A 121,896-nucleotide genomic window follows, 5' to 3' on the forward strand; every position below is an offset into this window, starting at 1 on the left:
AGAGGCCCCATGTGGAACTGTCCATACATTGGTCCTCTTCTAATGTGCAGAGGGTTTTGGCCCTAGTTGACAATTGTGAACAACAGCTTTCCCTGGAGCTGGGCTATCTTGTGCTGCCGTGGGCTGCCGTGGGCTACTGTGTGCCTCCATGAGCGGCTGGTGGCCAGCGTGAGTGGCCAGCAGAGCAGCCAGCAGCCGGTGAGAGCTGCCGTGAGCTGCTGTGAGTGGCAGACCAACGACTGGCGACCGACTGCCTCAGGGAGGTGGGAGGCACGGATCATAACACCAGCATGGGCCAGGGAGCTGTGTCCTACACAACTAGATGGAGAAACAACGGCTAGAACCGGAGTGTGCTGGGGGGGAGGTGAAAAAAAGGGCGGGGGGGAAGAACAGCTTCACTGAAGTTTAATTGACATATGGGAAAACTGAACTGGGGGTGGGAGGAGAGACTTTTAAATGCAAACTGTTGGCCTCTCCCACAAAGGACAAAGGAGTTTGGCCATAGTATATTCCAGCCAAGTTCTTTCTAGAAAGTTCTCTTGTTCTAACCAACTCTTTGAGTTAAAGCCACACTGCAGCTAATACTTTATCTTTGTCTCTGGGCATCCAGTTTCCCATCGTGTCAGTTTGCTTAATCTCTCTGAAGAATGTGAGAAAGCACAAACGATTCAAATTTTAACTTGAGAGAGCATATAAGTTTGGGAAATAAGCATTTAGAGCCATGATTGGCAAAGATTATTTGGGGCAAAAAACAACATCAAAAACAAAAATAAGCAATAAAAAAGCCAACTAGGTGTTTCCCATGGGACACTGACCTTCTAACAGCTCTGAAGACAGTTTCAGAGAAATTCCTGAGTGAACGGAGGAAGGCCATAATATAAATAATTTGGCCTGTGAGTTTTTTTGGTATCTTAAAAATTATATCTATCATAATGCCAAAGAACTTTATGCAGCATGTACAAATTTCTCAGGCCACAAGCTTAAGTGTGCAACCTTTCTAATATTTTAATATATATCTATAATATAGAAAGCTTTTAAATATATTTTTTATTTATGATCATTTTATTTATAACAATTCCCCATTCTACCTAGTGGTCAGAGTTTACTCAGTCATTTCACACTTAAGTTCAGACAATTCAGAGATTTTTTCCCTTTCCGCTCTCCTCACCCAGGGTGTTGCTATAGTAGTACCAGTGGGAAGGAGGTGACTGTCTAGTTTTTGCTTCCCGTGCTGCTCTTCATGTCTTAAGTTCTTATTGAGGCCTGGTACTTGGCTTCCATTCCTGCTGGCATCCGTTGAGAAAACTCCAACCTTGTCTGGGCACTCATGGCCATCCCCGCAGGCCCTCTCAGCTCTGCCATCCCTCTCAGCTACCTCTGGGCCTCTTCCAACTTCTCTCAGGTCCCACTAGGGTGCTTCAGGAACCTGGGGCTACTTATGCATCCCATATAGTTGATGAAATTCCCCCAAGACCTGGAGAAAAGGGATTTGCTTCCTCCCAACATAGTAGAAAAGAGATGGAGTCTAGACCGTGGAATGTATCACCCACCTTACGCAGACTGCTATCACACATTCTTCTCAAATCAATTGGGTTTTTTTTTGCAATAATCAAGCCATAAGACTTTCGTTCTTACATGAAAACTTGAAAAGTCCAGGTCTAACAAATCAAAAGTTGGGCCTTTGGAAATTATTCTCTCTTCCTCAACTTATATAGCCTACTTCGAAACTTCAAGGTTGAGCATTAAGATATTTCTGGCTCTTTCCATTTCTGTGGTAATAGCCCTACTGACTGAATGGGAGAGAAGGGGCAAAGGGGTAATATAAAGAATTAAGTTGTGGGGAGACAACAGTAATAGCAAAATATAATCCTGCCACATATCTACTCCTTCATCCACAAGGATTTAGCTTTTGTCATCGCCCATGATATTCACTACTCCCTCCAGGGCTGTGTTCATATCCTTCCCTCCCTGAAATTCCATCTCCCCTTCCCAACCACCCACCCGTGAGGACCCCACTGGACATCTCACTGCCAACTCTAGCGGACCTGTCCTGACTTCTCCAGCACTCACTGGTCTCCCTCAGTAGAGCCCCAGCACATCTGCCCGCCTTACTTCGATATTTTTCTGTTTCCCACACAAAGTATTGTCTCCTCCGACAAGGTAACAGCACCTCAGAGACACACCTTATTTCCAACAGCTTTACAACTTAGCAGCACCTATGAGATGTGACTGGCAACTTGACGTTATAGATCTTCCAGACTGCTTATTGAAGTGAACCAAACTTCCACTACACACACACACACACACACACACACACACATACACCCCTCCCTCCAACAACTAAACTAACCACCACCAACTGCAGCCAATCACCTTAAACTTGATGCTAATGTGGAGAAAAAAAGGCAGTGAGTTCTGGAAGGTGGAGAAGAGAGGCTGATGTTTAAGAAGGAAGGACATGGCAGAAAGGTAAGAATGTGAAGGTCCCTCTATTCCCTCAGAGGAGTTAGAGTGGCTGTGTGGGCACATCTTAGTTTGGGGCACGGATGTCAGAGTGGGAGGGCAGTTTTGATCAGGGGCTAGGAAACTAGTTGTATGGGTCCTTTTATTATTCTTTAATGTGACAAAAAATAATTATCATTTCCTGGGCAATTAACCTGTTTCTTGCTCTTTGCTAAGCACTTTAGAAATACAATTTGTATAATCCCACTGTGTGTTTTTGGTGGGGAGGCAACTGAAATATCCATTACCGGGGGAAAGGATAAGCAAAATGTGGCAGACACATTCTTGGGATGTGCAACACTTATTAAACTAGTACTATGTTTAAAAAAGTAAGAAATTTCTCTTGCAGCAAAATATATATATTAAACAATGCTACAATCAGAATATAAAAGTTTCTTTACCCCCAAAACTCTCTCGTTCTACTCCTCTGTCGTCACATCCTCCCCTTACCCTAGCCCTTGACAACAGATCTGTTCTCTATTACTAGAGGTTGGCCTTTTAAAAAATGTCACAGAAATGGAATCATACAGTGTGGAACCTATTGAGACCAGCTACGTTCACTCAGCATAATGCCTTTGAGATTCAGCTATGTTGTTGTGTATATCAACCATTCCTTTTTATTGATAAATATTATTCCATCACAGGGACATAGCACAGTTTGTTTATCCATTAATCCACTGAAGAGGTTTGGGTTGTCTCCAGTTTGGGGCAGTTATGAATTAAATTGCTATAAACAGTTGTGTACAGGTTTTTATGTAAACATAAAATTTTATTTCTCTAAGGTAAACACTCAGAGTAGGATTGCTGGGTCATATGGCATACTTTACAAATGATCAAAAAACTGTTTTCTAGAGTGCTTGTATCATTTATTATTCCCACCAGCAGTGTATGAGAATTCTAGTCTTGTAGTGTTCAGGATACAGATCCTGCATATATATTATTAGATTCATACTTATTTCACCTTTTTGGGAGCTACTGTAAATGGTACTTTTAAACTTTAGTTTTCAATTTTTCATTGCTAGTATATGGAATAAATGCAATTGATTGGTTTTTGTGAGTCGACCTTATATCCTGCCATCTAGCTGACCTCATTTATTAATTCAAGGAGCTTTTTTGTAGACTACGTGCGATTTTCTAAGTATACAATCATGCCATCTGCAAATAAAGACAGTTTTTACTTTTTCTTTCCAATATGTAGGCCTTTCATTTATTTTCTTTTCTTATTGCACTGGTTAGGACTTCTAGTACAATGAATAAAAGTAGTGAGAATAGACTTTTTTTTTGTTCCCAATCTTAGGAAGTTTCTTAAAACTCAAACATACACTTAACATAGTATTCAACCATTCCTTTCCCAACTACAACCTGAACAAAACAAAAGCATATGTCTATACCAAGATTTTTATACAAATGTTCACAACAGCTTTATTTGTAATAACCAAAAACTGGAAAAAACTCAAATGCCCATCAACAGTGAAAGAATAAATAAATTATGATATGACTTTATAATGGGATACTTCTCAGTAAAAAAGAAATGAATTATTGATACATACAGCACATCAATGAATCTTAAAGTAATTATCTTGAGTGAAAGAAGCTAGACAAAAAAGAGTTCATACTGTATGTATGTATCCACTTACATAAAACTTTAGAGAAAGAAAGTTAAATCTACAGTGAAAGAAAGCAGATCTGTGGTTATCTAGAATGGGATTGGGGGGAAGAATGGATTGTAAAGGAGCACACGGAAACTTTCAGAGTGATAGATACATTCATTGTCTTGACTGTGGTAACACTGAGGTTTCTCAGAGGGTTACAGATGTCAAAAATCATCAAGTTGTGTGCTTTAAATATGTACATACAGTGTACTGTGTGTCCATTGTATCTCAATAAAGCTTGTGTAGATGTGACTGTGAACAAAAACTGACTCCACTTTTGTATCCCGGATCATGCTGTGACCTTTGATCAACTTCTGTCTTATGCAAGCAGACCAAAGCCTTCAGGTTGATGAGTATCTGTGTTCCTTAAACATATACAATGAAGTCATAAATATTTGTGTTAGTAAACACAGAAATGGCATGACAATCGAGATAAATATCAAACTGGCGATAGTATCAATTATAAACAATCACCTATCACAAGATCACCAGGAGGTATGGCCCCGGCTCTACTGCATTCTTTGTCCTTACTGTCTTGTCAATCGTTAGCACCTGAGTTGTACTATTAAAAAAAGTACTTAAAGTAAAAATATAATAATAAATAAATAAATAAATAAATAAATAAATAAATAAATAATTTGAAAAAGTACTGTAACGGGTCTGGAGAAGAGAATAATTTTCACAGAACTGAAAGGTCATCTGTCCACTCTGGCCTTACATCCCTGTAAGTAAATTAACCTATAATAAATTATGTTGTATTCTATGGAGTTGCCTGCTTCGTTTTTCGGTCTAAAGATACCATCTTGTTATGGTGGCCATTATGCCTTTGCCCCACCATCGGACAAAACAGTAAAACAAAACAAAACACACACACACACGCGCACACACACACACACACACAAACTGTAACACTTTTTCTATTTTTCAGTCCTACCTTAAATTACATTTTCTTGGATTTCCAGTCAAGATGGCGGAGTAGGTAAACGCTGTGCTCACCTCCTCTCAGGAGCACATCAATTACAACTAAACCACAAAAGAACCATTATTGAGAATTGTCACGCCCAGCGCAACACGGACAGTGAGGGAACAAAAAGAGGCGGCTTTGGGTTAAGTTTTTAAAAAGAAAGAAACAGAGACTTAATGCAGTTAAATCTCAGAAGGCCAGGGGGCCTCACAGTCATGAAAGACTGGAGCCTCGACTCAGGCCAACCGGTGACTTTTATTGATATTCACATAAGGCATTAGCATTATTTATTCCATGGTCTGTGAATCTCATACATCCTTTCACAAAGTGAATCAAGCCAATTATCTTTGTTCCCAAGCAGCCGGAGCAGAAAGTCTTGTGATGACTTAAGTGAGATATGCACGTCTCCGGGGGCAAGTCTCTCACCTTGTAACAGTTCTGTTGAGATAAGTGGAGAAAGCTGATCTTTATTGCCCTCAAGACTTCTCTCACAATCAGGTGAGAGAGGAAAGCCAGAGTCAGCAACGCTTTTCCCAGGCAGGGGGGAAGGGGAGGCAAAGCTCCTTCCCAGATCTTCTAATACAGCTTATTGGGGGTCCCCTTCGGTTCCTCCAGGCTTGGGTTGTATCTCACGTGAGATATCTTACCCGTCTTTGGCTGCAAACCATCTTTTGGGGACCAAACAGAGAGACATGAGGTGTAAAACATTGAGATAAGCAACGTCCCAAAAAGGCACAGTCTCACAGACTTTTCTTTCCACAAGGAAAGACATGGGGGGACAGTCTGCTAGGCTGCTGTGTGACAACAGAGAATAGCTTGAAGTCTAGCTGAACAAAAGCTCTACAACTACGGACATACAGAAGGAGCTACCTTGAGACTGGTAGGAGGAACAGAGACACAGAATGGGATGTTCACACAGGCACCAGGGACATACGAGGAGGAAATGAATTTGTCTAGTTTCCGGGTGAGGACTGAAGGGGCAGCTTTCTCCTGGTCAGAGGAGCTGTTGGACGCCATTGTTTCTTTGTTGAGCTTTCCCCATCCCTGCGTGCAGATGCAGGCAGACGCTATATCTGAGTCTTCATCAAACTGGCTACCACCTTTCATCTGCCTCACCCTCATGAGTCTCTGAGACCATGCTCTGCCCAAATTTCAGGCACACCCAAGCTGCTTCCAGTGGCTTTTCTGTATAAATGATCAACCTTGGCTCAAGCTGTGGAATTTCCTAAAATCTCTCAAATGTTCACAAACCCCAAACAAACAACATCTGGCTTCGGCATGTTTCATACTCTGGCTGAGCAGCCCTAAGCCCAGCACTAGCAACAGCCAGTCTTGGTTTGTGGCTTGGCCTCTAAGGCACCTCCAAACACAGCACAGGTGGTGGCCATCTCTGGATTGCTCTGTGGCTCATGTCAGGTGGCCCTAGCTGAACTTGGCCTGCAGTGGGTCCCCACCCAGGAGTGGCCAGCTTCAGACTGGGCCAAAACATTACCAGGCCATCTCCAAGCACAACACACCAAAGGGCAGTCTGGGCAGGTACCAGAGCCCCACTGAAGCAAACTGTGCTCTGTAGGGTCACCCCTGCACAACAGCTCCTCCACTGTAGTCACAGCCAGTCCTCACAACCAATTGCCTGAGAGTCAATCCCTTCCACTGACAACCAAACAGCAATCAAGTCTCAACTACCATGTTTCCCTGAAAGTAAGACCTAGCCAGACAATCAGCTCTAATGCGTCATTTGTAGCAAAAATTAATATAAGACCTGGTCTTATATTATAGTAAAATAAGACTGGGTCTTATATTATTTTTTGCTACAAAAGACTCATTAGAGCCGATTGTCTGGCTAGGTCTTATTTTCAGGGAATCATGGTGCAACAGGAGGACACACACATCCCTCACAAGGGACATATCTGAAGCACCCAGCTTTGGTGACTAGGGAGACTGCACCACTGGGTCCCATAGGACACCTACTACTAAGACCAGGAGGCATAGCATCCCTATAGAGAAACAAACATGGGGAGGGGGGCAGCCAAAATGGGGAAACAAAGAAACATTTCCCAAATAAAAGAATAGAACAAAGCTCCAGAAAAAGAACTAAACAAAATGGAGACAAGCAATCTACCAGATACAGAGTTCCAAACACTGGTTATAAGGATGCTCAATGATCTCAGGGAGAACTTCAACAAAGAGATAGGAAACATAATAAGGGAGATAGAGAACATAAAAAAGAACCAGTCAGAAATAAAGAACACAATAACTAAAATGAAGAATATATTAGAGGGGGAGAGAGATCCAAGACGGCAGAGTAGATAAACACTGTACCTGCTTCCTTCGGTGAACACATTAAAATTACAACTAAATTATAGAACAACTGACCTGGAGAACCATCTGAAGTCTGCTGAACAGTAGTTTTATAACTAAGGATATAAAGAAGCCACATCATATTGGTAAGAGGGATGGAGACGCAAAATAGGCTGGCCCCAAATGGGCTGGCAGTTGAGATCCGGGAGGAATATCTCAGCCATGGAGATTCCCCTGGAGGAGCAAGAGATCCCAGCCCCACACTGGTGTCCCAAGCCCGGAATACTGGTGCCGGAAAGATGAGCCCCCACAACATGTGGCTGTGAAAAACACAGGGTTCTAAACATTTGGGTGGGACAGAAGGCTGCAGGAAACACAGCCATCCCCTTAAACAGCCCACACAGACTCTCTCACTCACAGGCACTCACCTTGGGTTCTGGAAGAGAGACAGTAACTCAGGGGGTGTCCGAGGCATATGGGGAGTAGGGAGCAGACTGAGCTGTGTGGCTTCCAGCAGGAAAGGGCTAAAGGACAGTCGGCATTTTCCCTGTGTGGGGTCCTGCTCCCATGCAAGCAGCAGGTGGGCACCATCTTTCCTGTGTTGAGCCTGCCCCCACATGGCCAAATCTGAACCTGATTGGTCTGGTGAACTCCGCTGGGACCCCACCCCACCCAACTCTCCCAACACCGTAGGCATTTTCTCCTTAGCAGCCAGTCCCCACCCGAATTGCACTCTTTCTTGAAAAACAGTCAGGTGGTGACTGGCCTTGGTGTGCTCTGGGACTTTTGCTGAGTAGCTCCAGGCTCAGCACTGGCACCAGATCAGAGTCTACATTAACCTGGTGACTATATCTCTTCTTAATCTAGTGACTCTGAGACCCTGCCTCATCCAACGTGCATACGACATGAGGCTTTATCAGTGGCTGAACCTTAAGGGTGCCAGCAGGTGGCAGCAGGCCTCAGGATGTCCTGGTTTTCTGTAGAGCTATCCCAGGCCCGGTACCAGTGGCAGCCATCCTCAGTTCACAGTGTGGCCTCTTGCACATGCCTCCAACTGTAGCACAGGCAAGGAACAACCACTGATCACCTTGCAGCCCTTACCAGGTAGTCCCTGGCCAGTCACAGGCAGTGGGTGACCTGGGCCTGCAATGGGGTCCCTCCCAAGAGGCAAAAGAACAAAGATACTTGGAGGTTGGCTTCAGACCACAGCAGAGCACCACCCAATTAACCCCACAAGCAACACACACAAAGAGTGGCTTCAACAGGCACCAGAGCCCACTGGGACGAATCCCATTCAGTGGGATAAGCCCCCAGAACAGCAGCCCATAAGCTGTGGATGTGGCCAAACCCCATAGCCAATCAGCCTGAGGGCCAATACCACCCACTGACATGCCAATAGCAATCAAGGCTCATCATAACAGGAGGGCACACACAACCCACACAAGGGACACTTCTGGAGCACCCAGAGCAGGTGTCCAGGGAGACTGTGTCAGGGCCCCACAGGGCACCTACTACATACCACTACCCACCCAAGACTGGGAGACATAGCAGATCTATCTCATACATAGAAACAGAGAGGCAGCCAAAATGAGAAAACAAAAAAATACGTCCCAAATGAAAGAACAGGAGAAAATTCCAGAAACAGAACTAAACAAAACGGAGGCTAGCAACCTACCAGATACAGAGTTCAAAACACTGGTTATAAGGATGCTCAAGGAACTTAATGATAACTTCAACAAAGAGATAGCAAGCATTAAAAAGTACACAGAAACCATAAAAAAAGAACCAGTCAGATGTGAAGAATACAATAACTTAAATGAAGAATGAACTAAAAGGAATCACCAGCAGACTAGATGAAGCAGAGGACTGAATCAGCAATTTGGAAGACAAGGTAGCAGAAAACAACCAAACAGAATAGCAAAAAGAAAAAAGAATCCAAAAAAATGAGGATAGTTAAGAGATCTCTGGGACAATATCAAGCATAGCAACATTTGCCTCATAGGCGTACCAGCAGGAGAAGAGAGAAAGCAAGGGATTGAGAACATATTTGAAGAAATAATGACTGAAAACTTTCTTAACCTGGCAAAGGAAATAGATACACAAATCAAAAAAGCACAGAGTCCCAAACAAGATGAACCCAAAAAGTCACATATGAAGACACATTATAATTAAAAGTGCAAAGGTTAAGGACAAAGAGAGAATTCTAAAAGCAGCAAGAGAAAGGCAACTAGTAACTTATACAGGAGCTCACATAAGATTGTCAGCTGATTTCTCAACATAAACTTTGCAGGCCAGAAAGGATTGGCACAAAATATTTAACATGATGAAAAAGCAAGGAACTAAAACCAAGATTACTCTACGCAGCAAGGTTATCATTTAGAATAGGACAAAGAGCTTCCCAGACAAGAAAAAGATAAAGGAGATCATCACCACCAAACCAGTATTATAAGGAATGTTAGAGGGACTCCTGTACAATTGGGAGGGGTGGGGGGGAGACCAAAATTATGAATAATAAAATGGCAATAACTATGTATTTATCAACAATTACTTTCAATGTAAATGGATTAAATGATCCACTCAAAAGACATAGGAAGGCTGAATGGATAAGAAAATAAAACTCTTACATATGCTGCCTACAAGAGAATCACTTTGTGGGGCGGCTTCAGTTGGTTGGAATGCGAGCTCTGAACGGCAAGGTTGCCGGTTTGGTTTCTGCATGGGCTGGTAGGCTGTGCCCTCCACAACTGTATTAAAGACAGCAGGCTGACACTGAGCTGCTGGAGGGGCGGCCGAATGGCTCGGTTGATTGGAGCGCGGGCTCTCGGTGGCAGGGTTACAGGTTCAATTCTCACATGGGATGTTGGGCTGTGCCCCCTGCAACTAAAGATTGAGGATGGTGACTGGACTTGGGGCTGAGCTGCACCCTCCATGGCTGGATTGAGGAATGGCGACTTGGAGCTGGTGGGCCCTGGAAGACACGCTGTTCCCCAGTATTCCCCCATAAAATAAAATAAAAATTTAAAAAAAAGGAATCACTTCAGATTGAAAGACACACACAGAGGGAAAGTAAAGGGATAGAAAAAGATATTTCATGAAAATGGCAACAAAACAAAAACAAACAAAAAAAAAAACAAAGCTGGAGTAGCAATACTTATACCAGACAAAATAGACTTTAAAACACAGGCTACAACAAGAGACAAAAAAGGACCCAGTAATCCCACTTCTCAGTAATTATCTGAAGAAACCCAAAATGCTACTTTAAGAGGACATGTGCATCCATCTGTTCATTACAGCATTGCTTACAAGGGCCAAGATGTGGAGGCAGCCTGGGTGCCCTTTGATGGAAGAATGGATAAAGAGGAGGGGGTACATATATACGATGGAATATTGCTCAGCCATGGAAGGGAATAGGTTCTTGCCATCTGAGATGGCATGGATGGACCTAAAGGGTATTGTGCTAAGTGGAATATAACAGACAGAGAAAGACAGATGCAATGTGATTTCACTTATATGTGGAATCTAAAAAAAAAAAAAACACAAAATAAACAAACAAACAGAAACAGACTCATAGATACAGAGAACATTTTGATGGTTATCAGATGGGAAGGAGGGTTGAGAGTGGGTGGAAAACAAAGGAACACAGTTGATTTCTAAATTTATTTTGTACTCTGCAATAATTTTGTGTATAAGTCACACTTTCTTGTATCGTTGTACGTCTCAAGTTTTTAAAACTGAAACCTGGACATTTTGTATAGTGTCCCAACTTGAATACTTGTTACTATTTGCACAGGGCTTATTAGTGGTGGTGTTTGTTTGTTTAGGGACTTGGCTAGACCATTTCAATGATGTCCATTTCCTCTCTAGGGAGTCTCTGATGTTGCTCCTTACAGGACACCTCTTTGTACTGACACAGTCACCCTAGAGAGACAGTGCTTGGAGCATGGCTGTCTGATTGCCTTTCTCTCTGATCTCTCCATTAAGTTTTCTGCCGCTGTTGTTATTACACCCAGCTGTTAGGTTCCACTAATTGCTGGCTGATTATTCTATTGTTTTTGACAGTGGCCTGGGACATAACTTGCTTCACAAACAGATCTTATTAAATTCAGGCAGGGCTGTTTCTAAGGCCAAGCGTGGTGGTTAGTTCTGACCCAAGGAGGACTTCTCTTAGCTCTTTCTTTCCCTAGTTCTCTCTAGTTGAACAGCTAGCCTAGAGTTTAGTTTATTGTCATGGAACACCAGGCTCCTCTGCACAGCTCACCACCACCATCTCCACTGTTTGTAAGAGTGCCCTTAATCATGAACTTTCCCCACCCCCATCCTCTTCCAAATGTCACTTTCTGGGGAAGAACTTTGAAGCTCTCTGTTCTTACCTGTATCTCTGAGCCACAGCTTGTGAGCAGGAGGCAAGGGTAGTGGAAGGCTTTTCTCAGAATGCTACTCCTACTTTACAAAGAGGGCACCAGGCAGGGGTGGTAGCCTCTGGCTTTCTTGGCTTGCTTGTCCCAGCATGGAAAATCTTCACTACAAGCAAGGTGAGGCAAAGGTGATGGAGAGCCCAGTATTCTGAGCCTACTATCGCAGGGTGGAGCCTCAGCCCAGTGAGTGATGGCTGGGTGTAGGAGAGAGTCCCTAACCTGTCAATCGCACTTGCCTGAAATTACCCTCTGAGACATGGGGTTGAGGGGATGAGTAGGGCTGGCACTCGTTTCACTGGCACAATTGCTACTACAGTCCTTGACTAGGAGATGGAGGAAAGGAACCTGTCGTTTTGGCTCCACCCACTCATAATGTTGCTTTCATCTCACAGAGCTGGGGTGGGTGGTGGGGTGCAGTGGGTGAGGGTCATGGCTCAAATCACGGACTCTTGCTGTTCTTACTGACACTTAGCATGTTTGCGTGAATAAATGTTTCTTTATAATCCACAAAAATAGAAATTTCTTTGTTGCTTCTCTGGGACCACAAAGAGAAGATTTTCTAGGTTCCTTAACTGGATAGCCCTTACAATGACTTGGTTTTAAGTTGTAGTCTCAATTACTAACCCCAACACTACAGAGGCGATGAATGGTGACCTCTCTAGTGACTAAAAGGTCATCGCCAGGTCCCGCAGCCACTACTATGTATCTCCCTGGGCTGTTCAGGCACCAGAATAGACTAGGCTCTGGCTTCCAGGCTCTTCTTTATTTCTGGTACCTGGGAATTAACTGTGTCTTACTCAAGCCCCGCTATTTACTGAAATATTCTTTTTCTAGAATAATTTTTAAGGGTAGTAGGCCTTTGTAAAATGTCTGACAGCCAAGTTTGTGCCAGGTTCTGCACTTAGGACTGATGCCAGGACAACCAACACAGTCCATTTTGACCTCCCAAAGATTACAGTCCTCCATGGAAGATGGACAGTTTAACTGCACGTAGGGCACTGGAAGAACATGACCAGAGGGCCTTATATTGGGGAGTCAGGGAATATCTCCAGAAAGAAATAGCATTTCAGGTAAGCCAGGAGATATCCATCGTTTATGACAGGGACCAGCCCTCCATATCCTCAGAAGACCGTCCTACCACGCTCACCCCAGTGGCCTCCCCACACCTTCGCCATTCAGTCAAGCCCCCATAAGAGACAACTGTGATCTGCACTGATGTGCCCTCAGGGTCTGGAGGAGGAGAGGGCCACGATGTGAAGACCCTGTGTGACCAACATGGGTGTGCTGAGACCCTCCCATTTGAAAGATGGTTCCTTTCAGGAAACGATCACAAGATCATACCTGCAGAGGAAATTGTTTATTGATGGGCAGGAGGGACGTGAATTGCAGGGACAGGATTCCACCTCTGTCACTCAGAGCATCACCTTTATCCTTAAGATTTCTTGGGTTTTCTGCACTTTGATTTCAAAGGCTTGACTGCATCCCAGGCAAAGGGTAGAGCCACATTGTACAGTAATTTAACATGGTCTTGATGTCAATGTTATTTTTTCCAGCCGTCACCTGGAGTACAAAGATCTGTTTCTTTTCTCCTTTTCTCTCTGCTCTCCCCCAGCTCTACTCCGGCTCTCTCTCACTTGCGCAAAAGACTGTGGATTGTTCTCTCTTCCTCTTCTCTTACCACTAATCCTCCCCAATCCTTCCTTCCATTTCTTATCCTGCAAACTCTCTTTCTTCTTCCTTTTCTAACTCTCCTCTTTCCAGTTTTGCATTTTGCCTTTGTCTCTTACTCTTTCCATCTTTGCGCCCCTTTCTTTCCTCTCCATACCTCTGCGCCTCACCCTTCCTCCTGCCCCTTTACTCCTCCTCCCGTCTCTCCACCTGTCTCCTCACTCCTCTCTGGGTTACCTGACTCCCATCTCTACCTAGCTCCACCTCTTCCTAGCTCACAAAAAGACATGGGTCTTTTGTCATCCTCCCCAGACACTCTTACCCTTTTATTAGTAGCAATACTTCCAAACCCCATTGTTGTCATAATCTGGACTGAGTGCACACCAAAACCTGTGAAAGGCACTTCCGTCAGTTGTGTAACTGTCATACGGCTTGCCATTACAGACAAAGGGGAAAAAACATTGGGTGCAGTCTGAAAAGTAGAATGAAGGGGTGAGAAAATTGCGGGGAGGTTATTTTAGTTTCATCAAGAGAAAGGGGACATGAACAGAACACATGTGCCTGGATGAGGAGATGCCTGAGGCTTCCATGTAGGAGGTAATTATGGAAATTTGAAGCCACGTGAGGAAAAGCTGCACACTCACCATCCTTAGTGCAGTATTTTCATTTCCCACTAAAATCTTCAGTCAGAGAACATCATTTGCGTAGAGAACCTTGGCTGCTGCAATCAAAATACTTCCAGCCTCCATAGATGAAGGGGAAAACACATTTATTATCTGAAAAAAGCAGACATTGTTCTCTCCATCAGCTCTCTAGGGTACCGTTATCTCTACAGTAACTCTGGCAGTTTCCATTTGAGCCAGCCCATCATCACCAGTGGCCTGTCACGTACATAGACCTCAACTAAGCATCAGGGATGTCAAGGTCAATAGGATATCATCCCTGCCTAATGACATATTGAATTTCCAGTGACATGTTATTCACTCAGAGACATTTCTCGTGGATATTGGTGCTCCAGGCAACAGATAAGCTTGCCAGACCACAAAGCATCCTGATTTGGGATCATAATTTTTTATACGCTGTTGAGCTCTTGTGTCTGGAGCTGCAATTTCTGCTTTACCAGATTCAACACCAAAAGTCTAAGTACATTTCACACCTGTAAACACAGGTGAGTTCTTGTTATTGCCATTAATAATCTCCCTCCCGTCACTCAGAAGCCTGAGAAGCAGACATATTCACGGTGTAACAAAAGGAGTTTCAGCACTGACTTTGGCACTTGAATGGATTAAAGATGAAAACTATAGGCTTTGTGGTTATGTGGACCTGGCCGAGGCATCTTTGGCCTGGATGGATTCTCTCAGCGACATCACTGGATTTATTGCTGGCAAACATCACGTCTCTGCAACTCATGTGCACATTTCATCCCACCTCTACCCCCACCTACCCCCCCAGTCCTGCCTTACGATTCTTAGCCAGGCTCCCTTATTAGAATGTCGTCCCTTGGACTGAGGCCCTATCTACCTCGGCACATGGCACCAGTGCTGAAACCTGCACCTGGGTTCAGGTTCCAGCCCCACCATCGACAGGCTGCTTGGCTTTGATGAGTAAATAACTCTCTCAGGGGCCCCTTGTCCTCCACATGCAGCCTGAGCAAGGTGCGCCCCTGCCTCCTCCCACTACTGACAGAGCAAACTTAGCTCGTGCACAGAAAACACCTTTGAAGCATGACGATCACGATCACCACCCCACACGTCAGTTGGTTTTATTTCATTGTTGTTTTGTTTTCATTATTTTCCAACATTGATTACCTGGGTTAAATGCAGAATACTGGAGGGTCCCAGGCAGCAAATGAGCTGGAAAAAAATGCAGGCACAGAGGAGATGGATGGAGGAGAAGAGAGAGCAAAATAGAGGCAATCTGAATGCATTCTATAGCAGGACCTGCTCTGCATCTCTAACTTTCTTTTCACGTTACAATTTTACTTTTTTATTGCGGTAAGAACTTTTTTATTGTGCTAAGAACACAACACAAGAATTCCCACTTAACACATTTTTAAGTGTTAAGTTCCGTAGCTCTGCTGTAAAACGTAGCGACTATAGTTAGTAACACTGTATTTTTTTCACGCTTTGAAGTCCATTTTGTTCCGAACAGATACACGAGGAGGCTACAACTCACAGATGAGTAAGAATCTCACTGCTACCTACTGACGCACATGAATGAAATGACCAGCTGGGACTCACCCATACCTCACTAATCGTGGACAGCCCCTGACATTAGGCCTTCCCTGCTATTCCAAACATTAATCCCTATTTACATCAAAAACTCACTTTGAACAATGTAAGTAACCCTATGCACAGGCTGCCCATGTCTAGGACATTAGAAAGCATATTTAGGAATGAGCAGCTGTCGTGAGTGTTGATTCAGGAGCTTTTGAGTCAGACTGACTAGATGGACATCTCAGAGACTTGTTTGAAAATTAAATAAAATGAGCCGTTAATAGTGTCTGGCCCTTGGGACACACTTAAGAAATGGCAGCGATATTGGTCGCCTCTATTATTATTATTATTATTATTATTATTATTATTATTATTATTACTATTATTATTTTACACATCAACCCAGTTCTGGTGCAATTTCTTCCACCTCAATTCCAGCCCATCGCCCTCCCTCACCTCCATTCACGTGGTCCACTTGAAGACATACACAGGCGCCAGTCCAAATCAGAAAGATTCCCACATCGGTGCCATGGCAGCTGGCCTTCCTGTGGACTGACAAATGTCATCTGCTGCCTTCTTATATAACTTGATTTCCCTCACACCACACCCCTCCAACAGGATAAGAATCAACTTCACCAGGACTGTGCTTGTGTGTTCTTAAGCCTGAGAGCATAACATTCATGTTTATCTCTCAGGTGAAATCACAGGACATTGGCTCATGATTTCATGTCCCTGAGTCTCAATAGTTTAAAATGCATTTAAAGATGTTTGTAAAATCCCTTCCTGTGTTAATGTTCCATAATCAGGCAAAAGGGAAAAGGGAAAATGGAAAGGATCATTTTCTCTTACCGGGTGTTCAACAGCATCCAAGCATCCATTTCATTTCCTGACTGCAGACTCAGGATCAGGCACAGGGCCCAACCAGCAATCGTGTCAGAGCCTCAGAGAAGCGCGATAAGACAGCCTTACACATCTTCACTTAGAGGAAGAGGAAACTGAGGCTTAGGGAACTCCTCAAGGGTCCAGGGTGAGTTGGGGCAGATCTGGTTATTAAAGCTACCTAGCCTAGTGGACATTTTCAGAGTGGAAGTTTCCCTGTCATGTCTCGACCATATTTATCTACCCCAAAAGGCTTCCCCACTCTGGCTTAAAGCTCAAGAAACACTGGAAACACAGCCCATTTTCCAGACCTGAAAAGCCTAGAGCTCTCATTTACTTGTTATGAATGCTTCCATTCCTCTGAGCCTCAATTTCCTCACTTGCAAAATGCACATAACAATCCCTTCCTTTCGGATCAATGTGAGTTCTACATATTAAGAGTTTTAAGCTGATGTGGGGACTCTGTATACAGAGGATGCTCTGTGACGGCCAGCTCACCCTGGGTGCGAATCCATGGGTCACTCATTTACAATCGTGAACAAAGAATAAAATACTTGGGAATAGACTAAACAAAAGAAATGAAAAAATTATGCTCTGAAAACTATAAAACACGGTTGAAAGAAACAAAAGAAGACCGAAATCAATGGAAAGACATCCCATGTTCATGGATCAGGAGACCTAATATTGTTCATATGGCAATACTCCACAAATTGATCTACCATGTTTCCCCGAAAATAAGACCTAGCCGGACAATCAACTCTAATGCATCTTTTGGAGCAAAAATTAATATAAGACCAGGTCTTATTTTACTATAATATAAGACCGGGTCTATATAATATAACACAATATAATATAATATAATATAATGCAATGTAATGTAATGTCATATAATATAATGTAATTTAATTTAATATAATATAATACTTATATTAATTTTATTATATTAATTTTTGCTCCAAAAGATGCATTAGAGCTGATTGTCTGGCTAGGTCTTATTTTCGGGGAAAGCTGGTATACATTAAATGCAATCCCTATTAAAATTCCAGCTGGCTTCTTTGCAGAAATTGACAAGCTGATCCTAAATTCAAGAAAATTTCTGGAATTTCAAGGGACTTAGAATAATCTAAAACTTTTTTCTGAAGAACAACAAAATTGGAGGACTATACTTCCCAATTTCAAAACTTCTACAAAGTTATCGTACTTGAGCGAGTGTGGTACTAGCATAAGGATAGACATAGATCAATGGACTCTAATTGAGAGCCCAGAAATAAACATTTGCAATTGATTTTCAACAATCTGTGAAGATAGTTCATCGGGAAAAGAATAATCTTTGCGACAAGTGGTGCCAAAACAATTGCATATCTGCATGCAAATAAATAAGCTGGAGATCTCCTTCACACCATATGCAAAAATTAACCCCAAATGGATCATAGACTTAATTGTAAGAGCTGAAACTATAACCTTTTTAGAAGAAAATATGGGAGTAAACCTTCAAGACCTTGGATCAGGCAATGAGTTCCTAGATATGACACTAAAAGCACAAGTGACAAAAGGAAAAAGTATTTAAATCAGACTTCATCAAAAGTAAAGCATTTATGGGCTGACCCAGTGGCTCAGGCAGTTAGAGATCCATGCTCCTAACTCCGAAAGCTGCTGGTTCGATTCCCACATGGGCCAGTGGGCTCTCAACCAGTTCAATTCCTCGACTCCCGCAAGGGATGGTGGGCAGCGCCCCCTGAAACTAAGTGCTGAGGCACCTTGAGCTGAGTTGCCTTCCGGATGGCTCAGTTGGTTGGAGCGCGTCCTCTCAACCACAAGGTTGCTGGTTCGACTCCTGCAAGGGATGGTGGGCTGTGCCCCCTGCAACTAGCAAAGGCAACTGGAACTGGAGCTGAGCTGCGCCCTCCACAACTAAGACTGAAAGGACAACTTGAAGCTGAATGGCACCCTCCACAACTAAGATTGAAAGGACAATAACTTGACTTGGAAAAAAGTCCTGGAAGTACACACTGTTCCCCAATAAAGTCCTGTTCCCCTTCCCCAATAAAATCTTTAAAAAAAAAAAAAAGTAAAGCATTTATGCTTCAAAATACAATTAGAAAAGTGAAATGACAACTGCCAGGAAGGGAGAGTATTTACAAATCATGTATCAGTAAGGGACTTGTATCTAGAACATACCTAGAGCCCTTAGACCTTGATAATATAATGACAACTCAATTAAAAAATGAGCAAAGAAACGGAATAGCTATCTTACCCGAGAATGTACAAATGCTCAATAAGCACAAGAAAAGATGTTCAACATCACTAGCAACCAGGGAAAACCACCATGATATACCATTTCATTCCACCAAGATGAAATTTAAAAACAACAACAAAAACAGATAATAACAAGTATGCATATTGACAATGATGTGGAGAAACTGGAACGCTCACACATTGCCAATGGAAATGTGAAATAGTGCAGCCCCTTTTTAAAAACAGTCTGGCAGTTCCTTAAAAAGATAATCATAGGGCCAGCCCAGTGGCTCAGGTGGTTGGAGCGCCGTCCTCCTAATGCGGAGGTCACCGATTTGATTCCCACATGGGCCAGTGAGCTGCGCCCTCTACAGCTAAGATTGTGAACAACAGCTCTCCCTGGAGCTGGGCTGCTGGGCTGTGGTGAGCAGCTGTAGGTTGGCGTTAGCTGCCACCACTGGCTGGTGGCCAGTGAGAGCTGCTGTGAGCGGCTGACCGAAGACTGGTGACTGACTGCCTCAGCCGGGGGTAGTGCCAGGCTCATAACACCAGCACGAGCCAGGGAGCTGTGTCCTACACAACTAAGCTGAGAAACAACGGCTTGAACTGGAGGGGGGGGCGGGGCGGGAGGCGGAAGAAGGGAAAAAAAGGAAAAAGATAAACATAGACTTACCATGTAACCCAGAAATTCCACTTATAGGTACAGATCCAGGTTAGCAGGAAACACGGTCTTCCTCCTGTGTTCCTCCTTTATTCTCACACGACTACCATTTTCACAACACTTCTGAAACCAGATGTGTGGGGGTTTTTCCCACGCCAAGAAATTCTGATACCAGCTGGTGTCCTATAATTCAACTCAATTCTGACACTCTCTACCTAGAGATAGTGTTGGATCCCACAGGCTACGGGCTCAGTCCTGAGAGACTGCTAATCCCCAGATTCAAAAGCCAATAGCAAGTCCAGTGGTTGTCACCTGTGCTTCTGACCCATCAGCTATAAATTGGAGTTTCCCATGACCCTTTCCTGGGTTCAATTTATTTGCTGAAGCAACTCAAAGGACTCAGGAAAATACTTCACTTACACTTACCAGTTTATCATAAAAGGATATGGTAAAGGATACAGATAAACATCCAGAAGGCAGAGATGCAGAAGTCAAGGTATGTGGAAAGCGGCACTGACATGTGTTCACCAACCCGGAAGCTCTCCAAACCTCTACTTTTGGGATTTTTATGGAGGTTCCCTCATGCAGGCATGCTCGATCATTAATTCCATTTCCAGTCCCTCTCCCCTCCCTGGAGAATGGGGCGTGGGGCTGAAAATTTGAAGCCTCTAATCATGGCTTGGTCTTTCTGGTAACTGGCCCCCATCCAGGAGCTCACCAAGAGTCACCTATTAGAACAAAAGATACTCCCATCACCTAGAAATTCCAAGGGATTTAGGAGTCCTGTACCAGGAACCAGAGTCAAAAACCAAATATTAGAACAAAAGATGCTTCTGCTGCTATCGTATCACTTAGGAAATTACAAGGTTTTAGGAGCTCTGTGCCAGGAACCAGAGGCAGACATGTACCTCTCTCTGTCTCTGTCTCTGTCTCTGTCTCTGTCTCTGTCTCTCTCTCTCTCTCTCTCTCTGTCTCTCTCTCTGTCTCTCTGTCTCTCTGTCTCTCTCTCTCTCTCTCTCTCTCTCTCTATATATATATATATATATATATATATATATTTTCACCTAATAAGGAAATTAAAGGTGGTATATCCATACAATGGAATATTATTCAGCAATTTAAAAGAATGAAATAATCCTACATACCACAACATAAATAAACCTTGAGGACGTTATGCTAAGTGGAAAAAGACAGGCACCAAACACATGTGGTATGATTCCATTTATAGAAAATGTCCAAAACAAGCCAATCTATAAAGACAAAGTAGACTAGTGCTTGCCAAGGGCTGGGAGGGTGGGAACTGGAATAACTAATGATGAGCACGGCGTTTCTTTCTGAGGTAACGAAGCTGTTCTCAGATTGGCTGTGATGATGGTTGCACAACTGTGATTATACCAAAGACCACTGAATATACTTTAAATCAATGACTTGTAGGAGATGTGAATTATATCGCTACAAAGCTGCTTTAAAAAACTGGGAGGCCGTTACTAAAGGTGCTTTCTCACTTTTACAGCAGATTTAACAGAGACCCACATGGTGCCCCCTGTCCTGGCTTGACTGGGAATCTCTCCCTGTGCCCTGGGGAGGAATGTGGCTCTGCGTTTCAACAGCCTGGTCAAGAACCTTTAGAATCCAGGCCTGCTTCTGTCACTTTCTAGCTAGGATGACCTTGGGGAAAGACTTTAACTGCTCTGGCCCTGTTTTGTCATCTATAAAATGAAAATGCCAAGAATTTCGATCACATAGTTTTGTTATGAGTCAAGACAGGAAACATATGTTAAAAATAAAAAGAGTGTGCGGGATTTCCACGACAGGTGAGTGAGGAGCTTGATAAGTCTTCTCTCCAAAAAGCAATGATGACAAAATTCACACAAGTAACCATTTCATGACTCTAGAAATCAAACATTGGCATAAGTTAAATTCAAAACTACTTAAAAAAAAAAAAAGACTGAAACTTGGTAAGAAAAATACAAGTCTGTGGCATTTTGGCCTGAGGCTGCTCCCGTCTCCCCTGCCCCATCTTCCTGGAGCCTCTGCTCCAGGAGGATGGACCAATCCTGAGGACTGGCAGCCTCGCCTGGAAGGGGATGAGTGGATTTGGAGCTGGGCAAATAAAAACACATGCCCAGCTTTAAGAGAGATCCACCTCGTGGCCAGGTTTGGTGCTGGTTGGGAAAGAAACAGAGCAGCAGATAGGTCACGTTTTAACAGGGAAATCTAAGGAACAAGACGACCCCAATAGGACTCGATAAACGACCACATATCGCTGAGGATCTAGCAGTCTGTGCTCACATGCAGGGCTGCGTGACAGCGTGAGAGGAGAGAGAGGACCCTCACTATCTACGTGTTCCTGGCTGAGAGCAAGGCCTTGTGTACACAGGAAGTAAAACCTGGTGCATAATGAATTACGCGTGATTATATCCAGACTTTAAATCCATCCCCCAATTCATACAAAACTCCACCAGCATGTGGAAGAAGCTATACGGACTCCAGATATGGAAACACAACCTCTGACCAATCATTGGCTCACCACTAAGCGCTGCTGAAACGCAGTGACTCCTGAGAAGCCAGGTTTGAAAACAAACACACAAGAACTTAAAAAGAACAACTGAGCGAGGATACCAGCAGTCTCTGCAGGGTAAGCAGACTCCACAGAATTAGTCGAGGCAAGTGACTAGATAAGCGAACAGCAACACAATTGACCCTGTGTTGGGGAGGGAGCCAAAATCCAGAGTTGTGACAATCTAGTATCTAAAATGTCTAATTTTTGACAGAAACTTACGAGATATGTAAAGAAATAGAAATGTACTCTAAACAGGAAAAAAGCAATTAACAGAAACTGTCTCTGAGGGGTGCAAATGGTGGACTTACCAGACAAAGACTCCAAAGCTTATATTATGAATATGTTCAAAGAACTTTTAAAAAGCCATGTTACAGAATTTTTAAAAAGTATCATAACACTGATCCATCAAATAGAGAGTTGGAAATTATTTTTAGGTTAACAAACAATTGTAAATTGGTGCAGCCACTATGGAAAACAGTATGGAGGTTCCTCAAAAAATTAAAAACAGAACTACCACGTGACCCAGCAATTCCACTTTTGGGTATTTATCTGAAGTAAACGAAAACATTAATTCAAAAAGATATATGAACTCCTATGTTTATTGCAGCATTATTTACAATAGTCAAGATATGGAAACAACCTATGTGCACATCAACAGACAAAAGGATAAAGAAGATGTGGTACATATATACAACGGAATATTCCTCAACCATAAAAAAGAATGAAATCTCGCCATTTGCAACAACATGGATGGACCTAGAAGATATTATGCTAAGTGAAATAAGTCAGACAGAAAAAATACAAATACCATATCATTTCACTTATATGTGGAATGTAAAAAAAAAAAAAACACAAGAAAACAAAACAAAAATAGAACAAACTGATGGTTGCCAGAGGGGAGGGGTGGGGGAAATAGGTGAAAAGGTGAAAAGGAATAAAAAAATTACTTTTTTTGAAAAAAGACCACTTGGAAATTCTAGAGTTTAAAAGTATAATAATAAGTGTGGCCGGTTAGCTCAGTTGGTTAGAGTGTGGTACCACCAAGACTGCTAGTTCAATCTCCACATAGGCCACTGTGAGCTGCGCCATCCTTAAAAAAAAAATAAAAAAGTATAATTAATAAAAATTAAAAATTTATTAGAGGGGCTCAAAAGCAGATGTGAACTAGCAAAAAAAGGCAAACTTAATGATAGATTAACAAAAATTATGCAATCAGAAGAAATAGAATGAGAAAAATAAACAGAACCTCAAAGACCTGTGCGGTACCCTCAGATAGGGCAACATACACATAATAGGAGTTCCGGAAGGAGAAGAAAGGGCAGAAATAATAACATCAGTTTGGGGAGTGCTGCCGTCTTAACAATATTAAGTCTCCCCATATGAACACAGGATGTCTTCCCATTGATTTCAGTCTTCTTCGATTTCGTTCTGCAACGTTTTGTGCACATCAAACAGGTGAAATTTATGGTACTCAAATGATACTTCAATAAAGCTCTTTTTAAAAACAGGAGTAAGGGGAAGTGTCTTGGATGCTTACACTGGCTCGCATGGCCTGGATCATTATTCAATCAGCAGAAGAGATGAACATTGAGTTTTTCTCTTCCAGGGACTGAATGTTCTTGATACGAATCAGAAAGTCCTAGACATCTCTCCAGGGACTAATCTATACACATATTTACCCCCTGCATCAACCTCATGAATTCTTATAATTAGATTTTCCATCGAACTAAGAGAACCAGGGGACACCTCCTCCTCTTGTTACTTCAAGCCTGCCTCCTGCATCCCCTGCTAATTCGCTCTGCTCCTGAGTGTAACCCCTGGGTGGACCTGCGTGGGGTGCAATGTCCTCCTCCCCCATGAATATATGTGATTAGATACTGCTGTCAATCAATGTCATCTGTGCAGTGTTGGGTGCTGTGTTGGTCATTGCATAAGGTGGGGTGTCCCTCCTTCACCAATGGGGTGAACAGGAGGTGGTTAGAACAACATGGCTATTTCCCTCCTAATCCTACCAGGACTGGACGACTGAAGGAGTGGAATCAATAGTCCATTTCTTTGGCAGCCTGCAGACCTCCACCCTCCTCCTGGTATTGGGAGTCTGCTATGATTCTCACCGTTTCTGCTCCCATACCCTACACTGAAAAAGGAAAAAGGAAAAAAACTGCCTTCTCTCTCCTTTCTCTCTCTCCTCCCCCCGGCCTCCGTCTCTATCTCTATACATATCCATTTCTATCTCTCAGACCTGGCATACATTTCTCAGTGATTCCAGGCTTTCACAAAATACAAGAGGTTATTTTTAGCACTCAAAGATGCTAGGTAAAGATTCAGTGAGAATTTTGGCTTAATGGAGTTTCTACTTATTTGATTTTTTTTTTTTTTGGTTTGTTAAAACACAACCAATTTCTGAATATTCTACTTGATTTTTTTAGGAGGGGAATATAGTAAAACATTTCTAGTGTGACATCCAAATATTATGGGCTGATGGAAGTTTAAAAACTGAATTATCAAAGTTTATTGTGTTTATTGTGGGCTTTCCACATTACTCTTACTATAGGAGTAAAAATCCACTCCTATAAGAGAAAGTGATAAAGGCAAAATATGCAAAACTGGAAACCTAATTCTATAGTATTAACCCATTTCCTTTTTGCCAGTTTCCCTTGGCAAATACACATGATCCTGACACATTCCTATCTTAAGGAAAAGCCTTGTTTGTTTGTTTGTTTGTTAATTATTATCCCATCCTATCACAAGAAATGAGATGTTGGGGCAGCCAATGGTTAGAGCGCAGTGCTCATAACACCAAGGTCACCAGTTCGATTCCCACATGGGCCAGTGAGCTGCGCCCTCCACAACTAGATTGAAAACAACGACTTGACATGGAGCTGATGGGTCCTGGAAAGGCACACTGTTCCCCAATATTCCCCAATTAAAAAAAAGAAAAGAAATGAGATGTCTTTGTTGCTTGCGTAACTTGAGTCAATTACATCACTGATACTTTCAGTGGATGTCCTGTCTCGTCCCGCTGATCACTATCTCTTCTTTGCACCACCATTGCTTCTTTCTACTCAACACCACCACACTTAATCCTCCCAGGGATGCACCTCTTAGTTATTTCTATTTGAGGAAGGTAGCAGCTTCATAAAATAAAAGAAGTGAAAAGGGGAGGAGGGTAGTAAAGAGGAATGGGAGAAAAAGAGGAGGTGATGGGGAGGACCTTGGGAAGGAGGGAGAGGAGAGGAGATGGAAGGGGAAGGAGGGTGACAGTGAAGAAGGCAGGGAAATGGAGGAAAGCGGAAAGAGGAGAGGTGGGTGGTCCACAGGAAGGGAACGGGGGAGAGAGTGAGCTGTAATATTAACACAGTGCCCGACATGTGGTAAGAACTTGACCTCATAGAGTCTCACCACATTCCTAGTGGAAGCGCTAACATTTTATACATAAGATAGCAAGAGCTCAGAAAAAGTTAAGTAAATTGCCCAGGATGGAGGAGCTAATAAAACGTGGGGATAAAAATCAGACTTGGGTGTATCAGTACCTGGCACATAGAAGCCACTCAATAAATACTGCTGAGCGAAAAAATGTATATGTCATACATGGTCATCTCAATAGTTATTAAAGTATATTGATACATTTTAAATCACTCCCCATTATGAACAACAATCCTCAAAACAGAAACAAAATAGTTCTTTAACTTGCCAAGAAACATCTTTTCCAAATCAAGGACCAACATCGTAATTAACGGTGAAACACAAGAGATGTCATTATTAAAGCAAAATCAACGAAAAATCAAGCTCCTAAAACAGAGGCACCACCTTTAGGAAATTTGGCATCATTCACTAGGACAGAAGACAGAAGCGTGATACATAAACATTCAAAAGGAAGATAAAATATCAAGGATATGTTTTGTTAGCTCAGTTTTTAACTGTTAACACTATGTTAATGTTATTTTAACTTTAATACAATGTTCTGTTCAGAGGGGAGTGATTTCATCATCACCACATCTTTTTCCTTCTAACTTCTATTTTTAATCTATATTAAGTATATCTTTAATATACTTACCTGTCTAGTGTTTTGCTAGTTGGCTATGGGCTCCTGAAAAGCAAAGCATCTGGTTGCTTGCTATGTGGGCATTGCTATGTATACTCAGTAGTAGGGAAATTTATGCCTAATAAATAAATGAATGAGTGCTTTATTTTGGGGTGCTAGGGAGACAATAAACACCATAGGGGACCATTCTCATAGATGACAACTTTAAGTTCTCAAGGTTTTCCTTTCCTATTACTAAACAATGGGTGAGGGGCTGTTCTCACTCCAAGCCCCACCCGGAGGCCTGGGGCGTGTCAGTCACCATTATATACAATCAGATGGTGTATGGTTTTCAGATGTGCTCATCTCAGAAATGGTGATTGGTCAATCCAGTCAAAACTCTGCTCACTCTCTCTTAGAGTCCATCAAATCCTCAAGGGTTCTAAACCATTTGCTGTTTTTTCCCCTAAATTTTTTTTAACAGACTTTATGTTTTTTAGAGAAGTGTTAGGCTCACAGCAAAATTGAGGGAAGGGACAGAAATTTCCCAGACGCCCACTGCCCCCACACATGCACAACCTCCCCCAGGAACAACATCCTGCTCCGGGATGGAACATTTGTTCCAACGGATGAACCTACATTAACCCACCATTATCACCCAGAATCCATAGTTCACATGGGGGTTCACTCTTGGTGTTGTGCATTCCAGGGGTTGGACAAATGTAAATGGCACTTATCCATCCCTTTAAATTTTAATGGCATTTCTCCTTTCTATTCTCCATCTCCAAAATTGGTATTAAAAAATTTTTATACACATAGAAAAATTCAATGACCAGAACAACACACCCCCACATAGTCTCTGCTCAAACCCAACAATTTTAATTTTTCGCCATATATGCTTCCTCTCTCTCCCTAGCCACCCCCACTTAGGTTGTTGTTGAACCTTTTGAAACTAAGTGTCAGATATCATGACTTTTCACCCCTGAGCATTTCAACATGCATCTTCCAAGAATAAGGGCAATCTTCTGTGTAGCCGCAATACCATTATCATATATAAGAAAATTAAGTCTCTGGAAATCCAAGTCACTATACATGTTTCATTAAAATGAGTGTCTCACTTTCATTATTTTAGGAACAATATGGTTGGTATTTGTGTGAAAATTACTAAAAAGAACCCGCATTTAAAACGGAGTCAGGAGGCCAGCCGGGGGACGGGGGTGGGGGGGGGGGGTGGGGGGCGGGGGTGGGGGGGGGGGGCGGGGGTGGGGGGGCGGGGGGGGGGGGGGGGGGGGGGGGGGGGGGGGGGGGGGGGGGGGGGGGGCGGGGGGGGGGGGGGGGGGGCCCTCATGCACTGTGGCTCCAGTCCAATTACAGACCCCAACAGGAACAATTGGCAATTACTGACCTGAACAGGAAGAAACACAAGTTGATACTATTTTACAGCTCCAGCAGGAGGAAGGAAGACTTTCTTCCTCAACTCAGCCAATGAGAAACCATCACCAGCCTGCACTCTCGCTTTCCTCCATTGGACTTTCATTTAAAACAACCCCTCCCACCGTCCACCTTTTTCTCTATAAAGTAGCGTTCCTTTCTTTTTCTTGCTGGACTTGCTTATGGTTTTTGCTATAGCTTGCATGTCCCAAGTTGCAATTCCTCTGCTATTCCTGAATAAACCCATTTTGCTGGTAAAATAAGTGACTGTTTTACCATTTTGGCATATTTTACCATTTTGCTGGTAAAATAAGTGACTGTTTCATTTTTTAGGTTGACACTTGACAATTAGTTTTCCACTCTTGGTAACAAAAACCATTTTCAATAAGCATTGCAAAAAATAAAATGACAAGAGAAGGCAAAATTATAATCATCAAATTAAAATAACAAAAAGTTAATAATAGTTCCATAATATCATTGAATATCTATTTGTATTCAAGCATCCCCAATTGTTCCACCAATATCTTGTGAAGCTTTTTTTTTTTTTTTTTTTTTTTTAAAGGCAAGCTAGGTCCATGGATCATGGACCTAGAGACCTAACATCTGGTTATGTCTCTTTAGCTGCTTTAATTTAGAATAGCACTCAATTTTCTTGGGCAAGACTTAGGCAGGAGGGCACATTTTAGCGTCCCACACACCTCACACACACAATTAATTAAGATCCCATGAGGGTGTCTACAATCAAGACTTGCCACTCAACAATGGTACAGTATGTGAACAGAGATTGCTGAGGCGATCATTTATGTCATTTATGTCAAGAGAACAAAAATGAGCCCAGCAGCCAAGAAGAAGTTTGTCTTACCCGTTTCACTCAGCCTATTTATCCACAAATATTTGAACTTCTCAGCCATGCCTGGACCTTACTTTCTTTCCTATCATGGCAGCCAGACCATCTGCTTTCTTTACTTTGAAAGAAGCCAACCCATCTTGCCAACCAGCATCCTTTGCTTGCATGTTGGACTCAACCAATCCTCACTAATTTAGCCAGAATCTTCCATTTACATAAAGCGGGTTGGATTGAGGACAACACACGCAGCCTGAGCCTTTATAAACCCTGCCTTTCTTTGTTCCTTTTGGAACACTATTTGGGTTTCCACGTGAACCAGTGCTTCCTGAATAGCTATTCTTTTGGATCTCAAATAAACGCTTGCTGCCTCTCACCATGGCCTTTTATTTTTAGGTTAACAAGTATACTTCATAACCATATAAATCCACTCTTGGGTCTAACACCAAGCAGGCCGCAGAGGAATGCTTCTCCACAGGCCATGCCCTATGTCCTTGAAACAAACACCATAAAGCCTTGTGAGCTGGACCATGATCAAAGTCCGAGATGAACACTCTGTCCAGCTTTGTAGGGTGGGAGGGGTGTGAATGGCAGAAGCATGCAGGTAAGAGAAAAAAGACATTTTCCTCTCAGGCAAAAGAACACCAAAGGATGTTGCATAATGAAATCTCATTTCCCTGCAGTGAAAAGCACTTTCTTTTCTTCAATAGTCCAAATTGTGGTTCTGGAAGGATTCATAAATGAGTCCAATATTTGCAACAGTTGCTGAAGGTAGCTGTAGTGGTGTGTATAGTGTCCCCCCAAAATTCATGGCCACACTGAACCTCAAAAGGTGATCTTATTTGGAAATATGGTCTTTGAAAACATAGTTAGCATAAGGTCATTGGCTAGATTAGGCTGGGCCCTAAATCCAATGACTGGTGTTCTTATAAGGAAAGGAGAGGACACACAGAAACACGGAGAAAAGCCACATGAAGATGGAAGTAGAGATTGGACGGATGCAGCTACAAGCCGAGGAATGCCAGGAGCATTCTTTTCAGCAGTGTTTTGTAGTTTTCATGATACAAATCTTTCCTAAATATTTTATTCTTTCAATGCTATTGTGAATAGGATTTTTTTTAATTTCCTTTTCAGATTGTTCATGTATAGAAATGCAACTGATCTTTGACTTTATATCCTGCTACTTTGCTTAATTCACTTAATAGTTCTAAAAGATTTTTGGTGGAATCTTTAGGGTTTTCAACATCAGATTCTCCCTCTTCCCCAGGGTTGCTTTTTTTTTTTTCTAAATTTTTTTATTGGGTAACAGTGTGTTTTCTCCAGGACCCATCAGCTCCAAGTCAAGTCGTTGTCCTCCAACCTAGTTGTGGAGGGCGCAGCTCAGCTCCAAGTCCCGCTACCTTTTCAATCTAGTTGTGGGGTGAGGGGGACCCCCTTCAGCCCCCCTGCAGCCTACACAACCCTGTTGTTAAGAGCCCCGCACTCTAAACAACTGAGCTAACAGGCTGCCTCCCCCTTTTTTTAAATTGTTGTTTACTTGTACTGTCTTTGCTGAGGACCAACCTGAAGTGTAAACTTCAAGTCTTCTTGTTTTTCCTGAGCCTTTTCCTTGGTCATGCGCGGTCACTTACTAATTTTCCGCATATATATAATAGGTTTTTTTTAACGTTCTTGTCTTTAATATCTGGCTCCCAATAGGGGAAGAAGCAAAAATGAAAGGGAAAGAAAAGGCGGCAGCCCTTTAAATCCTCTGAAGTCACTTCTGCTGGAGGGGGAGGGGCTCGCAACAACGTGGGGAGAAGCAACAATAACGTGTCTGTATCTGTACCTCTGTGGTCCCAAGCAGCAAACAGAACACCTACTCCTGATATTTGGGGGACAGGGTCCTTATTGCTCACCTTGATTCCCACAAGCTGCATGCAACATACATGCACACAGTTGCCTGCCACGTGGCTGGCGGTGAGAGATGGGTAGCGGCATTTTGGCTGTGCTAAGAGCTGCAACGGACCAAAATTAACAGCAATTAAGTGTCCAAGTCCTCCCTTTGGAAGTTGCACGCCTCCAATAGACTCCAGAGTTCCAATATAATTACATCAGACAGATTCTGCCAGTGCAATTGCTCTGTAGGTGGGAGACAGATTCTGGTGCTTTCTAGTCTGCCATCTTCCCACTCTCTGCTGGAAGTGTAAGCTGAGGTGCTTAGATCAGGAGTTCCAACTACCAAGTTAAAGGGAATTCATGGGGTAAAGGAGCATGTTAAATGACACCATGGGGATATAGTTAGCAAAATCCAGACTGTGGCTTCGTCAAAAATCATTTTTAGAGAAAAAAGAGGGGAATCTATCATTTAAGAGACTTAAACACACAAAATCAAGTGCAATGTGTGGACCTCACATGGATCCTGACTTGAAAATCCAGGAAAAATATTTGTATGAGACAGGTAAGGAAACCTATTACTTGAGTAGCTATTTAACCATATTAGGTATTTTATTGTTATGAGACAGGTAAGGAAATCTGTTAACTGATTGGCTATTTAACCATTGTAAATCCTATTAGATATGAAAACCGAGACCATGTATTTCAACATGACTTAAGGATTTGTTCCAAAAAAGTCTTGCTTAGACGGCTACGTGTGTAAAACCAATAAAGAACTCATTATTTGCTCCAGGAAATTCCTGCAAACCAATTTATCTGGGCAAACAGCTCTCCTGTCAGGATAACAGACTGCTCACCTGGGCAAAAAGCTCACTTAACAGACGACAGTTTGCATATCAAGACTTATTTCAAGACCCCTATTTTGTCATGTTCACTAATCCTAAATTATTGTGTCATAATCCTTGCCCAATCTTAGCCTGTTTCTTGCTTTGAAAAACCCACCTCAAATAGCCTTATTATATTTTCCCCTTTGTCTGCAGAGATTCTGGTGGTCTTTGTGGGAGCCAACCGTCAACAGGTATAATAACAGTTTTTGCGGCATATTTATTAAAAGGGGGGGTTATCTTTTTGAAAAAATATGATAAAGGATTTACAAATTAGATGAAATAAAGTCTGAGATTTGCTTCAATAAAATATGGGAAGGAGAGTGGGTGGGGGTATAGAAGACATGAAATTGACCATGAGGTGGTCATTGTTGGGGTTCCTTGGCTTCCTACACTATTTTTGTCTACTTATGTATATGTTTGAAATTGTTCATAATCAAAGGGTTTTTTCAAGTGTGCTACTCAGACCACAACAATGGAATAATACTTGATCTTCATCTCTTCCTTTCCTACCCTATCTCCAATCCATTGGTATGTCCTACCTTCAAACTTCCTCTGATTCTGACATTTTTCATTACCTCCTCTGCTACTTCCCTGGTCCAACTCCACCATTTCCCATCTTGATTATTGCAAAAGCCAAATATGTCTATGCTTCAACCTTGGCACTTCCTCAATCCCATTCTATTTTCAACACAACAGCCAGGGCGATGCTTTTTAAAAATAAGTCTAGGGGCCGGCCCTGTGGCTCAGGTGGTTGGAGCTCCATGCTCCTAACTCCGAAGGCTGCCAGTTCAATTCCCACATGGGCCAGTGGGCTCTCAACCACAAGGTTGCCGGTTCAACTCTTCGAGTCCCGCAAGAGATGGTGGGCTGCGCCCCCTGCAACTAGCAAAGGCAACTGGACCTGGAGCTGAGCTGCGCCCTCCACAACTAAGACTGAAAGGACAACTTGACTTGGAAAAAAGTCCTAGAAATACACACTGTTCCCCAATAAAGTCCTGTTCCCCTTCCCCAATAAAATCTTTAAAATAAATAAATAAATAAAAATAAGTCTAAACCTTCTTCTCAGAACTCTGCAATGACTCTCCATCTCACTCAGAGTCAAACTTCTTACAGTGGCCCACAAGGTGCTATACTCTTTGTACCATCCCCTCCTTTCTCTGACCTCATCTCCTAAGACACATCCCTTGGGTCACGCTACTCCAGCCACACTGGCCTCCTTCCTGTTCCACCAATGCACCAGGCCCGCTCCCCCCTCAGGACCTTTGCACTTGCTGTTCCCTCTGGGCCATGGTGCCACCTCCTTCGGGTCTTTACACAAATGTCCCCTTCTCTGACCACCCTCCTTAAAAGACCAACCATCCTCCCCAACCCAGGCACTCCCTCTTCCCCACCTTTTTGCTCTCCTTTGTGCTTGTCACCCTCACATATCCTACTTGGTCATAGTATTTCTTGTCTCCCTCCTCAGAAAATAAGCTCCACAAGAGTAGGGATTTCTGTCCTGTTCCCTGCTGTTCCCTGTTGTAGTGACTACAACAGTGCCTGGGACAGAATGGGTGCTCAGTAAACAGTTATTCAATAGTGACTTCACTCACTATTGTCTTCCTTATGGTCTCCGTGGCCCCTGCATTATTTTTTCCTCCAGCGTCCAAATTTAGGTGCTAGGTCCAGATAGGATAAGTAGGAAGGAAGGTCTAGATTCTTTCATCATCATTATTATTATTATTATTATTATTATTATTATTATTATTATTATTATTATCTCAAGGAAAAGAGAAGCAGGGACCTATGAAGTACAGCAGTTTCCAGTGGTCTATATAAATGATGGCCCGAGGAACAGAATTCTGTGAAGGGTGCATCTGGGGTGGTGCCCCCCACTGGACTCAGACAATGGCATTATCCGTAAATGGTCTAGTGTGTTAGGAGATTGGAAAAGATGTTCAATTTCCCACCCTAGGAACCCAGGAAATGCAAACTAAAAGAAACAAGTTACCTTGGCAGCTCTACAAACAAGGGAAGAATATAGCCAGAAATGAGCAAACTTTATTTAAGACAAGCTTTCAGTACAGTGTTTGATATCTGGGCGTGTCTCCAGACAAATGACTCAGATTTCTCACTCTTTTTACAATACCGAAATTATTATGTCATGGAATCAAAAATATCAGTATGCACTCTGAAAAAAATGTTTGGCAGTACCTAGCTACTAAGACGAAACAGAAGTGTGCCCTATGACCTAGCAATTCCACATTTGGGTGTACACCCCAGAATAATGAACTGCATATGTCCATGTAAAAGAATGCCATCGGCAGCTCTAGTCATAAGAGCTAAAAACTGGAAACATCCCAAATGCCCGACAACAGCAGACTTGGGTGAATAAATCGGTATATTCATAAAATGAAATGCTTCATAGCCATTTCAAAACGAGAAAAATAATACCGCTACATGCACCAACATGGTTGAATCTCATGGCATAACACTGAGTGAAAGAAGCCAGAGACAAATAGTACATAATTATATGATTCTTTTTATGTAAATATCAGAAATGGGCAAATCTAACTCATAGTGAAAGAAATCGGAAAGTGGTTAACCTTGGCGGTACTGACTAGAAGGGAGCAGCACAAGGAAACCTTCTGGAATGACTAGAATATTCTATATCCTGACATAGGTGGCGGTTACATGGGTGTATACATATATAAATGCATCAAGTGGCACACGTCAGTTTTGCGCTCTAAGTTATACCCCAATTAAAAAGTTAAGCTTTTTATAACTTTAAATAAAATAGAATAAATGACTACTGTGTGAGTATTTTCAAGACACGAAATACCAGAATGCGAGACTGGCCGGGTAGAGTGTACACGTGGAGAACTGGGCCCAGAGTCTCAGGTTCCCTCTCCGCCACAAGGTGGCTGTCTCTCCTCCCTCACGTCTCTGACCAAGTCCTCTGGGAAAACCAGCTGAAGATGACAATGCCCACGCAGAAATGTCGCCAGAGGAGGAGGGTTGTGTTCTCTGGAAACAAACAGCACGGGCCTGAGGTGTGAATGCTGTGCAATGACGCCGGCCTCAGAAGAGTGTAGCCCTTTTAAGGCAAGGGCTTGAATCCCAGCTCTGCCATTCCCTAGCTGTGTGACCTTGAGAATGCCCCTTAACTTCTCTGTGCCTCAGTGTCCTCACTGGTACAGGGGAAATAACAATAGTACATACCTTGTGGTGTGGTTGGTGGTGGTGGTGGTGGTGGTGCTGTTATTGTTAGTGTGAAATGAGTTAATCCTCACAAGGCTCTTAGACATCACCTGGCACACGAGAAGAGCTAAAAGTCATTACCTGAATAATATTAAGAGATGAAATCTCAGTAACCGATCGATAGAAGAAGACTTCTTCAGGAGCCAGCGGGGTATGGGGAGGCTGGCTGAACTGGAGATAAAAGATCCCACTGTGGCTTCTGTGTTCAGAACCCGATGGCCCACTCACAGCCACCGCAGCCAGTGCTGGTCCAGATGTGTGACCCAGAGGGTTTCATGGGTCTTTCTGTAGTGTACCTCAATGTGGGAGATAGAACAATGGCCCCCCCCAAAGATTTCCACACCCTAGTCCCGGGACCTATGAATATGTTATCTTACTGTAGCAACAGGAACCTCACAGATGTGATTAAATTAAGGGTTTTGAGATGAAGAGATTATCCTGGATTATCTGGAAAGGTCCAATATAATCACCTGGGTCCTTATAAGAGGGAAGCAGAAGGATCAGTGTCAGAGAAGATGCGACAACAGAAGCAGAAGTCAGAATGCTGCGGCTGGGAGCGAAGGAATGCAGGCAGCCTCTGGAAGCTGGAAAAGTCCAGGACCAGTTTCTTCCCTAGAAGCTCAACAAGGATTTTAGCCCTATAAGACTTATTTAAGATTTCTGACCTACAGGACTATAAAATAATAAAACTGTGTTGCTTTAAGCCACTAAGTTTGTAGTAATTTGTTTTGGGGGGGGGGTTTTGTTTTTGTTTTTTAACATTTTTTGTTTAAGTGTGTTTTTCCAGGACCCATCAGCTCCAAGTCAAGTAGTTGTTTCAATCTAGTTGTGGAGGGCGCAGCTCACAGTGGCCCATGTGGGGGATCGAACCGACAACCTTGTTAAGAGCACCGCACTCTAACCAACTGAGCTAACCGGCCGCCCTTTTGTGGTAATTTGTTACAACAGCAATTGGAAATTAATACACTCAACCTCAAGCAATGTGTTCTGTGCAGCTTGGTGGTATTTATAGTTGTACATTTTAATTTTCTTTATTTATTTCAATAGGAAATACCATCTCATGGTTCAAAATTCAGTACGTACATACAACCCCTTTGGGAAATTCAGTATTTAGCTGAACACATGCATATTCCGAGACCCTGCACTGCCAGTTCTTCCTACGTGCTCAACAGAAGTGCAAGGTGTGTCTGGTCCGCCAAAGGTTCTCTACAAGAATGTTCCGAGCAGCACTATTTGTAACTGCCCCCAAACTGGAAGCAGTCCAAATGCCTGTCAACAGTAGAATGGATAAATAAATATACTCATCATCTCACATACAGCCCCCTGCGCTCCCCCTCGCAATCCTTTCCCTTCTCTGTGTTCACAGTGGGGAGGGCTGAGGATCTATAGTCCCTGGAAGAGTAGGACCCCTCCTCAATAATTACACTATCAATAGTCAGTATGTAGGGAGCACTTACCAGCACAACAGGGTTACAGCTCTTTACTGTGTCGACTCACCTGAATCCTCAGAAGACTATGATCTTAGTGCTTCTATTAGCTCCACTTTACAGATGGGGAAACTGAGGCACGAAAGTCTAAACAAGATGCCAAAGCATGCTTACTAGCACAGAACGAGCAGTCTGGCTCCGCTATGAGAATGGGAGACACGGAAAGCCAGGAGTAGGAGGTAGCCTGGGATTGGCAAGCGTGCCCCCCTTACAGCTGGGACGTGGAGAACCCTCAGGACCCAAGCTGCAGGCCAGTGGCCTCAATGTCTTGTTTGGAAGTCGTTGCTAATCCTTGCGCTGTCCCTACACATGGGCAGCCTCCCCAGGAGGTGGGTGGGCACAGGCTGAGGCTGCCGGCGCTGATAATGTCCTTGCCAGCACCAAGCTGGGGAATAGGACTTTGTTCCTGGTGCGATGGTCAGTGCTGGGGAAGCCCGTAGGGACGCAGCCATGGGCATAGGGGGAGCTGGAAGTAAATTCAATATTGCAAAAGCCCAACACTTGATCCGGGTTCTGGGACAGAATAATATCTCTGAGTGGCTGGGACATACTGGTGTCTCCCACTGCTCAGAGATGAAGGACCAGAAAAATTGAGTTCTGATTGCTAAAACACCAGGAAATCAACACTCCAAATCACCACGAGGAACGCTAAGTCTTCCAAATGAGGAAGATTGGGTTTGGGTTTGCCAGATTAGCTGCAAAAGCATCCCTGTTATTATAGACGTGAGCCTCTCTAAGCCTGTGAGCCCTGAGGATAGGGGGGCCACGCCGGGAGACCAGGAACCAGGAAAAACCCACACCCACAGTTACTGTAAGAATGACAGTTACAGATGACACCGGTCCCTCCATCCTACATCTGTGGTTCTGGGAAGATGGGCGTGCGCCTGGATCCAGCCTCAGGCCCCTCTGCCAGGACAGAGATCTCTGCTCTGCTGGTGATGGCCCAGCCAGCGTCACTATACCCAGGGAAGTTCTAGAATCATCTGGGTCTGCTTATTTTTACAAGCAGCAAAAGTCCTGGTGCAAACCACTAAATTTCTCTCATTTGTAAAATGGAGAAAATCGTATTTCTGGCTTTATGGAGCTGTTGTGATGATTAGCAGATTCTGCATGGAAGCAGGATGAAAGGCAGGTGTGTGAGGCCTGAAGCTTTCACAAGAACTATGAGAAAAGACTTTGAAATGAACTCAAAAGACCTTGGGATGCATGGAACCCTCCTCTGCACTGTTACTTACAAACCAATGCTTAATTGTACTAAAGGCAAAAATTAAGAGAAACATAGATCAATGTAAGATAGATAGATGATAGATAGATAGATAGATAGATAGATAGATAGATAGATGATAGATAGATAGACAGATAGATAGATAGATAGATAGATACCATGTTTCCCCGAAAATAAGACCGGGTCTTATACTAAGGTTTGCTCCAAAAGACACATTAGGGCTTATGTTCAGGGGATGTCATCCTGAAAAATCATGCTACGGCTTATTTTCCGTTTAGGTTTTATTTTCGGGGAAACATGGTAGGTAGATAGAGATCTAAATTAGCCTATTTAGATTAAAAAGCCCAAAACAGGCCTTTGAGCCTTTGAACCTTGTCGCTCCTAACCCTTTGGAGTGTACTTTTTCTTCTAATAAATTGCTCTTTCACTAAAAAAAAATAGCCCAAAACAGGTAATTCAGTGACTATGATGAAATAATGCCAGGGCATTCACCCCACAGCCAGCAAATGTGGGTGCTGTCAAATGTCAGAGCTGCCTGCTGCTTCCTGTAGACAACCACACCCAAGCAAGAAATGCAGACACAACAACTTCTTTGCTGCGCCACCCTCTCCTACTTTGTTCCCATCCCCCACACAAATCCTGTCAACCCTGAGCCTGTGAGTTTCCTTCAAAAAAGCCCTGCATGGAAGCTCCCTGCGTCCTCCTCCAAATGGCCTCTGACCTCTCCTGCCTGGGAGCAGAGCCCAGGAACTTTGAACTGTGGTACCTTGTACTGTTGGTTGCCACACGGTATCCATGTGCTTTACCACGTAACTGCGTAGCTTCGTAGTTATGTGACTCTGGCTTGACCGCGTGACTTACTTTCACCAACAGAATGAGGTGGAAGTGACAGAGTGGCAGTTTCAAGCCTTGGTCTCAACTGAGAGGCCTTGCACGTTTCCACCTGTACTTTTGTACCTCTATAAGGACAAGCACGAGCTAGCCTACTGAAAAGTGACAGACACATGGAGCAAAACCAAGTGTCCCAGCCATCCCAGCCAAAAGCAAGCTAGACCAGCTAACACGTGACTCTAGACATACGAGCAGGCACAGCTGAGCCTAGGAGAGCCATCCAGCCAAGCCCACCCTAAACGGCCCACCTACAAACCCATCAGCTAAATACTTGCTACTGAGCGTTGGTTGGGGTGGTTTGTTACACAGTGTTATTGTAGCAAAAGTTAAAGGATACTGACACCTGCAGGTCCCTGGTCAGATCCTTGAGCTGGACTGTGAGGATTTGAATCCCACCTCCACCATTTGTCAGCTGAGTGACTTTACCTCCCTGTGCCCTAGATTCCTCATCTGTAAAATGGGATGAGAGCAGCTCTAGCCCAACAGGGCTGTTTCATCATTCAGGAGTCTAATGTTTGTTGAGCTCCTACTGCTCTGTGTGAGGAGGAAACAACAGTGAGACAAAGTTCCTGGCCTCATGGAGCTGACTTCAAGGGGGCAGCTGCAGAAGAAACAAATAGATCTATGGCAGAATGCCAGGTAGAGAAAATTGCTCTGAAGAGAAGTAAAGCAGAGGAAAGGGATAGAGGACTGGGGGTGCAGGAGACGAGATGCTGCTGCTTCTGATTAGGTGCCCGGGGAGCCCACTCAGAGGAGGTGACAATCCAGCAGAAACGGGACTGAAAAGGGAGAGGAAGTCATACACAGATACAGAGGGAGAGCTTTCCCAGCAGAGGTGAGGCCAGTGCAAAGGCCCGGGGGCAGGCATGAAGTCATCCTGTATGAACAATGGAAAGAAGGCTGGAGTGAAGAAGACAGGGTGTAGAGTGACAGGCGGTGATGTCTGAGAGGCAGATGAGTAAGGAGCTTGCATTTTACTGTTGTGACACTGAAGTGAGTTAATATGTGGAAAGCCCTCCAGATAGTGCCTGGATCATGGTGAGTGTTCAGTAAGCGTCAGCTTTCACTCTACTGTCGGCATTTTTACCCACGAAGTGCTGTGTCTCCCTGTTCCAGGGTCCCAGGAGGAAAATTCCCACGGAATGGCTGTCCCTCCTGAAACTAAGGAGAAAGAGGTTCACGGGGGAAATCTTGACAAAGGGAATTTTCACTTTTGACTCTACCTGAGTTTGTGTGATTTGAATTTCTACAGCACTATTGAGTCCATGTATTATTTACGTAATTAAAAAAATGACACAAGGGCCAGCCCAGTGGCTCAAGTGGTTGGAGCTCCGTGCTCCTAACTCCGAAGGCTGCCGGTTCAATTCCCACATAGGCCAGTGGGCTCTCAACCACAAGATTGCCAGTTCAACTCCTCGAGTCCCGCAAGGGATGGTGGGCAGCGCCCCCTGCAACTAAGATTGAACACAGCACCTTGAGCTGAGCTGCCGCTGAGCTCCTGGATGGCTCAGTTGGTTGGAGCGCATTCTCTCAACCACAAGGTTGCCGGTTCGACTCCCACAAGGGATGGTGGGCTGTGCCCCCTTGAACTAGAAACGGCAACTGGACCTGGAGCTGATCTGCGCGTCCTCCACAACTAAGACTGAAAGGACAACAACTTGAAGCTGAACGGCACCCTCCACAACTAAGATTGAAAGGACAACAACTTGACTTGGAAAAAAAAAAAAAAGGCCTGGAAGTACACACTGTTCCCCAATAAAGTCCTGTTCCCCTTCCCCAATAAAAAAAAAAAAAAAAACTTTAAAAAAAAAAAGAAAGAACATGAGAAGGTTGAATCTTTGAAGTGTTAGGAAAATAGTGCAATTGGTCATAGAAGTGTATTGGGTGGGAAATTAAAAAAAAAAAAAAAAAAACGACACAAAACAACCCAAATGGCCATCACCAGATAAGTGGATAAATAAAACGTGGTATATCTACACAATGAGGTATAGCCCTAAAACGGAATGAAGCACTGATACATGCTATAACATACGTAAACCTTGAAAACACTATGCTGAGTAAAAGAAGCCAGACACACAGGCCACATGTTATAAGATTCCATTTATATGAAATGCCCAGAACAGAAAAATCCATAGAGACAGAAAGCAGATTGGTGGTTACTAGGGGCTGGGGGTGGGGGTGGGGGGTGACTGCTTAATGGAAATGAACTTTCCTTTGGAGAGATGAAATGTTTGGAACTAGATAGAGGTGGGGAATGCACTCCAAAACATGGTGAATGCACTAAATGTACCCTTTAAAATGGTTAATTTTATGTTATGTGAATTTTATTTCAATTTTTCCAAAACACAAAAACAATTGGAAGTAAAGTCTTCTGGGGAAAATCACTCCTGCCTTTTATAAACTGACATGAAGTCTAAAACCCCACTTGGTCCCTAAAACACTCCCTTTGGGCAGCATGTTAATTCCTCCCAGAGACCATTTATGGAGAGAAAAAGAGCCAGGCGGACCTTACCTCACCTCTCAGAGACTGGGTACTCCCCGGGCACCCACCCCGTGTCCTGCCCCAGCCCGAGCACTGGCACGTGTGCTTCCATTGCTGAAATGCCCTCCCTGCTCCATTTTCCCCTCAACAAGTGCAGCCGCATCTAAGTGTTTTAAAACCCAGTTCTGCTCGGGAGCCAGATGGCCCAATTTGGTATCAAAGCTCCACTTCAACTGTGCCTCCTCAGGAAAGTGACTTCACCTCTGAGAACCTCCATTTTCCCATCTGTAGAATAGGCCCAGTCATAAGCCCCTCCACTTGATAGAATGGATGTGAGGATTAAATTAGATGATCCGTGGAGGTACTCAGAACTCAGGAACGCCATAAACTCCTTCCACAGATATTCACAGAGAACCCACTGTGTGCCAGCACTGTTCTAGGCACTGGGAATACAAGGGACCAAGGCAGACAGAAATCTCCACCCTCAATACACTTACATTTTAGTCAGGGGTGGGGATAAGATAAGAGACAAGGGAGAGCTCAACACCTACAGGCAGGCCTCGGAGATGTCGCGGGCTCGGTGCCAGACCACCGCAAAAAGTGAGGATCACAACAGAGCGAGTTTACACGCGCCTTTTTTTATTTCCTAGTGCACATAAAAGTTATGTTTACCCTACACTATAATCTAGTAAGTGTGCAATACTATTATGTCTTTTAAAAATCTACATACCTAAAATAAAAAGTACATACCTTAAGTAGAAAATAATTTATTACTAAAAAATGCTAACCATCAGCTAAGCCTATTAGAAAAATAGCGCCAACAGAATTGCATGATGCAGGGTTGCTACAAACCTTCAATTTCGGAGTGGGGGAGCAATATCTGCGAAGCATAATAAAATAAAGAGCAATAAAGCGAGGTGTGCCTGTAGTATGGTAGTTGTAGATCAGTGTTTAAAAAATTAAATGTGGAGGGAGAATAGTGTTCGAGGGGTATGTTGTTTGGGGGTGAGGGGTGTTTAAACAGGATGGCCTGGGAAGACCTCACGGAGAAAGTATCCTTTGCGCCATGACCTGAATCAGGAAGTGAAGAAGTGATTAATGAGGTTGTTTATAAACTGCTTCGAGCTGTCTTTGGCACAGGGTAAGTGTTGGCACACTACATAAGTGTTGGTGACATCACTGTGGATAACTGGGGGATGGGCATTCTGGGCAGACGGCACAGCAGGTGCAAAGGCTCTGTGGTAGGACCAGGCCTTTGATGGTGGGGACCACCCGGAGGCCAGCACAGCCAGAGTGGAATAAATAATCGGCAGTGTATCTTGAGGGAGTTCAGGCAGGCATCAAGGGCCAGACTTGTATGGCTTTGTGGGCCACAATGAGGGTGCCGGCCTCAGCCATCGGAGTGTTTCAGGAGTCACCATCATTAGTAAGTCTCATTTCTCTCATGCCCCCCTTTGTGGAAATCCTTCTCTCTCTCTTTCTTTCCACCGCTGGAGTCCTCCTGCCCCACTGGACTGTGTCTTTCCCATTTTGCCTCCTCCCCCCATATCTTGCAATATTTCTTAAAGAACATTTGATCAGATATTTCAGTATACTGCATGTGGCATTTACATACAGGAAATGGTAATTTTCAGATATGGGGAATTGCGTGACTGAGAGTTTACTTTGTTCTGGATTTTGATAACTGTTAGATTAAACTTGAGACTTTGATATGCATGTGCTATCAAACAAGTTACTCCAGTGCAAAAGAATTCCTAAAAAGTCAATGATAACGTCACTGGGAAAAAAAAAGAAAAGAAAGGAACGGCCCAGTGGCTCAGCCGGTTGGAGCTCCATGCTCTTAACGCTGAAGACTGCCGGTTGGATTTCCACATGGGCCAGTGGGCTCTCAACCACAAGGTTGCCAGTTCGACTCCCGCAAGGGGTGGTGGGCAACTAACAATGACAATTGGACCTGGAGCTGAGCTGCGCCCTCGACAAGGCAACCAAGATTGACAACAACTTGACTTGGAAAAAGTCCTGGAAGTACATACACACTGTTCACCAATAAAGTCCTGTTTCCCTTCCCCAATAAAATCTTTAAAAAAGAAAAACAAGAAAAAGCATTGCCTTAGAAGAAACATGAAATTCTAGAAAAAGGTAATTTAAACTAATTTAAACAATAGAGAAAAATGGTTAAGAGCCTGGGCCAATCTGCCTGGATTCAAGTCCTGACTTTACAACTCACCAGCTGAAGGGCCTTGAGCAAGTTACTTCCCCTCTCTCTTGTTCTGTTCCCTGGGAAGGAGGTCACCAAGGGCATCTGAGAAGGCACAAAAGCTTTGTATCCCAATACATACTCGTACAGAAACATTTGCATAATGTTTTTTCCAGAATTGGGTATTTCTGTTATATGATCCCTACCCCAAATCCCCAGAATATAGGAAATACCCAGATTAAAGGTGACGTTTTTAAAAATTAATAGAGTGAAAACTTCCAACTCTATTCCCTTCTATCTCCAAACTCATCTACAGCCCCACCCACCTCGACCTCATTACCAGCAGTTCATTCCTGCATTGACCTTGCCCTAGCAATTATCTTTAATTTCTCTCATTCCTTCTAGTAGGGGCTTTCCATGACTCTGGACTCTTGAGGGTACCACGGTGGACAAAACAGTCTCAGCCCTTGCCCCAGAACACTCCCCAACACACAATAGGTGCTCAAGAAAAGCTTTTAGAATGAACCAAAATGGTCTCTTCTTTTTTGTTTTTAAGTCCATACTGGCAGAATAAAAAATTGACAACCCTACGTCTGACTCTCCAATTTTGTCTTTGAAATTTGCTGGTTCACAAGTTCCAAACTGGGTAACAGGACGTAGTCCCAAGGCCAAGGTTCTTTCCCAAATGGGCTCGAACGTATTTCCCCAGCCTCATCTCCCGACTTCCTCCCATACAAAACTGCACCCTCTTCCCAGAAGGAGGCGGGTTCTTCCAGGCCTTTGCCACTTGTCCTTTAAGGCTCTGCTCCAAGGTCACCTCCACCAAGAAGACATCCTGGAACCTAGGCAGAGTCCATTTGTCAGTGTCTCCAGAGCAGGATTTAGTTGAATGTTGTACCCACATAGCTAAATAATAGAAGTACTCAGCCAAGTCGACGCTAATTTAGCTGACATTGCTCCTCCCAGCCACCAGAGGGCGCTTTCAAAACACCACCTGACTTCTTGGCTTCAAACCCTGACAATGGCTGCCAGTTACTGTTATAGTCAACAGTTAAAATGCCTACTGGGTTAAAATCCTGGATCGGCCACTTATTCATCCTGAAGCTCGGAGCTAGTGACATCACCTCTCCAAACCTCTATTTCTACATAAGGTCATCAGGTGGATGAAGTAGATTGTTTCCTACAAAGCGCTTGGAACAGTGTCACTTGGGACATTCTTAGTACATGTTTAGGGGCAGCAGCACTGAGAGTCTCAGCAGGAAACAGCAAATTCAGAGTGACAGGGGAGAGTTTAATAAAGAGATTAGTAACAAGGGTGGAGGCTGTAAGTAGAGAAACCACAAAGGGTGGTGCAGCATCCCTGGTCTGGAAATGATATGGGCCAACGAGTAGCCCCCCGCCCCTGGGAAAAACTTTTAAGGTTTCTTTCCTATAGAAATTTTAAGTTTCCTTCTCAAGTTTCCTTTCCCCCAGTTTTTTAGCTCCTACCCCGGCTTTCGATAATTACCCTGAAACCTGTGATTCATACTTGTTGATTGTAATCATTGAAGCTTAATGTTCTCTCCTACCCATTCTGGGCCTAACTCCTGGACAATTAACGACACCTGAATGTCTGATTGAATGGCCACAGGCTCTACAGAGCTAACGGATTTATTAATTAAAATCTATTTTTCCTTATTTAGGGGCCTTGGGGACACAGAGGATGCCCCAGCAAGATTGCCAGTCGCAACCAAAGAAGCCAACACAGTCTTCAGGCAGATCTCGGGACCCCTTCCTCTCATCTAAGATCAGATAGGACAGAGTTCCTTGAATCCCCCAATAGGTAGGAACAGCTCTACGCCCTTGCCCAGCAGGAAGCAGATACAGAAGAACAGACCTCCTGTCCCTGAACTTCCCATAGAGATTTTATGGGGATCACGTCTCTCAAGGGGAAAATAAGGCAGGCAGTTAGAGCTAGGCATCAGGTCTCTGCATTTCTGCACAGAATGCGACCACCCAAAAGACCTCCCCTCTCTGCCCAAAACTTCCCCTTTTCATCGTAATTATCTACGCCTATGAGGAACAAATGGGCACAAAATACCCAACTAGATTAAACCGGCCACTCACACCTGCATAGTAAAGGCCACAATGAACTTCATTTCACCAGGGCGTCATTATACCCTCATTATAATATCATACATATGCCTGGAAGTTCATTGATATCATTATAACAGACTGAATTCTGGGCAGGAACATGCAGTCTAAAAAGATGAGGTAATAGCCTCTTGTCAATCAAGTGGTCCCACGCCCAGAAAGGAACAGCCCATTCTAGAGAAAAAAAGGATAAAAACTCCAAGTCCTCGCCAGTCTGGGCCCTTTGAGCCCCTCTTGAGCCTTGCCTTTGCTCAGGGCCCGCTCCAAACCCTTTGGAGTGTACTTTTTCCTCCTAATAATGCCACCTTGGGCCCTTGAGCCATTCTCTGCTGCTCGGGTCCGCTCCTATTTCTTTGGAGTGTACTATCTCTTCTAATAAACTACTCTTTCACCACTTTATTTCTGTGTCTTGGTCAATTCTTTGCTCGAGACGCTGTCATGCAGGGGACCCTGCTCGCTGCGCCATGTGTCATGCGGGGTGTCAGGCGGGGTCTCTGGTCCCACTCCCCACATAAGAACGCAGGACATAGTGAGGCCAAAAAGGAACACCCACGGAGCCATAGGTAGGGGAGTCATACCACTATAGTCTCGCTGGCGGCTGGGTTGGAGAAACAGGAAACAGGAGCAACACAATTCTCAACCCTCACTGCGCCGCTTGCAGACTCAGCCACCATCTTCTTGCTAGCCCCCATTCTTTGCTAGCGTAGCCATGGCAGTTATATTCATGGCTAATGGCTCACTGGTTACAGCTGACGGCCAACTAGCCACAGCTGATGGCCATTTGATCACAGTCGATGGCCATTTACTACCTGAGCCAGCACCTTTCTATGTGAGGCCAAGAGCCTGGAAACTGCTTTTTGGGGCTCTGTCCCCACAGACGCCAAGAACCTGCCCACCGTGCCGAGAATAACCCAATCTCCGGAAACAGAAAGATGGGAGCATTCATTACCCCAGGCCTGAAAGGCAGCCATTACCCAGATGCCTGTGGAGAGGACCTCCTGATAGGAGCTGTGGCCTTGGGTGGAAAGGCAACCTCTACATCAGGGAGGGAGCTGGGAAGGAAATACTCCTCCTTCCGATCTCTTGCCAGTGTTCCCCATTGGCCAAACTGAACAGGAAGCTAGAGGTCAAGAAAGCCCATTGTAGTCCATACAGATCCGCCTCCCAAGGTATGACCATATTCCCAAGAGTATGACAGGGAAAGCTGGAGTGTACCTGAAGCAAACAAAAAATATCCAGTATACTATTATTATTATTGATCTTATTATTAATAAGGTAATAATATGATAGTACTATTAGTACTATTGATCATATTATTGATCAATATTATTACTACTATTGATCATATTATTAAATTCCTCATCACGGTTTAAGGGGTCCTTCCCACCCCTTTTCCACCCCATTACGCCTACCTCCCCTACTCCTGTCTAAAACCTAGAGACTGACTGGGAAGGGGTGGGAGAGAACCTTCTGGAGTGGTGGTATTGCTCTGATCCATGATAGGGACTTGGCTGGCACAGGTCTACATATTGTTAGGTAGAAGTTAGAAAATGGAGGAGGAGGAGGAGGGGTGGGAGGGGGTCCATAGTGCCTACAGAAAAAGCTCGTAACTTTGATTAACTGCCTCCAGCCACATATCTGTTTTTACAGCAACAGATAACATGAGGTGGTCTGGAGCAAGATAAGGATCTGAGTCAACAGACCTCCATCCATCTTAGGAGGTGACACCCTCCGTGGAACAGCCTGCACTACCTTTTCCCGCCAAATCCATATGTAACTCCCTCACCCCACCCAGAAAACTATAAGTCTTCGGGGATGGGGAACAAGGGATTTCTCTCTCTCTGGCCCTCAGTGCTCTCTCTCCCACCGCGGCGAGGCCCGTTCTCTTCCCTGAGAACGTATCATTAATAAACCTTGCTTGCATATTAATCAGCTTGTTGACCTTTGATTCTTCACTGTGTCAGCAAGAAGAACTGAGACTCCCATAACAATATCATAACTGTTTTAACAGTGCACTTAAGATTTGTTATCTCAGTGAATGTAAACTTTACCTGAAAAGGAAAAACTAAATAAATAAGAATGAACTGTAAGTAAATACTGAACTCTTGTTAATTTTACACATGTGATAGTTTTGAGAGGGAAATGTACTGGTGACGGCAAATTGCTTTGAAATGGATCAGAAAAATTAGAGGGAGTGATGGACAGGACAGTAAGATGGGTGGATGTCTGACAAAGCAAGTAGAGTCAAATGTTAATTGTAGAATCTAGGTACATGAGTGTGCACTGTAAAATCATTTCAACTTTTCTGTATGTTTGAAATTTTTCTTTAAAAATGTTTGGGAAAATGTAAAAATAAAAGTTGGTGAGGGTGTGGAGTCAGCAAATAAATTTGGATTGAATTGGTTAAAGGAGCCAAGAAAAAGAGAATTTCTCTGGGACTTTCCACAGAAACCACAGCCACTTCCCGGCAGCACTCAGGAACGAATGATGCCAATTGTCAAGTCTCAGCTCTGAAGGAAGCCTGTCAGAAAAATGCAGAGAAGTGAGAGGCAGAGACAGCACCCCCACTTTTCAGAAATCCTGTGCTGAAGAGATCTATTTAACATCTGAACTCATTTGTTATGCATTCAATATTTTCTTGATACCCTCCTCTGTGCCTGGCCTTGAACTGAGCAGGGCTGAAAACACAGCCCTGGCCCTGACCTCAGGAGACTCAAAGTCCAATGGCAGAGAGAGACTTGTTCCTCAGCTAGAGATGATCTACAGTAATCAGAACAATTATGGGGGAAAACCCAGGGATGGTGGGAGCCCCAAAGGAGGCACATGACTAAGACTGGAGGTCAGAGAGGTCTTCCTGCTGGAGAGGATTATCTGAGCTGAGTCTTGAAGAAGAAGTAGGTGTCAGCCAGATAAAGAAGGCAGGACAAGGGAAACGCCTTCTGTGCAGAAGGGACAGCACATGGAAAGGCTGGGAAGTGAGCAGAAAAGTGTGATGCTTACAGTAAACTGGAATACAAATGTCAATCGAGGACAGGGAGAGGCTGAAGGTAAGCCGGAAGCAGTCAGCATTATCCAGAAGAGCAGGTATGGCCTCGAAAGCCAAGTAGTGCATTTGGACCTTATCCTGACTGTTCTTGGGAGTCAGGAAAGGGTTATAGACAGTAGAAGGACTTGACCAGAATTGCAAACGATGCCATCAGTCGTGACCAGGCTAAGGTATGTTGTGGTGACAACTGCAGAATTCTGTGGCTCGAAAAAAACAAGGTTTATTCCTTACTTATTGACATTTGTCACGGATCTCTTAGGACCTTCTTCCACATCGTCCTTACTCTATGACCCTGGCTAACAAAAGCTCTACCATTTGCAAGGTTGGTTGTCACATCAACAGGGCAGAGAACACCTGAAAGCACCCCTTGTCACTTCTGCTCTTATTTCTTTGACCACAACAAGTAACATGGCCATGTATGTCTTTCAGGCGTGGGAAAGGGTTATCCTCCCAGGTGCCTAGAAGTAGAAGAGGACTGGCTATTGGTGACCAGGAGCAATGGCCACCATGGGCCATAAGCGTGGAAGCAGCCAGAACCACAGGGAACAAGCAAGACATGAGATAGCCTGGACTCAGGCAGTAGAAATGGAAGAAACGAATTTATTTGAGAAACATTCAGGAATCACACAGAATTCTGAATCTGCCCTAATTTCTTATTCTAAAAAAAAAAAAAAGCCAAAAAATAAAGAAAACTAAAGAAAGAAAACTAAAGAAAACAAAACAAAACATACAAAGTAAAATTCATGTGCACAGCACTTTTCTAGACCAGCCCCGTCCTATGGAAATACACTGTGAGCCACATATGTGACTTTTAATATTTTAGGAACCACAATAGAAAAAGCAAAAAGCAACAGGTAAGATTATTGTGTTTTAATCCAACCTAACCAAAATATTAGCATTTTAGAATGTGATCAATATAAAAATGATCAATGAAGTATTTTACCTTCTTTTATTTTTTCCCTACTACGTCTTCAAAACGCAGGGTGCACGTTACGTTCACAGCACTCTGTTCATACCAGTCACATTTCAAGGGCTCAACAGCCATGTGTGGCCAGTGGCTACTGTACTGGACAGGACAGATATGGACATATTAGCTAATTAATATGTCTTCACAACAACGCTATGAAGTAGGTACTAGTATTGCTTCTATTTTCGTTGATGAGGAAACTGAGGCACAGAAAGAGGAGGGGACTTGCCCAAAGTTACAAACTGTAGGAGAAGCAGGGCTTTGGAACCAGGAAGTGGAGCTCCTTGCACGTAGAACTGAGATGGGCTCCTACAGAGGTCACATATTATGCTGGGTGAGCGAGAACCCATGGGGGCCACTCCTGCCCTCAGGGGAGGTCACGGCAGAAAGACAATGATGATGATTCTTGAGAATCCTGAAGGGGAAACCCACAGTCGGACCGAAGCAAGAGTGTGTGGGTGAAATGAAGAGATATGGGAAAGGACTGAATTATGTTCCTTCTTACCCACCACAGATTGCCAAGGAGTTGGGAAAATCCCCGAGGGTATCTGGCTGCAGACTGGCGGCTGCAAATGCTACTGACTCTATCGTTAGATGAAACCCAAAGTTGGAGTGAGTTCCTGGTGAAGTCCCAAGAGGAGGGGGGGTAGGAATGACCCCTCTTTACTGGCCTCCCTGGTGTGTCAGCTCTGGAGTGAAACTCCAGTCTCTCAATTTAATGACCCTCCCTTTCCAAATGGGGAAACTGAGGCTCAGAGAAGACACGTGGCTTATCCAAGATCACACAGGAAGGGTGGAAAAATCCCCTCCCACCCCCATCCAGGGGCCATCCAATGTCCTTTCCAGAGGCAAGAGCATTTACTGCCTTGTGGGAATTTCCAGAAATATGTTAGGGCATCTACTAGCACGCACACACCAACCAGCGTTTAACACAATGATGGCTCACTGGCCCGCATCTTGCTTTTTTTTCCACTTAATATTATCTTCAAGTTCTCTCCAGATGAATGAATACATACAGATGTGCTTCGGGTTTTTTTTGTAATGCCCATAAAGCATCCAACTGTCTGAAGTACCGGAATTAACTTAACTAGCTCCCTCTTAATAAACACTTAGGTTATTCCTAGTTTATTGCCATTACCAACACAACTGCAATTAATAGTGTTTGGGCAGACCTTGTGCCGGCCATGAGTCCATGCCTCCAAGATAAATTCCTCGGAGGAAAACTGCCAAGTCGGAAGTCATGCGTATTTGTCATTTTGAAACACGTTTCCAAATTGTGTTCAAATTCCCCCCTCTGCCACTGGTTGACTGTCCATTTCTCAAAAGGGCTTTCTGCTCTCTCTGTGCTGTTTGAATGTTTTACAGCAGCAAGGTATTCATGTATTTCTTATGTCATTAAAATGAAATAATCCCTTCATTAAAAACACAACCCCAGGAAGAAGAGAAACCAGCAAGGCCAGTTCAGGCAGAACCTCCCGCCCTGTCCCCTGTCACACCTGCCTTGTCCCCAACAAGCCCTGCCTGATGTTGAAATCCATTTCTCAAGCACAAACATGGACCTCAAAGATCAAACTTAGGAAAAAACATGGGGACCAGATGAGGTCATTTCCCTCTCTGCTGCTTTTCATCTGACTAGATTCTTCTGCCCTTCATACACTTCCTTCATCTCGTCCTTTCTCTTCCATTGGTGAGCGCCGTACTGACTATTTTAAAGCTCTGTCCTGTTCAATAAAAGAACATTTAATATATGCAGAATCTGGCATGTTTAACAAGAGAGAGAAAAGGAAAGGAAAACCCAGCTAGGAGCTTAGAAGTAGAAACTGGAAGCGCAAAACAGTACTCGATTTTAAACAAAGTAAGCACTTCCTTTCTTGTCCTTTCCTTTCCTTTCCTGAACACAAGCAAGTAGGTGTGTGGAAGAGGGGTTGCAGTGGGTGGGGGAGAGGGGCCGCAGGACTCAGAATAGGGGGACAAAGTGGGGTGAGCAGGGTGTCCACTCCAGGGGCCATAGCGCTGTGGTAGTCATAAGAGATTGGCTACTTTCAGGGGGAATCGAGCAAATAAGTAAATATATTAAGGACATTGGGAGCCAGAGTTCTCACTGATAAAGAAATGAGGTACAATTATGCAAGGGAAAGAATTAGAATGAACGCTGTAGTGTGGGGTAAAGATTGCAGATATCAGGGTAAACTCATGATTTTCAACATATACAGACAGACATTGAAATAGACGTGTGTGTGTGTGTGTGTGTGAGTGTGTGTGTGTGTGTGTGTGTGTGTGTGTGTACACATATTCCCTACCTCTGTCCACTAAGAGAGCCTGGGTGCAGTAAGAGCCCAATAGCAATGACCATATGCAGCTCCCAAATTTTGGTTTCTAAGTGTCACTCTCCAGTGAAATACACCAGGGCTTCCTGGAGTAAAGGCTAATTCTAGGACCGGGACAGGAAAGTACAAGCGGAGCCTGGCACATCTTGTGCCGGGAAGCAAAGAAATGCTCAAAGAATGATCGAGACAAGTTGAAAGGACAGAGAAGCCAGCTCTAAAGGGCTCCCACAGGTCAAACTGGAGACATTTTGAACATTAGAATAAACAATGATTGCAATAGATTATAATTCATCAATGCTATGAGTCTACTCTGATATGACTAAATAAATAAACTCAAAGTTTGATGAAGAATGGTGTATTCACATAGCTGCAAAAATATTAATATATCCCCAGAAAACATATTAATTACAAAGGGGAAAAGAGTAACTTTACAGTGGAGAAGCCTGGAAGATGCCACCTCACCGCACTGATCAGTGTGAACTTCCTGATGGGATGTAAGAAGAGCCTAACATCTCTTCTGCGACCCTCCTGCAAAGACGCATCTGATCATGAGAAGATATCAGATGAACGCAAATTGATGGGAATCCTATCTAACAACTCACCTAGAATGTTCACAAGAGTCATGAAGGTCAAGGAAAGAATGAAGAAATTTTCCAGACTAAAGGAAGCTAAAGAGACAGGACAAGTAAATGTAACGCTAGAGTCTAGACTGGAAGCCTTGTTAGTGTTAAAAAGAAACAACAGACCCAAAATGGAGTCACTGTGCTAACTCCCACCACAACTTCATACCTAACCTAACTGCAGTTTCACTCTCTCCCAGGAGGGGAATTAAACCAATCAGGCTGGAATTTGCTGATCAATCTAGTGAGGTGATCTACCTGATAAGACCCGCTACCTTCCCCTAAAGGACCACGTCCTGGCCTGAGATAACCCATTCTTTTAACCTTTTTGTCCCACTCTCCTTCTGCCTATAAAAACCTTCCATTTTGTGCAACTCCTCTGAGTTTCCTTCTATTTGCCAGATGGGATGTTGCTCGATTCAAGAATCATTCAATAAAGCTAATGAGATATTTAAATTTCCTCAGTTGAGGTGGGTGTCCAGTTGGCTCAGTCGGTTAGAGTGCAGTGCTCATAACACCAAGGTCGCCAGTTCGATTCCCACATGGGCCAGTGAGCTGAGCCCTCCACTACTAGATTGAAAATAATGACTTGACTTGGAGCTGACAGGTCTTGGAAAAACACACTGTTCCCCAATAAAAAAACTTTTTTTAAAAATTTACTCGGTTGAATTTTTGTTCTTTAGTAGTATGAAAGCCATTATTGGGACAACTGAGGAAACTTGAATGGAGTATAATGGTAGTAATTTATCAATGCTAGTATTTTTTACGTTTGAAGTTATACTTCGGTTATGTAGCAGGTCCTTGTTCATATGAAATACACACTAAACATCGGTGGCTGATGGGGCATAATCCTGGCAACTTACTCTCGTGATTTCTTTGTACTGTACTCTCAAGTTTTCTGTAATTTTGAGATCTTTCCAATTAAAAGAGATTAAAGCAGTGCTTTTAAAACTTGTTTGAGCACCCTGGGAGTAAGAAATATATTTGACATCAAGAAGACTACAAAACATTTTTGTAAAACTGAAACAAAGGCATCACAAAACAAAACATATCCTTGCTTAAAAAGATAATATCAAATGTGGTTTCATAACTTGTTAATATAACTTAAGAAAGCAAATCCCAGGAGAAACAGTAAAGAAACAAACCCGAAAAACATTGGTAGAGACTTACTAAATTGATTTCATAACTTAACGATCTTTGTCCAGTCTTTTTACAAGGATAACAAGAGCAAACACATATGTAGGTTGTGTTGTGCCCCAGGCACAGTTCTCAGTACTTTGCAGGTACTGCTTAAATTAATCCTCACAACTATTTTAGGAGGAAGGTAATGTTAATCCCCATCTTAAAGTTGCAGAAACTGAGGCCCAGAAAGATTAAGTAACTTGCCCAAGGTCTCACAGGGAGGAAAAGATGGGACTGGCTTAGAATTTTAGCCTGACTTCACAAGAGGGGTGTTATTATCCCTCATTTGACAGATTGGGTAACTAAGGCTCAGAGAAACTAAATGGCCAGTCCATGGTCATGCTGATATTGGAAAGCACAGACTAGCCCCCCAAAAGAGTCTTGCATAGGCAGGAAGATATGATCCCAAATGAGGAAGCACTATGTGTTCATTGAACCCAATTATGAGAAGATAGCGCTCCAGTTTGGCCAACACTCCAGCTGTCCATCTAAAGTTTCGTTGTCCAACATGGTAGCCACAAGCTACATGCAGTTGTTTAAATTTAAGTTAATTCAAATTAAATGAAATTAATACTTTGGTGTCTCACGCTCATCATTTGTGCCCACGTGCTCATGGCTCCCACTGTAAAATAATTCTGTCATCACAGGAAGTTCTATTGGACAGGGCGGGATCTAGAGATAGCTTTGCAAGGGCTCAATGAATACTCTTTCTAAAGTGGGGGCTGGGATAGTTGGGATATTCTTTAATTAAATGACAAATGCAAGAGCACATTCTATCAGATTTTTTGTTAATGACCACACTTATCTGTGTTTTTATTGAAGTGACACTGTCAGATTTTCATATAAATTAACAAATCAGGAGGAAAAAAGCCACGGTCATGACACCTGATGGTACCTGTAAACTCTCCCCCTGTGGACTTCTAATCCACTGGCTTGAAACCCCAGCTCTTGCTTCCGTATTTGGCATTCTCTGTCACACGCTGCATGTATTGCCCTGAAGAACTACAAGTGGAGAAAATGGAAAGCTAAGTGTCTTCAAATAAACAGCAGCTACCACTTACTAAATGCTTTCCCCGCTAGGGCTGTTACAAACCTAGTCTTCATTCCCACACTACCCCTACAAAGCACATGCAGTTACACCCATTTTGCAAATAAGACACAATGGCCCACAGGTGAAATCATCTGCTCAAATCCACCCAGGGAATAAATATAGAATGTGAACGTGGACCTGTGCCACCCCAAATTCCACGTGCAGCTCCTTCCGTGAATGGATTGACCTTATCTAAAGCAAACCAAGGAGAGATGTGAATCCCAGTATAATAACAATTCTGACTCAGCCCCCTGGAAAAGTTCATTACGACATTCATCAAAGCAGTTAGGCATACAGAAGACTAACAACGGAATTTATGCTAGTGGTAGGTCAGAGGTTGGGTGAAGAGTAGGTAAGAATAACAGGCCTATGAGGACAGATGAAGGGTGTTGTTTTTTTTTAGAAAAAAAGGTTAAAGACAAGAGTGAGGGGAGGAAATGTCCAGCGGCCTAAACTTTCCCCCAGTTCATTGCTGACACTGTAACCAGGCCCCAGTGCTCACCTTCATCACCACTGCGCCCTGGATTAAAATCACAGGTCTTTTCTCTACTCCCCACTAGAGTCCCATGTTGTAATGATGGGCGTTTCTCAATCTGCAGCATCCACACAATGGCCACATGTGGCTATGGGAGCACTTGAAATGTGACTGAGGAACTGAATTTTAAATTGTATTTAATTTTAATGCATTTAAACTGAAATGTATACAGCTAGGGCTAGTGCTTGCCATACTGAACAGTGCAGCACCACATGGTGAGCTGTATGTTAGGGCAGGGCCTTCCCACCTGTGTCCCCTAACATCTCACATGCAAACTAGCTGTTTGGGGGCACCCTCTAGGGTGACTCCCTAGGTGCCAATCCCAGCTGTGGGAAACTTTGAGGAGGTGACTTAATCTTGTTTGCACCTAAGTGGTTGCATCTATAAAACGAAGCATCTTAAGTGGGTCTTGCAAAATGTTAGTTTTGGATCTAAGTGGAAAATGAGGATCATTGCATGATCTTTCCAACTTGTCTGTTGGTGTGAGATTTTTCATGGTCAACATTAGAAAACAAAATGCTAATACTATTTTATAAGAAGGCTCTGAATATTGAAATGTGCATGGAAAGCGTTTAGCAATTTGCCTGGCTCAAGGAGTACGTTTGGAAAATGAACAAGTATTTACCTGACAAACATCTATTCTCTGTAAGGTGCCAGAGATATAAAGATAAAAGAAATAATAACACTTAGTGAGTACTTGCTAGATGCCAAAGTACTGTCCTGTTTTACACATATTAGCTCTTTATTTTACAAAATGTTATATTGAAGAGCAACAGACACACAACAAAGTACATGAATCGAGTGTGAAGTTATAGGAACTTCACATTATTTATATTTATAGTCACCTGAGTAATGACCTCATGAATCAAGATATGAAATATTTATGATGCGACAAATGACTCCCTCAGATGCTTTCGCACTCAGTACTGTCCACCATGCAGGTCCCTGCCACATGTAAGCTCTATTTGAAGCTAGTTTTGCTTCTTCCTGCAATTCACATAAATGGAATCATACAGAGTGCAGTATTTGTCTTCTTCCCCTTAGTGTATCATCTTGGAGACCCTCCCAAACACCATTATCTAAATAGAGTAAAGAACACTCTTTGTTAAGATACCATTGCTACTGGGATGAGCACCAGACTGATGACCAACGTCAAAGCTCTATTGCACTTGACATTTCCAGACTAACATGTGCTATCGGAGTGTGTGCAATTCTTCCCCCATTTTTGTCTAGTTTTGTTTTTAGATTATAACCATCGCAAAAGTACAAAAATAAATATTAGATACTGTCCTGTTTTATATATATTAGCTCATTTTAATCCTCACAACTAGTCTATCAGGTAGGTATGCTATTATTTATTTAGTTTCAGAATAGTATTGTTGTCTCTGTTACTTTCGTTTGTTTTTAATAATTTCCTTTATTTTTCAATTACAATTGGCATACAATATTATATTAGTTTCAGATGTACAGCATAGTGATTAGACATTTATATAACTTATGATCACCCCGATACATCTAGTACCCACCTGACACCATACATAGTTATTACAGTACTATTGACTATATTCCCTATGCTATAATTTACATCCCCACTACTATTTTATAACTACCATTTGTACTTCTTAATACCTTCCCCTTCTTCACCCAGACCCCCAAACTCCTTCCCATCTGGCAACCATCAGTTTGTTTTCTGCATCTATGAGTCTGTTTCTGCTTTGTTTGTTCATATTTTGTTTTTTAGATGCCACATATAAGTGAAATCATATGGCATTTGTCTTTCTCTGACTTCACTCAGCACAATACCCTCTAGGCCCATGTTGTTGCAGATGGCAAGATTTCATTCTTTTTATGGCTGAGTAATATTCCATTGTATATATGTACTACATCTTCTTTATCTATTCATCTATTGATGGACATTTAGGTTGCTCCCATACCTTGGCTACTGTAAATAAGGCTGCAGTGAACATACAGATGCATATGTCTTTTCGAAGTAAGTGTTTTGGGTTTCATTACATAAATACCCAGAAGTGGGATAACTGGTCCTTCTTTGTCTCTTGTTACAGCCTTTGTTTTAAAGTCTATTTTGTATAAGTATTGTTAAACCAGCTTTTTTTCCTCCCATGAAGTATCTTTTTCCATCCCTTTTCTTTCAGTATATGTGTGTCTTTCAATTAGAAGGTGAGTCTTTTGTAGGCAACATATGTAAGAGTCTTGTTTTCTTATCCATTCAGCCACCCCATGTCTTTTGATAGAAACATTTAATTCATTTACATTTAAAGTAATTGTTGATAGATATGTAGTTACTGCTATTTTATTATTTGTATTTTTTATCTTTTTTTCCCCTTCATCTTAAAGAAGTCCCTTTAAAATTCTTTACAATACTGGTTTGGTGGTGATGAACTCTTTTAACTTTTTCTTGTCTGGAAAGCTCTTTATGTGTCATTCGATTCTAAATGATAGCCTTACTGGGTAAAGTAATCTTGGTTGTAGATCCTAACTTTTCATCACTTTAAATATTTCCTGCCAATCCCTTCTGGACTGCAAAATTTCTGTTGAGAAATCAGTTCCGTCTTATGGAAGCTCCCTTGTAGGTAACTAATTGCTTTTCTCTTGCTGCTTTTAAGATTCCTTCTTTGTCTTTAACCTTTGGCATTTTAATTATAATGTGTCTTAGTGTGGGCCTCTGAGTTCATCTTGTTTGGGACTCTCTGGGCTTCCTGGGCTTGTATATCTATTTCCTTCCCCAGGTTAGGGAAGTTTTCCATCATTATTTCTTCAAATAAGTTTTCAATTCCTTGCTCTCTCTCTTCTTCTTCTGGTACCCCTAAGATGCAAATATTGGTATGCTTGATGTTGTCCCAGAGGCCCCTTAAACTCTCCTCATTTTTTTGGATTCTTTTTTCTATTTGCTGTTCTGATTGAGTGTTTGTTTTCTGCTGCCTTATCTTCCAAATTGATGATTCGGTCCTCTGCTTCTTCTAATCTACTGTTGATTCCCTCTAATGTATTCTTCATTTCAGTTACTATATTCTTTATTTCTGACTGGTTCTTTTTACATTTTCTATATTCATTTTTATGTTATGTTTCCTATCTTTTGTTGAAGTTCTCACAAGATCACTGACCATCCTTATAACCTGTGTTTTGAACTCTGCATCTGATACATTGCTTGTCTCCATTTTGTTTAGTTCTTTTCTGGAGTTTTGTTCTGTTCTTTCATTTGGGACATGTTTCTTTGTCTCCTCATTTTGACTGCCTCCCTGTGTTTGCTTCTATGTATTAGGTATTTTGGTCTTGATAGAGTGGCCTTATGTAGTAGGTGTGCTGTGGGGCACAGTGACACAGTCTTCCTGGTGACCTGAGCTGGGTGCTCCAGGTGTGTCCCTTGTGTGGGTTGTGTGTGCCCACCTGTTGCAGTTGAGCCTTGATTGATGTTGGCATGTCGATGAAAGGGATTGGCCCTCAAGCTGATTCATTGTGAGGACTGGCTGTGACTACAATGGAGGAGCTGTTGTGCAGGAGCTGACCCTACAGAGCAGGATTCACTTTAGTGGGACTCTGGTGCTTGCCCAGTCTGTCCTTTGGGTGTATCATTGTGGAGGTGGTTGGGTGGGGCTCTGGTGTGGTCTGGAGCTGGCTACTGGGTGTGTTGATTCTGGGACCTCTTGGGAGGGGCTTTGGTGCAGGCGAAGGTCAGGCACTGCAAGTTCCCTGCCTTGGGCCACTTGGTATGAGCTACAAAGTGATCTGCAGATGGTTGCCATGAACGTGCTGGGCTTGAAGGTACCTGGGAGAGGCTAAGCTGGGAACTCAGTCTGGCTGCTGCTAGTGCCGGGCTCGTAGATGCTTAGCAAGAGGTACAGGGCATGCTGAGGTCAGATTCTGTTTGTTTGGGGTTTGTGAACCTTTGAGAGATTTTAGGAAAATCCACAGCATGAGCCACGATAGGCCATTTATATGGAAAAGCCACTGGAAGAGGCTTGGGTAGGCCTGAAAGTTGGGTGGTGCAGGATCTCAGGGAATCACAAGGGTGGGGCAAATGGTGTTAGCCAGCTTGATGGAGACTTAGATATGGTGCTGGCCTGTGTCTGCACGCTGGGTGGAGGGTGGACTCAACGAAGAAACAATGGCCTCTCCCAGTACATTTGTCCAGGGGAAAGCCACTCCTCCAGTCCTCACTCTGAAGCCAGATAATTCAACTCCTCCCTGTATGTTCCTGGCATCCCCTGAGCCACCTCCCCAGAGCTGGAGCTCAGAGCAAACAAGTCCTTCAGCAAGTAAGTCCGTGTATGGGCCCTTTAAGAGGAATACCTGGGACTCCAACAGCCCTCCTCTCACTCAGCCACAATCTCCCCTGGTTTTCACAGCCAAAAGTTATGGAGACTTCTCTCCCCAGTACTGGAACCCGGGGCTAGAGAGCCTGGTGTGGAACTTGGACCTCTGGCTGGATCCTCAGGGGGACCTCTGCAGCCTAGATATCCTGATTTTTAACCCCCACATATGGCTGTTGGACCAACCATTCAATGTCTCTGCCCCTCCTACCAGTCTCCACATGGCTTCTTCTTTATGTCCTTAGTTATAGACCTTCTGTTCAGCTAGACTTCAGATGTTTCTCAATGACGGTTGTTCTGTAGTTTAGTTGTAATTTTGATGTGGTTGTGGGAGGAAGTGAGCACAGCATTTACCTATCCCTCCATCTTGACCAGAAGCCTATTTTTCTATTTTAAATTGTTGACATACTCATAATTTCCAACTTATAAAAATCTTATAAAAATGACACAAAGAATTCCTATATACCCTTCAGCTGGATTCCCCAAAATTAATATTTTGTCACATTTATTTTATCATTTTCTCTAGCTAAATATTTTTTCGTAAGCAGTTTGAGAGTAAGTGACAGATATATTACCACTTCACCTCTAAATATACATCAGTGTGCATTTCCTAAAGACAAGGACATTCTCTCACCTAATCATAGCACATTTATCTAAATAAGAAAATTAACATCGGATATGAATTATCTAATCTGCGACCTTTCTTGAGATTTTATCAATTGCATAAGTAACATCTCTCATAGCAAAAGAAAATCCTGGATCATGCACTGCATTTGGTTGTCAGGTCTCTTGATTCTCCCTTCCTCTGGAACAGGGCCTCCTTCATTCTTTGTGTTTCATGACATGGAAATTTTTGAAGAGTAGAGGTCCGTTATTTTGTAAAATATCTCTCAGTTTGGGCTCAGCTGATGTTTCCACGTGATTAGATTCAGGTTCTGCACATTTTGCCCAACACATGGAAATGATGCCGTGCCCTTTCTCAGTGCATCACACAAGAGGCCCATGACGTCTGTTTGTCCCATTATTAGTGGTGTTCACTTTGATCAGTGCGTTAAAGTGGTGGCTGCCGGGTTTTTCCTATTTATGTCACTATTTCCCATGTGTAAATGATAAGTATTTTGTGGGAAGATAATTTGTGACCGTGTAAATATCCTGTTATTCCTCAAACATGAACCCATTAGTTCTAGCATCCATGGGTATGTATGTTTTTTCCAACACCACCAAGCAATTAACTCAGTTCTGACACTGTCTACCCTGAAACAGTGTCAAATCCTACAGGTTAAGGGCTCAGTCCCACAAGACTGTCTCCCCTCCCTTCAGATGTCCTGTCAAGGTTCAGCAAGTCGAGGTTGTCACCTGTGCTTCTAACCGACAGGCAATAGATCAGGGGTTCCCATCACTCCCTCCCTGGGGTCGATTAATTTGTTAGAGTGGCTCACAGAACTCAGAGAAACAGTTTACTTACTAGATTACTAGTTTATTATAAAAAGACATAACTCAGGAACAGCCAGATGGAAGAGATGCATAGGGCAAGTTTTGGGGAAAGGACACTGAGCTTCCATGCCCTCTCCAGGTGCACCATCTTCCCATATGTTCACCAATCCAGAAACTCTCCGAACACCGTCTTTTTTTTTTTTTTAATGGAGACTTCATTACAAAGGCATCATTGATTAAATCATTGGCAATTGGCAACCGATTCAACCTCCAGTCCCTCTCTCCTCCCCAGAGGTCAAGGCGGGTGGGACTGAAAATTCCAACCCTCTAATCGCAGGTTGATTCCCAGGGCAATAAGCCCCCATAGGTGCTTTTTAAAAGTTATCTCATTAACATACGCTCAGGTGTGGTTGAGAGGGCAGTTGCTATAGATATCAAGACACCTTTATCACTCTTGCTACTTGCGAAAGTCCAAGGGTTTTAGGAGCTCTATGCCGGAAACCAGGATGAGAAACAAATATATGTTTCTTATTATAAATCATAACATCACTGCATCCATTATTGATTCTTGCTTGAATCAGTTATTATAGAGGTTGCCAGATGGTGATGTTCTGACTCCACTATTCCTTCTACATTCATCAGTTGACTTGTGTTTTGTTTTTTGAATTTTTATGAGTTTATTTGAACCAAATTAATGACATATTCATATGCCAGGGAAGAAAAATCTCAAATGCTCCCCCATCAGTTGATTTTCTAGAAATAGCTTTCCCTTCTCCCCTTTTTATTTTATGTCAGTACATAGTCATGGATTCTTATTTATTCAGTGGGTTATAATCCTAACTACCAAAATTTGATGCTCAACTTGTCTCACAGTTGGTCACAGTTGGTCTCACATAGGTCATAGGTCACAGTTGGAAACATCTTTAAGATGTTTTCCTGTATCCTCTGACACACCGCATCATTCTTTGAGTATTTCTTACTTTCTAGATCACTTCTGTTTTAAAGACAAAGAAACTGAGGCACAAAAAAGTTGAATATCTTACTCAAGTCAAGCTGATGGTAGATAGCTGCAAGACCAAGATTTGAACTCAGATAGTGTGCTTCTAGAATCCAAACTCTTAACGACACGACAATACTGCCTCTTTTTTACATTTATATACCTCACAAAAGTGATAACCCCAATAAGTCTATTAGCCACCTGACACTGTACATAGTTTTACAATATTATTGACTATATTCCTTAGGTTGTACTTTATATCCCTGTGACTATTTTTTTAATTATAGTTGACTTTCAATATTATCTTATACTAATTTCAGATGTATAGTGTAGTGGCTAGACATTTATATAATTTATGAAGTGATCCCTCTCATAAGTCTAGCACCCACCTGACACTATACATAGTTTTCACAATATTATTGATTATATTCCCCATACTGTACTTTATATCCCCATGACTGTTTACAGGGACAAGAACAATGGCTTCTTGTTTATATCCCCACCAGTCAACATGATGCTTGACCCATGGTACATGTTAAATAAAAATGCATTGAATAAATGAATAATCACCCATCTGTCATATTCCTCAGGTCTTATCTTTCCTCCTTTTCAACCTTAAATTCCACTCAATGATTATAATCATTCTTTTGCAAACACTCTCCAGTCCCTGGCTTTGTCCCAATAGCAAGGCAATCTGTCCATATTCAGCTTTCTACCCACTCAATGCCTATACCCATGTAAGTAAATGAAGCTAGAGAAAAACCACACAATCCTGCTGAGAAGTCTTACTTTAAATTCATGATTTACAATGTCCTGTGGGCCCTTAATTCTGCCTAGCATTCAGCCTAGACTTTCCCAGGCCACTTGCCTACTCACCTATTTCATACTACCTTCTCAACTCTCCACGGAGCTCTTCTCGTTATCCTTTTGGGATATCAAAAAAGTGAAAACTACTCAACATGATTTCAGGGAAATGCATGTTAAAAACCACAATTAGACACTACAACACACCTACAGAATGGATAAAATTTTAAAGACCTACTGACAACACCACAGCAATTCCACTCCTAACTATTTACACAAGAGAAAGGAAAGTACAAGTTCATAAAAATAAGTGTACAAGAATATTCATAGCAGCGTTATCCATAATAGCCCTAAACAGGAAATAGCACAGGTGTCCACCAGCAGAATGAATAAACAAATTGTGATATACCACATTGTGTTGAATGAAAGAAGCCTTCACAAAAGGGCACACATTGTGTATTTCCATTTATACAGAATTCCAAAGCTTGAGCACTTGAAACATGGCTAGTTCAAATAGAAATGTAATATAAGTGTAAAATACACATGGAATTCAAAGACTTCATACAAAAAACTAAATATGTCATTATTGATTTTATATTGATTGCATATTTAAATTATGTTTGCATATATGGGTAAATATATTATTAAAATTAATTGCACCTTTTCTTTTTGTTTTTTTAATGTGGATCCTGAAAAGTGGTAAATTCCATATGTAATTTAAATGTGTCTTGCAATGTATTTCTGTTGAATGATGATGATCTAAAACTTAGAATTAAGACAAAAGGGGAACCACATATATTTCCAATATTTTACTGCAGCACCATCTAAGAGACCCACTCAGGGACGACCAGATTCTCAAAGGAATAGAGTTTTGTATGTCCTACTATTTATTATTGATTAGGGCCCAGACTCTATAGTGTTTAGATATTAACTTTGCAAATGATTTCTGTCAACAAGAAGGTTGAAAAGTTGCAAATGATTGCTAAGTTGCAAATGAGTTTTGTCTGGTAAAGATGCAAATGATTTCTGATGGAAATGACTTTTACCCAGCAGACAATATAACCCCAGAGATTAAGGTTTTATTGCCTTTTAAACTAGTTTTGAATCTCCCTTTGCAATCTTATTTCAGCATTCTTTCTTTTACTGACAAAATATATGTGCATCATCTCGAATTAACTTCACCATCTTGCTGGTTCCCTATACTCTGAGCACTTACTATGAACATATGCCAGGTACTGTACTTATATTATCAAGTTTAAATCTCACAAAAGTCCTAAAGGCAGGAACTATTATTATCCCCATTTCGTAGAAGAGAATACTGAGGCTGACAGAGAATTTACTAGCCCAATTTAACTAGTAGTGAACTTGTAGTAGTAGTAGTACAGGGTACAGAGTAGTTAACAGAGCTGGGATTGAAACTTGGGTTGTCTGACACAAGTCTGGCCTCTGAACCTCCATTCGATACTGTGTCTTTATTAACTGTCCCCCAAAAAAAGATATGTTGAGGTCCTAACCCCTAATACCTGTGAATGTGACCTTACAGTCATGTGCCGCATAATAACGTTTTAGTCAACAACCACTGCATATACGACGGTGGTATACCACACAGCCTAGGTGTGTAGCAGGCGGTACCATCTAGGTGTATGTAAGTGCCTTCTGCAATGGTCGCACAATGACATCACCTAATGACGCATTTCTCAGCACATATCCCTGTGGGTAAGCAGTGCATGACTGTATTTGGAAAAAGGGTCTTTGCAGATGTAATCAAGTTAAGACGAGGTCATTTATGTGGGCCTTTCTCTAATATGACTGATGTCCTTATGAGAAGAGGGAAGTTGGGACACAGACAGGGAGAAGAACTCCATGTGAAAGAGGCAGAGATTGGAGTGATGTGTCTACAAGCCAAGGAACCTCTGGGGCTACCGGAAGCTGGAAGAGACAAGGAAGGATCCTCCCCTAGAAGCTTCAAAGGGAGCATGGCCCCGCCAACACCTTGATTTTGGACTTCTGGCCTCCAAAACTGTGAGACAATAAATATCTATTATTTTAAGCCAGCCAGTTTGTAGGACTTTGTTATGGCAGCCCTGAAATGGACACACTGGGTGGTTGCATAATTACGGAGGTCAGAGAGGTACCACCATCAATGTACCACACCTGGAGGGCATCTTTCCTCTGTCCCTCACCTTTACTTGCAAAATGCCCTACCCCAACTCTTCTGGCACCATGTCAGGATAGACTGTGTCTGGGCCTCCCCACCACGCGGCGCTTCTAGAGGTAAAAGCTTTTGTGATGGGCAAAAAGAATTACCTGCTGTCTTACCTAGAACCCTCTTCTGGGTTATCTCCACCTTTCCTTGCCTGCCTTAAACTATGATAATAATGCTAAACTGAGAGTAAACTAAAAGCGATGCAAAAGATTCCTGGTGGAATACAGTTGATTATTTATTTCCCTCTGAAATGAATATTGACTAGTTTGATGCCCACTTATAAATTTATTTCAGCAGGTCTTTCCTGCCTCCACGGAGCCTGCTGCACACAGGGGCTGTCGGGCGTGGCCCTGAGGCCTAGCCCTTCCTTGGCGCTTGGAGGCCCCTGATTGTGTGCTCTCCTTTTGCCTTCCCTCCCGGTGGTGGGGTCCACAGGTCGCCCAGTGGTTGTATCCCCGTCAGGAGGCCACTGGATTTAAGATGACCAGTGAGGAACCTCTTCCCAGAAAGGTTTCACTGAGTGAAACAGACTTCAAAGTTATGGCACGAGACGAATTAGTTCTAAGATGGAAACAGTATGTGAAGCATATGTGCAAGCTTTGGAGGGCAAGCACACAGATCTTAACTCCAATGATGTAACTGGCTTAAGAGAGTCAGAAGAAAAACTAAAGCAACAACGGCAAGAGTCTGCATGCAGGGAAGACATCCTTGTAATGCGACTAGCAACCAAGGAGCAGAGATGCAAGAATGTACTACTCAAATCCAGTACCTCAAGCAAGTCCAGCAGCCTAGTGTCACCCAACTGAGATCAACAATGGTTGACCCAACGACCAACTTGCTTTTCCTAAAAATAAAAGGTGAACTGGAACCAACTAAAGACAAACTGGAACAAGCACAAAATGAACGGAGTGCCCAGAAGTTTACGCCTGACAGGTAAACAAATCATACTGCCCAGTCAAGACTTCCCTGACAGTCCCACTCTGAGAAAGCTGTAGTGGGACAGATACATACTTCTTTCCACACCAAGACTCAGACTTTTTGAGCCCAAAAGAAAAAAAGCCACAAGAAAAAAAGCAACATTCTTACACTATCCAGCTTGCAATGGTTATATAAAACTTAACAGATGAACCTTGTGTTTTGGCTTTTTTCTCTTCCCCCTCCTCTTGCTTCAGAGGCCTGATGGTATCGAACTATTCTGAAGAAGTAGCCACCTCCGAAAAATTGCCCTTCTAGAATAAGTAGACACTTGAGAAATGTTTCTGTTTGAAGAAAATGGAGAAACAGAAGCCTTAAGTCTGTGGCACACTGTGTTTTCAGACAGTTTGGAGGAATGAAAACCTAGAGATTTAAAATCATAAATTAAACATGTAAAATTCCAGTAAAATGTAAAACTGGGATGTAAAGCTCTTAACCTGGAGCACAGTGACTTAGAGACACTGTACACAGTTGTGCCAAGAAAACTGTGGACTTGTGATGGCTGTTGAACTTCTGGGTCAAAATTCAAATGAGGCGAATTTTGCCTTTAAAGGATTTATTTGCTAAGAAACAACTTAATAGTTATGAGAGAATCAACTAATAGATGTCATTACAAGGAGTTCATATATTTAACCATTCAGTTTGGGGCTCTATATTACTTGATCGAGCCATAAATCAATGTGGTTTTGATCAATGGTTTGTTCTTTGAATGGTTGCTCATACTGGAGATAATCTCATTGAGGACTGTACAAACGTGAAGCTGTGGTATCAAACTTCAGATCTCAACTGTTTGAAGCATTATAAACATTCATTTCACAATTAGATTGTATAAGGATATTGGCTGTGATGAGATTCACTGCATTGTTTGTGTTTGTTTGGTTTTTTTTAGTAGTGAAATTTATTAAATCCCCGTTCCATTCAACAGGCACATGTTGAAAGAGAACCGTCATTGGTGTTAATGGGGGAATGTTCCCTCATTGTATTTGGACCTTTTGTATCATACTCTTGATATTAAATTAAATGTGGCTTGAGGAAAAAATTATTTCAGCATTCCTGAATTCTTTGAATTCTCCTTTGAAAAACAAGTTGCAACATTTTATCAGTTCCCTCATTAGTGAATGAGTTCAATAAAACCTTTGACATGTGGTCATTTTTCATCTGTGTGAGAGCCATGATTTTACCTTTTTAAACATACTATCCTTCAGCATCTGATTTAGCTCTGAGACTGTGGCATCATCACCCACCGCAGGCCTCAGCAGGACACAGGGGTCAGGACATGCTGGGGAAAGGTGAGAGTCTTTATGTCAGAAGCCCTCGGCAGAATTACACAAGAGGGGGGATGCTAGAGTCTTTTCCCCACCTTGGAACCTCCTTCAAGGAACAGGAAGAGCCCTCGTGGAGCAGAGCTGATGAGGGGAGTGCCAGCCTCAACACCCTCAGGAACCTGGAAGTTCTCAGACTACACCACCGAAGTGCCAAAAACAGGCTCACAGTTACCATGCTGTTGGTCTGAAACTGTGTAACATGCTGGTGAAGGGGAGGAAAAATAATTTTCCTTCTACCCTTAAGTTCTTCAGGATGCTCTAATAATCAAATCAACATGAGACAGATTAACAGGAGAAAATAACCAACTTGATTACGTATGTACATACGGGGGTTCCATAAGAATATGGGACCCAAGGACAAATTGGGCAGTTGAGGCTTATATGTCATCTTGAGCTAAGGAGAAAGGGGGGTAGTGGCTTGGACTTCAAAGGGAAGGTAGGCAGCTTAAAATAATCAATATCCCAAAAAGGCAGATTTTGGGGTGGCAAACCACTGCTCCCCCTCACTGGTTAACAGCTCGTGCTTGTCAAAGCAGAAACTGCCCTGGACAACATGGAACAGGCAAGGAAGACTTTTTTTAAAAAAATTTTATTTTTCAATTACAGTTGACATTCAATATTACGTTAGTTTCAGGTGAAGGAAGACTTTATTCAAGGATATTGAAACTGGGAGAAAGGCCAGAACTCAGTCGGAACTCCAATAAGCTGAAACTAAGGGCAGTTGGGTTTTTAAGAGCTGGAGTGACGGGGAGATTGTAGGTCGCCTGTATTTGCTAACTGGCTTTACCCAAAGGAAAACGAAACATTTTTGTATCTTCATGACAGAAGGTAGTTTTATAACTGGGAGAAAGGCACCCACTGAAGGTAGGCTCTCACTCTCCTAAAGAAACTGGGGTTTATAGGTGCTATCTCTTTTGAGGTTTACATTTCAAAGAGATGGTTCCCAGGTCCTTGAGAAAGCCATTTTCCTGGGCTGTAAAACTGGCAAGAGGCTTTTAAAGAAATTTACGTACATCTCAGAGGATGACAAGATCCCTAAAGTAAATGAAATGCTCCAAGAAAAAAAGGAGGTCTGGGGCCTCTGTGGGTAGACCATCTGGACTCAAAGGGCGGGATGAAAGCGAGGTCAGGGAGAGAGAGAGGCAGGAAGAAGCCTGTCTCAATTTCTGTCAAGCTGAGGGAAAAGTTACAGCCCTCTCCGTCATGCTCCGTAAAGCTGTCTGCCTGGGTTCAAATCCGGGCTCTAGTGCTTATTGGGGCAAGTTTCTCAACCTCTCAGGACCTGATTTCCTCATCTTATAAAATGCAGATGATTAATACTTACTTCATAGGATGGTTGTATAGATCAAATACGTTAATCCAAGTACTGCTCTTAAAACAGTACCTGGCACATAATAAATGTATTACTTGCTGTGGGTTAAATTACTTTACCCTTCTGCGCCTCGGTTTCTCCAATCATCCCATTTGAGAATTTATATGGAAAATTAAATGACATGATCAATGTAAAAACACCGTTAGCACAGGTCTGGTATCTGATACAACTTTTAAAAAATGACTAACATTCCTGTAACTACAGCTACCAATTGTACTTCACTCATGCTCTTATTCTCTATTTGTTACTCTAATCATTATTTACTATTGTTTTGTTATTACCTTATACTCCTTCTTAATAGCGATATTGGCAATATTACTGCTATTCTCTTACTATTCCCTTTCATCAGGCAGTCCCAAAGCCTGCCAACCCCTCTCATTCCCAAGTTAGGCTTTTCCTCCTTGGGGCCTCTACGCCTTTATCTGATTGTAGGAGATGGAGATGGGTTTTCAGGCCTCAAGTCCCCAATAGGAAGCAAAGACTGATGGCAGCACCTTCAAGCCCTTTGGACAATTGCGACACAGTGGCTGAATTCACTGAATGATTCTTAAGAAACCAGATAGATGGCAAGGGTGGTGGTGCCTGGGGGCTCCTCAGCATTGCTGAACACCCCATTCACCCTTCAGCACTGAGTAATGGTTCTACCCTGTCTTCCCCTCCCCAGTGGGATCACCCACAAGCTAGCTAACCGCCAGGAGAGGAAAGGAATTCAAACCTGGCCCTCAGCGCTGTGGGAAGTTATAGTAGCTTCTCTGTCTGTTAAAGGTCTTGGCATTCCCAGCCTAGCTCAGCTTCAAGAGGGTACTGTAAGAAATGAGGTAGAAATGACTCCTTCGAAACACTGTACAAAGTAATTCAATTTTTATTGAGGCCTCTATGGCCAGAAACTGACCATGCAGAGGCATAAGGCACGGTCCCTGCCCTTGAGGAGCTCACAGTCTAGTAAGGAAGATGGACGCTGAAACAATTCCCACAAAGATGGAGGGGCAGGGCAAGCAGCCATCAGAGGAAGGAACCCTTCTCCCACTCTGCCCCCCATATTCCAGGCTGGCTATGAGAAAGCGAATAGGAAGCTCCCACCGTCCCTGTGACAGCTTTTTCTTCTCTCTGTCCTGGCACCATGAGGACACAAGGACAGACAAAGATGAGGGAAATACATCTGCTGCCCTTAAAAAGCTACAACACCCAGGCAGGATATATACAATGGTAACTTTATTTCCCAAAGCTGCAAACCAGTGCAGCAGAAGCTGGGGATACGGGGAGAGATTGGAAGAACAGGCGCTGGGCCAGCCCAGTCCAGTGGTGGGAAAGGGAAGAGAGGGTACCCAGGACCAGGGAAGTAGGGAAAGAGGGAGGTTTCCAAGTGGAGCTCATAGTAGGGTGCCAGCAGCCACAGCCAACAGAAGAACCACCAACCCGGCCAAGGGAGCCGCAGAGCCTTTATTATGGGCCCCACCTTTTGTGGGGTACTGCCCCATATTGCTACGGTCCTGGTGGCCAGCAGCACCTCCAGCCAAGTTAGCTCCCTCTTCCCAGTAGGTCTCGGGTTCTACTTCCTTTGGAAGAGTCTGGCCGGTTGAGGTTGAGGTGGGTTTGGTGGTAGAGGTGGGTTTGGTGGTAGAGGTGGGTTTGGTGGCAGAGGCGCGTGTGGTTGGGGTTGGTGTGGAAGTAGTGATGGGGGTGGTTGGGGCCAAAGTGGTGGGCTGGGGAGCGGGCAGCAGGACAAGGGGTGGGATTCCAGAGGAGAAGTAGGTCCTGTTGCGGAGGTCTGAGTTACAGCGGGACCCTTTGCAACAGGAGCCACTGAGTGTGAATCCGGGACCTGTCACCGTATCCCGGGTGCAGAACTCGTCCTTGACACAACCCCGGACGGGCAAGGATACAGTCACATTAGCTGCAGGAGGGAGAAACAGGTAGGTTGGTGGTTGAAGGGAGTGGGGTAGGCACAGCTAGAATGAAACCTAGAGGCAAGAACCCCCAAAACAGGACAGAAGGGCTCTGCATCCATGAATCCAAAAGTCTCAACTCAGGCCCAACTTTGAGAAACACTGTCCCAGTCTTTAGCACTTGGTGGACCACATTTCCCGTAGTAGTTTGAAGAGGAAAACTGTACGCTGAACTACAAGTCCCACAATGCCTTGGGAGAAAAGTTTGTACTTGGATACACCTTTCACACGACCGAAGTGAAGAACGTCCCCTACAAAGCTCCCGTCATTTCCCACATACTTCTTCCCCACACCACCAATATTTAACCTCAGTCAGAACTACATCTTACATAATACACCTGGCAGAGGATGGCGTTTGAAGAACTTCATCTCCCATCGTTCTCTGAGACAGAGGTCAGGAGGCTGAACTACATCTCCCCCAAATGGTTAGGTGGGCACCCTAAAACTCGAGTTTTAAGGAGTCAGAACTAGGTTACCCATAATGCCCAAGAAGAAGCTTGAAGGTTTAAATACATTTCCTATTGCACATCCCTCCATCCTGCACTGGGCAGGCCTCCATGGAAATCTATTTCCCAGAAAAACTCCAGGACAAAAGCATCCCTACCCTCATGCTATACTGGGGATAGGACTGAATTTTTCAGGACGCTCTAGGACAAAACTAGCACTTAGGCCTACAGCTCCCAGAATGCGTTGGAGAGGGGGAACCCTTTGAGTAAAGGGATACCTAGCTCCCAGGAGGCCTCAGAAAGGCTACGACAACTCCTGCAAGCCCAGTGCTCCGGGGTTCGCTCACCTGCCACCAAGGTGACGTTGCCATCGAAACAGCCCTTGTAGAAGTGGTCGCTGGCATTGTAGCAGCTCACGACGGGTGGTGCGGTACCCTGGCACGCCTCGCGGCTCAGCCCCACGCAGCTGTAGCACTCCGCGCCGTTGGGCTGGTACGCACTCTCATTGCCTGCGAGGGTAGCGAGTTGGAAGGAAGGGGTCAGAAAAGTTCGGAAAGTACAGCTGTGCCTGAGTTCGCTCCAGCCTAAGTCTCCACCCCTCGACGGATGCTAGCTCAGCTCTAGCCCCACCCACCACGTGACCTCGCCCACTGAGCCCGCCCCTAGCGTCCCACCCCACAAGCGCCTACAGCAGTGAAGTCCCGCGGGCTGCGTCTTGGCTCCGCCCCCAGCCCATGCTGCGTTCTCCGCTCCCAGCTTGGTTGGGATCACCCCTAGCCGCTCAGCCCCTGTGTGGCTCCGCCCCACGGCTTAGTGGTCCGCCCTCACCCACCTGCAGGGTCGAGAGCTCGTGTGGTGAGGTTGAGCTTGGCGTTGCAGCGGTCCTGGGCGCATTGCTGCAGCTGGATGAAGGCCAAGAGCCCGTAAAGGTCCAGTCCGCGATCATTCTTGCCCGGGAGTCCCGAGCCGCAGCCGCGCACTGCCACCGAGAATTGCCCATGGACTACCGAAAGAAGAGGGGGCGGGATCAGAGCAGGCGGGGCCCTCAGAAAGCCGATCCAGAGGAAAGAACCGCAGATAGAGGAACAGAAGAACCTCAAAAAGCTGAGTCGGAGGGCTGCCAGGCTGACAAACACTGGACAGAATCCAAGGGGAGGGCCATAAAAGGGCGGAACCGCAGAAAGCAACGTCACAAGGAACTGAGAGACCGAAAAGGCGCGGGATCCGAGAGGGGTGGGACTTCCTGGGAGCGTGATTCCACAAAGGGTGGCTCAGGGTCGGAGCCTCAGCATAGGGAACCTAGGATTCTACAGGAATCTCCATCACCAAGGGCCCCATTGGATAGGGGAGGCTGGGTTGGGGAGAAGATTCTGGCAGGAACAGAGGGAGTAGGGAGGTATCAGTGATGGAGTGGAAATGGATAAAGGTGTGCCCTTGAAGGGGACGGGGTCCCAGATCCCGGCTCTTCTAGTTCACCCCACCCAGTTCGCAACTCTCAGCCTCTCACCTCTCTAAGCCCTAACGGCGTGATGGCGTTGAAGGGCCCGGCCCGGCTGAAAGGGAGGGATGGGGCTGCTCGAGGGGTGTGGACAAGTTCAGAGAGAGAGGCGGGACTACAAGGAGGCGGTGCCTGGTTGGAGGAGCTTTAAGGGGTGAGTGAGCATGCTCCAGGGGGTCCCACTCACTGGTCTCCACCGCCCCCACGGCCTCTGTGCAGACTTCCACGCCCTGCGCGCACTTCACGATCTTGGTCTTCTGCGGAGAGCATCCGTCATCTGCTTTCTGCACGCAGCTGTAGCACTCCAGGGCCTGCGCTCCTGGGGGTGCAGGGCCGCGTACAATCAGTACTCCTACCGAAGCCGTCCTCGCGCCCCCAAAAGAGAAATAGTCCTACCCACGCCCTCTGTTTCCGGAACGAGATAATCCTACTACACACTCTTCTCCAAGGCAGGAATAAGGAAAACCTTCCCACAAATCTGAGGTCATGGGATACACTGTATCCCTTTCCTTCAAGCCCCCTATGCTTACAATGGGAGTATTTTTCCAACAGCGCTTTATGCCCATTGCCGTGGAACTCCGCGGGAACTCAGCCGTGGATGGGGGTGGGGGACACCTTCCCATAGTTCTCTGCTCAGGATAAGAGAACTTTTCCCACATTTGGGTAGGTTCAGTGAGGGATCCCTTCCCACAAGCCCTCTCTGACCAGGGCAGGGGACTTTCCCACAGCCCCCCTCAGCTCAGGATGGAAGAACTTTTACCACAGGCCCCCAGGGCAGGAATCCTTCCCACAGTCTCCTCTGCCCAGGATGGGGGACCTATCCCACAGCCCCCTCTGACCAGGGCAGATGATCTTTCCCACAGCCCTTCCGCTCAGGATGCAGAGATCTTTCCCACAGCTATCTCTGTAGAAGGTGAGGGGACCCTCCTTTCCAGAGCCCCCACTCGACCCCCTCCACCCCCTCCCGATAGCAGACCCACCTTCCCGAAGCAGCAGCGACGGCAGCAGCAGCAGCAGCAGCCACCCTGAAGTCCAGATCACGGCCGGGGCGCCTGCTTTCCTGGCCTGGTCCATGGTTAGATCCTACTCCCTCAGCGTCCCCCCTAGGTGTGCCGCCTCCCAACCCAGGCCCTCTTACCTGAGCCCAGGATGAGTAACTTACCCCCAGGCAACCCTGGCCTTGCCCAACCGGGCCAAATCAGCGTCCGCTGTGGGGTGGCATACCCGCCCCTGGGTGCGTCACCTCCAGCTGCCGAGGAGGAAAATGGCGGGAGTCCAGGTTCCCTGATAGTTCTCAGGGGAGTCTGTATGTTTGGGGGTCACAGGGGAGAGTACTGAGGTTCTCAGAAGGGTCTACTCAACACTGGGCACTCGCTAAATATTTAATGAGTACCCACAGCATGCCGGCTTTGGTCTGGGTGACCTGGAGATTATTAAGACAGAACCAGTGCGTGTCCGCACAGAGCTCATAGTCTGATGAGGGGACAGATAGTCATCAAATAATCATACAAATTGTTATTTATAATGAGGACCACGAAGGAAGAAGTGTAGGAAGCTACAAGGAAGTGTGGAATCTAGAAGTGAGGGCTCCTCAGTGAGGCTTCCTTGAGGATTAATAATTCATTCGAGCTGTGATCTCAAAGACATGGAGGAGTTAGCCGGTGAAGCAAAGTAAGTCAGGGTGGGAGCAGAGTGCATTATAAAGCAGAGGGGGCAGCACATGCAGAAACCTAGAGGTGGGAAGTAGCATGGACTAGTCAAACTCAGAGAGGACAGCAGTGCAGGTGGAGCTCAGAGGGTGAGGGGAACAGGGTGGAAACTGAGGCAGAAGTGCCAGGAAGGGGTCAGACCATTCAGCGCATTACAGACCCTGAGAAGGGATTTGAATTAATTCTGAGAAAGGTGAAGAACCTTTGAGAGTCTCCGTCGGCTGGGAACATGACCAGATTTGCTTTCTAATATGATCAATCTGGGAAACAATGCAAATAGTCATCAAGAAGCGAATGGAAAAAGAGTGGTGCCTGTGGAATATTACACAGCAGTGAAAAAGAGCCACGTACTGGCCTCAGCAACATGCATGAATCTCAAAAACTTCATGTCAAGCTCAAGGAGCCTAAACAAATAAAACATACCATGTAACACCATATATGAAGTTCTAGAACAGACAAAACTAATCAGTGGTGATAGAAATCACAGCAGGAGTTACCTTTGGCTGTGTATGGCCCTGAAGGAGCTATGGTGAGGAGTCTCCATTGTCTTCACCTAGGTGGTGGTTACACGTGTGTACAAACATCTAAATAATCAGTCAGCTGTATACTTACGCACTTCACTGCAGGCACATTATTCTTTTAAAAGAAAGGGACAAATGTTACTGTGGCCTCTGTAAAAAGGAAAAGACTCTAGAAGGCTTGAAAGAGGTCAGTCCAGTAAGGGACCTGGGCAGTCTTCCAGGTAAGAAAGGGAGAAGTAGCCCCTACAGCCAGCCAGGAGTTGGCCTGGCACTCACCGTGAGGCCGTGGTGTTCTGTAACACCAACACCAACATCAGACAGGGCCACACTGTGACCAGGAGGGAGCAAGACGTAATCAGGACCCCTTCATCACTGTATCTGAACACAGACATTAACAAGAGCACTGCGCAAACCACAAAATGACTAAGCATCCCCATATCATGGCTAGTGACTATATTATGTTTATTAGTATTATATTGTATTATATTATAATGGCAAAGTTGCAGCTTTCATCTTGCTTTGTTCCTCCTGGCTCATAGATAAGATTTATCTATGGCAGGAAAAATAGCGGCTATGTTCATGAAGATACTATCTGTTCCCCAGACCCTGTTGGTCACTCCCATTCACGATGACTAGCACCTCAGTCACATAGGTGGGACCACTTGGCATCATGCTGAGAGAGAAAGTGACTGACTGTTCGTGAGGTCATTCAGCATTGGCCCCCCCCCACCCCCAACCCCCCACCCCGCCTCCCTGCCTCCTAGCTTTGGAATCCCAACACCACGTATGGTTTGCCGTGTGTCCCTGCGTTAAGTGTCACCTCTCCGAGCCTCTAAGGTGTGTGTTTTATAATAAAGGAAGGAGTGACTTTCATGGTGCAATGAGGCAGTGGGCAAAGTATCAAGTTTGGAATTTTAATCCCGCCTGTGCCATCCTCTTGCTGTATGACCTCAAACAACTGTGTCTCCCTCTCTGAACTTCAGCTGCCTCCTTTGCCAAATGGGTCTGAAAACCCCTATCTCCTGAGGGACGGAGTGAGGCCGGGTAATAATACTATTATTACTGTTTGCTCAGAAGCAGGAGGCCCTGCAGGCCCCAGCCGCGTGGGAGAGTTTCAGGGAGGAACCCCAACTAGCTAGACCAGAAGAACTAGCGTCTTGGGAGGGAATGGGACCCAGGGTGGGGAGTCTCCTCTTGCTCAGGCCTGCCCGGATTCTGGGCGCTGACCCCCACCTGGCCTCGGACCAAACAGCAGAGGGAGCTTTGAATGTGGGGCCTCTGCTTATACCTGATCAGTAACTCTTTCCAGCTCCTCTCTGGAGAGGTCACTGCAAATAGATTTAGAATCTGGTTCCCCAGAGATGAGCAGAGGGGTCAGTGCGGAGGCGGTCCCCGGCCCTGAAGGTCACTCCAGGGCCTCAGACAAGCCTAGGGCCATATCCACTGTGGGTTTCCTGTCCCCTGGGCCAGGGCAGGCTCTTAGCCCCGTGATGTTCCCAGCCTATCTCAGATCCACACCTTCTGGGATATACTGTCTAGGATGTGTCAGAGAAGGGGTGGGGTCAGGAGCCGTGCCAGCTACATAATTTGCAGGGCTCCGTGCAAAATGAAAATTATGGGAATCCAGTTCAAAAGGCAGGAAAGAGTGCTGTTAAAATACTAAAATAGAACTGCATGTTTTCTTCCGCCATCTCTCTCAACCCCACATGGTGCTTAATGCCACGTTCCCTTGGGCAGAGGGATACTCGTGGGGTGATCACAGACCCTCACAGGTGTCTAGAGACCTTGCCCCACAGCTAAAGCAACCTGGTTTCTGGGTTCCCCTTCCACCAGCTGTCCACCGCCATGCCCCACCCAGAGATGCCATGAGGTAGTAAGTGCCTGACCCTGCGCTTCAGGCCCTGCCACAGCTAGAGGTTGGTAGTGGTCACAGGGCGGGTTGGGGAGGGGAAGCAGACAGAACCTGTCCCAGGGATGTGGGAACTTGCGTAAGGTACCCCCAGCTCATGTTCCACGTCCCTTCAGACTTCACTTACAAAACACAAATTCAAAAACAAAACTAAGAATTTCCAGATGGTGACACAGAGCATTAAATCCAGAGGGGTCTTCTGAGCACAGGGACCTGTCAACTACACTGGTCACATGCCACGAAGCTGGCCCCAGTAAGAGCTCAGTTTGCAGAGCAGCTGGGGAAATTGATCCAAAAAGGCAGATGGAGATAGAGGTCACCTGGGGGTAGAGGTCACCTGGAGGTAGAGGTCAAGGGACACCTGGGGTCCCTGAGGGCCTGGGGACTAGTGTCTGCAATCCCAGGACTCGGGAGCAGCACATCTGGATCTTCAAGGAATCCTGGAACAAGACAGACAGGACACCTAGGTCTTGAGGAGATGGAAACCAGAGGAACTGAGTGTCCCGTTCCAGAAGTTTGAGGCGAAAAGAAAAGACATGTCTCCACAGTGACAGCTTAGAGTCAGGGCGGTAGTAGGGGAGCCCAGGGCACTGCAGAATCCCCAAATAGGCACCTGACCCAGCCTACGGAGCAGGGAGAGCTTCTTGAAGGAGGGGACACCTTGGGTGAAGAGTTCTATGCCTGCCTTGGTCCCCACTGTCCTGTCTTCAACATCTTTTCCTCCTCAATTTATTCAACCATCAGACTTTCCCTCAACACCCAGTTTGCCCTAGGCCCTTTGCTGTGAGTCAAGGACTCAGTAGTGACAGAGACAGCCCCAGTCCCTGTGTACAAGACACTCATCAGCAGTGATGAGCAGTCAATCCCAGGATGGGATGGGAAGCCCAGAGGAAGCATCAGACTCAGCCAGGAGAATCAGGGAAGGCTTCCTGGAGAAGGAAATACCTAAGACCTAAATGATGAGTGGGAGTTGGTGAAGTAGGGAAAGGTACCTATGCAAAGGGAACAGTATGTACAAAACCTGAGAGGTGAAAGGGAAGCCTTTTTTTTGTTTTCCACTTTCACGGAATGAAGTGTCCTGTGGTGCTGGAGACAAAGCAGTGACCAGGACATCCCTGGCCCTGCCCTCATGAAGCTTCCAGTCTATAAGGGCAGATCCATCACCAGTGATGACCCAGGGTGTGCAGGGATGGGACAGGGGAGCTCAACGGTGGCGTGCCTGACTCAGCCATGGGAGTCAGGAAGGGCTTCCCAACTAAAGAATGAGGGGCTAGCTGCTTAAGGGCAGGACGGAGGGAATAACATGTGCCAAGGCCTGGAAAGCAGGAGCCTAGGAGCTCCTAGAAATTGCCAAGAGCCCAGTCAAATCAAAAAGGATGGAAGCAGGTGGGCCCACAAACTAAAAAAACAAAATTGCCAAAGGTTAAGGACACATACCTCCCTCCACCCCTCCCAGCTGTGACCTTAGAGTCGAAAGCCTCCATTAAGAAGGGAAGAATCGGCTGTGGGAAGCTTGGCTCTCTGCGTTACCCATAACTCGGAGTCCTGCCTAAAAGCAAAGGAGCCCGGGCCTCCTGGGCTGCAAACCACAGCAACCAGTTTTTCCTCCATGTTTAATTCGGTATCACAGGAGCACCAATAAATAGTTCCTTCCCGCCCTCGCAATCTTCCTCCTGAGTAGGGCGCCAGGGGCTGGCTTCCAGTCAGAGGAAGGCACCTGCAGCGCTGAAGGCGGCTCAGGCCAGCCGAGCCGCAGCTCCTGCAGAATTCCAAAGTTCCAAAGGGGCGGGCCCAGGCTTTCCGGCAGTGGGCGGGGCCATAAGGGTGGGGCCGCTCAGGGGGCGTGGTTTTCGTCAGCCGCGGTCACGATGACGACCATCCAAATTCGCATGGCTTCCGGGCTCGGTGCCACCATGTAGAAAAGGCGTTCATAGGTTTTGACGCAGAACGTCAGGCGAGGACTGGGGCTCTGGAATAAGTGGTGGAGTAAACGTGGTTAAGAGAACATACACTCTCTGAATGTTTCCTCATCTGTCTACCTAAATTATGCTACCTACCTCATTGGGTTATGAGGATTAAATGAATTAACACAAGGGTCTTAGGCTTTGAGGAGCAAGAGGAATTTTAAAGGACCCATGTTCCCTTCCCCCAGCCTACCTTCTCCTATATTAGAAATCTAAGCATTCCAATTTCCCCTCTGCAAAATGTAGCTCTCTCCAGTTACAAACGTCAGGACTCTACAGCACATTTACTGAGTACTTACTTGCCAAGCCCAAATTCAGTAAATCCCTTACACCCATTATGTCTTTAACCTTCTGAACTCAGGAAATTGGTTGAAGAGTGCCAATTTTGCAGGTGAGAAAACTAAGGCTGGCGAAAGGAAGTCACTTTCCTGATGTCCCTACTGGTTGCTCTCCACAGCTCTTACTAACCATTGTACCAGTTGCCAACATTTAAATGTCTGCACTGCACTGTTATATAAAAGTTCCAATTTGAGTCCTCTAGGGAAAGCTAAATATGAAGTGGCTTGGGGCCCACTCTCATTTGGTGACTACAGGCAGAAGCTGGAACCATCGTCTCCTCTAGATGCTCCCAGGATGGCACAGCCCTCACCCTGCCCTCTTCATTCGTTTATTCCCAGTTTGGTATCAGTTTGCCAAATTTTTGCTCTAAATCTTTTGCTGCAAAAGTAGTAACAGTGGCTGAGAGGCAGAGACTGAGCTCTTAATATTTTGGTCCATGCAGTTAAATGACCTGTTGGTCCCCTGTGCTGAATGGAGTAGCCTGACAACAGGGGCTGTGGGTGGCCTTTCCTGGGGAGAAGCTAAAGCTTCACTGTGGGGGCTCCAACCAGGACGACAGGGCAGCACCAAGCAGGGGCTTCACCTTGAAGGCACAGCGTAGGTGGTCGTAATAGACTTCCTCAATAGCCTGGAAGTAGATGACGCCTTTGAGCTTGGTCTCTTCTTTGTCTGATGGAGGGAGGTGAAGGAGAAACAGAGTCAGTGAGAGGTGTGTGTGTCTCAGGGCAGGGCTGGGGGCACTGGACCCTAGTCCTGAGACTGCAGCTGGGGTGAGGAACATGGTGAGAGTCTGAAGGTCCCTAAAGTAAGTAATACGGTTGGGAGGTGAATAGTGTTGATGCGACAAGGCTGGGGGTGGGGTTGGAATCCAGGTTCCCACGTGTCTTGGTCTTTGAGAAGGGAAAGGACTCAAGGAGAGGTCAGAATCATTGATTCCCCTAGAGAAAAAGCGCGAGGGGCCTGGACTTGGGGATGGTAGAGGGCGCTGAGAATGCTGGTTCTGACTCCTCCTGGTATTATAGGAAAAGGGTGTCTGGGGAATTGTACAAAACTGTTATCCACGTTACTGAGGCAGGCTGTGGGTTTAAGACTTTGGATTTCTAGAGAAGGAACGGGACAGGGATCTGGACTCCTGGGTCCTGGGGTAAGAAGGAGCTGGGAGCCCAGAATGCTGGGTTGTGGTGGGGAAGGAAAGATCTAGGGGACCGAACTCCTGGACGCGGAGGGTGGGGGGAGTGGGGTTTAGACTCCTGAGTCCTGAGGGAGGAAGGGGCTGGGATCCAGACCCCGGGGCCTAAGACAGAGGCAGAGGGGCGGGGACAACTAGGTGTCTGCAGGGAAGGCCTCTGGAGTACTCCTCCAGGCTCCCCGGGTGCCCACAGCGGCCAGGCTGGGCTTACCCGCATAGTAGGCCAGGCGGCGCGCCTGGCGGTCAAAGCAGAACCACCGCTTCCTCCAGGTCTTGATGCGGCCGCCCATCTTCACTAGGGGCCCGCGGCAGCAGACACCGGACACCTGGACGTGCGGGCAGTTTTCCGGGTTGTGGCCCCAGCGTTCCAGGTGCTGCCTGAGATCCAGGACCCGAGGGCCAGGAGGGCGGGGTGGGGGCACGGGTGTGGGCGGGGCCTAGGAGGGGAGAGGAGGGGGAAGCTGACTGCATAGGGTTCGGAGGGTGTCCTATAGCCTGGAGCCCCCAGGGGAGCAGGTAGCAGCAGCTCACATTGGAAGGCCTGTCACAGCCTTTAAACACAGGAGCAAACAAGTACGGAGAGAGAGAGTAACCTACCCGAGGTCACCCAGAGCTTCTAGGTGGCAGAACTGGGACTCCAACCCAGGGCTTCCTGACCCTAGAGCTCACCTCAGAGAAGTGAGGGACCCCTGGGTCAGGGTCCCCAAAGTGGGACCCTCAAATACTGCCTCTGTAAAACAGGGACCAAATAGCACTGTCTCCATTATTATTGTTGTTGTGAGGAAATCAGTGATTATAACCTGTTAGTCACTGTTATGGGTATAATCCCTCTGGCCCCTCAAACTCTCTTAGGGGCATATCACCATTTTATAGATATGGAAGTCAAGACACAGAGTGGTTAAGTCACTAGGCCCAAGTCACACAGCCAGAGCTGATCAAGCCAGAAGCCAGGACTCACCAGGCAGAGTGGTCATCTCAGGTGGCCATAAATGGGAGAAGAGTTAAGGCCATGAAAGTGTGCACTGTTAGGAGGCCGAGCCTGACCGTACCTATTCTTACTGTATGATTCCTGCTAAGAACGGTATGACCTGTGGTCAGAGGCTCAGAGCAGCACGCCTCAGATTTCAGAGGACACGAGGAGCCCCTGGGGATTCAGTCATTCTGGATGGGGCTTGGGGTGTGGGTGAGGTGCTACAGGTCTAACAAGCTCCCGAGCACACCACTTCTGTTGGTCCACGGACCACACTTTGAGAATGGAGGCTGAGAAGACCGAAGCGAGGCCAGAGCAGTATAAGATGAGAAACAGAGATGCGATTCATTGGATGGAGACAGGAGAGCGAGAAGGGAGGGGGGAACGAGGATGAGCAGGGGGATGCACAGGAGGGCAGGGACAGTTGAAAGGACACCCACTGGGACCTGGAATCATATGGGTCATCTCGCCAAATCCATACTGTAACACTACTGATCACCGACGGGTAAGGAAGGCACTGTGCCAAGAGATCACAGAGAGCACCTCGTTTTCTTTCTCAAACCACCCCATCTGACAGATGAGGAAACTGAGTCTTCTAGAGGAAGTGACTCACCAAGGTCACCCAGGTACGGTAGGCCATGGTGGAGCTGGGCCCCGATCCAGGAGAGCAGGGGTGGACTCAGGATTCTCGACTCCACCCCTGCCCACCTGTCACCCCCATGGAACCCTTGCCCCTCTTGGAACCTGTTTTCCTGCGCTAACCCTCGGGGTTATCACAGTACCCTCCTCATGGGGCTACTTCAAACATGAGCTCACTGCTGTCAGCCTCACTGCCCAGCCTCCAACCCAGCGATTCTATTTCTGGTGCAAACCCAGAGACACATTTGCTTGTATGCACAAGAAGGCAGCTTGGGGTCTAAGCTGGGAGGGACACTGCACATGACAGGGACCGTTTAATAAATGATGATGCTACAAAGCAGGAGTGCTTCATTTTTAATGAGCTAGAGCCTGACAACCCAAACCACCCATCCTGCTTTAGTTTACTCCCTGGCTCTTATCAGCACCTGACATGCTCCTTATTTTACTTATTGATGCTGCTTTTTGCCTCTCTCCCCTGCTAAATGCCAGCTCCCCCAAGGGCAGGGAGGGCAGGGATTGTCGTTTTGGTCACTGCTGTAACCCAGGACCCATCGTAGGCCCATTGTAAATATAGGTTGAAATGAATACAGAAAGGACAAGTGGTTGGGAAAACAAAAAGTAGGTTGGGAATGGTGTGCTCGTTCCCAGGAAAAATAAATGTACAAACTATGGTTTGATCAGTGTATGTCGAAAAGTACAAAAAGATTCGAAGGCTTCTTAACAACAAAAAACACCTGCACCTCTGGAGGTGTGATGGGGAAAAGGGCTCAAGGGTGACCTTCACTTTCTCCACCATGTTGTGTTCTTTATAATAAAAGTGTGTCTTTTTTTAAATAATAATTCATGTTATTAGCAGGGGTAAAAATAACATTTTAATAAGAAGCTAAGTCCAGAAGGTGAGGAACTCTACAGGATAAATGACTTGATTTTTTTTTCAGGAAAAAAATTGCATAAAAAAAGAAAGAAAAAGTGAAGAGGACGGACTCTTCATCTCCAAAATTCAAGAGACATTTTAACCAAATACATTGTGAGCACTTTGTTTGGATCCAGATTCAAATAACCTACTATAGAGAGATATTTTGGAGACAATTAGGGGAATGTGAATATGCACCATGTATTAAGATGTTACAGAATTATTAATAGTCTGATAAGGTGTGACAGTGGGGTTTTTATGTTCAAAAATACTTATCTATCAGAGATACATCATAGTGAGGTATGGACGAAATGATACAATATCTGGAATTCGCTTTAAAATATTCCACTTCAGAGTGGGAAGTAGGTGTAGGATCAGTAAAACCAAGTTGACAATAAAACAAGATTCAATATTGATAATCACTGAAGCTGTGTGGTGGGTACTTCGGGGAGGGGTATTAATCTATTCTCTACTGTTGCATATGCTTGAATATTTCTATGCTAAAAAGCGTTTTTAAAAGAAACAAAAATAAAACAAATTTTTAAATGATTTTTAAAATCCCCAGGATGTAGTTGCCCTCATTTTGCAGTAACTGCTGACATTGTCACCACTTACAGAAGAGGAAACTGAGGCACAGAGACATGCGGCTTGTCGCCGGGGGACATGATGTGGGTATACACAATCACAGTGGGAATGGAAACTAAGTCTTTTTAGTTCCCCTTCCCTTGGCAAGCCCAGGACGCTTTTTTGTGACACTGAAGGAGAGGAAAGGATGAGACAAGAAGGGCAGAGGCCAGGGAGCAAAACAGAGCAGGAGAGAGGTGGGGTGAGGGCAGGGGCAGAACTGACCATGATGGCAGGAACAGTGGGGCCTGAGGAACTTTCTATGCTCCTTCTCGTCCCTTCCTGTGGGTTCAGGATGAAGGAGTCAGTGAGGATAGTAACCAATAAGATGTGGGGGAAAACTGTATTGGGTTCCTGGGTCTGAGGGAGGAGGGGCCGGGGGCCTGGGCTCCTGGGTCTGAGGGAGGAGGGGCCGGGGGCCTGGGCTCCTGGGTCTGAGGGAGGAGGGGCCGGGGGCCTGGGCTCCTGGGTCTGAGGGAGGAGGGGGCTGGATCTCCTGACCCTAAGGAGTAGGGTCTAGGGTCTCACCCTGGCCTTCAGAAGCCTCTCCCGCTCCGCCATGGCTTGCTGCAGGAGCCGTTCCATGCGTGCGATATCTGGGTGGAGGACTCCACAGCTAGGAGGAGGGAGCAGAGACCAGGGTGGGTTACAGTAGCCCGGCCTTCTCCCCCCATCTTCCCACCTTCTCCCTGATGTCTCACCTATTCCCGGAGCCACAGTTCAGCAGCTGATAGAGGGGGTGTCTCCCCGAGTCTTCAGCTGCTGGTGGGAGGGCAGAGGCCTCCAGGGGTCCTGGGAGAGAAGGGGTGGGGTTAGGGGGCGGGACTCTCCCTTGTTCAGGCCCCTCCACTTCTCCCCCACAGGCCCCCATGCTGTGCCATAGAAAGGGTGGTGAAGGGGGAGATGGGGATGGAAGGGTCCTCACCAGTACAATGGAGGGACAGAGGTCGGGGAGATCCCCTCTGGCTCAGTCTCTCTCCCCTTTTCCGGGACAGGCTTCCAGTCCTCTGGAGGCCGATGGAGCCCTGAAAACACACAAGATATTCAATCTCAACCGAAAGTCAGAGAACTGCCAAGTAAAACCACCATCTAATTCGTGCAAATCAAAAAGCTACTATCAACACGCTGCTGCGTGAGTGCAGCCAGTCATAGAGGACCTCACCGTGTAATGTCCAGAGCCGGCAAATCTGGACATGGGAATAGATTGGCAGTTGCCAGGGGCTGGGGGAAGAGCCAGAATTGAGGGGTGATGGCTAAAGGAAACGGGTGGGTTTTCTTTGGGGTGGGGTAATGAATATGCTCTAAAATTGTGGTGATGGTTGCACAACTCTATGAATAACAAAAAGCCACTGAATTGTATACTTTAAATGGGTGAATTGGATGGTATGTAAATTATAAACTTTTTTTTTTTTTTTAAGCACAGTGTATGATAGGGATGTGGGAAACCCCGACACTCTTTCATAAAACTGGAGAGGTGGTTCTATTAGAACAACTTTCACAGAGGCCAATTTGGCTTTTTTTGTTTAATGACAAATGCAGAAACTTTTGAGCCCTGATTCCACCTGTAGGACTGTATACTATAGATACACTCATACCTGTGCAAAGTGACCTGAATTCAAGGTTATTCCCTGCAGAAGCCTGGAGACCATCTAAGTGCCCATCAGAAGGGAGCAGAGTAAATAAAGCAGGGATCATCCACACCGTGGAAAGTTCTACAGCATATACAGTAGAAGAGGATGTTCTCTATACTCAGAAAATAATCTCTAAGATAAAAGCAAGCACAGAGCAGTGTGAAGATGATATATCCATGCATAAAAAGAAGGGAGAATATATACATGACAGAATGTTTAAATACAGAGTATGTCCAGGAAGACACAAGAAATTGGTTACCCTGGCCACTCCCAGCAGATGAACTGAGTGGGTGGAAATAATGGTGGAAGATTCTTTTCTATGAACATCCTCTCATGCCCTTTGAACTTTGAATGAGGGGAACGTTAGCTTTTTTAAAAATAAACATGACAATTAAATGCAACCTGTGTTCCTGAACCAGCAATGTTTTGTTTTTGTTTTTGCTAGAAAAAACATTAGTGGAACAACTGACAAAATATAAAGAAGATCTGTGGATTTTAATAGTATCGTCTCAATGTTAGTTTCCTGAATTTGATCACTGTACTGTGGTTATGTAAGAGAATGGCCTTGACCTTAGGTAATAAATGTAGAAGTGTTCAGGAGTAAAGGGGAATTATGCTTCAGAAAAGAATAATAAATTGTGTGTGTGTGTGTGTACAGAGACAGAGACAGAAAGAATAATAAAGCAAAAGTCAAATGAGGTAAAATGTTAATTATAGAATCTGATTGACAGCTATACAGGAATTCTTTCTACTATTTCTACATTTTTTCTGTAAGTCTTAAATTATTTCAAAATAAAAATTTGCCAAAAAATAAAAATAAACTTATTTGAAAGTAATAGAGAAATAAAACTGAAGTCATTTTTAAAAGACAAACAGCAACAGCTCTGCATGGATCATGCAAAATAATTTTTACAAAGTTGCATAATTTGAGCACCAATAAGGATTCTCACTGCCATATAACTCATCAAATATATTTAGTCCATGAGTTAATAATAATACTAAAGGAAAAATCGACTTGGTTACCTTGGGAGGATGCAAATAGAATCAACTTGATTTTGAAGGCAGGTAAACAAAGTGAAACCAACAAGCATTTTCCCTGCATTTCTTACAAAAACTATACCCCTGGGTAACAAAATAGTAAATGAAGGCAAGTCCCTCTTTCTAGAAATATTTCAAACAGTAAATGAAGAAGGAATGACGGATTGGAATTCTACCACTTGCGACCTCTAACGCATCTACGGATCTAGGCACTGATGCCACTAAAAGAGACACAGACACAGTGCCCCAGGAAGACATGCAAAATGCCAAACCTGCACATGCTCAGGCCCCCACATCCAGCATTACAGGAAATAAAGAGGCCAAGCAAGATGACAATGACCCCCATGACGCAATCAGCAAAACCTGTCTGGGAAACTCTACAGAACCACCATCTGGTTTCTTCGCCAAATAAATTGCAAGGGGGACAAAAAAGAAATGGAGGGGAAGTCTTTAGACTAACGGAGACTTAAAACATATAGCCACACACATAACTAAACTGTAGTGTTTGTGGCTAGATACTTAACTGACAGGCTAGGGGTTGTTCTCGGGAGCTGGGGGGCAGGTGGTGGGCTTCTGGAGTGGCTGCCAGTTCTATCTCCTAACACAGGTGGCAGTTATATCTGTTCCCATATAATCATTAAGTTGTGCACATGTTTGATGTTATTTCCGATACTTATTTTTCATGTAAGTTTTAAAAAATAATAACCAATATTTATTAAGAGCTCATCACGTGCCTAACAGTGTAGCTGGCACTCTGCAGACCCATTTAAGCTTCTGACCATACTGGGAATCAGGAAAGATTTACTGCCCCTCACAGGGAGGAAACCAAGTCCTGAGTTCCTGTTCTTTCCTTCCTTCAGCCGATATTCCCAGCACTTCCTACCGAGAGACCTTAGATACTTGGCACTGAGGAAACAAGTGGGCAAGATGGACTCAAGCATGGTCTGCATGGTGCTTACATTGTAGGAACTGAATAAGCCATCATACAAATAAATGTTACCAGAAATTGCTGGGAGCGAAGAGAACAGGGTGATATAAAAGAGGATCACCTTCCAACTGGAAGACCAGGGTCAGCCTTCTGGACACTGACCCTAAGGCCCAAGGGTAAGAGCTGGCCAGGGAAGACCGAGGTAAAGAATGTTCCAGAAGGATTGGCAAGTGCAAAAGCCCTGAGGTGGGAACAAATGTGGAGTGTTGGTCAGTCAGTGCTCCTGTAGCTGAGCAGAGTGAATATGGGGGGAGTGCTGAGAGGTGGGCAGGGGCCAGACCATGCAGGGGCTGGTGTCATGGGGGAGGCCCAGGACCACTGAAGGCTTTTGGTGGGGACGACTGAAGTACGAGGGATCAACGTCACTCTGGCTGTTGTATGGGGAACAGATTGTTGGAAGACAAAAAATAAGATGGGGCAACCAACCCAGCTGGTATAGGGTCACAGAAACCAGAGATATGGGTAGGAGTAGATGGAAGAAGGATGATAATTCTGATAATACTAATAATTGTAATTATAATCAGAGTACCAGCAGCCCACATTCACTGAGCACCTACTATGTGCCAGGTGCCACGTTAAGCACCTTAACTATTAACCAGTGGGTACTGTTATTATTCCCATTTTGCAGCTAAGTAAACTGAGGCACAGAGACATGTCCAAGTCCAACCAGCTGCGAAGTGGCAGGACAAGGATCTGAGCCCAAGCAGAGTCAGTACTCTTAGCCATCACATGATCCTGGAAAGGATTGGCATTTGAGGATTTAATAGGATTTGGAGGGAGAGAGAAGAGGCAAGGAAGAGTAATTTGTTGATTCGTGCATTCATTTATCCACTTGTATATGTTTATCTGGCTGAGTAAATAAATACTCCCTGGACTGACTCTCCTGTGCCCTGCGGTCCCCCGTCGCTCTCTCTGAACCAGTGCTAACCACAGTGCCCATGTGGATTCTGAAGGGTTCCTAGAAACCCTCATCTCCTGAAAGGCACAGGCTGTGGAAACAGGCAGACTTCATTCAAACCTAGCTCTGCCACTTACTGGGTGTGTGACTTTGGCAGGTCATTTTCTCTTCTCAGGCTAGACTTCCCTTCTGAAAGTGGGCAACGGTCACCACCCTGCCGTGGATGATGCAAGGATTAAATGAGTGACCTCATGCAAAGCACACAGAAGAGTGCCTGGCCCAGCCCCCAGGTGACACCAGGTGCAAGGTGGATGTGAGATCCACATCGGTGGGTACAGGGTCCACCTGGCCTTAGAAGCTCCGTGTCCACAGGAGCCAATAACTCAGGTAACAACTCTATAGGAATGGACACGGCTTCCTAACAAATATTTATAGATATGCAACTTACTTATAAGGGTCATCTTTACTGAAGGCCGGGTTGCCTGGCAACCCAGCTGACAGTGCACCTTTATCAGCCTTCCAGGAGAACAAGCTAGAAAGTTAATTTCCCAGACAGAAGATCTGCTCACCCTTTACCCAGATAATAATAAGACCTATTTTGGGGTGTTCTTCTGAGCAAAAAAATGAAATGCTGTATTTTCATTAAATATTCATAAATTATACAATATATAATTTCATGAACATATATACATGAATGTATATAAAATTTCATGAATTATATATATATTATGTATTAGGCTGAACCATGTCAAGTTGCCAATATTTGACTCTTTCTCACTTCCAAATAATAGCAATTCCATATGGTTCACAGTGACAGAAAGGCTTCGAGCAGACACTGGCCTACATGAAGCCCTCAAAAATGATGATGATGATTATTAATATTAATAAGTAAGAAAGAATAAAATACATTGCATATTATATTACATATTATGTGATATATATATTAGACAACATGATATTAATTAATGTTAATTAATGTTATTATTGTGTGTACAAAGGCATAAACATGCATATACATTGATCTTCATAACAGCATTGCCTAAACTGCAAAATACTCTAATCACCATCCCCAGAGGGCGGGCTGGCTCAAGGTCCCCATGCAGACCTGTGTTCACACAGAAGCCCAGAGTGGTTGAGAGCGTAGGCTCTGAAGAGTGCTGGGGTTCAAATCCCAGCTCCACCACATACAAGCTAGTTAAGTAACTTTTCCTCTGTCTCACTCTCTTCACCTATAAAATGGAGATAAGAACCTACTTCACAGAGTTGTTGCAAGACTAAATGAATGAATTAAGCACAGCATTTAAAACAGTGCCTGGGGCCGGCCCGGTGGCTCAGGCGGTTGGAGCTCCTGTGCTCCTAACTCCTAAGGCTGCCAGTTCAATTCCCACATGGGCCAGTGGCCTCTCAACCACAAGGTTGCCAGGTTCGATTTCACCCAAGGGATGGTGGACAGCGCCTCCTGCAACTAATGATTGAACACAGCACCTTGAGCTGAGCTGCCGCTGAGCTCCCGGATGGCTCAGTTGGTTGGAGCGCGTCCTCTCAACCACAAGGTTGCTGGTTCGACTCCCACAAGGGATGGTGGGCTGCACCCCCTACAACTAGCAACGGCAACTGGACCTGGAGCTGAGCTGCGCCCTTCACAACTAAGACTGAAAGGACAACAACTTGGAAAAAATCCTGGAAAAATACACACTGTTCCCCAATAAAGTCCTGTTAAAAACAAAAACAAAAAAAAACAAACAAAAAACCAGTGCCTGGCACACTATAAAGACTCAGTATATATTAGTTGTTATTAGTATTACTGTTGTTTATATCGTTATTATTACAGAGTTCTTGACGATGAGGCAGCTCCAAATGTATCAGTGGAAAATAATCTCCATGATAGATTGTTAGAAAATAAAAGCCAACTCAGAGCTAATATGCACATTTTTGCAAAAAGCGTTTCCATGACCTAACAAGAGCTACCAATTTCTAAGCACTTACCCCATATCCACACGACTGAAACAAAACTTTTTTCATCTAATATGAAATAGAGTAGATAATGGCAGAGTGCTTCATGCACAGCACTCTGCCATTGTCTACTCTATTTCATTAAAAAAATGAGTAGCAACCCGTTCAATGAGATCTTTTAACCCATGAATCATTTGGGACCCCCGGTTTTAAGATCTGGAAGGAAGGATACCCAAGAAACAAGAAGTTGTGCTGTTTCTGGGGAGGTGGCTGTGGGCCAGTGAGCGGGGAGAGGAGGCCTTCTGATAAATATGCCCTGTTTGGCCGCTTTTAAAATTTACTCCTGGGTGCACACGATCCCATTTCTCAAGGGGAGCGGTAGGGTGTCGGGCAGATGAAAGGAAAAAAATAATAAAGCTGGAGCCTGCTAAAAATAAAAATACCCCTTGATCAACATTCCCTTACCCCCACACCCTCCATGGCAGTGAAAGCCACAATGGAAGTTCTAGAGACACAGTGATCAGTGAGACAGTGGGGGAGGCACCTGCAGGGAGCTGTGAACTGAGAAGAGGCAGGAAGAGGTGGAGGCGGCAGTGTGGGCGGTGGGGTCCTGGAGCACCAGCAACTGGCGGTCTGTCTTCTGGGTGAACAGGAGCTGCAGGAGACGAGTGAAGGTTCATGGGAGCTGGAGGGATCGCAGGGGACCCACCAGTTCCTTGATGCCCTGGCCCAGGTCTCTAGGGCCAGCCCATTTCTTAGATGGAAAAACGAAGGCTCCAGAGAGAGACCTAGAATGTGGTCTTGGTGTCCAGTCTCCCAACATGAGCAAAGACTGTGGACAGATTGCTGGTTCTCGGAAGAGGTGGCGCTAGGAGACTGAACTCCTGGGTCCCAAGGGTTAAAGGGATTAGAGGCTGAGAAACCTAGATCCCAAGTGAAAAGTGGTCTGGGGCCAGGATTCCTGGGTCTGAGGGAGGAGGGGCCGGGGCCTGGACTCCTGGGTCTGAGGGAGGAGGGGCTGGGGGCCTGGACTCCTGGGTCTGAGGGAGGAGGGAGCTGGGGGCCTTGGCTCCTGGGTCTGAGGGAGGAGGGGGCTGGGGGCTGGGACTGCTGGTCTGAGGGAGGAGGGGCTGACAGGTGCATGAAATCCCCATACCTTAGTGAGGGCCTGGTTGGGCTCAGAGAAGTCTCCGTCAGAGCTTCCCTCAAGGCAATTAAGCTCGAGCAGTCGGCTCCGTTCCTAGGGGGAGGTAAGACATCACGGAGCGCCACACCTCGAGGTGGAGTGGGCCATCCCAGCAGCTTTCCCTGATTCCAGGAGACGTCTGGGCAGTGGGGAGGCAATGGGATGCCCCAGGGAAAGGAAGACAGTAGGACTCGGGAGTTTACCTGCGTCAGGGCCTGAAGGGCCTCCTCCTTCTTCCGGCTCAGCCCCCGGCTCTCAGCTGCCATCTGTTCCCCCAGCGACTTAAGCTGTTCTTCCAAGACCTGGGTCCGGCGCTGCAGGGCAACCCAGTGTCCTGCTTACTCAGCTGCCCCAGGACCCCCAGCTGGCTCCCACAGAACCAGCGTGGTGTTTGCTCCACCCTATAACAGAGATCCTGGGACCCGGGTGCCGGGGGAGGGGTTTGGAGGACCCAGAATTAAGCTTCCTGGTGCCTGCTTCCCTTCTGGGGGTCCAGAAGAGGCCTGGGGTGGGTTGAAGGGGATGGAGGGTTCAATATGTAGACAGAGACCAAGGGAGACAAGAGACCCAGAAAAAGTCACCGAGAACAGAGAAAGGGACGGATAGAAAGACAAACCAGAACAGATACAGAAAAGAAGGACCTAGACAAATTCCCAAGAGACAGAGATGCAGAGAAAGGGGACCAGGCAGAAAAAGAACAGAGATGGACAGAAGCTGTGTGAGACAGAGGAAAGGAAAAGAGAGAGTGACAGGTAAAAGATCCAGAAATAGAGGTGGAGAAAGAAAACTCACGTCAAAACTTTCCAATCCAAAACTTTGGAAAACTTTGTGTTACATACAATCAAACATGTCGCTTTTCCCAGCAGTCTTTGCAGGTCCCTTGAATGTGAAGCTCCCAAAAAGGACTGATGGGAGCATCTTTTTGGACAAGAGTTTGAGAGGCATAGAGGGTAGTGGCGAAGACCGAGTTGGTTCAAATCCCAGCTCTATCTTTTACAAACTAAGTGACCTTGGAAAAGATTACTTGAGCTCCTTGGCCTTCACTTTCTTCATTTACAAAACGGAAAAAAATAATAAGACTTGCCTCCTAGGATTGTTGTAAGGATTCAATGACTAAACACCCATGAAATGTTTAGGGCTGTACCTGGCACATAGTAAATGCTCAATAATCGTCAGCTGTTGTTACTATTCTGAAGAACATATACAAATAGGAAATAAGGACAGAGAAAGGGCCAGACATGGAGTGGAAAAGACAGAAGGCGATGCCAGGGAGGCATGCAGCCAGGTCCGACTCACCCTGTGCTGTGCCACACTGGCCTGAAGCTCTTGGATCTTGGCGTCCAGCGCCCGAGCCCCTTGGCTGTCCCGATCCTCCTCCTCCCGCCGGCTCTCTCGCTCCAGTTGCTGGAACTCCAGGTCCTCATAGGAACGCTGGGCCACATCCAGCTGCTCCTTCATCTATGGCGGAAAGGCAAAAGGGCTTCAGGCCTGGATCCCTAGGGCTCAGGGGAGTAAGGGACTGGGGCCAGGACCCCTAGTCAACGAGAGAAGAGGTGCTGAGGACCTAGACTTGAGTCCTAGGCAGTTAGGGGACTAAAAGTCTGGACTAGGGTCCTCAGAGGGGAGAGTTTCCGCAGGGCCCTCACCTCTTGCACACCCTGCAGAAGCCGCTCATGCTGGTCCTCTGGCTGTGAGTTGAGCTGCCCCTGGGCCTCCTGGAGTCTCTGGCGAAGACGCTCCACGCGATCCCGTTCCTGGCTCAGCCGCCTCTGCTCCTGAAAGAACAGCCAGGCTCTTAGCTTCTGCCTGAGCATAGGGACGGACACAGAGGCCAGCAAGAGCCAGGCTGGCTGCACCTCAGACTCCTCCCTGCCTGGGGTGTTGGCTCCAGAAGAGCAGGACCCCGTGTATCTTTTTCACTCTTGTTCTGGCCTGCCCAGAGTAGGTGTTCTGTAAACAGTTGTTCAAGAAATGAATGAATGCAAAACATATCCATGCTGGGTGATTGACACTGGGGTCTCAGAGAGGGTCGGACCTGGGCCCTGGGCTCCAGGTGGGGACACAGCCAGTTACAGCCTGGGACAATCAGGGCAGTGAAACACAGAGACTATAGAAACCCAGAGACATTTTCTGGATGTCAGGATTTTAATGTGAGTCTCAGAAATCTAGGGAGAGAGAGGGGACTGGAAGGGCATTTTGGACAGAGGAAACAGTATGTTACAAATGCACCCTGAAGTTATTAAGTACAGGAAGTTTAGGGGGCAAACTCTGGTCAGGGAGGAAGAAGAGGTAGTGGAGGGAAGAGATGGGGAGCACAGCGAGAAATGGCAGTGGAAAGGCAGGCACAGCTTGTGTCAGGTTTGGACAGTCAGGCTGAGGAGCCCTTATCCTACGGCAATAGGGAGCCATGGAAGGATTGACACGAGGGAGTCGGACCTCCCTCTGGGAGATGGATTTGAGGGGTTGAGACCAGCTCCTTCATGAACCCTCCAAGCAATAAGAATGAGACCTAAACGAGGGCGTGGGCCGTGGGGATGCAAAGGAGATGGACCACAGACAGGATCAGGGAGCAGAAAGGACAAGACATGTTGACAGATAGGCGAGGGCGTGAGAAAAAGGGATGTGTACAGAGCAAGATCCAGGATTCTGGCCTGGTGACCAAAGGGAGGGTGAGATTGGGCCAATGTAGAAAAGGGAATTGCTGAGGTCAGCTTTGGTTATGGTGAATGAGAAGGGCCCAGATTCCTGGGTCTGAGGGAGGTGGGGGCTGAGGGCCTTTACATCTGGGTCTCAGGGAGGAGGGGCTGGGGTCCTGGACTCCTGGGTCCTGGGGGAGGTACCAGTGTCCTATGAAGCAGGACACAGAGGTCTAGATTACAGGAAAGAGATCTGGGCTGATATAGGCTCTTGAGGGTAAATGAGGACCCAGAACCCAGTCTGAGGAAATTCCAACATACAAGGTAAGGGCAAAGAGAAAAATGGACAGAATTACAAAGTTATCATTTTCTAACCAATAATGTAAACTGATCACCAATGGATATTAAAGCCTTTAGGTAAACGATTATCATGAAGGGATCAGAGGATCTCACAGGGGTCTGGATAACCAGAGACAACGCCCCCCTAACGTGGTACACAGGACGACGCACTAAGCACATCTGAATCTGATCCGGCCTGGACATCTAACCCACCACCTGCTTGCAGGAAAAGGAACAAGACCACCTCCTGACCATGGGACAGAAGACTTCGTTTCTCCAACAAATAGTATGGGAAAACAACAGTAGGCGGGGACTATTAGAAGTGAAACCACACACACAAGGCATTTCAACCAATGAAAATATACTGGCCTTTGGGGACCTGTTAGCCAACTGTTAAGTGGCATTTTTGAGACAATCTTGGAAACATGAAAATTGGAAATAAGACAATATTAATAAGAACTTATTAATTCTTAAGGTGTGATAATGTTTTAAAAAAGGAGTAGTTATCTCTGAGATAAGAACCGAAGTATTTACAAGCAATGTATCTGGGATGGGCTTTTAAAATAAGGGATGGGGAAGCAAATTGGGGGACATGAAACAGGAATTGATTAATCACTGCCGAAACTAGGGAGCACACCACATAGCAGCCAACTGACTCTTCTATTTTTGTTGACATTTTTTACAATGACATTCAAGAGCAGAGAGGGATCAAAGGAAGAGGCCCAGTGAGGCAGGCCCCAAAATCACAGTCAGGAAGGAAGGAGGAAAATAAGGAGAGGCGTCTGCCCAATCACTGCCCCCCACCCCAGTCCAAGCATCCCCATTTGGGGAATAGGGATAATCCTGGGCCTCTGGGCCCAGGAACCCCACCAGGAATATTCCTTAGACAAGGAAGGAAACTGACGAAGACCCCCGCAGGACAAACAGACCTGTTCCCGCTGCTCACGGCCCCTCTGCTCTGTGTCCACCTGCTGCCTCAGCAGCTCCCGAAGTTGTTCCTCCTCACGCCGGGCGGCCACTCGCTCCCCAGCCAGCTCACCCCTCAGCAGGGCCACCTCCACCTCCATCTGCCGAGAGAATGAAAGAGCTGGGTCCCAGAGGCCGGGCTCTGGGGAAGGAGGGCTCAGACGCCTGGGTCTGAGGGAGGAGGGGGCTGGAGGCCTCAAGTTGGATCCAGAAGAGGAAAGGACTGGGAGCCAGGCCTTGCGGGTTCCCCATAAGTTGGGTCCAGACTTCCCAAGTGGTCAGCAGTCTCACCTCGATCCTCAGCTCCTTCCTCTGGCGCTGTAGCTCCTTCACTCGCTGCTCCATTAGGGCCACCCGAGTCAATGCCTCCAGCTGCTGCCCTCGAAGCCGCTGCGCCGCGCCTCTCACCCGGTCCCTAGACTGCGTGGGTGTGGGGGGCGTGGCTGGGATCTGTTCGGGAGGCGGGGCCTCCCCCTGAGATTGGAGAGGGCGTGGTCAAGAGGAGAGGCCTAGCCCCCAGCAGTCACTAAATATATCTTTTTCCTACCCCATACCCCTCAGGGATCTACATCTGCCTAACTCAACCGCTACGCTTTTATTCATGTGCAGGGTGTGGCCTAACTCAACCACCAGGCTCTTTTATTCAAGTTCAGGGAGGGTGCAGGTCCCGTGACAACCCAGCCTTTAGAGGAGGAGGGGCTCGGGAGAAGATCATTCCAAACGATAGTAACCGTGATAGTTAACACTGATAGGAACTCTGCCAACCACGCAGTGTGCCAAGCACCTCACACATATGGACTCACTAAATCGTCACAACACCCCGTAAGGGGTACTGAACCAACTCTCGGAAGTTGTTTCTTTTTCTCTAACCAGGTCCCATTCTCTGGGCATCATGTCCTGTAGGCCCTGGATCTCTCTCTCTCTTTCTCCCCAGGTCTCTCTGAGTTTCCCTCCGTTTCTCTGGGATTCGTCTCTCCCCACGCAGTATCTGTCTTCTGTCTCTGAACTGCTACTTCTCTTTCTCCCTCGGAGTAGCGCCCTCTCTCAAGGTTTCTCTGTCTTAATTTCTGTTTCTCTGAGCATCTCTGCCGTTTCTGGGTTTCTGTTTGTATCTCTAGCCCTATCTCTCTGAGTCTCTCTCTCTCTGAGTCTCTGTCTCTCACTCCGTCAGTCTTTCTGGCTCGATGTCAGGGTCTCTGTCTCTCAGGAGTCTCCGTATCTCTGGGGTTCTCTCCCTGCTCCGGGTCTCTGTCTATCTGGTCTCTCCATACCTGTCTCTCGATGTCTCTGTCACCTGCTCTGGGCCCCCCCGTGGCTCCCGCCCTCCAGGTTCCTCACCGTGTCGCGGCTGCTCTCGGTGCTGCTGCCTTCTCCCACTTCTTCCTCTTCTTCCGCCTGCTGCTCAGCTCCTCCGCCGCTCGGAAGCTCTGCCGGGGCCTCGGGCGCCTCCTGCCCGCCAAGGTCTTCGGTGTGCTCCCGGGGCTGGGCAGCCCCTTGGGGCTGAACCTCCGCGTCACATTCTGGGACTGGCGGCGGTGGGATCCCCTCGTCGGGGCAGCTAGGGGTCCCCATGTCGGCGACGCGCTCCTGCAGGGTGGGCGGGCCCTGGAGTTCCTGAGGCGTGGCCTGACAGCGTGGGGGCGTGGCCCGGGAGGCCTGAGCGCTCCGTCGGAACGCTCAGATGCGAGGAGTGCTCCAGGAGGCGGGCCCTAAGAGTTCAAAGGCTGGCACTGAACATTCGGGGGCAGGGTGGCCTGGAGTTTGGAGTTTGTAGGGCGCCACGCCCCCGGAGGCGGGACCGAAATTTGAGTTCGGGGTCCTAGCACGCCCCCTACTGGCTTCTCCCTCCTATCCAAGTGTGGAGTCTTGTACCCTCCCATCATCCCCCCATAATCCGTGGACCACCTTAGAAAGACCTCATCGCCTTCTCCCCCAGGGTCTCACGAGTCTGGGCTCCCGCCCCCTGCTCTCCCGAGCCCAGTAGAATTGTCTCCAACCCCAATGTAGGGAGCAGCGCCCATGCCCCCTCACCCAGGGACCGAAGAGTCGGGGCTCCTAGTCTCTCTCTCTCTCTCTCTCTCTCTCTGGACAAACCAGGAGCCTGAGTCCTCTGCTCCTCCCCGGAGCTAGATTCCTGAACTCCAGCCTCCTCCTCCCCGCCGGACCCAAGAAGCCAAGTCTCCATCCCCCTCCACCTGCGCAGCCCGGGCCCCCTCACCCGCTCAGGCTGTGGCTCGCTTCCCTCTGAGCTCAGGGCGCTGTCGTTTCTGCCTCCGAGACAGGTGGCTGGGGAAAAGGGAGGAGAGAGGCAGTTCTCTCCCCCTCCCCAGCAGCCCGGAAGTAGAGGGGGGGCACAACAGGTCCAACAGCTCCCGGGGGAGGAGGGAGCGACCAACTTGCCCCGCCCGCGGCATCTGGCCATCCCGGCCCCACCCTCGGAAAACCCAGCATCGCGACTACCCACTCTGGCCCCATTCCTGTCCCTTGAAGGGTCAGGTGTCTTGGTCACCTACGTATAAGTGCCTCCCTAATGTCCAGACCCTGGGAATCCTGAAAGCAAGAGGGGAATGGAGATAGGGGCCTCTCCCCTCTAATGAGCCGTTTGGGCTGATTAGACCGGTTTGGGGAGCTGGGCAAGAGGAAGGGGTGCCCTGAGCTGAGTCAGAGACCCGCCCAGAAACGAGGGGAAGTGTGTCCCCTCCTCCCCACTTTCCCATGGGGTGGAGGGCAGAGGTTAAAGGTGTGAGCCAGACCCTTTCCTCTCTGGGCAAAAACAGGAAAATAACTGGTATGTGAGAAAGGATTATTGGATGTTAGGCGCTGTGCTAAACACTTTATACACGTTAATTTAATTTCATCCTCAACAGTCTAGCAAAAAAGGGATTTCTATCTCCATTTTATAATTGGGGTAACAGGCTGAGAGGGACAAGTTTGTCTAAAGTCTACCCATGTTGTTAATATGAATGCCAGATTTGTTCTCTGTAACGTCCATGTTCTTAACCATTAGGCACACTTTCACTCCAAGCCAGCAAGTACCTGGAAGATCATTCCAAATGACAGCCATACTAGTTAACACTGATAGGAACTCTGCCATGCATGCAGTGTGCCGATCACCTCACACATATGGACTCACCAGATAGTCACAATACCTTATTATTATTATTATTATTGTTATTATTATTTCCATTTTACAGATAAGGAAACTAGGCCTGGAGAAGTGAATTACCTTATCCTGGGCCTCACAGGGGGAAGTAGCTCAAATTCAACATGGTGTTCTAATCCAAGGAGCCAAGAAGGCCCTGCCAGATATCTGTTTGCTTCTGCTCTTGTGACTTAGAATATCTCCTACTTTGGGCTCCCTGGACCTTCACCTGGCCTTTCCAGGGATCAAAACTAACCCCAGGTACCTTAGCTCAGATGCCCAACTAGTTCCCCCAGAAAATAGACAGAAGTCAGATTCAGAACAAAAATAAACAACAACAAAGATTTTTATTTAAGAGGCTCGAGGAGCTGGTGAGGGAAGGACAGAGGAGAGAGGCTCCAGGGATGGCACCTCTCCCCTGACCCCACCTAGTGCATTTTCAATGGATATGAGCACCTGAAAGAGATGATGTCAGGAAGGGGGAGTCTGGACCCCACAGCGCATGTTAGCTGGAACAGCAACGTCTAAAAGGAAGAAACCAAGGGTGAAACTAAGGGACCCTGGCAGACATCCCCCTCCCCCCAGGCCCAAGTGGGGACCCAGAAATCCTAACAGCCCTTCTTTGGGAAACTGAATTTCTGGCCTTAAGCCTCCTCCTCCCTCAGACTCAGGAGTTCAGGACCCCAGACCCAGGAGTCCAGGCTCCCATCTGCTCACCTATTTGCTTAGGCCTGGGCAAGTTCAGGTTGTCCATAACCTTGACAAATTCCTCACAGCTGAGGGTGAGCCGAGGGTTCAAAGTCCGCTCCTCCTCCACAGTGGACACTGTGAGCCCTGGTGGCCAAGAGAGGGAGAGGAATGTCCATCAGTCCAGTCCTTGGGCCGCCCAGAACTACATTTCCCAGGAGGCTTTGGAGAGCCTCTCTGGCCTGGGATTAACAGGCTTCTCCCAGGATGTTCCTGAGATTGCTTTCCCTCTTTGATGGGCACTGTGGGAAATGTAGTTTCACATAGCTCCCTACGCTCTATAAGGAAGGCCCAGGAAAACCCATGCTCTCTGGTATTCTAAGAATCATAGTTTCTACATCTATACTCAGTACTTGATCTTTTGGGCCAGAGGAATTTCTGGGAATTGTAATCCCATGCACCATGAGGATTTTTTTTATTTTTATAGATAGTATTAATAGTAAGTTTTCTAAGTGCCACACTTCCTCTAGGAAGCCCTCACCATGGTAATCATGAGCAGGGTAGACCAGACAGTCTCCTGGAAGTGTGAAGATCTTTTCATGGACTGAGCGGTATAAGGTCTTAGCACAGCCTGGGGAGAGAAAGGTCAGAGGTCAGTGGATGGAGAGGACAAGAGAAGCCCCTTTAACCCCTTCCCTTAGGAAAAGGGTGGGAGGATAAAATCACTATAGGCAAACCCTTTCCTTCATGTCCTACCAGTACCTCTTTATCTAGGTAGAGAAGGGAGGGAAGGGCATTCTAGGCAGGTGGAACAGCATGTACAAAGAATTGGGGAATGGTTAAGAAATTCAGCATGGCTGTAAATTAGGTTGGGATGAGACATTGAAGCACGGAGGAGTTGGCCCTCACGCTGGGGATGGGGAAAGAGTTCTGGGCAGAGAAGGTGGACTATGATAAAAGATAAGAAACTGAAGATGTGGGGCCAAGGAAGAGAATGGAGACATGGTTCCAACAAGAAGCCCCGAGTCCTCAATTGGTGCAGGGGCAAACCTCACTGCAATGTTTTTCCACCTTTCATTTCAGCCTAAATCCTTATATTTCATGACTATTGGGAGTTGAGAAAGGGGAGATTAGAAGCCTCAGAGAAAAAAAGACCAAGATGGAGAGATAAGGAGAGAGAGGGAAGAGGAAGCAAGAGGCAGCCTGGGGATCTGGTTACCCACTGCCAGCTCATCGTGGCTCTGCCTTCCCTCTCTCATCCAGTCTTGCCCTCCTGAAAGGCAGCTAAATCCTTCCAATCTAGTGTCAATCACACACACACACATATACACTCACACTCAAAGGGCAGCTAAACCTGAGATTCTGAAATCCCCTCCCACAGAGAAACTCCTGAATCTGACTGCTCCCAGCAGTTAAACCCCGATATTACATGGCCCCCTAGCAATGAAATCACTGACTCTAACATCTTCCTAGCAGCTAAATCCTCATATCTAACTGCCCCGTAGCAGCTTCACTCCTAAATCGGACTCAACACACACACACACACACACCTGCCCCTACCACATCTCCAGCAGCTAAACCTGTTATGGGATTTTAAAATATGTCCACAAACACTTTGACACTCTTCTCTTCAAAATGTTGACACTTAATTCCCATTATTTTGACTTAATGGCCTGGGCTAAGTGACTTGCATCTAATAAATTGGATATGGCAGAAATGACCAAGTTTAATTTCAGAGACAGGTCATTTTAAAAAATTAGGGTCTCTCTCTCTCTCTCTCTCTCTCTCTCTCTCTCTCTCTCTCATCCTTCCCTCTGGGAGAACCCAGTTGCCATGTCATGAAGACACTCAAGCAGCCCCATGGAGAGGTCCACATGGGGAGGAACTGAGGCCTCCTGCCCACAGCCAGTGCCACCTTGCCAGCTATGCTAGTGAGCCACCTTGGAGGCAGATCCTCCCACCCCAGGCAAACCTTCAGATGACCGCAGCCCAGGCTGACAGCTCAACTGCACCCTCATAAAAGACCCTGAGCCAGAACCTCCCAGATAAGCTGCTCCTGGAGTCCAGGCTCTCAGAAACTATAGATAAATGTTAATCATTGTTTTAAGCCATTTGGTTCTGGGGTAATTTCTTTCACAGCAATAGATAATTATGAGCTAAACCCCTCACTCTAACTGTTCCCTCATCAGCTAAGCCCTAAATCCAACTTTTCCCCCACTCTAGCAGCTCAAATGCCTTGAGTTTAATCCTGACCCCTTGAAAGTTTAACATTTCATTCATTCATTCTTGCAACTGATACTTAAAACCCTGGCACACACACAACTATACTAAGATCTCAGCCTGCAGGCAGGGGCCTGTGACCTTGCTGGAAGTCCGTCCGCCCACACCCTCGGATGAGCAGGGCATCTCCAGTGAAGGCCATGCTGTGGTCATTCAGGACGAAGGTGACACAGCCCGGGGTGTGGCCAGGGCTGGCCCGGATCTCCAAGGCCTGGTGGGGAGGGAGAGTACAGATAGTCACCCAGAAGCCAATGGTTTTGCCCTCATGGTGAAACTGGTTCCAGGAGCCCCCACCCCACCCCTAGGTCACATCTAGATAACTTTTCTTTTGTAAAAAATTAAGTTAGATTTCCAGGCTCAAACCTCACACCAGAATAAATTGCGAATGAATTAAAGGCAATAAAATAAAATCATAAAACAGTGATAGCAACAAAAGTACAAATGAATATATGACCTCTGGTTAGGGAAGAATACTAAATGTGAATCCTAAAGTCATAAATCATTAAGGAAAATATCAATGGTTTGACTTGAAATCAGTTTGAAGGTTTGGAATGACAAAAACATCATAAACAAAACTTAAAGGGAACAAATAAGCTGTGGAATCCATTTGTAACACATATACCACACGGTGTTCAGTATACTTCATGTACCAACAGATCTCGCAAATCGACAGGACAAAGATAAGCATATGGAATACTACACAGTCATTAAAATTATCACTAAAATAAAATGTAATGGTGATATACACAAATATTTAATGACATGAAAAGATGTTTAATATCCAGTAAGGGCAAAAGCAGGTTACAAAGCCTTTTGTACAGTGTTATCTTTTTTAAAAATGTATTCGTTAAATATATATTGTTCTTTAGGCTTTTCCTATATTATCCTTTTTTATAAACAGTGAACATGTAACTTTAAAATTAAAAATAAAATACAAAAGTCAGAACACACTAAAGATCTAAACATTAAAAAAACAAAAAATCTAGAAGGAAATATATATATGTAATATATATATATATATTACATATATATAATATATTAATATATAAAATCTTGAGTTAGGGAAGGTTTTTCTAAGCATAATAGGAATTCAGATGCCTTAAGGAAAAATGGTGTCAGATGTGACCACATATTAGGTTGGTGCAAAAGTAATTGCGGTTTAAAAGGTTAAAAATAATTGCAAAAACTGCAATTACTTATGCACCAACCTAATACTTTCACTTCGTTACAGAAAAGAATAAAATCAGAGTTAAAAGATAAAAAAATTCAGAGATAATATTAGCAACATGTATAAAAAAGTATTACAGCCTTTTCGGCCGGGACCGCCATCTTCCAGTAATTCGTCAAAATGACCGACACAAAGGGAAAGAGGAGAGGCACCCGCTATATGTTCTCTAGGCCTTTTAGAAAACATGGAGTTGTTCCTTTGGCCACATACATGCGAATCTACAAGAAAGGTGACAGTGTAGACATCAAGGGAATGGGCACTGTTCAAAAAGGAATGCCCCACAAATGTTACCATGGCAAAACGGGAAGGGTCTACAATGTTACTCAGCATGTGGTTGGCATTGTTGTAAACAAACAAGTCAAGGGCAAGATTCTTGCCAAGAGAATTAATGTTCGTTTTGAGCATATTAAGCACTCTAAGAGCCGAGATAGCTTCCTGAAACGGGTGAAGGAAAATGATCAGAAAAAGAAGGAAGCCAAAGAGAAAGGTACCTGGGTTCAACTGAAACGCCAGCCTGCCCCACCCGGAGAAGCACACTTTGTGAGAACCAACGGGAAGGAGCCTGAGCTGCTGGAGCCCATTCCCTATGAATTCATGGCATAAGTGGAAAAAAATAAAAGACCTCTGTAAAAATATTTCTCTTAATTAAGGAGTATGGCGTCCCCTCCCCCAAAGAAATATTTAAAGAAAACTTTTGTGTCCTAAAAAAAAAAAAAAGTATTATAAAGTGTGAATATCCATAATATATAAACAGCTGCTAAGCATCAATAAGAACCCCCCAATAGAAAAAAATAAGCTATTCATAGAAGAGGAAACAAATCGTCAAAAAACATCTGAAAAGATGTTTGATCTCCCTTCAAAGAAAGGAAGGGAAGGAGAAAGTTCAATTTTAAAACTCTTATTTTTCACCTGCCAGACTGGCAGCTGTCAGAGCAGCTTAGGGTGTTTGAGGCAACCCCTTACATTTTCTGGGATGTGGGTACAACTCAGTATAGCCATTTTAAAGGGCACCTTAGCAGTGTCTATCAATATCTCAAATGTGCACTCTTTCTGACCCCTCAAAGCCACTTGTAAGACTGCCATTAAGAACCCCTGACCCAAATGGAGGCAATAATGCCCACCTCGGGAATTCTCATAATCTAAATCCCCACACTTAGTTCAGGGAAGCAATTGTCAGGAAAAATTATTACCCTAATGATCTAACAACCATTTATAAGATGAGTTCCCACTCCCACATCACTCCTCCGCTCTTAATAGAGGCCCCTCTCACCGATTAGTGTCCTTGTCCAGGTCGACTGCTAATTACTGAAGGATACAATGTGCAGACCCTGTTTCTCCACCCAATATCCACTCACAGATCTCCAGTTTGGTTGGGGGCATCACTGTGCCCAGCCAAGAACTTCCCCAGCCTCCCCGCCAGCTTGGGTGGCCTGGGACACAGTTCTCTGGCCAACGAGATCTCAGTAAGTCTCCTAAAGATTTCTGGGAAAGCTTTTCCCTCCTTGATAACAGGGACTGTCACCTCCCTTTCCATTTCACCTGGCTCTGAACACAAGGTGTGATGGCTGCAGCTGCAGCAGCCACCTTGCAACCATGAAGGAAAAGCCAAGAGAATCCCACAAATGATAGTGCTGTCAAATCAGAGAGAACTGACTCCTTCCAGATTTTCTGTTATAGCAGATAATTAAACTCCTATTTTTTTAAGCTACTGTATGGGTTTTTCAGTTAATTTCAGTCAAACACTTTTGTAACTCATATTCAAAAGGATATACGTGCAATGCAAAACAAGTACGAAGCAAAATCACAAATCTTGTGGGAAAAATCGCACCCTCCCAAAATGAATATTACCCTTTGGTGATAGAGGAGTGATCTTTCACTTTTTAGTTTGTGTGTTTCCATACTCTCTTATTTAAAAAAAAAACTTGGGTGTCTTTTGAACTGAAAATATAAATGGATATTCAGGAATAATGTTCAAAATACTTAACCATACTTATGGTACAGTATTGGCCACTCAGAAGCACAACAGCTGTAAATAACTAGTACAGTTAGAGTACATATAAGGTGTGCGTGTGTGTGTGTGTGTGTGTGTAAATTAAACAAAATTTTAATATCAATTCAACAAAATGCTGCTTGCCACATGGATCAAGATTCCTTAGGTCCTTTGGACTGAGATTATGTCACGAGTGGCTTTGCCTCCCTGTGTATCTGACCTTTCCGTTCTCTGAAATATCTGCCCCCATAATCCTGCATATCTCAGGCCTATCCCGTCCAGCTTGCACCAACCACCAGCCTCCTCCCTGGCCTCCCAGCCTCCAGTCCATCTCCCACCTGAACCCAACCCCTCAGGGGTTCCTATTCCTATCCTGTCTGCTCAAAACCCTCCTCGGCCTGACTTTAGAGGGGCTCCTCAGCCCCTGCTCTGGTGCCTGCCCACCTTTCCAGCCCAGTGGCCGATAAAATCCTCCTTTCCACAACACAGTCCGCTACTCTGAATCCCAGGGTCATTTCCAGAAAGCACCAGGCTTTTCCACACCTCTTTGCCCATGCAATTCTCTCTGCCAGGTACATCTTCTCCCATCATTTGGGTCTACCTATTCTTCAAGATCCCTGACATTGACTGACCCCTTCTCCTGTACCAACTTGTCTCTAAATGATTGACATGGCTGTATTCATTCAGTCCACATACATCCTTATGAGGTAGGTAGCCTTCCTGTCCTCATTCTACAGATGAGGAAACTGAGGCACAAAGTGAGAATGAGAATGAACAAACTATAACTATATGTGACAATATGAATGAATCCCAGAAATACAATGATGAGCATAAAAAGTGGGCTAGACACAAAAAAATGGAGTGGAGTGGAATAAAACAGAATGGAGTAGAATGGAATGACATAGGAAATCTCAATGTGCCTGATTGTAAGAGTAAGTGTTATTTCATGAAGCTGAGGATTCAGTTCTAAATCCAGATGTAAAATATTTATCTCGTGGCGGGGGCACATGGACTAGTGGTTCTGAGCAGTCTCTGGAGCCAGATGACATGGGATCTAAATTTGGCTCTATTACCACTAGCTATGTGACCTTGGACAACTTACCTCACCGTTCTGGGCTTCTCTGCTCATTTGTAAAACGGGGATAATTGTCCCCATCTCATAGGACTATTATAAAGATTAAATAATTTTGTCTATGTAAAGCATTTAGAAAAATACCTAGCACACAATTGCTATATAATAAAAATAACAAATAATGTTTTCAAATTTGAAAAACACTGATCTACTGGCACCAACCCCATGGCTTCTTGGGTTCAAATCCTGGCTCAGCCACTTTCTCAGTGTAATTTTTGGGCAAGTCACTTTCACTCTCTGCACTTCCTTCTCTGTAAAATGGGAAAAATATTTCTTATCTCACTATGTGGTTATGAGGTTTAATGAGACCTATTTGTCAGAAAAGAGCTAGTGAAGGCCTAGTGGTCAGATTCAGTCACAAAAGTGCTTTGTGTGGACTGCTCAGTAGTTATTAGAGATCTGAATTTGTTGTTTACTCTTAAAAAGTGGAAAATTTCTCAAAAATGTATACCTGCAACTTCTATTTAAAAACAAACAAACAAATAAGAAGGCTTGGCTGTGGATAGGTTACATTCCTAAACATGAATAATCAATTTGAATTGTGCAGTGGGTGTCCCTATAAATAGGGCATGTACCCTAATATTTGCCACATGCCCTACCACTCCCTGCTGCCTGCAGCAAGCGATATTTGATTATGAAAATCGTTCTAGATAAATACTGCAAAAACGCACTTACAGAACTTAGCACGATGCCTGGCGAGACGCAAACACTCAGCAGTTGTTAACTATTATTAAATTATTATTAACTAATACAAAAATATCTACACTCTACTTCAGTTGATAACAAGAAGATGTTTTAGAAAAGCAAGTTAAATGAGACCTTGAGGAAACAATCAGACACATTCAGAATGTGGGACATTCTATAAGACAACAGGCTGGAAGCTTCTAAGGTCAATGTTATGGGGCAGCAAGGATATGAAACTTCTAGATTTAAAAGAGAGTAAATAGACATATGAGGTCTGACACTTAAGTTCGTGAACTCATCCTAGAAAAAGTGCTACATACCTCATTGCTGAATATCACTACAGTCACCTTCAAAGTACTCCCCTTGGGAAGCTATGCACCAACACCAGCGCCAAGTCCACCCTTCAAAGCAATTTTGGAACTCTTTTTCTGGAATGGACATCAGAGCTGTCATCGTATTACCCTTGATGTCCTCAATGTCATCAAAATATCTTCCTTTCAATATTTCCTTTATCTTCAGGTAAAGAAAGAAGTCATTGGGGCCAGATCAGGTGAGTAGGGAGAGTGTTCCAACAGTTATTTGTTTAATGGCTAAAAACTCCCTCACAGACAGTGCCATGTGAGCTGGTGCATTGTTATGATGCCAGAGCCATGAATTGTTGGCCAAAAGTTCAGGTCGTCTAACTTTTTAATGCAGCCTTTTCAGCACTTCCAAATAATAAACTGGGTTAACCATTTGTCCAGTTGGTACAAATTTATAATGAATACTCCTTCTGATATCAAAAAAGGTTAGCAACATCATTTTGACTCTTGATTTGGACTGATGGAAGTTTTTTGGTGGTGGAGAATTGGCTGACTTCCATTGTGCACTTTGACGCATTGTTTCAGGGTCATATTGGTCACCCATGTCTCATCACCAGTGATAACATGGCCCAAAACATCGTCTTGCCTCTCCAAAGGGTCTTGGCAAATTTCGACTCTCCTTTGCTTTTGTTCATCGGTGAGCTCCTTCGGGACTATTTTTGCACACATCTTTTTCCTGACAAGATTTCAAGTTAAGATTTTCCTAACTGCTTTTCTATCAATGTTTACTTGGTCTGTTATGCTTCTAATAGTCAACTGATGGTTTTGACACACATTCCGACGAATTTTTGCAATGTTTTCGTCAGTTCTGCTCGTTACTGGCCACCCTGACCTCTCTTCATCAGTGACATGTTCTCTCCTCCCAGAACAACATTTAATCCATTTGTACACTGCCGTTTTCTTCATGGCATTATCCCCATAAACTTGGACTAACATGTCTCTGATTTCACTTCCACTCTTGCCAATTTTAACAAGACATTTAATGTTTATTCATTGCTCTAATTCAAGCTCAGACATTCTTGTAATAGCACACAAAAACACCCAACAACAATAATGAACACCACTCAGCAAGACACCGCCACATATCCACACGAACACAGCTCTGAGACACTGATATACCAAGGTTATGAAACCTTACTGAGTTATTCGTACAGCGTTGCCAATGTAAGTGCATGGTGGCAAGTTCACGAATTTAATTGTCAGATCTCGTAGCAGCCAAATGCCGTGTGTGGACTTTGAGTGGGTCCTGGTTCCTAAACACAGCTGTAAAAAATGAGTCCTAGGGCAACTGGAGAAATTTGAACATGGCTGGATTTAAGAATTGTCTATTTTGTTAGGTGTGACAAAGATTTTGTAAAAGAATGGTTAGCAAAGTGTAGTCAAGGGAACCCTGAGGGTCTCCAAGATCAAAACTACTTTTATAATAGTATTAAGATGTTGTTTGCCCTTTTTCACTCTCACTCTCCCATGAGAGTTCAGTGGAGTTTTCCAGAAGCTCCATGACCTGTGATAATGTCATCGTTCTGACAGCTGAAAGGAAGTATGTTTTTATAGTCTTGTGTCTTAAAAAAAAGTCTCAGGCCAGTTGGCTCAGTTGGTTAGAGTGCAGTGCTCATAACACCAAGGTTGCCGGTTCGATTCCCACATGGGCCAGTGAGCTGCGGCCTCCACAACTAGATTGAAAACAATGACTTGACTTGGAACTGATGGGAACACACTGTTCCCCAATATTCCCCAATAAAATTTTTTTAAAAAAGTATCAGCTTTTACTTCCAATACAGTAAATATTGCTATATAGAACCCACATAAACAAAAGCTTTGTAAGGTCCTCCAGAATTTTTAAGAGGGTTAAGGAGTCCTGAGACCAGAAAGTTTGAGTGTGAGAAGTATTGATATAGGAAGAGAACACCATTATTCTTAGAAGCTTTTAGGGATGAAATGTCTGCAAGTTAGCTTTTGAATATGAAGGGGAAAAAAGTATATACAGAGAGAAAAACAAAGCAAATTTTCTGGAAAATGTCAGCAACTGGTCAACATTAGGTGAAGAGTAATGAGGATGTTAAGGGTACTATTATTTCGATTTACTAGAGATGTGAAAATATTAAAAATAAAAAGTTGTACTAATATACTACTGTATGTCAACTATAATTGAAAAATAAATTTCTAAAAACACAGAAATAAATAAATCAAAAGTTGTGAGTGGCAGACACCTAACACCTTGACCTAAAGCAGCCTCAACTGTTCCTGAAACTTGAATGATCTCAGCTGCAGAATATTCCAGCTGGGCCTGCCTAGCCCCCCATTCTTTCAACACATTCATTCTTCTCTTCCATGATGCATCAAACACGGGACACAACTCCCCGACCGTCCTTTTCCGGTTTTCCGCAGCAGCGATATGTTCTGAAACTACCCCCATCAGCTAAACCCCACCAAAGGGATCACATTGCAAGCCCTCAGCTCGCTCCACCTTTCCGTTCCCACGGCCCATACTGCCCCCTGGTGGCAAGTAAGCTCTCGGCTTCTTTCCCCTTCAGTCCCCAAGTTTATTCTTTTGCTCCCTTCTTCAAAAGTACTTAATCTTGATATAATCATGTATTGTTTCTATGCCCTCTAAACTCGAAAACCCCAAATGTCATTTTCTTTTTTTCTTTTTAAATGGACTTTTTTTTTTATTGGGGAAGGGGAACAGGACTTTATTGGGGGAACAGGGCAAATGTCATTTTCTATTGTAGCTAAATACTCTGAACCTCCATCAGCTAAGCCTTCTTCCTTGTTTTGTGGAAATAAAATAAGATGGAGTGATGGATGGATAGATATGTATGCTGTAAATTTATTTTTTCCATTTGTATGCTTGAAATTTTTCATAAAATATAAGGGTGACGAAAAGACTTGTTCCAAAATTCAAATATTTAATTTCAAATATTTAATTCCAAATAGGATGAAGCACTGAAATCCTTATGTGGGCCATTGGTGATCACCTGATTTCCTGTGTCTGCCAGGAACAATTCAATCAGACTCCCCAAAGTAGGACCTGGAAAATGTCTTGAGCAGCACCCCCTCAATCAGCATATTTAAGAGGAAAGACTAACTTTCTGAATCTACCACCCCTCAAGGGAGGTAAAATGTCCAAGACTCTATCACTGCCTATTAAAACAGAAAATTCATTCTACAATGAAACCATCCAAATGTGGCCCACTGTGAGTGTAAAATGTACAGCCAGTTCAAAAAACTGAAGCTGAACACGTCAGTTATGTGATCTGGCAATTGCACTCCTTGGAACTGAGGGTAATGTTGACCAAGAGATTTGTACAAGACTCTTCATAACAGCGCTATTCATAATAGCTCCAAACTGGAATCAGCCACCAAAAGGAGAATGGATAGGTTGTCATAACTTCACACAATGAAATGCTCTATGTCAGAGGTTGGTAAGCTATGGCCAATGCACCAGATTTGTAAGGCCTGAAAACTAAGAATTGTTTTTATACCTTGTCATGGTTGAAAACGAAATCAAAATAAGCATATTTCATGACACGTGAAAATTATTGAAATTAAAATTTCAGTGGCCACAAATAAAACTTCATTGGAGCACAGCCATGCTTATTCAGTTATGCATCGTCTGTGGCTGCTTTTACACCAACAGAACTGAATAGGTACAACAAAGACCATATGGTCTGCAAACCAAAGGTATTTACTCTCTGGTTCTTTACAGAAAAAGTTTGTCAACCCTATATATTGCAATAGAAGGAAAGAATTACAACTGTATATAGCATATGGACAGTGAAAGAAGCCAGACACAAAAAAGTACACACTGTATGATTCCTGTTTAGAACGTCCAGAACAGACAGACTAATCTATGGTTAAGACAGAAGAATGGTCCCTTGGCGGAGTGTCAATGGCCAGGAAAAGGGACAAGCAAGCCTTCTGGGGTGAAGGGGTAAGTTCTGGATCTGGATCTGGGTAGTGGATACTCAAATGTTTATCAAGCTGCACATGTACAATATGTGCACTTTGTACTATATTATACTCGTATGTACGAGTATAACATTATGGTACGAGGTGTGATCAAAAAATACGGTAAATGTTTAAATTTTAAAAAAAAATTTTACTGTAAAAGACACATTGCCATTAATCCCCCTCAAAATACTCCCCCTCACTTTGAACACATTTATCCCATCATTCTTGCCACTTTCTGAGGCAGTTCTGGAAGTCCTTTTTCGCGAGTGTCTTTAATTGCACTATCGTGTCTGCCTCAATATCCTGAATCGATTCAAAACGTTTTCCTTACATGGTCATTTTGACTTTGGGGAAGAGCCATCAGTCTCACGGTGCCAGACCTGGTGAATAAGGTGGATGAGGACACACCATAATGTTTGTCTTTGACAGAAATTGCCATATCAGAAGCAATGTGTAACATGGAGCATTGGCATGACGAAAGATGAAGTAAAGACACTCATGAAAAAGGACTTCCAGAACTGCTTCAGAAAATGCATATAGGGTAAGTGTGTTTGAAGCAAGGAGGAGTATTGTGAGGGGGATTAATGGCAATGTGTCTTTTACTGCAATAAATTTTTTAATGTAAACATTCACTGTATTTTTCGATCACCCCTCATACGTTACAATTGAATTTTTTAACGTGAGAGGAGGAAAAGGGGGAGAAAGAAATGTGCCCATCTCTGAAGGTTTATAAAGAACTCAGGTGAAAACCAAAAAAATATATATTGAATAATCATAATGACAGATAATAACAAGTGGTGGCAAGGATGTGGAGGAACCTCATCTGCTGCTGGCGGGAACATTAAATGGTGCAGCCACTTTGGATAATAGTCTGGCAGTTCCTCAAACTGCTAAACATAGAGTTATCATATGATCCAGTAATTCCATCCTAGGTATCTACCCAAGAGAAATGAAAATACATGTCTACACAAAAACTTGTATGTGAATATTCATAGCAGCAGTATTCATAATAGCCAAAAAGTGGAAACAACTCAATTGTCTATAGACTGATGAATGAATAAATAAAATGTGGTCTATCTATACAGTGGAATTATTATCCAGCAAGAGAAAGAAATGAAGTACTGATCCACACTACAACATGGATGAACCTTAAAAACATTATGGTCAGTGACAGAAGCCAGTCACAAAAGGCCGCATTTTGCATGATTCCATTTCTGTGAAATGTCCAGAATAGCTAAATCCATAAAGACAGAAAGCAGGTTACTGGTTGCCTAAGCATGCAGGGATGAAAAGGGGAGTGGCTGGGGTGATAGCTAAGGGCTGTGGGGTTTCTTTCTGGAGTTATGAAAATATTCAAAAATTAATTGTAGTGATGTTTGCACAACGCGGTGAATACACTAAGTCATTGAATTGTAGACTTTAATGGGTGAATTTGATGTTTTGTGAGTTATGTCAATAACGCTGTTTTAAAAAGCAAACACTGAAGCTAAATCTACCACTGCTAAAACCTTCAACATTCATTCATTGAAAACATCACTCATTCAGTTTAACAATGAGCTCATTTTGACAAAAAACCCAACCATTTCTAACTCTTCTAAGGCTTTTCAACCCAAGAAATGCTTATTAGCACCTGACTGTTGAGTGCAGTTTACATAGACGTACAATGAATTTTTTTTACCTGCTTCCGGAAAAAGGCTTGAAATAAAGAGGCTGTAACCACTGTAACTGAATCCTCTGACCCCATCCCCACCCCAGCCCTCATTTCAGCTAAATACTCTGACCCAGATCAGCTATCCCCATTTAGCAAAACCTTCTAACCTGGAGGCTGAGTCCTCACCCTGTCACCTGACATTCTGTCCCCAAAATCAGCCAAACTCTCTACATCTTTAGCAACTCTGATCAGAGAAAAGCCCTGCCAGCTGTTTCCCTTTGCTCTGAGAACAACTCCCCTCTTCCCCCCTTCCCCCTCCCCCCCCCCCCCCGCCCCCGTCCGTCCCAGGGTCCTCCCCATCCCTCCGTGTTGCCAAGGGTTGAAATTCTGGCCGGAAACGTGTGGATTATGCCTGCAGCAAAGAAAGGAGGAAAGGTAGGAACCTTTCCGGTGTGAGGCAATAGCAGGGCTGGGGCCAGACTGCTGGGTGAGGCAAGGCTGTACCCAGAGGGCAACATTTAAGAAGGCAAGTCACTGGAAGGTACCCACCCTGAGAGTGACCACCTCCTTAAATGTTGCACCCTAGGCACCTCGCTGGTCTCAATCCAGTCCTGCCCCTGGGCAACAGGATGCTACTTTCGCCAATAGTGGCTCTCAGAAGACAAGGCTGGGTCTCTTTCTCAGTCCTGGCCAAGGCATTCCAGCCCCCAGTCCACTTTTATGGAGATGCCAGGCCAAAGGAGCTGCTCCAAAGCCGTAGGAAACTCTGTAAGTGCTGTTGACTTAAGGGGATGGGCCAGAAACACACCCACCCAGAGCCTCTTGCCCCAGTGCCGCACCTGGGTTAATGGCTCCCTCCCAGAAACCTGGGTCAGGAACCCAGGCCCCAGGCCCCTCCTACCCCAAGACTCAGGAGCACAGGCCACCAGCCCCCTCTTCCCTTAAGTCCAAGAAGTCCAGGCCACCACCCTCTGGGGGACCCAGCATCCAACTCACAAAGCGCCCGAAGTGGATGGACTGTCCATCCTCTATGTGCAGGTCCGCCTGGGCCCCGCTAAGGCGGGAGATGACAGACTGGCAGCCGGGGAGTAGCGACCGGAGCAACCCCGAGCCCGTAACGTGGTCCGCGTGGCAGTGGGTGTTCACTGGGAGAGAGAGGAGCGCCAGGTCCAGGAGGGCAGAGGGGACGCAGGATTCCCAGCCCCCCACCCCGGCCTCCCTGACACCCAGGAGTCTGGTCCCCAGACTGACCAGCATACAGCAGCCGCAGCCCCAGTTCTCTGACCAACTGGGCATCCCGAGGCGCAGTCTCCAGAACCGGGTCGATAAGAATGGCCTCTCGGGACGCTCTGTCACCCAGGAGGTACGTGTAGGTGCAGCTCTTGGGCTCAAACATCTGGGAAGGGATTGAGGGGCTGGTGAGAGCGCAGAACCAGACCCCCACTCACTGGGGACTCGGGGAGTCCAGGCCACGACTCGATTCCCTTCCTAAGATCCAGAAGCAGAAACCCCAGACACTTCCTTCCCCCAGAGTCAGGAGTCTGGGGCTGCGCCAGCAACTTGCTCCATCAGAACCGATCAGTCCCCGCTTTCTAATATCCTCAAATCAGGGTCCTCAGCACCCTCTTCTGTAAAGGACCCAGGAAGCAGCCCCGAGCCCAGGGGCTCCCAGATCTCTCCCGATTTAAAAACCCAGGAGTTCCATCCCTGCCGCGCGGCCCAAGGCCCAATGATCCGGCTCTCCAGTCCCGCCAGCTCTCACCTGCCGTAGGAGGATGGGGGCTCCAGCCCCGCTGTGTTGGCTGAGCTGCCGCCCTGAGACTCTCAGTGCTGCCGCCGCCATCGCGCCTGCAGCCGGATGGGGACTGAGCCGAGGCCAGCACCCTCTGAAGCAGAGTACACCCAGCTGACCCGGAGGGACGAGGAGGGGGCGGGGCCAGCCGAAGTGGGGGCGGGGCCCGCCTTAAAGGAGACGCAGGCACGGAGGTGGCAGCAGAACCCGACCCAGTGGAGCTGGGCTGCGAGTTGTGGGGGAGAGGTCAGAGTCCGAGATGACAGTGAGACCGAGAGAAACAGGGCGAGGGAGAGACTCTGGGAGAAGCACAGACAGGGAGAGAAGTATTATAGAAACCCAACAGGAGGCCCAGTACACTCAGAACCCTGGGGACATTTTATAGGAAAATAGGGTGGTTGACTCCTCATTATTAGAAAGAAAAAGATGTTTGGTTCCAGGTCACTTCAGTAACTACAGAATGGGTGCCTGGCTCCCAGAACAACATTCGACCACGTTAAAGTTTATTTTAAAATTGCTTATTTTATCAGCAATGCTTATTTCTTCCCAGGAAGAAATCATTTTCAAAAATAATTTTGCATTGTATCTTGCAAAATCAGGTTGGGGGTTCATTCGGCTTCTGTTGGGATGTGAACCTCCAAAAATGGCGTTTGTTCACTTACACCAAAGACCTAAAATTGAGAAACTGCGTTGTCTAGTCATAGACTGTCGAAAGTTTCCTCTTTGGAATTATATCAGTAGTGAGAATGGGACACCCCACTGTTGCTTGGGGTCTAAGCCACTTTGTCACAGAGACATAGTCATGGTTTCCAACCCAGGTGCAGGGCTTCAGAGGAAGACTTTCTGGCAACTACAGTCGATCCTCGAACAACGCAGGTCTGGACTGCACTGGTCCACTTATACACAGAATTTTTCCAATCAATATACTGGACATTTTTTTGGAGATTGTGACGATTTGATAACATGTGCAGTTGAACCACGTAGTCTAGAAATATGAAAGAATTAGGAAAAAGTTAGGTATCTCATGAATGCATGAAATTATGTACGTATTTTCTTCCTTTTGATTTTCTTAATAACATTTTCTTTCCTTTAGCTGACTTTATTGTAAGAATACAGTATTTAATACATATAACATACAACATAGTATGTGTTAACCGACTATTTATGTTATAGATAAGATTTCTGGTCAACAGTAGACTATAAGTAGTTCAGTTGTGAGGGAGTCAAAAGCAAATTACTGGGATTCCAGGGCCAACCTACAGAGTGTCAATCCTGGCCTTGCTACTTCCTGGCTGTGTGACCTTGGATAAATGACCTCACCACTCTGTGCCTCATTTTCCTCTTTGTACAATGAGGATAATAGTAATGTTTCCTCTTAAAAAGTTGCTGTAGGATTAAATGAATGAATGCATATAAATCACTCGGGACAGTGATATAAATCACTGTGGTATATAAGAAGTCTAAATAAATGCTGGTGATTAATATTATAACATATATAAGAGCTGCCTCATTGGGCTTCTGGCTCCCATTCTGCCTCCCTACAACCTGTTTTCCGTGCAACAACGAGAGTGAGCCTTTTAAAATGTCAATGAAAAAGAAACCAAAGAATCACACCATATATATACAATGTGTGGATTGTGTTTAGCTCCTGATTCAAACAAACCAAGTGTCATAAAAAATATATTTATGGGATTTGATGTCTGTCATATAGCTTCAAATTCACCTGGGAGGGGTGGGTGGGGGGAAATAAAATAACCTTGGTCATGACGGGATAATTGTTGACAGTGACCAATTCTATTATTAATGCAGAGAACAATTCTATTATTCACTTGACTTTTCTGTATGTTTTTAAAATAAAGTAAAACATTGTGCTTGGGAAGGAAAAAGAAAAGATTACATTAGAAATGCAGGGTCCCCTTATACACAGATTTTTTTCAATTGACCCATTCAAAGTTCAAACCCGCACTGTTCAAGGGTCAACTGTACATGGGGACAATAGGGGCAATTTGAACACTATGGGATATGTGATAACATGAAGAAACCACTCTAAATTTTGAAAGCTGTGATAGCAATATTGTGGTTACATTTAAAAGAGAGTTCTTATTGTTTAGAGGCACAGACTGAAGTGTTTCTGAGCAAAATGTCTGGAATTTGCTTCAAAATAATTCAGTGGAGGTAAGGAGGGGTGTTGAGGGGATGATGAAGCAAGACTGGACATGTTGAACTTGGGTGATGGGCATATGGGGGTTAGTTACACTCTTCCCCTCCTTTTCCTTTTGTGTAAGTTTGAAATTTTCCATAATGTAAAAATATGATTTTTAAAAAGAGTATATGAAAATCCAAACTAATCCATGTCACTTCCTGTGTTTAAAACCCTCCCTTGGTTTCCCATTCAGCTTAGGCCTCTTGCCAATTCCTTGACCTCAAATTCTGCATTTTCCCCATCATTCTACCTTCCCATGACAGAGGGCTCCTGGATGGTAATTCTTTCAAGCATTAATTTGACATAGATTTATTGAACCTAATACGTGCCAAACCTTGTAGTGGATGCTGGGGACAGAGAGATGAACAAGATAGAAAAGTTGTCCATCTTAACAGAGCGTACATTCTAGAAGACAGGTATATATTATTAACTGCACACGACGGAGATAGGGCAACAGAGTAATGGAGAGAAGGGGGCTCCATGAGCTAGGGTAGGCAGGGGAAGCTTTCTGCAGTGGTAGTATTTGGGGTGAGAACTGAGGGGGCAATCAGCAAGCAAATTGATGGAGGAAGGGCCTTGGGGACAGAGGGCACAGCTAGTACAAAGGCCCTGAAGTAGGACTGACCAGGGCACGTACAAGAACTGGAAGGTCAGTAAATGTGGAGCATGGCATGACGCCATGGGAGATATCCCTGAACATAGCACCCTCCTTCCCACCTTGAGGTCTGTGCACTTGCTGTTCCTGGGACAAACTTGACCCTGTCATGACCTAGTTTAATGCACAATAAACCCCAGAAGCAGTATTGGTAACATTTAGTGGGCACTGGAGGCACTGTTCTAAACACTTTCCATCGTTACGGAATTTAATTCTAACAACCCTCAACTGTAGAGAGGAGGAACCTGAGGCCCAGAAAGATGAAGTGCTTTGCCCAAGACTGCACAGTTAGAAAGTGGCAGAGCCAAGATTCCAAACCAGTTACCCAGGCAATCTGGCTCCAGAGCCCAAATAACCCCTCCGTATAACTAACTCCCAAGGTTCACCAGCTTTTGTGGATTATCAGGCTGAAGGCCCAGCCATGCAGGGGATTTTTATGGGCACTTCACGGTCATTTCAGTACTGCGCGGGAATGTGCACTGTCACTGCCCGGGGAAGGTTGCCAAGCATGCGACCCCGGGCGTGGCACCAGGAGCTCCAACTCTTTCGGGAACACGGGCCTGAGCACCTCGAGACTCTGCCCCCGATCCCTTCCCCTGGACCGTAGCATTGGGGTGTGAGGGGCTGAGAATCTTGAATCACCCAATGGCGAAGGGTGCTGGGGCGCTATGCAAATAACGTGCCTTTTATTGGGCGTCGGCTCGGTCCGGAGCCCCGCTCCGCCCTCACTCCAGGAATTAGCCAGACTCTTTTGCAAACAAACGCCTTGAGGGGTGGAATGGGCAGCCAGCTTTTAAAACTGCTTCGGCAGACAGAATTCAGGCTCCCCGCGGAATGAAGGGGCCTGTGATGGGTGGTCTCAGTGACAGGTCTAAGCGCAGCTTCTCCGTGTTAGCTCGTGCATGTGCTTGACTCCAGTCAGCCACCGTAGGCCCCGCAAGCTGCTGTACATTTTCCTACGGTCCTTTGGCCGGTGGTTCCGCGCTTGCTCACCAACTTGTCCGCCTTGCACACCCACCCTCCCCTATTCGGTCTCCCCCGCCGCAGCCTCCACTGGCCGCGACTGCGCACGCGTACTGACGCCCCCACCGGCCGAGCGTGGGAGGAGGGAATGGAAATGAGGTTGGGCCGAGCAGCTCTCGCGCGCTCCCTACCCTCCCCTACCTTCGCTGGGCGCGCGGCAGGCGGTGCAACTCCGCCGCGTCGGAGGGCAGCGCGGCTGCGGCCGCGGCCGCCGCGGGAGGGGCCCGGAGCCCCGCCCCCGGGGAGGGGCAGTCTGCAGGTGAGAGTGCAGGGGTCGGGATCCAGACGCCTGGGTCTTCGGGAAATGGATTAGGGGCAGGACGTTAGGAACTCCCGGCGAAGGATCCGTTGGGGTCCTGATGCATAGATTCCGGAGGGACTGCATCAGTGACTGAGTCTTGGGGAGGTGCATTGGTGGCCGAATGCCCATGATCCCAAGGGGTGCATTGAGGCCTGACGCTTGGGTCCGTTGGGGGGGGTTCTCTGGATCGCAACACACTCCACGTTCCTTCTGTGTCTTCCTCCAGGTCTCCCCTCTACCCTCCACGCCTAACTCCACTGGGGGATGAAATTTAGCAGCAAGGAAGAAATTTAGCAGTCCAGGCGGCGTCAATGGACTGAGACAACCAAAAGCCGGGTAAAACTACCCCTTCGACGTGAAATCCCGCCCACTGAGCTCTTAGGCCCCTCCCCTGGGTCTGGGCTGCAAAGCAGCCGACTTGGGATCTTATTTGTGTAGCTCCACCCATTCCCGTCGGAGGTACCTAGGCTGGGAGGTTCTGGTGGGGAAGTTCTGCTCACTCTGGACATAGGGGCCCCGCCCTCCCGGCGCTCAGGAGTTCGAATTAAGTTGCAGAGGCCCAGCTACTCCACTCCGAGACTCCAACCTCGGGTCTAAGTTGCAAAGGGAATGCCGCTAGGTCAGATTTGTATGGCCCCGCCCATTGTGCTTTAGGCTCCTCCTTTCCGCAACTGTCGCCCTAGCTTTACGCTCCCAGATTTAAATAGACCCCGCTTCTAAACAAACGGACCCCTGATTTTAGGCCCACCTCTATCCCCATCTAGCTCTATGCCCATCAGCCTGATAAGCACAAGCATCGCCCCCTCCCCTGCCTTGGGCTCTCCTCTTTTAGGTTCTTGGACGAGCAAGATGCTGGAGCGAGATTCAGAGTCCGCGGCCGAGGCCACAGAGCCTAGTCCTACTGGCAAGGAACCGGTAACCAAAGGAGGAGGTGAGAGCGGCCACGCCTGGGGGAAAGAGGGGCATTCTCCAGGTACTGGGGCTAAGAGAATCACATTTTGAGGGACTCTCAGTGCAAGTTTGAGGGCCCAGGGTGATGACCATTTGGGATACCCCCAATTGGGGAATCTTCCTGGTTGACTTTGGAAGCCCCTCAGTGATCATTTCTAGGGCTCAGGAAATGAGAAGGGCAGGAAGGATAACATGGGGTATTTCAGGGTGATCATCTGGGAAGATAATAGGAGCAGACACCTAAGTAGTTTTGGAGAAGACTTAGCTTTGGGGATTCAGGTAGGTAATCCTTTGGAGCCCCTTAGAATAATGGATGCCGTTTGGGGGATCTCAGTATGATACTTGAGGTGCCCAGATACTCTCGAATATCAAAGCGCGTGTGGGCGGGGGCAGCCTGGCCTAGCCTCGGGGCATTGGCTGCTGCCTGGAGCCTACCAGCCTTTCTGTCCCCTAGCTCCCCACCAAGGTTCGCCAAAGAAGCCCCGCCAGTTGGCTCCTGTGCCAGACGCATCTGCGGGGGAGCCTTCTCGACCCCGCCGGAGGCCCCCGCCCCAGCGCCCGCACCGCTGCCCCGACTGTGACAAAGCCTTCTCCTACCCGTCCAAGCTGGCCACGCACCGGTTGGCACACGGTGGCGCCCGCCCCCACCCATGCCCTGACTGCCCCAAGGCCTTCTCCTATCCCTCCAAGCTTGCAGCCCACCGCCTCACGCACAGCGGCGCCCGCCCACACCCATGCCCCCACTGCCCAAAGGCCTTCGGCCACCGCTCCAAGCTGGCAGCCCACCTCTGGACCCATGCGCCTTCCCGCCCCTACCCGTGCCCTGACTGCTCCAAGTCCTTCTGCTACCCCTCCAAGCTGGCAGCCCACCGCCACACGCACCATGCCACAGATGCCCGCCCCTATCCTTGCCCGCACTGCCCCAAGGCTTTTTCATTCCCCTCCAAACTGGCCGCCCATCGCCTGTGTCACGACCCCCCCACGGCGCCAGGCAGCCAGGCCACAACGCGGCATCGCTGCTCCAGCTGCGGTCAGGCCTTTGGCCAGAAACGCCTCCTGCTCCTTCACCAACGCAGCCACCACCAGGTTGAGAACCAGGGAGAACGGGAGTGAGCCCTCCCCATGGCTCACTGCCTCCTCTGCCGCCAGCCCCGGTCAATAAAAAGGTGGCATTTCCAAACCAGGCTGTATGGACTTGCCTCTTCTAGCTGGCAGGGATGTTGGCCCCTCATACTGGTCTCAAACTTAAGAGGCAGAGGAACTCTCTGCTCACCCGTTTTGGGGGAAGGGAAGGCTTCACCCAGAGTTAACGCTGGGTCCCAAACCATGGATCTGAAGCTGTGGTTTGAAAGCCCTGGCTCTGGTTTTTCTCAGTTATTCATTTGGCAAAGGTAAAAAGTTTGCCAGCATTGTGGGTTGGTGAGGAATGTGGGGAAACAAGGTCTCTCCTTATTGTTATAAGTTAAACTGATGCCGTCATTTTGTCCATTTGACCGTATCTATAAAATACTTAAAATGTACACATGCTCCTGTCAACTATTCTACTTTTAGGAATTTATCCTATAAACTCAAAGCACGTGAAAAGGCATAAGGGCAAGGGTATTCACAGCAGCACGATGGTTGTGCCCAAAGATGGGAAACAACCCATCTCTGATATTGCCCATCAATAGGGGACCAGCTGATAAATTATAATACGGCCATAGGATGGAAGATGTAGCTGTAGGAAAAAGTCAGCTCTATATGTACTGATGTGAAGATTCCCAAGATATGCTAAATGATAAAAGCAAGAACAAAGGGTATATTACTGATAGTATAAAAATTTTTTAAAGCCCAAGCTTTGGAGCCAGCCCTGAACCACTATGTACAAACTACAGAACCTTGGACAAGCCTTGTCACTTCTCTGGACTCAGATGCCTTATCTATAAAATGGGAGTGTTATAAGGCCCTTGGGTGCAAGCATCATCTCAAGCAGTCAGTTCCCTTCTAGGAGCAAGTTTCTCCCGCAATAAGATGATCAAGCTAACATTGGACTGCTCTTCATTCTACATATATGTATTAAGCACCTACTGTGTGCTAGGACCTGCACACGGTGTTGGGAACATAGCAGTAAAGAAGACAGAGCTGGTCTAGTGAGGGAACTGGACATTAGTCAAGTAGTGGCAAAAAATAAGAAGTCCATCTTGAAGAACAAGTAAGGAAGCCCTGGTCGTAACATGTAACAACCCCACCTGTAGAGCAGGGCTTGCAAACTTCTGTAAAGGGCCAGATGGTATATATTTTTAGGTTCTGCAGGCCATACAGCATCTGCCACAACTACCCAACTCTGCTATGGTATTATAGCACAAAAGCTGCCACATACATTATGATACATAAATGAATGTGACTGTGTTCTAATAAAACTTTATTTAAAAAATAGCAGGTGGGCTGGATTTTGCCTATGGACTGTAGTTTGCCAACCTCTTGCTGTAGATGAGTGGGGAAAGGCTAATCTATGAGTGAGCTGAGATGGAAAAAAATTAAATGGGACCCTGTGGTAGGCAGAATAATGGTCTCCCAAAGATGTCCACACCCTAATCCCCCAAACCAGGTGTTAGCTTACACATGGCAGAAAGGACTTTGCAGATGTGATTCAGGATCTAATCTTGAGATGGGGAGATTATCCTGATTCCAGGGGGCCCGATGTAATCACAAGAGTTCTCATATGGGAAAGAGGGAAACAGAAGAGTCTGAGATGTGCCAATGGAAGCAGAGACCTGAATGATGTGGGGCCATGAGTCAAGGAATTCAGCAGCTTCTAGAGGATAGAAAAGCAAAGCAAAGAATTGATTCTCCTTTAGAGCCTCCAGAAGGAACCCACGCCTGCCGACACCATGATTTTGGCTGAGGCTGATTTTTGGACTGCTAACCTCCAGAACTGTAAGAAAATGTGGTAATTTGTTACAGCAGCATTCGGAAACTAATGCAGATCCCTACCTCACACCATACACAAATAAGTTTCTAGAGATTTAAAATCTAAATTTGAAACACAAAACTCTAAAACACTTAGATGGAAATAAAGGAGCATATCTTAGTAACCTCAGAGGTAGAGAATCTTTAAGACACAAAAAGTGCCAATTATAGAGGAAAAGACTGGTAAGTTTGATTGTTAGCATTATGATACAATATAAGAGTGAATACCTAGCACATACTATTATACAGAGGTTAGGAAAGGCCTTCTTGAAGAAGTAATGAGCTGAGGTCAGAAAGGTATGGCGGATGGACTGAGAGATGGTTCGTGGAGTCTCTAGCGTAAAGGTTGGAACCAAGCAGGCAAATGGAAGTGAGCGTGCTGCTGCCTGAAGGCCACACAGCAAGGCCTTGAGAGAGGATGCAAGTCCTTCCTCCACACCTGGCAGCACAATTATACCCACGTTTACATACAGAGCTGCCCGCGGGAGATTTCCTCCAAAGCAACCATGCCACCATTTAAGCTTCAAGGGCACAAACTCATCTGAGAGATGTTGATCTGGTCCAACTCTACCTTGTACAGATGGAGAAACTGAGGCCATGAGATGGGATTGGCCTACAACCAAACAATAG

The 121,896-nt window shown here is 45.3% G+C and overlaps 5 protein-coding genes and 1 pseudogene across 8 annotated transcripts; 3 read left to right on the top strand and 3 right to left on the bottom strand.

Moving 5' to 3' along the window:
• The first annotated feature begins 64,788 nt into the window (after positions 1 to 64,788).
• LOC117035519 (pre-mRNA-splicing regulator WTAP-like) lies at positions 64,789 to 65,541 on the top strand (annotated as a pseudogene).
• Positions 65,542 to 68,824: 3,283 nt separating this feature from the next.
• LYPD3 (LY6/PLAUR domain containing 3) lies at positions 68,825 to 73,262 on the bottom strand. Its single transcript, XM_033129411.1, has 5 exons — positions 72,851 to 73,262; positions 72,058 to 72,189; positions 71,205 to 71,375; positions 70,720 to 70,881; positions 68,825 to 69,874 (listed from the first exon to the last, which is right to left on the bottom strand). The coding sequence occupies exons 1-5, from the start codon at positions 72,942 to 72,944 to the stop codon at positions 69,351 to 69,353; spliced, it is 1,083 nt and encodes a 360-aa protein (XP_032985302.1). The 5' UTR covers positions 72,945 to 73,262; the 3' UTR covers positions 68,825 to 69,350.
• Positions 73,263 to 74,936: 1,674 nt separating this feature from the next.
• On the bottom strand, positions 74,937 to 96,568 carry PHLDB3 (pleckstrin homology like domain family B member 3). Of its 2 annotated transcripts, XM_033129381.1 has the most exons (16): positions 96,501 to 96,568; positions 95,621 to 95,991; positions 94,574 to 94,756; positions 94,246 to 94,383; positions 91,988 to 92,116; positions 91,638 to 91,799; positions 90,545 to 90,655; positions 90,312 to 90,395; positions 89,700 to 89,810; positions 83,573 to 83,672; positions 83,349 to 83,439; positions 83,176 to 83,263; positions 82,873 to 82,929; positions 79,713 to 79,938; positions 78,896 to 78,981; positions 77,536 to 77,978 (listed from the first exon to the last, which is right to left on the bottom strand). In XM_033129381.1, the coding sequence occupies exons 2-16, from the start codon at positions 95,852 to 95,854 to the stop codon at positions 77,844 to 77,846; spliced, it is 1,935 nt and encodes a 644-aa protein (XP_032985272.1). In that variant the 5' UTR covers positions 95,855 to 95,991; positions 96,501 to 96,568; the 3' UTR covers positions 77,536 to 77,843. The 2 variants fall into 2 exon arrangements, with proteins under 2 accessions (XP_032985273.1, XP_032985272.1); XM_033129382.1 differs by lacking the exon at positions 82,873 to 82,929 and having other exon boundaries at positions 74,937 to 77,978.
• A 1,171-nt stretch (positions 96,569 to 97,739) lies between these two features.
• On the bottom strand, positions 97,740 to 113,321 carry ETHE1 (ETHE1 persulfide dioxygenase). Of its 2 annotated transcripts, XM_033129415.1 has the most exons (7): positions 113,155 to 113,319; positions 112,644 to 112,788; positions 112,389 to 112,537; positions 100,473 to 100,602; positions 98,653 to 98,742; positions 98,142 to 98,258; positions 97,740 to 97,948 (listed from the first exon to the last, which is right to left on the bottom strand). In XM_033129415.1, the coding sequence occupies exons 1-7, from the start codon at positions 113,233 to 113,235 to the stop codon at positions 97,896 to 97,898; spliced, it is 765 nt and encodes a 254-aa protein (XP_032985306.1). In that variant the 5' UTR covers positions 113,236 to 113,319; the 3' UTR covers positions 97,740 to 97,895. The 2 variants fall into 2 exon arrangements, with proteins under 2 accessions (XP_032985306.1, XP_032985307.1); XM_033129416.1 differs by lacking the exon at positions 98,653 to 98,742 and having other exon boundaries at positions 113,155 to 113,321.
• Positions 101,675 to 102,264, top strand: LOC117035520 (60S ribosomal protein L21-like). Its single transcript, XM_033129432.1, has one exon. It carries the CDS (start codon positions 101,740 to 101,742, stop codon positions 102,220 to 102,222), a length of 483 nt encoding a protein of 160 aa, XP_032985323.1. The 5' UTR covers positions 101,675 to 101,739; the 3' UTR covers positions 102,223 to 102,264.
• A 3,896-nt stretch (positions 113,322 to 117,217) lies between the features above and the next one.
• On the top strand, positions 117,218 to 119,641 carry ZNF575 (zinc finger protein 575). Of its 2 annotated transcripts, none has more exons than XM_033129419.1 (4): positions 117,218 to 117,324; positions 117,593 to 117,702; positions 118,199 to 118,294; positions 118,772 to 119,641. In XM_033129419.1, exons 3-4 carry the CDS (start codon positions 118,216 to 118,218, stop codon positions 119,428 to 119,430), a joined length of 738 nt encoding a protein of 245 aa, XP_032985310.1. In that variant the 5' UTR covers positions 117,218 to 117,324; positions 117,593 to 117,702; positions 118,199 to 118,215; the 3' UTR covers positions 119,431 to 119,641. The 2 variants fall into 2 exon arrangements, with proteins under 2 accessions (XP_032985310.1, XP_032985309.1); XM_033129418.1 differs by having other exon boundaries at positions 117,220 to 117,324; positions 118,199 to 118,297; positions 118,772 to 119,637.
• Positions 119,642 to 121,896: the final 2,255 nt, after the last annotated feature.

The sequence above is a fragment of the Rhinolophus ferrumequinum genome, chromosome 15 (genome assembly GCF_004115265.2).
Source record: "Rhinolophus ferrumequinum isolate MPI-CBG mRhiFer1 chromosome 15, mRhiFer1_v1.p, whole genome shotgun sequence".
Taxonomy (NCBI): domain Eukaryota; kingdom Metazoa; phylum Chordata; class Mammalia; order Chiroptera; family Rhinolophidae; genus Rhinolophus; species Rhinolophus ferrumequinum.

Bases quoted from the DNA above. Each gene is read 5' to 3' on its own strand.
- LYPD3 (XM_033129411.1), bottom strand. From the start codon at position 72,944: ATGGACCAGGCCAGGAAAGCAGGCGCCCCGGCCGTGATCTGGACTTCA. The intron at 72,190-72,850 runs GTGGGTCTGCTA...CTGCACCCCCAG, and splicing joins GTCGCTGCTGCTTCGGGAAG to GAGCGCAGGCCCTGGAGTGC. The intron at 69,875-70,719 runs GTGAGCGAACCC...TCCCTCCTGCAG, and splicing joins CAACGTCACCTTGGTGGCAG to CTAATGTGACTGTATCCTTG.
- PHLDB3 (XM_033129381.1), bottom strand. From the start codon at position 95,854: ATGGGGACCCCTAGCTGCCCCGACGAGGGGATCCCACCGCCGCCAGTC. The intron at 91,800-91,987 runs GTGAGGGCCCTG...TTTCCGCCATAG, and splicing joins TTCTGCAGGGTGTGCAAGAG to ATGAAGGAGCAGCTGGATGT. The intron at 79,939-82,872 runs GTCAGTTCTGCC...CTCCCCTCCTAG, and splicing joins CCACTGTTCCTGCCATCATG to GCCCCGCCCACACCCGTGCC.
- LOC117035520 (XM_033129432.1), top strand. From the start codon at position 101,740: ATGACCGACACAAAGGGAAAGAGGAGAGGCACCCGCTATATGTTCTCT.
- ETHE1 (XM_033129415.1), bottom strand. From the start codon at position 113,235: ATGGCGGCGGCAGCACTGAGAGTCTCAGGGCGGCAGCTCAGCCAACAC. The intron at 112,538-112,643 runs GTCAGTCTGGGG...TCTCTCTCCCAG, and splicing joins GCTGCGGCTGCTGTATGCTG to TGAACACCCACTGCCACGCG. The intron at 100,603-112,388 runs GTGAGTTGGATG...CCTCCCCACCAG, and splicing joins CCATCCACTTCGGGCGCTTT to GCCTTGGAGATCCGGGCCAG.
- ZNF575 (XM_033129418.1), top strand. From the start codon at position 118,216: ATGCTGGAGCGAGATTCAGAGTCCGCGGCCGAGGCCACAGAGCCTAGT. The intron at 118,298-118,771 runs GTGAGAGCGGCC...TCTGTCCCCTAG, and splicing joins ACCGGTAACCAAAGGAGGAG to CTCCCCACCAAGGTTCGCCA.